Here is a 144,179-nt window from a genome sequence, read left to right as displayed (position 1 = left end):
GGTTATGGGTAGTGTAGTGTGTGTGGGGAGCGGCAGCACAGATAGGGGTAGTGTAGTGTGTGCGGGGCAGTGGGAGCAGGATTAGGGGTAGTGTGTGCTGGGAGTGGGAGCAGGATTAGGGGTAGTGTAGTGTGTGCGGGGAGTGGACGCAGGGTTAGGGGTAGTGTAGTGTGTGCAGGGAGTGGACGCAGGGTTAGGTCATGCTTCGTTTTATTAAAACTTGCAACAAGTATAATAATAATAAATACATAAAATGTAAATAAATAATTACATAAAATCAAAAACTTAATAAAAAAAGGCAAAAAAAATACATAATATTACTTCATATTATACTTTTCCTATACTAATACAAACACTTATCTACCCTACTACCTATATACAATCCACCACCTGCAAGGGAAAACTAAGCAAGGATTTAGAAACCACTTCAAGTAAAAGGAAACTATCTAAATCATACATCAAACCCTAAACTATATTACCCATCACCAACACCTACAGGCAGATGTATGCAAACCTTTCCATAAATAAAACAAAATACTTCAAAAAACCATCTACAAGGGGGTGAAAAAAGAGAAAAGAAAACCCAAAGCTGGAATTCAGAGAGACTGTTTGCCACCCACTCAAGGGGGTTTCAACTGGCCCCACCGACGAGACCAGCCGACAGCATCCAACCCCTCCCTGTCCAGATCCATCATCCTTCTCACCTCTTGAAGAATCAAACCCACCACATTCCTATAGGGGAGGACCTTTTTCCTTATGGACACCTGACACCGTGCGCTCCACGTGTGAAATCTAACTGCTAAACTAACTAAATAAATTGTGACTAAATTAAATCCACCGTATCTTCTGACTACCCCATAAACCCACTCAGGGTAACTAAGCCCCGAAAGGCACGGAATACCAATGGCTTTTGACACCTCCTCATAAACCTTTACATTAAAGGGACACTCAAGCAGAAAGTGGTCCATCGTCTCCACCACCCCTGGACACTCCTCCCGTGGGCAACCACGATCATTGACACTCTTCCACCTGAGATTCTCCCCAACATAAAGTCTTCCGTGAAAAGAGAGCCAAGCAATGTCTCTAAACTTCTGCGGTATCCTCTGTGAATTTAACAGAGCTAACCCGGCCGAAGCGACATCACTCGGACAGTCCCTCAGGGACAGCTGGTCATGGAAGTGAGTCTGCAAAATTCTTCTCTCCAACTCCCTTCTAGAGAAGTTTTTGACTTCACTCACCACCATGCCAAAACGCCTCATCACTTTCAAACTCTGGATGACGTAGATCGGGAGGTAACCACACCGAATCCGAAAGCTTTTCACCTGGCCACCCTCTAGCCACAACCTGAGGAAGGGGAACATCCAGAATCTAAATCCCTCTACCCACCGAGGGGGAGCATCTAAAATCAAACTCCCAAGATTAAATTTTAAAAAGGCTGTTACAAAAAAAACAACGGGGTTTACCATATTTAAACCCCCGTCTTTCCTCGGTCTGTAGGTGATGTTTCTCCTGACAATATTGACCCCGTTTCCGCAGGGTTAGGTGTAGTGTAGTGTGTGCAGGGAGTGGTGGGAGCTGGGTTAGGGGTAGTGTAGTGTGTGCGGGGAGTGGGAGCAGGGTTTCGGGTAGTGTAGTGTGTGTGGGGAGTGGCAGCAGGTTTAGGGGTAGTGTATTGTGTGCGGGGAGTGGCAACACGATTAGGGATAGTGTAGTGTGTGCAGGGAGTGGGAGTAGGGTTAGGGGTAGTGTAGTGTGTGCGGGGAGTGGGAGTAGGGTTAGGGGTAGTGTAATGTGTGCGGGGCAGTGGGAGCAGGATTAGGGGTAGTGTAGTGTGCGCGGGGAGTGGGAGCAGGATTAGGGGTAGTGTAGTGTGTGTGCGGAGAGGCAGCAGGATTAGGGGTAGTGTAGAGTGTGCGGGGAGTGAGAGTAGGATTAGCTGTAGTGTAGTGTGTGCAGGGAGCGGAAGCAGGGTTAGGGGTAGTGCAGCGTGTGCGGGGAGTGGGAGCAGGGTTAGGGGTAGTGTGCGCGGGAGCGGGAGCAGGGTTAGGGTAGTGTGAACAGCAGCAGGATTAGGGGTAGTGTAGTGAGTGTGGGGAGTGGCAGCAGGATTAGGTGTAGTGTAGTGTGTGTGGGGAGTGGCAGCAGGATTAGGGGTAGTGTAGTGTGTGCAGGGAGTGGGAGCAGGGTTAGGGGTAGTGTAGTGTGTGCGGGGAGTGGCTGCAGGGTTAGGGGTAGTGTAGTGTGTGCAGGGAGTGGACACAGGGTTAGGGGTAGTGTAGTGTGTGCGGGGAGTGGGAGCAGGGTTTCGGGTAGTGTAGTGTGTGTGGGGAGTGGCAGCAGGGGTAGTGTATTGTGTGCTGGGAGTGGCAACACGATTAGGGGTAGTGTAGTGTGTGCAGGGAGTGGGAGTAGGGTTAGGGGTATTGTAGTGTGTGCGGGGAGTGGGAGTATGGTTAGGGGTAGTGTGTGTGCGGAGAGGCAGCAGGATTAGGGGTAGAGTAGAGTGTGTGGGGAGTGAGAGTAGGATTAGCTGTAGTGTAGTGTGTGCAGGGAGCGGAAACAGGGTTAGGGGTAGTGTAGCGTGTGCGGGGAGTGGGAGCAGGGTTAGGGGTAGTGTGCGCGGGAGCAGGGTTAGGGTAGTGTGAACAGCAGCAGGATTAGGGGTAGTGTAGTGAGTGCGGGGAGTGGCAGCAGGATTAGGTGTAGTGTAGTGTGTGTGGGGAGTGGCAGCAGGATTAGGGGTAGTGTAGTGTGTGCAGGGAGTGGGAGCAGGGTTAGGGGTAGTGTAGTGTGTGCAGGGAGTGGACGCAGGGTTAGGGGTAGTGTAGTGTGTGCGGGGAGTGGGAGCAGGGTTTCGGGTAGTGTAGTGTGTGTGGGGAGTGGCAGCAGGATTAGGGGTAGTGTAGTGTGTGCGGGAAGTGGACGCAGGGTTAGGGGTAGTGTAGTGTGTGCAGGGAGTGGACGCAGGGTTAGGGGTAGTGTAGTGTGTGCGGGGAGTGGGAGCAGGGTTTCGGGTAGTGTAGTGTGTGCAGGGAGTGGACGCAGGGTTAGGGGTAGTGTAGTGTGTGCGGGGAGTGGGAGCAGGGTTTCGGGTAGTGTAGTGTGTGTGGGGAGTGGCAGCAGGGGTAGTGTATTTTGTGCGGGGAGTGGCAACACGATTAGGGGTAGTGTAGTGTGTGCAGGGAGTGGGAGTAGGGTTAGGGGTATTGTAGTGTGTGCGGGGAGTGGGAGTATGGTTAGGGGTAGTGTAGTGTGTGCAGGGAGTGGGAGTAGGGTTAGGGGTAGTGTAGTAAGTGCGGGGAGCGGCAGCAGGGTTAGGGGTAGTGTAGTGTGTGTGGGGAGCGGCAGCAGGGTTAGGGGTAGTGTAGTGTGTGAGGAGTGGGAGCAGCCTCAGGAGTAGTGTAGTGTGTGTGGGGAGCGGCAGCAGGGTTAGGGGTAGTGTAGTGTGTGCGGGGAGTGGCAGCACGGATAGGGGTAGTGTAGTGTGTACGGGGAGTGGGAGCAGGATTAGGGGTAGTGTAATGTGTGCGGCGAGTGGGAGTAGGATTAGCTGTAGTGTAGTGTGTGCAGGGAGCGGAAGCAGGGTTAGGGTAGTGTGAACAGCAGCAGGATTAGGGGTAGTGTAGTGAGTGCGGGGAGTGGGAGCAGAGTTAGGACTAGTGTAGTGTGTGAGGGGAGTGGCAGCAGGATTATGGGTATTGTAGTGTGTGCAGGGAGTGGACGCAGGGTTAGGTGTAGTGTAGTGTGTGCAGGGAGTGGGAGCTGGGTTAGGGGTAGTGTAGTGTGTGTGGGGAGTGGGAGCTGGGTTAGGGGTAGTGTAGTGTGTGCGGGGAGAGCCAGCAGGGTTAGAGGTAGTGTAGTGTGTCTGGGTAGTGGGAGCATGGTTAGGGGTAGTGTAGTGTATGCGGGAAGTGGGAGCAGGTTTAGGGGTAGTGTATTGTGTGCGGGGAGTGGCAACAAGATTAGGGGTAGTGTAGTGTGTGCAGGGAGTGGGAGTAGGGTTAGGGGTAGTGTAGTGTGTGCGGGGAGTGGGAGTAGGGGTAGTGTAGTGTGTGCGGGGCAGTGGGAGCAGGATTAGGGGTAGTGTAGTGTGTGCGGGGAGTGGGAGCAGGATTAGGGGTAGTGTAGTGTGTGCGGGGAGTGGGAGTAGGATTAGCTGTAGTGTAGTGTGTGCGGGGAGTGGGAGCAGGGTTAGGGGTAGTGTAGTATGTGCGGAGAGGCAGCAGGATTAGGGGTAGTGTAGAGTGTGCGGGGAGTGGGAGTAGGATTAGGGGTAGTGTAGTGTGTGCGGGGAGTGGGAGTAGGATTAGCTGTAGTGTAGTGTGTGCGGGGAGGGGGAGCAGGGTTAGGGGTAGTGTAGTGTGTGCGGAGTGGCAGCAGGATTAGGGGTAGTGTAGTGTGTGCGGGGAGTGGGAGTAGGATTAGCTGTAGTGTAGTGTGTGCGGGGAGGGGGAGCAGGGTTAGGGGTAGTGTAGTGTGTGCGGAGAGGCAGCAGGATTAGGGGTAGTGTAGTGTGTGCGGGGAGTGGGAGTAGGATTAGCTGTAGTGTAGTGTGTGCGGGGAGTGGGAGCAGGGTTAGGGGTAGTGTAGTGTGTGCGGAGAGGCATCAGGATTAGGGGTAGTGCAGCGTGTGCGGGGAGTGGGAGCAGGGTTAGGGGTAGTGTGCGCGGGAGCAGGGTTAGGGTAGTGTGAACAGCAGCAGGATTAGGGGTAGTGTAGTGTGTGCAGGGAGTGGGAGCAGGGTTAGGGGTAGTGTAGTGTGTGCAGGGAGTGGACGCAGGGTTAAGGGTAGTGTAGTGTGTGCGGGGAGTGGGAGCAGAGTTTCGGGTAGTTTAGTGTGTGTGGGGAGTGGCAGCAGGGGTAGTATATTGTGTGCGGGGAGTGGCAACACGATTAGGGGTAGTGTAGTGTGTGCAGGGAGTGGGTGTAGGGTTAGGGGTAGTGTAGTGTGTGCAGGGAGTGGGAGTATGGTTAGGGGTAGTGTAGTGTGTGCAGGGAGTGGGAGTAGGGTTAGGGGTAGTGTAGTAAGTGCGGGGAGCGGCAGCAGGGTTAGGGGTAGTGTAGTGTGTGTGGGGAGCGGCAGCAGGGTTAAGGATAGGGTAGTGTGTGCGGGGAGCAGCAGCAGGGTTAGGGGTAGTGTGTGCAGGGAGTGGGAGCATGGTTATGGGTAGTGTAGTGTGTGTGAGGAGTGGGAGCAGCGTCAGGAGTAGTGTAGTGTGTGTGGGGAGCGGCAGCAGGGTTAGGGGTAGAGTAGTGTGTGCGGGGGAGTGGCAGCACAGATAGGGGTAGTGTAGTGTGTACGGGGAGTGGGAGCAGGATTAGCTGTAGTGTAGTGTGTGCAGGGAGCGGAAGCAGGGTTAGGGTAGTGTGAACAGCAGCAGGATTAGGGGTAGTGTAGTGTGTGAGGGGAGTGGCAGCAGGATTATGGGTAGTGTAGTGTGTGCGAGGAGTGGGAGCAGGGTTAGCGGTACTGCAGTGTGTGTGGGGAGTGGGGGCAGGGTTAGGTGTAGTGTAGTGTGTGCAGGGAGTGGGAGCTGGGTTAGGGGTAGTGTAGTGTGTGCGGGGAGAGCCAGCAGGGTTAGAGGTAGTGTAGTGTGTCTGGGTAGTGGGAGTAGGGTTAGGGGTAGTGTAGTGTATGTGGGAAGTGGGAGCAGGGTTAGGGGTAGTGTAGCATGTGCGGGGAGTGGGAGTAGGGTTAGGGGTAGTGTAGCTTGTGCGGGGAGTGGGAGTAGGGTTAGGGGTAGTGTAGTGTGTGTGGGGAGTGGGAGCTGGGTTAGGGGTAGTGTAGTGTGTGCGGGGAGAGCCAGCAGGGTTAGAGGTAGTGTAGTGTGTCTGGGTAGTGGGAGTAGGGTTAGGGGTAGTGTAGTGTATGTGGGAAGTGGGAGCAGGGTTAGAGGTAGTGTAGTATGTGTGGGGAGCGGCAGCAGGGTTAGGGGCATACTTGCCTACTTTTGAAAACTAGTTTCAGGGAGACTACAACAGGTAGTACATAGCGCTGCCCAGCAAGCCGTTGAGGGGGTGTGTCATGCTCCACCTAAACAGCATGTCTAGATTCACCTATGGGTGTGTCCTGCAGCGGAAGGTGAAAACTAAGGCCCTCATTCAGACCCACTCGCAAGCGGGCGCACGTACGTTAGGCGTACGTACAAAAATATTTAAATTCAATGGCTCGCTCGTATTTTCGTTCGCATCTAAAATTCCTCCCTAAACTCAGGCGACCCCTCCTCTAACTAACGAGCGTGCGAAATAGCGAGCGTACATCCCCGAAATGGCTTGAAGGGAACGCACGTACAAGTGAAACCGGAAGTGGCCTTGTCAGATGTCGATTACCTGCTCCTTTATTCAGCCTACCTCCCTCAATCGTATCATGCCAATCAATGTATCAATTAGCTTAATTGTTTTTTTTTTTTCAACACAATGCAAGAAACTTTACTCTTGTCCGTGTTTGTGTTTACCCGCAGAATACGTACGGATGGAACATTCGCTTTTATTGTTCAAAAAACATGTGAACCACAATTAAACAATTGTTCTATTGCTGTGGATCCCCGCATATTTTCCGGGGTTCATTTCTTTATTTAAATTTGCAAACGCATGTCACTGCATCAAGCCTATCATAACTCTCCAGAGATTTCTGGCCCTGTTGAACACATGACTCATACACTAACCAATAAAATTGCTCCTGTTAATTTCCAAAATACATTAGCCAATCAGAAATTTTGGCCACACTTTATCAAAAATGTTTTGTATGAAAAACTCCATTGCCATCATGAGAGCCTCCGCATTCACCAGGCGCGAGCTGCTGGTGCTTACGGAGGTGATGGATAGGCGGATCACCAGCCAGCCTCCACCCATCACCAACCGGCAGAAGCGCTCCGCGTATGCGGAGGCACGGTCCCGCCTGCGGTCGATGGGTTCACGCCGCAACATCGGGCAGCTTGAGCGCAGGTGGTCAGACCTGCAACGGCGAACGCCCCGCTTGCTGGCTTGCTTTCGCATGCAGATCGTTGAAAGTAAGTGTTATGTATTGTTGTTTACATGTTTGTGTTTGTGGGGCAAACTGCGTGTGCATGTTTTCCTGTCTGTCCTATTAATTATTTGTCCTCATATCTGCGTGTGCATGTTTTCCTGTCTGTCCTATTAATTATTTGTCCTCATATCTGTGTGTGCATGTTTTCCTGTCTGTCCTATTAATTATTTGTCCTCATATCTGCGTGTGCATGTTTTCCTGTCTGTCCTATTAATTATTTGTCCTCATATCTGCGTGTGCATGTTTTCCTGTCTGTCCTATTAATTATTTGTCCTCATATCTGCGTGTGCATGTTTTCCTGTCTGTCCTATTAATTATTTGTCCTCATATCTGCGTGTGCATGTTTTCCTGTCTGTCCTATTAATTATTTGTCCTCATATCTGCGTGTGCATGTTTTCCTGTCTGTCCTATTAATTATTTGTCCTCATATCAGCGTGTGCTTGTTTTCCCTCTATTTCTGTTTTTTTCATTCTACTCCTTTTTGCATGTTTTTTGTTGCTGGTTTTTTTTTTTTTATTTGGGCCCCGGATTTGCCCAGAAACTAACCTCAATTTGTTTGACATATTTTAGGAGGCCAGCCAAGACTACGCCGTCACCGTCCGGCCAGACGGCGTTCCCGGCCACTATCCCCAACCCCCAGCCAACACTCCACCCCAAATATTTCCCCTATACCCCACTCCTCCCCAGCCTTCCCAGACCCTCTCCCGGAACTGTCGGGCCTCCTTCCCCTCCGTCCCACTTCCCCCTCTCCTCCACCCACCCCTCTTCCAATTACCCCCTCCCCGGAGTCCATCATTACCCCTCCCCGTTCTTTGGGGAATGAAGGCTCCTCCGAGGAGGAACATGGAGGGACTTCCGGAGCGCCCGTTTTGGCTCCCGGTATGTTTTTCTTTCTCATTTTTTTTAACCACAAACTGTTTGTATGTAATCATGTGTCGTGCCTTTATTCGTGCTTGTTTGGTTTACTTTTGGTGATTTAGCAGTTTGCCTTTACCTCTTCCTGCTGATTTCAACATACACATATCACACCTGTGTGAATTTGTACATAGGCCTTGTATTTTTGCCAGCACCCCCTTTTTGTTTTTCTTTTGTTTTTTTCGGTTTAGGAGTGATTTCGTTGTGTTTTTGTTTTTTTAATGTGGATTCCCTATTGTTTTATTAATCCACACACTTTTCTCACCCACAGAGGAACAGAGGCGTCGTCAAGAGGTGGAGGATTGTGTTGGCCAGATGCGGCAACATGTAATTGGCCTTCTTGTGGCCCTTGACCGGCTGTCTGGCATCCTTCGCCAGTAGTTTTTTTTTTTTTTATTCGTTTTGTAAATAAATTTTGTAGTTCTAATATACGTTCTGGCTCATTCTTTTTTTCTAAAACACAAATAGTTTTCCCTGACATAAGTAGACTGTTCCTGCACGGATTTCCATTTTTTAAAAGTTAGATTGTATTTTGTATTTGTATGTTAAACAGCCACAAGAAACACATAACAGTAACAATGTCATTTCCCTTTTTGGGTGTAGTGTCAATTAGATATTTCGCCATTTTACAGGTTCCTAGTTGGTGTGCAAGCTGCTTAGGCCAATCTTCAAAATCCAAAGGTTTGGACTGGCTTCCTTTTGGTGTGGGTTGGGAACCTGCAAACATATTTCAGTTTACATCAACTGGTGTCAGTACTGGATTACCCCTTAGTCAATTGTAAGGTGTGTTAACCTGGTTACACTTGCTGTTAACGTCCAAAAAAAGGAAGACCATTTCACTCTCCAAACATTTATTCACAACTTAAATGAGAAATCAAAGTGGTCAGTCCCAAAACCAAAAAACAGTGATAATCTCAAATACAACACATACAAATAAAATATTCAATTTAAAAAAACAATCAAGAACTGGTTGACGAAGGACCATGCCAACATGATTCCACAAACATGGCGTTGCGATATGGGTTCCAGAATATATGGACAAAATCACCAGATCCAGGTTTGGTAAGGGTAGCAGGAAGTAGTGAGCGTTGGAGTGGCAAAGATTATGTGAACAAACAGAAGATGGTGAAAAAATAAAAATAAATTAGATGTTCGCAAACAAACACAAACACATTAGGTATAAACACTGTAGTTTGGGTCAAACTTACCTAAAAAATCTGGCCACCACATCATCGCGTATGGCCCCCCCACATACTGACCTCCGACCAACCTCGGGGGGGCCATCCTCAGGTAAGGCATCCTCTGGCTGCATTGGGACACCACTCCTTATGGCGATGTTGTGAAATATCCCACACAGGACCACAATTTTCGACACCATATCCGGCAAATACATGAGCTCGCCACCAGAGCGGTGGAGGCATCTGAATCGGCCTTTTAAAAGGCCGATACAGCGCTCCACCACTTGCCTGGTGGCTGTAAGTGCGGAATTATACTCACTTTGTGGGCCTGGTGTGGGAGCCAAATAAGGAGTGAGCAGCCAGGACATGCAAGGGTATCCACTGTCTCCTGTGAAAAATAAGAGACAACATCAGGAACACTGTGTATCAAGCTTAACATTGTTATGTACTAAAGGTCTCCACTTACCCAGAAGCCACGCATCACCAGCTTGTAGGTTGGTTAATTTCTGCCATATCCCTGATTGCCGGATGACGAAGGAGTCATGTGCACTTCCTGGTAACTTAGCATTCAGGGACAGGATCTGGAGGGAGGCATCACATACCACCATTACATTCAGGGAGTGATAGTGTTTCCTGCTTCTAAATATTGCCTCCAGCCGTGCTGGAGGCTGAAGTGGTATGTGAGTACCATCCACAACCCCTATGATGTGTGGGAAGCCAGCTATTTGGTAAAAATTGGCCTTGGCCACACTAAGGGCACCCATATCCAAAGGCATTTGAATAAAATGATGGAGGTGCTTGAAAAGTGCCTCCATCACTGCCCTCAGGATCCGGGAAAAGGAGGATTGGGAGATGCCCGCCACTATTCCCACCGTTGTTTGAAACGATCCTGAGGCACAGAAATGTAACACCGCCATAAATTGCGTCAGTGGTGGTATTGTGTTGGACTGTCAATTTGCCGCTCAAGATCACTTTCTATTAATGAGAGAGTGTCTATGATGATTTTGGGAGGTAAACGGTAGCGTCTTAAAACCTCATCATCGGGCATTCCAAAAAGGGTGACACGTGTTCGAAATATCTGGGGCCTTGCATGCCTACGACTGGGATGAGATTGAGGTTGGTCGGCTTCCGGGAGCATGGCCAGAACAATCCTCCCCAGATCAACCTGAAATTCCAAAATTTTAAAGTAAGGCTTTTGACCCACCCCAAAACTATATTAAAACAACTTAGCTTGATGATAGCATCCATTGCTGCTTACATGCCGGGGTATTGTCATGATACGTCCAGACTGAAAATAAACACCAAAATTACTTGACACATTTCACTCTGTGCATTTTTGTGGATACATTTTGTGCTAGACCAAAGTTCAAATATGCCAAACACCCATTTAGCAAAACCGCAAAGCGACATTTAACACAGTACATCAAAACGGGTCGAAATGTTGGCTCAAAAAGCGAAAGCTAAACCATCAAAAAGTTAGAATGATTATTAAGCTGTTTAAAATGTGCTAATTAGTTCGCTAATACAAGTCACAAGAGTAACTACTAAAAATGCGCTAATTAGTTCGCTAATACAAGTCACAAGAGTAACTACTAAAAATGCGCTAATTAGTTCGCTAATACAAGTCACAAGAGTAACTACTAAAAATGCGCTAATTAGTTCGCTAATACAAGTCACAAGAGTAACTACTAAAAATGCGCTAATTAGTTCGCTAATACAAGTCACAAGAGTAACTACTAAAAATGCGCTAATTAGTTCGCTAATACAAGATAAAAAATGGACTTACCAAGAGCAAATATCTAAGATGCAAAATCAAAAGGTCTTTGGGGTCGAAAATAAACAAAATCTAAAATAGAATAAATTAGGTATCCAAAAATTACAAAATATACGAAACACAATGAAACAACAATTGAACAAAAGTTAGACTTCACAAAACTTACCAAATCAACAAACGAGGTCCCAAAAATATAAACCAACAAAGATAACGGAAAAAAAAACGCAAATATAACCAACAAACGATTCTCCAACCTCCAACTCCTTTCTACACAATCAATACACTCCAGCCAAGATAACCTCCAACAATCCAAAAACGCCACCTCGACTTGAGACACACCAAGCCATAAATAGTGTTTCGTTTCCCGCACAAATTAAGGAGGGATCATAGGGCCGCACAATCAATGATGCGGCCGCAAAATAAGGACGCATGTATAAATACGTCACGAAAACACATTCAAATTCTGGTGTATTTCTTGTTTGGACCGCAGACATGGCGACAGACCAGGGAAAAAATGCCCAAGAGTCAGGCGGTAAGTCTATCATGCATTTTCTATCAACGATTAATTTGAACCATAAGATGAGACAAGTTGTGATTTTGTGAATTCTGTAAATTTACACAAATAGGTGAGGAGGATGACATGGAAGAGGCTGCTGGGCCCAGTATTCCGGCCAAAGCGGCCAAAAAAAAAAGGCAGCCACATTTCACAAGAAAGGAGATGGAGGTTTTGCTGGCTCTGCAGGGGAGGAACCAGTACATCCGGCTGAGGACCCTGCAGAAGCCAGTCCAGGGCGTGCCTCCTCGCAGGCAGTGGGCCTCCTCACAGAACTCAATTTCAAATCGTATTTCCATACGGAGATTCTGCAGAGGATGGACGCCAGTCTGCTACGGGTGGCTGAGGCCCTGGAGCAAAATGCTGCGGCCAACGTGACCATTGGTCAGGCCCTGGCGGAAAATACCAGGGCCAACATCCGCATCGCCGATGCCCTGGAGCAGCTCGTTCGCCAGCACATGGTGGAGCCGACCTCCCTTCCTGCCGGAACATCAGGATCCTCCACCTCTGGCACAACATCAGCCAATCCTCCAAATGTGCCTAGCCCTGTGCCTAGTCCAGAGGCCACAACATCTGCCTCTGGACAGGCCAGCCCGATGGCATCCCGGACCCGGTCTGGCGCCCACCCTCCCCCATCCAAACGGGCGAAAAAACGGTGACAGCAATGGCGACTTTTCCCACACTCCTTCTGTGCTTGGCTCATATTCCTTTCTGGTCAAAACTTCCCTCTCCTTTCTTGTGAAATGTTTTTAAGTTATTTTTGTACGTTTATGTTATCAGTTATTGATTTTTTTTTTGGGATAAAAAGTATCTTTGGCAGAAAAACTAAAAAAAAATATTATGCCAATTGGTTTGTGTTTAAACAATAAATTTATGAAAAAAATCTGACATTGTATTGTGACATTATTGGACAAATGGGTTACATTTAATCCTGGCCCTAAAGGCAAAAAAGGACACCAAAAACCATTTCATTTGTCTAAAAAAAAGGCCTCTTGAAGGAACGTTTAAAAAAACACATAACGATGCAAATTGCACATTAAAAAAAAAAAGGGGGAGCTAATTAAAACATGATGACATTATTGTCACAATAGGCCATAAACAACAAATTGAGGCCAAAAAAACCCCCCCAAAATGTACGCCAATTGATTGTGTAATCCTGACATTAGCAGGTATGATTTCCACCTGCGTACGGTTTTGTGCTATCCCAATAAACTGCTTTCCAAACACATACCAAGCCGGTTTTCAATACAACACTAATTGCTTTTGTGACCACCCGCAATTAATCGCTGCAACATCGTGGAGTCCCGGGACGGAGGAGAAGGCCATCGCCAATGTGGTCGAGTAATCCAGACCCTAAACTGTGCGAGCATTTTGAAGGGAAAGATGATGTTCCAGTGACGTATGTGACGGTCGAACACATTTTACGCTCGCATCTGCTAATGTATGTACGCCCCAAAAACGCCTCGCCACGCCTGCGTTTTTCCATCTCCACCCCCGTCAACACCCAAAAACGCCCTGTTCTGTCAATCACATTTGACATGTCACTTCCTGTACGCTATTTTAGGAACGACAGATAAAAAGCTCGCAATCTGCCGTACGCACATGCGCAGTGTAACACCGACGCATGCGTGGTTAGTCAACATCGGAAACGCAACGAGCGTACTGCTGTTTGCGAGTGGCTCTGAATGAGGGCCTAAAGCTGCATACACACACAACGATTTTTTTAATGAACGATTTTAGTAAACGATTTTTTCCCTTGAAAAAATTAACTAAATGTCATGAACGATTTTTATGAACTACAAACGATTTTTGCATATTCCCTTAATGAAAATCGTTGAGTTGACAAGTCTGACTGAACTACAAACTACAAACGACAAACTACAAACGTGAACGCGCATGAACGATAATCGTTCGTCGTTTGACTCAGAAAGGGAACGATTTTTACAAACGATTATCGTTAAACGATATCGTTTAGCGATAATTGATCAAAATATCGTTGTGTGTGTATGCACCTTAAGTATTAAGTAATTTATGTGATCATTTACATTGTGTATGAGTCAGAATCAGCCCCAGGGCAGTGCCAGTGCCAATTCCAGCCTATACACACAAGGGGCATTACCAGTCAATAGAGCTGCTGCAGGTAGCATCGCAGAGACTCACCCTGAGACCAGGCACTCCTTCTACGAGCTCCAAGCCGCCTCCTCGCTATCACTCTCTGTACCAGAGCTGCTCTCTGTAACATCTGAGTGAAAGCTGCCCACAGCCGTGCCCCGGAGCTGCTCGTTAGCAGGTCCAGTTCCATGCGCAGACCACCGGCAACCCATCCTCTCTGCACCAGGCTAGCAGCTCCACCAGTCTGGACAGCTGCTGCCTGACGTGCGGCTCAACCTGCTTGAACACAGACATGTCTGTGTCCCACCCCCCTCTCACACACATTGGACCTTATTCAGAGGCGGCCGTACGGTCTGCGACCGCACGGCCGCCTCGATGTTTTGCCAGTGCACATGCGCACGAGGGAGCCGCCTCCCTCATGCGCATGTGTGAGACCCGCTACGACCGACAGCGCTGGCCGTAGCGGGTCTCTTTCCAAATGGGGCGAGCTGTCGATGTTGATTGACAGCTCGCCCCTTTTGGAAGGCGGGCCGGGGGAGTGGCAGCCCAAACGGAGGCGTTCCCATGGGAACGCCTACCGTTTGGGGGAGGCCCCACTGACATCACTAGTGATGTCAGTGGAGAGCTTCCGGCTCTGACACAGCCAGAAGCTCTCCGGGGCTTACGACAAGTGAGACCCTACCCTAGGGTCTCGTCATAAGCCCCGATGGTCGCGATGGTCTATGACCATCACCCGAGCGGTCGTTAGAGCTGTGGGTGTGGGTGTGGCAAGTGGCCGCCCATTTTCTGAGCGACCGCTTGCACCCTCCGACCGCCTCTGAATGAGACCCATTATCCCCAGCCCTGCCCCATTCACCTACTGTACCTCTCACACATATATGCTTCTCCCTCAACCTCCTCCCTCTTACATCTATACCCCAGCCCTGTCCTCTAACACATATATGCTCCTGACCAAGCCACCTCCCTCTCACACATATACAGCAGCCCTGCCCCAGCCACCTACTACTCACACAAATTCCAGTCCCATTCACCTACCCCTCACACATATACAGTATGCTTCTGCCAGAGTCCTATTCCATTCACCTACCCCTCACACATATACACTTCTGCCACAGTCCTGTACCATTTACTTCTCACACATGTACCCCACCCCAGTGACCTCACTGTCACAAACGTACAACAGCCCTCTCCCTGCCCTGGTAACGCTGCAAGAGGGAATGCACTGTTGTAGCAGCCGGTTCTATGTTGAAGGCGTCGGATGCACATGTGTGCCCGGGGATGGGGACACCGCCCAGTGAGAGAGGCGAGCACCAGCAGCCTCAGCAGGTGCACCCGGATCTAAATTCTGAAACACTACAAGTACATAGTAAGCTGGCCCCGCTTTGGCACCCAAGGGAGGAGCTGTCACTGGCCGGGACACTCCCCCTTCCTATCCTAACTATAACGATGCATACTGGTACACTTCCCCCTTCCTCTCCCTGCTGGCTGTTATTCCACGCCAGCCCCCGCCCCGTCCCATCTGTACTCGCACATGCGCAGTCCAGATTATTGATGGGACAGTGGGAACTGGAGAATCCGGGGGATTTATTTAATTTTGCGGGGCAGCGGGAGACTCCACAGCGAACCGGGAGTCTCCCGCAGAAATCGGGAGGGTAGGCAACTATGGCTAGGGGTAGTGTAGTGTGTGCGGGGAGAGGGAGCAGGGTTAGGGGTAATGTAGTGTGTGTGGGGAGTGGCAGCAGGGTTAGGGGTAGTGTACTTTGTGCAGGGAGAGGGAGCAGGGTTGGGGGTAGTGTAGTGTGTGTGGGGAGCGGCATCAGGGTAAGGGGTAGGGTAGTGTGTGCGGGGAGTTGGAGCAGGGTTAGCGGTACTGTAGTGTTTGTGAGGAGTAGCAGCATGGTTAGGGGTAGTGTACTGTGTGCAGGGAGTGGGAGCAGGGTTAGGGGTAGTGTAGTGTGTGCGGGGAGTGGGAGCAGAGTTAGGGGTAGTGTACTGTGTGCAGGGAGTGGGAGCAGGGTTGGGGGTAGTGTAGTGTGTGAGGGGAGTGGGAGCCGGGTTAGGGCTAGTGTAGTGTGTGCGGGGAGTGGGAGCAGGGTTTGGGGTAGTGTAGTGTGTGTGGGGAGTGGGAGCAGGGTTTGGGGTAGTGTAGTGTGTGTGGGGAGTGGGAGCAGGGTTTGGGGTAGTGTAGTGTGTGCGGGGAGTGGGAGCAGGGTTTGGGGTAGTGTAGTGTGTGTGGGGAGTGGCAGCAGGATTAGGGTAGTGTGGTGTGTGTGGGGAGTGGCAGCAGGATTAGGGGTAGTGTATTGTGTGCGGGGATTGGCAACACGATTAGGGGTAGTGTCGTGTGTGCAGGGAGTGGGAGCAGGGTTAGGGGTAGTGTAGTGTGTGCGGGGAGTGGGAGTAGGGTTAGGGGTAATGTAGTGTGTGTGGGGAGTGGGAGCAGGGTTAGGGGCAGTGTAGTGTGTGTGGGGAGTGGGAGCAAAGTCAGGGGTAGTGAAGTGTGTGCGGGGAGCGGCAGCATGGTTAGGGGTAGTGTAGTGAGTGGGGAACGGCAGCAGGGTTAGGGGTAGTATAGTGTGTGTGGGGAGTGGCAGCAGGATTAGGGGTAGTGTAGTGTGTGCGGGGAGTGGGAGCAGGGTTTGGGGTAGTGTAGTGTGTGTGGGGAGTGGCAGCAGGATTAGGGTAGTGTGGTGTGTGTGGGGAGTGGCAGCAGGATTAGGGGTAGTGTATTGTGTGCGGGGATTGGCAACACGATTAGGGGTAGTGTCGTGTGTGCAGGGAGTGGGAGCAGGGTTAGGGGTAGTGTAGTGTGTGCGGGGAGTGGGAGTAGGGTTAGGGGCAGTGTAGTGTGTGTGGGGAGCGGCAGCAGGGTTAGGGGTAGCGCAGTGTGTTTGCGGAGTGACAGCAGGATTAGGGGTAGTGTAGTGTGTGCGGTGAGCGGAAGCAGGGGTAGGGGTAGTGCAGCATGTGCGGGGAGTGGGAGTAGGATTAGGGGTAGTGAGTGTAGTGTGTGCGGGTAGCGGAAGCAGGGTTAGTGGTAGTGCAGCGTGTGCGGGGAGTGGGAGCAGGGTTAGGGGTAGTGTAGTGTGTGCGGGGAGTGGGAGTAGGGTTAGGGGTAGTGTAGTGTGTGCGGGGAATGGTAGCAGGGTTAGGGGACGTGTATTGTGTGCAGGGAGTGGGAGCAGGGTTAGGGATAGTGTGTGCGGGACATGGGAGCAGGGTTAGGGGTAGTGTAGTGCGTGCCGGGAGTAGGGTTAGGGGTAGTGTAGTATGTGGGGAGCGGCAGCAGGGTTAGGGGTAGTGTAGTGCGTGTGGGGAGCGGTAGCAGGGTTAGGGGTAGTGTAGTGTGTGCGGGGAGCAGGGTTACGGGTAGTGTAGTGTGTGTGGGGAGTGGGAGCAGGGGTAGTGTAGTGTGTGTGGGGAGTGGGAGCAGGGTTAGGGGTAGTGTAGTGTGTGCGGGGAGCGGAAGCAGGGGTAGGGGTAGTGCAGCGTGAGCGGGGAGTGGAAGCAGGGTTAGGGGTAGTGTAGTGTGTGCGGGGAGTGGCAGCAGGATTAGGGGTAGTGTAGTGTGTGCAGGGAGTGGGAGCAGGGTTAGGGGTAGTGTAGTGTGTGCAGGGAGTGGGAGCAGGGTTATTGATAGTGTGTGCGGGACATGGGAGCAGGGTTAGGGGTAGTGTAGTGTGTGCCGGGAGTGGGAGTAGGGTTAGGGGTAGTGTAGTGTGTGTGGGGAGTGAGAGCAGGGTTAGGGGTAGTGTATTGTGTGTAGGGAATCGGAGCAGGGTTAGGGGTAGTGTAGTGTGTGCGGTTAGTGGGAGTAGGGTTAGGGGAAGTGTAGTGTGTACGGGGAGAGGGAGCAGGGTTAGGGGTAGTGTAGTGTGTGTGGGGAGTGAGAGCAGGGTTAGGGGTAGTGTAGTGTGTGCAGGGAATCGGAGCAGGGTTAGGGGTAGTGTAATGTGTGCGGGGAGTGGGAGTAGGGTTAGGGGACGTGTATTGTGTGCAGGGAGTGGGAGCAGGGTTAGGGATAGTGTGTGTGGGACATGGGAGCAGGGTTAGGGGTAGTGTAGTGTGTGCCGGGAGTGGGAGTAGGGTTAGGGGTAGTGTAGTGTGTGGGGAGTGGGAGCAGGATTAGGGGTAGTGTAGTGTGTGCAGGGAGCGGGAGCAGGGTTAGCAGTAGTGTAGTGTGTGCGGGGAGTTGGAGTAGGGTTAGGGGAAGTGTAGTGTGTGCGGGGAGAGGGAGCAGGGTTAGGGGACATGTATTGTGTGCAGGGAGAGGGAGCAGGGTTAGGGATAGCGTGTGCGGGACATGGGAGGAGGGTTAGGGGTAGTGTAGTGAGTGCGGGGAGTGGGAGTAGGGTTAGGGGAAGTGTAGTGTGTGCGGGGAGAGGGAGCAGGGTTAGGGGACATGTATTGTGTGCAGGGAGAGGGAGCAGGGTTAGGGATAGTGTGTGCGGGACATGGGAGCAGGGTTAGGGGTAGTGTAGTGTGTGGGGAGCGGTAGCAGGGTTAGGGGTAGTGTAGTGTGTGTGGGGAGCAGGGTTACGGGTAGTGTAGTGTGCGTGGGGAGTGGGAGCAGGGTTGTGGGGAGTGGGAGCAGGATTAGGGGTAGTGTAGTGTGTGCAGGGAGCGGGAGCAGGGTTAACAGTAGTGTAGTGTTTTCAGGGAGTGGGAGCAGGGTTAGTGGTAGTGTATTGTGTGCGGGGAGTGGCAACATGATTAGGTGTAGTGTATTGTGTGCGGGGAGTGGGAGCAGTGTTAGGGGTAGTGTAGTGTGTGTGGGGAGTGGCAGCAGGATTAGGGGTAGTGTAGTGTGTGCGGGGAGTGGGAGCAGGGTTTGGGGTAGTGTAGTGTGAGGGGCGAGTGGCAGCAGGATTAGGGGTAGTGTATTGTGTGCGGGGAGCGGAAGCAGGGGTAGGGGTAGTGCAGCGTGTGCGGGGAGTGGGAGTAGGGTTAGGGGTAGTGAGTGTAGTGTGTGCGGGTAGCGGGAGCAGGGTTAGGGGTAGTGTAGTGTGTGCGGGGAGTGGGAGTAGGTTTAGGGGTAGTGTAGTGTGTGTGGGGAGTAGGAGCAGGGTTAGGGGTAGTGTAGTGTGTGCGGGGAGTGTGAGTAGGTTTAGGGGTAGTGTAGTGTGTGCGGGGAGTAGGAGCAGGGTTAGGGGCAGTGTAGTGTGTGCGGGGAGTGGGAGTAGGGTTAGGGGTAGTGTAGTGTGTGCGGGGAGTGCGAGTAGGTTTAGGGGTAGTGTAGTGTGTGTGGGGAGTGGGAGTAGGGTTAGGGGTAGTGTAGTGTGTGCGGGGAGTGGGAGTAGGGTTAGGGGTAGTGTAGTGTGTGTGGAGAGTGGGAGCAGGGTTAGGGGTAGTGTAGTGTGTGCGGGGAGTGGGAGTATGGTTAGGGGTAGTGTAGTGTGTGTGGAGAGTGGGAGTAGGGGTAGTGTAGTGTTTGTGGGGAGTGGGAGCAGGGTTAGGGGTAGTGTAGTGTGTGGGGAGTGGGAGCAGGGCTAGGGGTAATGTAGTATGTGTGGGGAGCGGGAGCATAGTTAGGGGTAGTGTAGTGAGTGCGGGAAGTGGCAGCAGGGTTAGGGGTAGTGTAATGTGTGGGGAGTGGGAGTAGGGCTATGGGTAGTGTAGTGTGTGTGGGGAGTAGCAGCAGGGTTAGAGGTAGTGTAGTGTGCAGGGAGAGGCAGCAGGGTTAGGGATAGTGTAGTGTGTGGGGGGAGTGGGAGCAGGGTTAGGGGTAGTGTAGTGTGTGTGGGGAGTGGGAGCAGGGTTAGCGGTAGTGTAGTGGGTGCAGGGAGTGGCAGCAGGGTTAGGGGTAGTGTAGTGTGTTTGGGGAGTAGCAGCAGGGTTAGGGGTAGTGTAGTGTGTGCGGGGAGCGGCAGCAGGGTTAGGGGTAGTGTAGTGTGTGGGGGGAGTGGTAGCATGGTTAGGGGTAGTGTAGTGTGTGGGGGGAGTGGTAGCAGGGTTAGGGGTAGTGTAGTGTGTGCGGGGAGCGGCAGCAGGGTTAGGGGTAGTGTGTGTGGGGGGAGTGGTAGCATGGTTAGGGGTAGTGTAGTGTGTGGGGGGAGTGGTAGCAGGGTTAGGGGTAGTGTAGTGCGTGCGGGGAGCGGCAGCAGGGTTAGCGGTAGTGTAGTGTGTGCGGGGAGCGGCAGCAGGGCTAGGGGTAGTGTAGTGTGTGGGGGGAGTGGTAGCATGGTTAGGGATAGTGTAGTGTATTTGGGGAGTGGGAGCAGGGTTAGGGGTAGTGTAGTGTGTGCGGGGAGTGGCAGCAGGGTTAGGGGTAGTGTAGTGTGTTTGGGGAGTAGCAGCAGGGTTAGGGGTAGTGTAGTGTGTGCGGGGAGCGGCAGCAGGGTTAGGGGTAGTGTGGGGGGAGTGGTAGCATGGTTAGGGGTAGTGTAGTGTGTGGGGGGAGTGGTAGCAGGGTTAGGGGTAGTGTAGTGTGTGCGGGGAGCGGCAGCAGGGCTAGGGGTAGTGTGTGTGGGGGGAGTGGTAGCATGGTTAGGGGTAGTGTAGTGTGTGGGGGGAGTGGTAGCAAGGTTAGGGGTAGTGTAGTGCGTGCGGGGAGCGGCAGCAGGGTTAGCGGTAGTGTAGTGGGTGCGGGGAGTGGCAGCAGGGTTGGGGGTAGTGTAGTGTGTGTGGGGAGTGGCAGCAGGGTTAGGGGTAGTGTAGTGTGTGCGGGGAGCGGCAGCTAGGCTAGGGGTAGTGTAGTGTGTGCGGGTTGTGGGAGCAGGGTTAGGGGTAGTGTGTGGGGGGAGTGGTAGCATGGTTAGGGGTAGTGTAGTGTGTGTGGGGAGTGGGAGCAGGGTTAGTGGTAGTGCAGTGTGTGCGGGGAGCGGCAGCAGGGTTAGGGGTAGTGTAGTATGTGCAGGGAGCAGCAGCAGGGTTAGGGGTAGTGTAGTGTGTGCAGGGAGCAGCAGCATGGTTAGGGGCAGTGTAGTTTGTGCAGGGAGCAGCAGCAGGGTTAGGCACAGTGTAGTGTGTGCAGGGAGTAGCAGCAGGGTTAGGGGCAGTGTAGTCTTTGCGGGGAGCAGCAGCAGGGTTAGGGGTAGTGTAATGTGTGCGGGGAGCAGCAGCAGGATTAGGGGTAGTGCAGCGTGTGCGGGGAGTGGGAGCAGGGTTAGGGGTAGTGTGTGTGGGGAGCGGGAGCAGGGTTAGGGTAGGGTAGTGTGAACGGCAGCAGGGTTAGGGGTAGTGAAGTGTGTGCGGGGAGCAGCAGCAGGGTTAGGGGTAGTGTAGTGTGTGCAGGGAGTGGGAGCAGGGTTAGGGGTAGTGTACTGTGTGCGGGGAGTGGAAGCAGGGTTAGGGGTAGTGTATCAGGGCTTGACAAATTTTTCTAAAACCTAGGAGCCAGGATGAAAGTGTAGGAGCCAGACCCCCCTTCCCCCGGGGCAGCATTACTAAGCACCTATGCCCCAGGCAACCAACCCCCATGGCCACACTACTAATGGGGTATCCCAGGTAATCCACCCTCCCACAGCCCCATTATTGAGCAGCTCGGTATCGCTCAGTGTTGCCTGCCTACTGAAGTGGAATGTAGATGGGATTTGGTACAGGGGACACACTATCTCCATCAATTTTCTAAATCCCACTGCACTAATGGCGGATACCGGACGCAAGTCTAACACCAACATAGCTGTCAAGTAACTTTTTATGAACGCGCTGCAGGTGACGTATAAGAGAGGATGTTCCTAGGTGGTTAAAGTCCTTACCCCTACTTATTACACCTTTACATACGCAACATATAGGAAGACAGTTGTTGTCTGGATTTGGATAGAAATATTGCCAGACCAAAGAGGTGGAATGTTTGGTCTTCTGCCCAGGCATGACCGTGATGGGATTTTTCATCCCACGGACAACAACTCTTTCCCTTGGTACCTGATTTAAACAAACCACATCACCATCAGAATCCTCCTTGTCAACTTCCTCCTCAGCGCCAGCTACACCAGTATCCTCATCCTGTTGTACTTCAACAGTGACATCTTCAATCTGAATATCTGCAAGTGCTGGAAGGAGCACCCACAGTCCAGTTGCTGAGTGTGTGCAAATGGAGCCACCTCTTCCCGTCCAGTGTTGGGAAGGTCAGGCATCGCAACCGCCGCCACACTTGGACTCTCCTTGGGGATTTGTGATATCTTCTTAGAACGCACAGTTCTTCGCTGTGCTTCCATCATCATGTGAATCTGAACCACTAGTCATGAATATAGGGAAGGACCTTAGCTGTTCCTTGCCACTCCGTGTCGTAAATGGCATATCAGCAAGTTTACATTTCTCCTCAGATGATTTCAATTTATATTTTAAGGCCCTTTTACTGAACTTTGGCTTTTTGGATTTTACATGCCCTCTACTATGACATTGGGCATCGGCCTTGGCAGACGACGTTGATGGCATTTTTTCTATGTCATGACTAGTGGCAGCAGCTTCAGCACTAGGAGGGAGCGTTTCTTGATCTTTCCCTATTTTATCCTCCAAATTATTGTCCTCCATTATTTTCATGGCGTTGATCACCCCTGTAAAAATATATTTTTTTCGGGGCAGCAGCCCTCCTTGACAGACAGCAGCACAGGACCCCTGCACAACTACGCCAGTGACAGCAACACTGATGACAGTGACAGTGACAGCTACACCGATGACAGTGACAGCTACACTGATGACAGTGACATCGACAGCTACACCGATGACAGTGACAGCTACACTGATGACAGTGACAGCGACCGCTACACCGATGACAGCGACAGCTACACCGATGACAGTGACAGCTACACCGATGACAGTGACAGCTACACAGATGACAATGACAGCTACACTGATGACAGTGACAGCTACACCGATGACAGTGACAGCGACCGCTACACCGATGACAGCGACAGCTACACCGATGACAGCGACAGCTACACCGATGACAGTGACAGTGACAGCTACACCGATGACAGTGACAGCTACACTGATGACAGTGACATCGACAGCTACACCGATGACAGTGACAGCTACACTGATGACAGTGACAGCGACCGCTACACCGATGACAGCGACAGCTACACCGATGACAGTGACAGCTACACCGATGACAGTGACAGCTACACAGATGACAATGACAGCTACACTGATGACAGTGACAGCTACACCGATGACAGTGACAGCGACCGCTACACCGATGACAGCGACAGCTACACCGATGACAGTGACAGGTGTTTTTTTTTATGCCAGTGACAGCTACACCGATGACAGTGACAGCTACACCGATGACAGTGACAGCTACACTGATGACAGTGACAGCTACACAGATGACAATGACAGCTACACTGATGACAGTGACAGCTACACTGATGACAGTGACAGCTACACCGAGGACAGTGACAGCTACACTGAGGACAGTGACAGCTACACTGACAGTGACAGCTACACCGAGGACAGTGACAGCTACACTGATGACAGTGACAGCGACAGCTACACCAATGACAGCGACAGCTACACTGATGACAGTGACAGCTACAACGATGATAGTGACAGCTACAACGATGATAGTGACAGCTACACCGATGACAGTGACAGCTACACCGATGACAGTGACAGCTACACAGATGACAATGACAGCTACACTGATGACAGTGACAGCTACACCGAGGACAGTGACAGCTACACTGATGACAGTGACAGTGACAGCTACACCAATGACAGCGACAGCTACACTGATGACAGCGACAGCTACACAGATGACAATGACAGCTACACCGGTGACAGTGACAGCGACAGCTACACCGATGACAGTGACAGTGACAGCTACACCGATGACAGTGTCAGCTACACCGAGGACAGTGACAGCTACACCGAGGACAGTGACAGCTACACCGATGACAGTGACAGCTACACCGGTGACAGTGACAGCTACACCGATGACAGTGACAGCTACACCGATGACAGTGACAGTGACAGCTACACCGAGGACAGTGACAGCTACACTGATGACAGTGACAGCGACAGCTACACTGATGACAGTGACAGCTACACCGATGACAGTGACAGCCACAACGATGACAGTGACAGCTACACTGATGACAGTGACAGCTACACCGGTGACAGTGACAGCGACAGCTACACCGATGACAGTGACAGTGACAGCTACACCGATGACAGTGACAGCTACACTGATGACAGTGACAGCTACACCGAGGACAGTGACAGCTACACCGAGGACAGTGACAGCTACACTGATGACAGTGACAGCGACAGCTACACCAATGACAGCGACAGCTACACTGATGACAGTGACAGCTACACCGGTGACAGTGACAGCGACAGCTACACCAGTGACAGTGACAGCGACAGCTACACCGATGACAGTGACAGCTACACCGATGACAGTGACAGCTACACCATTGTCAGTAACAGTGACAGCTACACCGATGACAGTGAAAGCCACAATGATGACAGTGACAGCTACACCGATGACAGTGACAGCTACACTGATGACAGTGACAGTGACAGCTATGCCAATGACAGAGACAGCTACGCCGATGACAGTGACAGAGACAGCTACGCCGACGACAGTGACAGCTATTCCGATGAATGTGACAAATATATATATTTTTTCGGGGCAGCTCTTGACAGACAGGAGCACAGCACTAGACAACAGTAGCCAGCCCCTATGGTCAGCATCAGCAGCATCAAATCCCAGCTCCCTCCCTGTGCACACTCCACAGCAGCCCTTGACAGACAGCAGCACAGCACTGGACAACAGTAGCCAGAGCCGGCCCTAGGCATAGGCATTCTAAGCAAATGCCTAGGGCATCTCCCCCCATGCGCTGCAGCCGCGATCGGAGCTTTGCGGCTCTGCAAAAGTGTTTGTGTTTTGTTTTTAAAAGGGGGCGTCGTGATTTGGCCACGCCCCCTGTCACTTGGGCCCGGCTGTCTGCGGGCCTGCCAGCCCCTATTAGCCAGTACTATGCTTCAGTGGCTGGCTCCTCCCCTGAGACCAGCCACCAACGAGTTCCATTACAGACTGGCACCTCCTCTCCTGCCTGCCTCCCACTCCTCTCCTCCCAGTGGCCGGCATACCCCTTCTTTCTGTGGTCATGACTACCCCCATAATCTCCAGAACCAGGTAAGTTGTGTGTGGGTGTAGGATGTCTGTGTACGGTATGTATGTATAACATGTGCTAGTTTTTTTTTTGTTACAGTAAATATGTGGGTTTTGATTTATAATGTGTGTGATCGCATGTGTGTGTGTGTATGTGTGTATGTGTGTAGAAATCTATGATTGTTACAAGATATATATATATATATATAATATGCACACACACACATACAGTATCACACACACATAAATATATTAGGGATGTGCAGGCTCGGATAGGTTCGAGTTTGCACGTGGAGTTCGGATTTTTCCCTCCAAAAAAACGGAACTCAGAACGAGGCAAAACGTCATCTTGCATGGACGAACATCATCATTCCTGGAATATATATATATGTATATACACACACACACACACACACACACACACACACACACACACACACACACACACACACACACACACACACGTGTGTATATGTGTGTGTATGTGTATATATATATATATATGTGAGTGTGTGTATGTGTATATATATGTATATGTGTGTGTATATATATATATATATACATATATATATATATATATGTGTGTGTGTATATATACTGTATGTAAAATTTCCTTATGGTGTGTCTTAAAAAATATAACATATCCATAGATATATATACAAATGTATGTATGATGTGTATAGCCTCAGTGTGCCCCGGGCCCAATCCCTGCACTGGCTGAAGAAGAAAAATAATATAAATCTATTATTATTACTACATGATATGTAAATAAATATATATATATATATATATATATATATCTCCATACTGGCGGCACTCAGGCATGAAAACAGGCTCACAAGGCGAGTTACCGACGTTTCAATGCTGTATTTGGACGTGCATTTTCGTCAGGGTACAAAACGAAAATTCATGACCAAATACAGCATTGAAACGTTGGTAAGTCACCTTGTGAGCCTGTTTTCATGCCTGAGTGCCGCCATTATGTATATGTTATGAGTCTCTGCGCCTTGTGTACAGTGGATCAGAAGGCACCGGTTTTAGGTAATGCATTATGTGAACATGTTGAGGAATGCCGCTTCCAAGACATACTGTGATATATATATATATATTAGAGATGAGCGGTTCGGATTCTGTGGAATCCGAACCGCTCCGAACATTGGGGATCCGAGTCCACCCGAACCCTGTTCGGGTGTTCACCGCCTGACTCGGATCCCCGTTCGGGGCCGAACGGCGGCCGCCTGATGTCGGATTCTCACTAGAGAATCCGACATCAGGTCTCCTCGCGTGTAGGGCAGAGCGCAGTGATAGCGCTCTGCCCTACACAGACACAGACACACAGCCGCCAGCGGCAGCTGTGTGTTTGTTACAGCAGCCAATGAGAGTCACACAGACTCTCATTGGCTGCTGCACGGAGGGAGCCGGCTGGAGCTCACACATGAGCTCCGTCTTCCGGCTCCCTCCTCAGCGTGTGACAGAGCGGACGGCGCTGGAGCGGGGAATCAGGTAAGTTTTATTTTTTTTATTTTTTTACTTGTCAAAGGTCCGGGGGCGCTACTGGGGGGGGTCTGCACTACTGGGGGGGTCTGCTACTGGGGGGGGGGCTATACTACGGGGGGGCCATACTACAGAGGGGCCTGCTACTGGGGGGGGCTATACTACTGGGGGGGGTCTGCACTACTGGGGGGGGTCTGCTACTGGGGGGGGCAATACTACTGGGGGGGCCATACTACAGAGGGGCCTGCTACTGGGGGGGGGCTATACTACTGGGGGGGGTCTGCTACTGGGGGGGCCATACTACTGGGGGGATCTGCACTATTGGGGGGCCATACTACAGAGGGGCCTGCTACTGGGGGGGGCTATACTACTGGGGGGGTCTGCACTACTGGGGGGGTCTGCTACTGGGCGGGGCTATACTACTGGGGGGGCCATACTACAGAGGGGCCTGCTACTGGGGGGGCTATACTACTGGGGGGGGTCTGCTACTGGGGGGGCCATACTACTGAGGGGCCTGCTACTGGGGGGGGCCATACTACTGGGGGGGCTTACTACTACTGGGGGGGGGCTGCTACTGGGGCAGCCTACTACAGGGGGGGCCATACTACAGGGGGGGCCCATACTACAGGGGGGGCTACTACTGGGGCAGCCTACTACTGGGGGGGCCTGCTACTGGGGCAGCCTACTACTGGGGGAGCCATACTACTGGGGGGGCATACTACTGGGTGGCATGCTAATGGGGGGCAGACTACTGGGGGGGCCTGCTAATGGGGGGCATACTACTGGGGGGGGCCTGCTAATGGGGGGCATACTACTGGGGGGCATTCTACTGGGGGCACTGCATAGTGGACCCTACTACTAAGGGGACTGCATAGGGGGCACCACTGCTGGGGGACATTGTGTAAGGGACACCGCTACTGTGGGCATTGTGTAAGAGGGTCACTACTGTGGGCATTGTGTAAAAGGGGCACTACTGTGTGTCGTAACATAAATAAGAGACACTACTTTATGGTGTAATGTGAATCAGGCCCTATGTGCGGTGTAATGCTAATAAGATTGTGCACTGTGACTCCTAGGGCCGTAGCCCTAGGAGTCACAGTGTCTCAGTACTTGTAAACAAGTACTGTGACTCTGCTGGCCGTACCCCACTGGGTGGGTGCACTACTTTTCATTTCTGCCACTGCTGTGTGGCAATGTGTCATAGATGTGCTTTATACTGTGGTGTCTGTGTCGTTGTGCCGCTGCTTTGTCGCTTAGTAACCAGTCAGCTCACTGCAACCTTTGGCCAATAATGTTGAAAACAATATTATAAGCTGTGATATGGTCTAAATTGACTGGAAATTAATGTTATTGAGGTTAATAATACTCTAGGAAGAAAAAAAAGACCAATTTATGTGATTTTAGCTTTTTTTGTCAATTTTTGTAAAAAAATCCAAATCCAAAGCCAGTCACCGCAGTTTGGCAAATCCAAATCCAAATCCAAAGCCGGACGACGAATTAGAACCAAATCCAAATCCAAATCCGGCAAAAATGGTCCGGCGCACATCCCTAATATATATATATATATATATATAAATATATATATATATATATATATTTCCTTAAGGCCGTTCTTAAAAAATATAATATATCTATACATCTATAGATAGATAAATATATATATATATACAGATGAAAAATATAATATAAGACCAGCCTTAAGGAAAAAATAAAATTTGCATATATATATATATATATATATATATATATATGCGCTAGGGGCACCATCCAAAATATTGCCTAGGGCAACAAATTGGCTAGGGCCGGCTCTGACAGTAGCCAGCCAGCCCCTATGGTCAGTATCAGCAGCAACCAACACACAAATCCCAGCTCCCTTCCTGTGCACACTCCACAGCCGGAATTAAAAATGGACCTTTTATAGAATCCAAAACCCGTGAGAATTCGATAGCGGGATGATGACGTTTTGCCTCGATTTCAGATGCGAGCCAGGTGGGAAAACCCGAGCCTGACTCGGATCCCGGCTCAGATCGGAGGGGCTCGGGGGGGTTCGGAATTCGGAAATACAAACCCACTCATCCCTAATATACAAGTGTTGTATATTATATTAATCAATGCAGCCTCCTTGTGGTGGCTAAGATGCATTTTTGAGGGTGAAAAATATGCTCGCATTAGCAGAGTCAGACGGTACCTGGCGGCTCGCTCGCACCACTAGTAAGGCGAGATATATTAGTACTAATATGAGAAAGCCTGCTGGACAGGGTCTCACCGAGAGTGGGGCCGCTGAGAGAGTTCCTGCTGGGCAACTTCACGCTTCTAGGAAATCGTCTTCTCCTTATAGCAGCCACAGTCTCTTGTGTCCTCAACCAGTGTGGTAGGACGTGCCTGAGAGTGAGTCCACGCCTGTAGGTACACCACGTTAAATTGAAACTGACGGCTCCTGATGGAGTATACACTTAGGCCCTCATTCAGAGCCGTTCGCTATTTGCGTTCGTTCGTTCAAAAACAAGGGGTGGCTATGCAAATGATCCGTTCGCTCATTGCAGTCTGTTCACACCTCTAAGTCTGAACGAGCGAGCAAAACATACGCTCTTTTATTTGTTAAAAACGCCCCCTGGCCGCTCGCACCATACGTCATGTCCGCTATTTATTAGATTAATCGAGTACATCGAACAGGATATGAACTGCTCGCTATTCTTGTGGTTGGTTTTTTCAACCGCTATTTTGCGAGCAGTTCTGAGTTAAAAAAAACCAAGTGACGTGGTCATTGACACTGCTGTATTAATTATGCACACCCATAAAACGCCCGTTTTGACCTTTAAGCACGCCTGCGAATTGATCTCCACTCCCCGTTTTCAAGCACCTTCCCCTGTTACCACCCACATACGCCTCATTCTGTCACTCAAAATAGCAGGCACTCGCTATATTGCGTACAAATGTTTTTCGGCCGCACTGACTGGTTCGCGCATGCGTACTAAAAACCGTACGCATGCGCAGATGTGCGAACATCGCTCGGAACGAGCGTACTGCCGCTAGCGAGTGGCTCTGAATGAGGGCCTTAGTCTGCATATCTTTCGCTGGGCCTTTCACAGTTGTGCAAAGTCTACTGCTAGCAGGCTGGAAGGTAGCACTGCCTACAAGCTTGGCAGAATCCGAGCCAAGGCCAGCTCCAACCTTGTTACTACAAGGACACATAACAGAGAACCCAGAGTTTCATGTGCTTGAAAACGGGGAGTGGAGATCCGAACGCAGGAGTGCCAAAAGGTCAAAACGGGTGTTTTAAGGGTGTGCATAATTAACAAAGCAGCGTCATCGACCACGTCACTTGGTTGTCTCTTAGCCTGAACTGTTCGCATGATTGCGGTAGGAAAATCCAACCACAAGCACTGCGAGCAGTTCAGACGCCTTTCGATGTACTCGATTAATCTAATAAATAGCGGAGATGACGTATGATGCGAACGGCCAGGGGGCGTCTTTACAAAATAGCGAGCGCATGTTTCGTTCGCTCGCTCAGACATAGAGGCGTCAACAGACCGCAAAGAGCGAGCGCTCAATTTAAATAGCTTTTTTTTGGACGACCGTTCGCAAATAGCGTCCGGCTCTGAATCAGGCCCAGTGTCTTCAGCCAGTATTCACTATTCATGTAGGAGCTCACATTGTCTGGAAGATGCATGTTTACGTAAAAATATAACCCATGTCATCATTATAACCAGATAATATATACTGTAGTAACAGAAGTTTTTGTGCAGGAAAAATTTCCCTGATCAAACTTGTGTGTCTCTCCAGGATCCCCTGTGTTACTCCAGACTAGGGATGTTCAAGCTCGGATAAATTCAGATCTTCCCGCCAAGTTCGCATTTTTCCCGCTAAAAATTGGGTCTCAGAAAGAGGCAAAACATCATCTTTCATGGACAAACACAGGGTCAGCTCTAGTTGTGTTCGACCAGTGTGGTCTCACAGATGCACCACCCATAGAGGGCGCACCCCTCCCCAAAATCGCGATTTCAGCGGGACAGTTCTATCCCGCTGTTCCACCTGTGGGCCGAAGTGGCCCACGGGTGGTCAAATCGGGAGGTTGGGGACCCCCAGAGTGTGAATGGATGCAGCGCGCATGCGAGCGACATCCATTCAGTGATGGAAGAGGGCAGGGGTAAGCCCAGCCGGTGACGGAGGGCTGGGCTTTACCCATGCGGGCACGCCGCCAAATAACATCACTTAGTGGGCATGACCTATGGTAATGAGGCCACGCCCCAATTTCAGTTGTGCGCAGCTTCACCACGCGTGATTTCCAGGGCGCTATGTACCGGGCTGGCACAGAGTGCTCAGACCCCTGGAGCCAGCCCTGGACAAATATCATCTTTCATGGACTTTTATCCTCTTTCTAAGACCCGAATTTTGGTGGGAAAAATCCGAATTTGGTGGGAGAATCGGAACTAATCCAAGCCTGCACATCCCTACTCCAGACCCCCTCAATGTCTCCATCCTTAGGCCACCCTGTGGTTCTCCAGGCTCTCTGTGTCTTTATCTCCAGTCCTCCATGTCTCTCCATCTCCAGGCCTCCTTGTCTCTCACCAGGAGCCTGTGCCTTGCCATCCTCAGGACCCCCTGGGCCTCTCCATCCCCTGGACCCCTGAATCTATCCATTCTCAGTCCCACCTGTGGCTCTCAGCCTCATTCCCCCTGCCCGTGTGCGTCTCTCAGACCCATTCCCCTGGCCCCAGTGTGCATCTCTCAGCCCCATTCTCCTGGCCCCAGTGTGCGTATCTCAGCCCCATTCTCCTGGCCCCAGTGTGCATCTCTCAGCCCCATTCTCCTGGCCCTAGTCTGCATCTCTCAGCCCCATTCTCCTGGCCCCAGTGTGCGTCTCTCAGCCCCATTCCCCGGCCCCATTTTGCATTTCTCAGACGCCATTCTCCCGGTTCCAATGTGCATCTCAGCCCCATTCCCCCCGCCCCAGTATGGTCTCTCAGCCCCATTCCCCCGGCCCCACTGTGCATATCTTAGCCCAATTCTCCCAGCCCCAGTGTGTGTCTCTCAGCCCCATTCCCCCGGCCTCAGTGTGCATCTCTCAACTCCATTCCATCGGCCCCAGTGTGCGTCTCTCAGCTCCATTCCCCTGGTCCCAGTGTGCGTTTCTCAGACCCATTCTCCCGGCCCCAGTGTGCGTCATTGTCATTCCCCAGCCCATGTCACCCCAGCCCTGTGCAGTCAGCTCCAACCTTCCCCCCAGCCCCCTGTGCAGTTAGCTCCAACCCCCCCAGCCCCCTGTGCAGTCAGCTCCAATCCCCCAGCCCCCTGTGCAGTCAGATCCAACCCAGCCCCCTGTTCAGTTAGCTCCAACCTCCCCCCCACCCCCTGTGCAGTCAGCTCCAACCTCCCCCAGGCCCCTGTGCAGTCAGCTCCAACCTCCCCCAGCCTCCTGTTTAGTCAGCTCCAACCCAGCCCCCTGTGCAGTCAGCTCCAACCCAGCCCCCTGTGCAGTCAGCTACGACCTTCCCCCTCCCAGCTCCCTGTGCAGTCAGCTCCAATCCCTCCCAGCCTTCTGTGAAGTCAGCTCCAACCGTCCCGTCCCCCCAAACCCCTGTGCAATCAGTTCCAAACCCCTCCGATCCCACCTCCCTGCAGTTGCAGCCGCCTCTAGCACTTACCTGCTCTGTGCTGCTCTGTCATCTGGCTGCGCCGCTGCTTGTGGAAAGAGCTGCTGTTGGGCATGCGCAGCAGCTCCCCCGGTGGCCATTATTTTTTTTTTAGGTAAGCTTCTGTGCATGCGCATGCTCCAACTGTGGCAGCGGGTTGGGAGAGTGCAGGGCGGCTGCCGGCCACTACCCTGGATGGCGGTGGGTGAGCAGCGATGGTTCAGTGAACTGTGCTAATGGGTGGTCCTGTGCACCCCCAGACCACCCCCCAGTTTCACCTATGGTCACAGTTAATTGACAGGACAAGTGACACAGCAGCTGCAGCACCCACTGAAGATCTGCCCCCCTTTATATACTGCAGCCAAAGGCCCTTTATGGACAACACAGCAGCAGCATTCAGCTCAAGACCCCGACTGGACACACACACTGAGTGACTGACAGTGACTACACATCTGCTAGCTTCTCTCTCTACAGCCGGAGTGAAAATGGTGCAGATCGCGGGGACCTTTATATAATCCAAAACCCGCGAGAATCCGACAGCGAGAGGATGATGTTTTGCCTCATTTTGAGATTCGAGTTAGGCAGGAAAACCCGAGCCGGTCTTGGATCCAACTCAGAATTGTAATGTTCGGGTGGGTCTGGTTCTGTGAGAAACGGACCCGTTCATCTCTAGACTTAGGCGGCACTAGGCAAAGGCAGAGGGCATTGTAAGTATAGGCCCATTGGTTAAGTAGACATTAGGCCCCATTAGTGAGAATGTCTGTTGGTATGTAATCTTGTCATTTAGTCATCGTAGCTCCCGCAGCCAGGCCCCCATTAAAGGTAGGCTGTTAGTAAGGTACCTGCTTCTGTATTTGGTTCTGTAACTGTGAATAGGAATAGGTATATGCTAACTCTTTGACATTGCATATATAAATGATATTGTTCTGTTTTATAGGAATTTATATTGTATGTGCATATTGAGATTTGAGATATAATGATTTCCAAATATTTGAATATATATGTTTCTTTTAGGACAATCAGCATTGCAAGAAAGTTTGTCTAAAATGGGGATTAAGCTCTCCACTGTTTTACTTACAATTATTTGTTTTCTAATATTTGTATCTATATAGTTATTAGTATTTTAACTATTCCAATGCATACTTGCCTACTTTTGAAAAAGCATTTCAGGGAGATTGTGAAAGCAGCACCCATGAGCGCGGCGGTAAAGTGGGCGTGTACTATTACATCTGAGAGGCGTGTCATAATATTGACTTACATCGAAATGTAAATGAGCCCCAAAGCAGTCAGTGAGATCTATTTTTTAATGAAAACACACTGATATATTACAGAAAATGCATGTACAGCCATAGGGATCATTGTGCCTTATAATAGACACAGTATAGTGGCTGTTATTGTATATTCTTTATATTAGTGCATTTTGCCCCTATGCTGTGCTCCCTTCTTGTGTGCATTCCACCTCCCCCCTCCCTGGAAGGTATTAATGATTTTCCCCAGCCAGACTGTTAAATGTTAATGGGGCTTGTGGCAGGAACTCTCCCACCAGACTCAAGATGGGGAGCCCTGCCGGCCCGTTAGTGTGGCCAGACAATTAAAGGAGAGGGACAGTGACATGTGGGTCTGGTGGGAATACAGCCGGCATGCGCCGGAGGCACAGACAGTGGACCAGGTCTGGATTTAGAGACTGACCTAGCTGCGCTGCCGTCAGCGCTGTGTTTTTGGAGGCAGGCTCAGGCAGCAGCGCTGCAGCTGTACAGTGTGAGGGTCCTCTGGTGTTTAAATGACAGGCAGCCACCACTGAAGGAGGAGCCGGGACGGACCAGGGGAGACCAGCGCCGCCCATTCCTTCAACACATGCTGGAAGCTGGCAGTCTGGAGGTGTGTGTGGGGGCGGATAAAGGCGGCCCGGGGGAGACAAGCACAAGTCTTCACTGCATACCCCTCGGTGCCAGTGGGAGGTCCAGAGACAGGAGCGGAGGCAGATCTAAGAGGACTTCTCTCAGGAGGTGGGGAAGCTAATATTCAAACCTGATTCCCTACGAGTCAGTGGGGAATCCGGGGTTTTGTTAAACTTTCCGGGGTAGCGGGAGACTCTGCAGTGAGGCGGGAGTCTCCTGCAGGATTCGGGAGGGTAGGCAACTATGTTCCAATGTTATTATGAACACTTATCCAGAACCTTTCCTCTGAATTTAGGAATTGTAGTCTTATCACAGACTGCCTCAGAAGGAGTAATAATTACAGGTGAATTGGATTATCTAATGACCCTTTGGTGAATAAATAGGATCACCCATGAAGCAGTGCTATATCCTCTGATGAAATTACCAGATGGTGATGAAACGCGTTAGCTAGCCTGCCCTAACCTGACAATGATTACTGATTTGAGCAGACATCCAGCAGCTCTCTCTATTCACCACCTTACACAGCACATGAGTACATGCTGACAGCTATTAGAAATGAGGTGGCCTTGCTGGTGACCATAACAGGCTTTTCCACCACCTTCTAGCCACCCCTCCACACACTATAGAAATGTTTTTATTTCAAATTCAATAAACTTAATGTGGGGAGGTCTGAGGCACATTTAAGGAGCCTGTGGAGCGTTCGATTGGCCTGATTCTGAATCGGACACATCGGTGATGTATGTGAATGCATCCCGATTTTGTACGTATAGAGTCGCAGTACAGATGTGACCTCATACATTGTTTCTGCAGTCACACCAAACAGCCCCTCTTGGAGCGCCAGGTCCCGTACGACTCTGCTTGTGCCAAGCGTCTTGTTTGCCTCATTTTTTTGCCTGAATTACGCAAAAATATGCTAATGACTGCAATCACAAAGCTATTATAGAGATGCCCAATGCCAGCTTAGAGATGCCCACTACCGCTTTCGCACATCTGTAATACCTTGCAATCCTGCGTATACATCAGGAACATCGAGTAACATCGCCCCCTCACGCACAATTACAACAGGTCTGACCTTACTCCGACATTGCTAACCTCGTCGCACGCAGTGAGTACACAAGCTGCGTATGCTGTCGCAGTGGCTAATTTATGCACACCCATGCAACTGCGTTCAAACGTAAAGGCTCGCCTGGGTTTCTCCAACCACTCCCCCGTCACTATCCACAAACGCTGACGTCCCCATCCCTCTGTCTGTAATGGTTTTGTATCTGCGGGAGCGATTGCTGCATGATCGCAATGCTAACTCGCGCACGCGCATTGCGGTACATACACATGCGCAGTATTCACCATCGGCCGATCTGCATATGTAGTTGCAATTGTGATCCATGATAAGTCAGGCCCTGTGACAACTAAGTTTAAACAATAAGCTCATGATACAGCACTAGTTCACCTGCAAATTAACTGACTCCATTAATATATACATGTCCTGTATAAAGACATGGAGTTGATATATCAATCAGTAAGAAGAGTGGAGAAGTTGTCCATAGCAACCAAACAGCATCTTATTCTCACCTGCTGAGGGTGTGGAAAGAGTTATTAAGTGCTGTATTTTCATTGTACTATAGTAATTCTGTCTTTCTTCCTTTATTCCCATGAACACCAATGGAGACATTAATGGAGTAGAACTGAATGTATTTGTTTAGTACCACTGTAGTACATACCATTGTTGTTTTATAGTGTTTCATGTGTATTAGTCCATATCCTCTGCAGAACCCCCATCATACAGCCAGTGGATGCTGCCATTTTTGTGGGCATCCCTCTACAGTTTTCAGAGGATTTCCCATAAAATGTGTTTAATAAATAACTATGCCTCTGAGTCTGAATCTTATCTATAGTTATATTGGGACAGCAAAGGATTTGGGGCAAGCGCTGCGTGAACGTTACTATAGATCCCTAATGAGTCATATAACCCAGTAGCGCCACAAGGGGGGTGCGGTGGGTGCGGGCTGCACCCGGGTGTTAACCGCCGAGGAGTGACACCAAGGTGCTGGCTCCCCCTCGGTGACAGGAGCCGGGTGCTGCACTGTAGCATTAAGTGCAGCACTTGGCACCTGTCACAGTGATGGTGCCGGCGCACCGCACCTCCGGCACCCCACACCGCCCCAGTGATGATAACCACAGGCCGGGGACAGGGTTTGGGCCGTGAGGCCACAACCCCTATAAGTGAGGCCATGCCCCCTGCCCGCGAGACCATGCCTCCTTTGCGGTGGCACCGGGAGCATGGCATTCCTCCCCGCACCTGGTGTCACCGCCACCAGGGCTGCCATCAGAAATTGTGGGGCCCGGGACTGGCAATATAGGCAGGGCCCCCCCATGTTTCTGCAACTCCTACCATACAGTGTCTTTCCAGTTTCAGTGAGCCACTCTTCTGTCTCCCCAGCTGCCCCCCCTTCTGTATCTCTCCAGCCAGCCCCCCTTCTCTGTCTCCATCCTGGCCCCCTTTTGCTGTCTCTCCAGCCCCTTGGTCTTGTTGCTCCTAGACCTACTCCTCATGCGACGCGCTCCTCCCTTTCAGAGGCGCGGTGTGATGGGTGGGGATGTGGACAGGTGGCAAAGTGGGCGGGCAGTGGGATTGCAGGGGCAAATGCATGATTTGCAAGAGGGGGTTTCCTATTTATATATATTTATTTTATTTATATATGCGTATATATAAGCAATAACTTGGCTGTATATATATATATATATATATATATATATATGTGTGTGCATATATATAATATATATATAGTATTGGACGGCATCACTCATGGGTACTTTCAGGCAAGACTTCAAACTACAAACAGTGTCTTTGTCCAAAGTTTCATTCTATCTGGACTTTTAGCAACAATGGGCCTGATTCAGAGCCGCTCGTAAGCGGCAGTATGCTCGTTCCGAGTGATGTTGGCACTTCTGCGCATGCGTACGGTTTATAATACGCATGCGCGAACCAGTCAGTGCGGCCGAAAAACGTTTGTACGCTATATAGCGAATGCCTGCCACTTTGAGTGACAGGATGAGGCGTATGTGGGTGGTAACAGGGGAAGGTGCTTGAAAACGGGGAGTGGAGATCAGAACGCAGGCGTGCTTAAAGGTCAAAACGGGCGTTTTATGGGTGTGCATAATTAAAACAGCAGCGTCATTGACCACGTCACCTGGTTGTTTTATAGTCAAAACTGCTCGCAATATAGTGGTAGGAAAAACCAACCACAAGAATAGCGAGCAGTTCATACGCTGATCGATGTACTCGATTAATCTAATAAATAGCGGACATGACGTAGGATGCGAGCGGCCAGGGGGCGTATTTTTCAAATAAACGTCCGCATGTTTTGTTCGCTCGTTCAGACATGGAGGCGTGACCAGACCGCAAAGAGCGAACGGTTCATTTGAATAGCCACCCCCTTTTTCTGAACGAGCGAGCGCTAATTGCGTCCAGCTCTGAATCAGGCCCAATGTTCTTAATGAAAATCTGGATGGACTGAAATGGTGATTGTACCTGTGAACGATGCCGTAGAGATATACTGTATGTATATATAATGTGCATCTACAGTATAGATAAATATATTTATACATACTGCCCAGATATTGTCATATATATATATATATACACACACACACACATACTGCCAAGCTATTGCTTACAGATATACACTGTGTGTATATATATATATATATATATATACATATACACACACACACTATAGTGTCTCACACACTATAATATATATATATACAGTGTGTGTGTAATATATATATATATATATATATAAATATATATATATATATATATATACACACATGCTGCCCAGTTATGGTTTCTGAAGATTTCCCCCAACATGTGACAACACAATCTCCCACTGGAAGGTGTAGCAGGTGCCCTACCTGCAGCTGGAGTACAGTAACCACCGATGAAATGACCGTGCGAGTTGCCTAGGAGGAGGCATCGGCTTCCCGCACTCTTGCAATATCATCTAAGTGCGGCTACGAGGAGCTACCGCGCATGCGTGGTAGCTCCCTTCACTGAGAAGCAGCCTGTTCGGAACGCCAGTGAGACGGAGACAAGGATCTCCGTCTCACAGAAAAAAAACCCCACTCGTTTAGCAGCGCAGCGGCAATGGATTGGCAGGCGGAGGCGGGGGGGGGGGGGGACACTGGCATTGCGGGCGGGCCCCCTCTCTGTCCGGGCCCGGTACTCTAGTCCCGGCAGTCCCCCCTTGATGGCGGCCCTGACCGCCACTGATATAACCGGCATGAGGTAAGTTTCCCTTTACACCTACACATATCAGTGCTGTCTGCCTGAGAAACCTTCAACCATTATATTGTAATCTGGATCTGACGCCCTTACACGTTGCTAGGAGCCAATGACATCACAGAGGCAAGCGCAAACAGTTACATGTTGCATCATGCAGGACAAATAAATAACTTTGTGCCATTTATACAGAGTTGTTGCACGCGCATCTAAATATCTCACAGGTGTCTGTCCAATGCCTGGTCCTTACTGTCACTACTTGTGCACCTGGATCACACATGTTACATTTCTGGTCCCACCGTGCTTCATAAACTCACTAACGTGTATTATTGTGTTACCATGTAACAACCTTATTAAATACAATGTAACTTAACTTCTAAAATAAAGACACAGACAACAGTGTTGGCGTTTAAATATTTTGTCAAATTTATTTTTGACAAGTCATTAAATTTTTAGACTATAAGTTAATAATAATAATGAAACAAAAAGAACGCACAGGACAATAACAACAAAACCATTCAAACAAACACACACACACAATCCAAGCATTGGTGATCATCTCTCCTTTAACTTCAACCACCGGTCCAGGTGGTATAGCCAATTCCCGTCCAGGACAATTGGCTGTCGCCTTACTCCACTTCAATGAGAGCGCACCCACTAAGCCTAAGTATTAACATAAACTAAGTGTCGTTCTTTTCCGCAAACACAACCAACCATCAGACAGTCAACAAATGAAAACAAAAGAGGAAGGGAGGGTGGGAAAAACTGGCACAAAGAGACAGATTTACATACATCACTCCATTAAATACCCCTAGACCACTCCCCATGAAAATTCATTGGCTGCATAAGAACAGCTAAACTTAAAGGGGCAATAGCCAACACGTTATTAAACTGGCAACACTCAAAACACTTGTGGTTTAATGTCCCTCATGCTTAATTGTCAGCCACCGGGTTTACTAAACTCACTAATGTGTATTATCGCGTTACCATATAACAACCTTCTTAAATACAATGTAACTTAACTTCCAAAATAAAGACACAGACAACAGTGTTGGCATTTAAATATTTTGACAAGTCATTCAATTTTTAGACTATAGGTTAATACTAATAATGGTGATGGCACAAAAAGAACGCACAGGACAATAACAACAAAACAGTTCAAACAAGCACACACACAAGCCAAGCATTGGTGATCATCTCTCCGTTAACATCAACCACCGGTCCAGGTGGTATAGCCATTTCCCGACCAGGACAATTGGCTGTCGCCTTACTCTACTTCAATGAGAGCGCACCCGCTAAGCCTAAGTGTCATTCTTTTCCTCCAAGCGAGGCCTAAACCGATGTGCAGACACCATAACTCAACCCTGTCACAATAAACACCTCAACCAGCAGAAAATTAGCCAATCCTGCAGTACTAAAAATGCACGCCATCTCCACGAAACAAATGTGCATCGCGGAATAAATAAACACCTGCTCTACTACACCACCACCATTCTCCACTACACCACCACCATTCTCCTACATGTACCTCACCACTACAGTATTTTACCTCCTCCTAGCCACATCTAACCGGGCACCAGAACCAGCACACCACCAAACACTCCTGTGGACAATGAAAGACCCCAACCACTGCCAGGAAGGCAGAGCTTCTGCTATCAAATGGCTCTAATGACAATAGAGCGCAAATCCAATGCAGTTCGCTGACTTAAATCATTCCCAATGATGGGTAGAGAGGGAAAGAGTTGTCTACACTGGATGCACAAAATTAAAATAGAACTTTTATTAGTCTTTAAAATATGTAAATCAATTACATAGTCCGTGAAATATTCAATGAAAGAAATTAAAGTGTTATATAGGTAAGAAATATGTTAATTAAAATAGATTCTCGGGACCAATACAGGTGTTTATTTAATATTTTTCTGAAATATATGGTAGTATCCTGGATATCTACTGTATATATTACCATTTATTAAATCTATTGCAATAAATAATTATTTAAACCAAATGCCACTCTGTGCGTATTATGTACATATATGTTCACATATCACAACATAAGTAAATACATTCAATCACACACAGATGCAGAACCTTATAATACGGAAAGAAAAAACACAAACCAAGCAGTCGAACCACAGACACACCACACCGACAAGACATGGAAACGTAACAAGAGGGGGGAAGGGGGAGAGGAACAACGTAGCTAACCAGACTTGAGGCAAAAAACATAAAAAACCCCCGGAGTAAACTAACCATCACGCCATATCATATATAATTCAGAAGCCAATCGGGCTCCTGGGGGAAAATAAAAAATTCCTCATAGACTCCCGCAGTGGGTCGGCGAGTGGTTAGGCCTCCGGTGAGCTACGTTGGAGCAAAAATTAGCTAAACCCGGATGACTATAATGTCGGAACGCAGCAGAACGCCACCGACCAAGGGATTGTATATCCCTGTCGGAGAAGCCAGCAGAAGCTGCAGATGAAGCAGCTATTATTCTAAATGAGTGAGTACCGAACTCGCCCGGCTCGAGTTCTGAAAAGCTAAACAACGCAGCAAAATTATGACAAAACTGATATTTCGGAACCGAGTATACATCCTTGTGCATCAACCATGTCCCATCCCATCGCCATGCATCTGCTCAACGACGCGCGCCTGCGCCACCGGACATACTGCAGGAATGGGATATGGTTGAAGTGAAAGCCAGCACCCTCTACCAGTCTGGTCCGTACTGGGGCACTGTATAAGGCCTAGCATCGCTTCCAGGCTTACAATTACATCCACAATAGTGAGTGGTGGGTTGGCCCTCTCAAAGGGGCAACTAATTTGCAGACTCAAAACGCTACATGAAGCGTCATGGCAAAAACCTAATTGTTTTTATTTTCAGCTTAGAATGCCCACTGTTTCAAATGGAAGGGACCGTAGCAACCAAGTAAGCAACATGGACATATCAATGGGACAACTGCAGTCAACCGCTTAGGGGTTTCGACCTGGACCAACCCCTGCAGGCCCCTGAAATTATGAAGGACCTGAAGGGGCCGGGCCTGTTATACAACACAGAGAAAAATAGACACGCCTGCGAAAATATGCCATACCACAGCGAGCGAGCGGCCTTGCGAATACAGATCCCAAATAAAAGTCAGCATGACTCCCTGCAAGCTCGTACATGCCTGAGCCAGGAAAAACGCTCCCATTCCGGCCAACCTACCTGATAACAGTGCAAAATCCTGGGGGACAATGACCCTCAAAGCTAATTCCTAAATGCCGGCCTGATGAACTGCCAAACCTAAGGAGGACACAGGTCACCGGCCAAAACGGCCTGAGGGGCTAATTCCTGAAACGGCAACAGTGTATCCGCAATCCCAATCTGTATACCAGGCACATGACTGGCAACAAAATGGACGTTAAGCAGCAGGCAACACAGAACAATTCATTCAAGCAAACAAACAACTGGAAGAGAGGACGAACTCTGAGATCAAGCGCATGCACAGAGCCCAGGGTGTTGCAACAAAGTCATACTCACGATACCCCAGTGGTCCCCCTAGGGTTCTAAAGCAACCACAATGGGGAACAGCTAAAGCAACAGCATGTTCTTAGTAAACCCCTACGCAACCCACGTGAACGTCCAAGGTGAAGCGCACCATGGACCGTTGAGGTAAGCCAAAAGACCAGTCACGACAGCAGCATCAGTAAAATTGGAGCTGAGTGTTACTGCAGGAGTACTCAGCCACTTCCCTATGGGGATATAGCTGAGGTCGGGTTTCAGGGTAGCACGCCGCAAATATAATGAAAACCCGCCTGCCAATTATGGAGGGAGCAATAGGCCTCCTCATCCGTGCCCCCCCCCCACCCAGCGCAGCAAGCACTGGCCAGCCAACGGGCCCAGCTGTGTCTGAACATGAAGAAGCAATGGGGAAGCAGCAATTGCTGATGACTGATCAATAGATGACCCAGGCGTGGAGACTGGGATGCTAGCAAAGGGGTCAAAAAATGCTGGCCCGAGATGACAGCGTATGGGGGGCAGCAATAGTAGCAGCTGGTCCAGAGGGTGTAGGATGGGGTGTGTCACAGCCACGGGAGACAATGCACCTGGCGTGGATGTAACAAACCAGGGGAGTGGCAAGGGTGGGTACAGAGGAGCATGAAATGGACAGAGGGCACCATCCAGGGTTCCGGAATTCATGGGGCGCTACATAGTATGACGGCCGCCTGTTTTATCTCGGTTAGTTTGCACTATACCCTAAATAAGTTACGGATATTTATTTATTTTTATTTATATGGAGACCTGGAATAATAATAATGGTGGTAGAGAGAACATGATTACTGGTACTAACATTAATATAGGTGCAATGTATATTTGGGAAGTAGGAGCATAGCTGGGAATGGAGCTTCCCATAGGTGTTCCCACTCCAGTGACAGGTGCTTGGGGCAGTAATTACAGTAATAAGCTGTGCACCCTGTGGTATCTCACTCTAGCACATGTATTCTGTCGGTTTAAGTTAAGTGCTCAGAATAATAACACATTCTCCTCTATTGACTGATAATGATTCAAAGGAGATAAAAGTTAGATCCTAGGTGCCATCAGTGGCGGGCTGGGCCGGGGGGCAGGGTGCCATGTGCCCCCCGGGCCGCAGCGTCATGCAGGCCGCGGGCAGTCTGTGTCACTGTGACACAGACTGCACCGCCTGTGTAGCGCTGACCGGACGGAGTTCGGTCAGCGCTACACAAGTGACAAACACACAGCCGCCGGCACCGGCAGCTGTGTGTTTGTTTTGATCAGCAGCCAATGAGAGTCTGTCAGACTCTCATTAGCTGCTGCTGTGCCCACTGCAGGAGCCACTCCATCTTCCGGCTCCCGCAGTGGACAATGGGAGAGGCGTCATGATGTCATATGACGTCTCTCCCATAATGCAGAGCGGCCCGGCCCGGGAAGGACAGACGGAGGAGCGGATGGCGACGGCGGGAGCGGGGATTCAGGTAAGTGTGTTTTTATTTTTTTTACTACGTGTGTCTATTGGGGGGGAGGCTGCCACTACAAGGGGGGAGACCACTACTGGGGGCACCACAAGAGGGGAACCACTACTGGAGGCACTGCAAGGGGGGGACTACTACTAATGGGGGCAATACAAGGGGGGGACTACTACTTCTGGGGGCACTACAAACGGGAAACCACTACTGGGGGCACTTCAAGGGGGGGACTACTACTGGGGGCAATACAAGGGGGGGACTACTACAGGGGCACTACAAGCGGGGGACTAGTGGGACTACTACTACTACGGGCACTACAAGGGGAGGGGACAACTACTAGGGGTAGTGCATAGGGGGGAGACTACAACTGGGGCCACTATTTAAGGGGCACTGCATAAGGGTTACCACTATTGGGGGCACTGCATGGGGTGTGGACTGCTCCTGGGGGCACTATATAAGGAGCACTGCAAAGGGGGTACCACTACTGGGGGCACTATATAAAGGGCTTACTACTGGGGGCACAAGGGGCACTGCACAGGGGGACCACTACTGGGGGCACTGTATAAGGGGCACTGCATAGAGGGGATCAATACTGGGGGCACTACTGGAGGCCTGCATAAGGGGGTTCTCTCCTGGGGCACAGGGGGGCACTGCATATGGGCACCACGACGGGCCTGTCCCTAATCTTTATCTTTACTTTACATTAATCCCATATGGACCCGCCTCCTCCCTGGAACACTTGAGGGGGGGGGGCCGTAGCACGCACGTTCTTCGGGTACCCTGGCTACACGCTACTCCTCTGCCACGGCCGCCTGCATGCATTTTCCCCCCAGGCTAAAAGTTGCCAGCCAGCCCCTGGGTGCCATACATAAATAAAGCAGTGACAAAGCAGCTACACTTTAATGTCAGATAGTGCATCACTAAAGCATGCTATACCCCCAATGGGACCTCAGTGCCCAGCATAAAAACTGCCACTGTTTGCTGGGTATCTCTTCACTCTAGTATTCCCCCGCAGGCTGGCCATACCCCACTAGCACAGTACAGCATAGCACCCTGGATCGGCGGAGCCAGGACTGCCTGGCTCTATACATGGGAGGCTACCATGACTGCTGGCGTAACAGCAGGGGAATTGGCACCCCGGAGCCGAGCACCCACAGCACCTGATGCACTTGCCGCTGCTGCGGTAATGGAGAGCCCACCGCTACCGGACCCATACGCGACCTCTTCACTATAAAGGAGGGGCCTGCCTTCCCCCTTGGACAATCCTAATAATCCTTGTTTGTAAAGGGACAGGGCTCAGTGGCAAATGCAGAATCTCTACAGAGGGGTTTCCAAATGCCTGATTTGTACATTTTACCATTGACAGGGCATAATCAGCACTTACACCAGCTATAACATACATCATACCAATGTACTGAATGAAAGAATTCTAGCAACTACAGGACCAGCAAACACAGTAAGCAATTATATGTAGAAGTAGAGCCATCCTGTCTGAGCTGAATCTTTTTATTTCATATGTGAGCTCCATTACAGATCATTTGAGCAAGTTGGGGAATCTGGGGGAGAGCAGAAAAAGAAACCATGCACTGCCTGGACATAGACGTACAGATTGGTCTCTTTATGTACTGGATAGTGTATTATTCAGTATTAATAACTGATCCTATAGATGGTCTATATCAGTGAACCCCTAACAGTGCATGTTTTCCAGATCTCCTAGTTGTTGCACAACTATATTCATTACTGGCTTTCCAATTTATTTACTACTGGCTGTACAACTATATTCATTACTGGCTTTCCAGATCTCCTAGTGACACATTTTAAAAGATCAACAGGGACTGTAGTTTGCTAGTTAATTAGTGACACTGAGGGGATCCTAATTTTGTATGGCCCCTTATAATCTGGGGCACGAATAGGGCAGTCTGTGGTACCTGGGAGGGCTGCCTGCCGCGCCTAGAGCAGGCAACTGCAGCCCCTCTAGTATAAAGATGGCAGCAGCAACTCGGGACAAAGCCACGCCCCCTTCATGGCCCTAATCGCGGGCGCACAACCGCCCGCAACCAGGCCGCTCATTGATCCAACCAGCGGGACAGCCACCGCTGCCTGCCGCTGGTTAAACAATACAGAGACGGAGCCAGCGGCAACATGCTGAGCAGCGCTCCGTCTCACAGCTTCCGGTCTAGGCTGTGCTAAGGCGCAAGGCCACACCGGGCACCATATGGAGAGGCAGATTTCAGAGGAGCTGGATACTTCCGCCCGTCTCCGTACACCAAAGCTAAAGGGCAGGGGCCGACGGCTGCTGTCATAGCTGCGGCGCAAGCGCTGCCTCAGGCCCAGTCCAGGATAAGCGCGGCGGCCTGCTCGGGGGGGGGGATGGGGCGGCAACATGGGAGCCTGCCATTTTAACCCGGCAGCACACACAGACAGCGGGCAGTGAAACAGAGGAGCGATGGAGGTGGAACATTATGAAGGGCAAGAGGGAGAGACAAGGAAGGAATCGCAGTGGGAAAGAAGACAGAGAAAGTATGAAAGAATAAGTGAAAAGAATGAAAGTATATGGGAAGAGAACAAAAGAATAGCAGGAGGCAAGAGAACAGGAGAAAGAAAAAAGGCGAAAAGGAGATTTATTCATGAGATTCAAATCACAAATTTTGCTTCTTTGTCCTGGAAAAAAACTGTAACAAAGAGTCAGATTTACATACATCACTCCATTAAATACCCCTAGACCACTCCCCATGAACATTCATTGGCTGCATAAGAACAGCTAAACTTAAAGGGGCAATAGCCAACACGTTATTAAACTGGCAATACTCAAAACACTTGTGGTTAATGTCCCTCATGCTTAAATGTCAGCCTTCGGGCTTACTTTTGATCTGTACCCAAATGTTGCTCTTCCACCATCCCAACACTATCACCTGAAGACATGGTGCAGATACACACTCTGGTTCCATCCAAATCTCCTGGCTACCTGCTTCTGGTAAGGTGGGCAATTCTAGGGGAGGGACACTGCTATTTTCTATATTGTGGGGAACAGAACTATATATGGGGGTTATGTGTCCAAAGTGCACAACCCCCTCCTGTTGTATTAAAGGGTCAGACCTAGCTATATGTATAGTGAAGTCATGTAATCAATAGCTACTATTAATACACAGCTATTAGTTGTTGTAAACACCTGTGACTGTGTAAGCCTGCCTATAGGAATCCTTCTATACATTAGGGTCACCTGGTTCTCCTCTATTTAACAGAAGCACAACACCTGCTCAGTGCTTGGGTACAATATCATAGCTATCTATGTGATCAGATTTATGTAAGGAACACAGACATGGGCCACACATGTATGAGCACAGAGGTGACTTTGGCGGCTCTTTACCCCACCAGCAGGTGACCAGATCTTCCAGCCCAGAAGCAGAGGAGCGGGTGAGGGATGGTGTGTATGTGACTGACCAGCTATGAGAGGGTCTTATTGTATAGCCTCAGGCTGCTGACACTTGTTACATTTGTGTTTGTATCTTAGTTCCTGAAGAATCCAACACTTCCTTATCCAAATACCTCAAGCTGCAGGAGGAGACTCTGCAATCTTCAGAACATGTGTCCTATGCCAGAGATAATATGGCATGAAAGCATGTACAGAGTAAGTCATGTAAGTGGTATGGTGAGAAGGTGGCAGGAGTACATACCTGATGTGATGTACTATGTTTAATGATATAGTTGAGGACATACTGTACCCTGGATTTTATCACATCTCCATTTGGTGTGAGGTAATGTTGCTCTGTGCAGATGAACAGCTGAGTTTCCCATATGTATTACATCATTACAGGGCAGACAACTGACACATCAATGTTTTACTGTACTATTGTGCATTTATACAACATAATCAAAACACAATGCATTGGTCTAAGTAAAATTTTGAAATTAATGTCCTGGCCAATCACAACCATGTTATATCACTCATCATATAACTTCCAACATCAACTTTATTATCTAATCAACTATCTGAATGGGATGTAGTTGAAATCCTGGCATGCGGGATGCCGGCGCTCAGAGTGGTAACATCAGAAACCCAACACCAGTCTGAATTCCGGCACCAGCATCCCGACTGCCAGCATCCCGACAGTAAGTAATGGGGTTATGGGGAGGGTTAAGGGTTAGGCACTAGGGGGAGGTTTAGGGTTAGGAACTAGGGGGGAGGGTTAGGTTAGGCTGTGGGGGAGGTTAGGTTTAGGCAATAGGGGTGGACGGTTAGGTTTAGGTTGAAGGGGGAGGTTAGGTGTAGGCAATAAGGAGGAGGGTTAGGTTTAGGCTGTGGGGGAGGTTAGGGTTAGGCAATAGGGGTGGACGGTTAGGTTTAGGTTGAAGGGGGAGTTATGGTGTAGGCAGTAAGGAGGAGGGTTAGGTTTAGGCTGCAGGGCGAGAGGGTTAGGAAACCGACTGACAGTTGTCGGCATCCTAACCCTGTTGGGATGCCGGTGTACCAATTCTGACCACCGGGATCCCGAGCGCCAGCATCCCATACCCAAACCATGTTAATATATGATCTAATTTTAATCGTCTAAATATCATTATTCCTCTCTTCAGCCTCCTCCTGTGCCATGTAGTGAAGTAAATGAAAGAAAAAGGTAATTTTGTGTAAATATTTACAGTCTTATAATTTAGAGAAACATAAAATATAGATAAGAAGATAGCTACATTGTAATAACATCAGTTCATGTTATATTATTATATATACAGTAATTTGTTAGCTGTGAGTAGAGGTAGAGATTTTGAAATGCAGGGGGAGCAATATGTAGCTACATTAATAACGCCAGTAGTCACCCTACAACTGTGCAATTATGAGATATGTCTGGTGTGCTGAGACTTGTAGTTTCACAACTGCTGAAGCATGTGGCTATGCGTAATCAACATAAAAAAATTATCAATTTGTAAAATTAAATAAAATTTTATATGAATGTGTTAATTTATATGTATATTTATAAAATCAATTATCAAAACAAAAGAACTGGTCTAAATATAACATTTTAGTTAAAATTCTGGCCTCCACCTCCCCGTACTAGCCAGCCAATCACTCACCATTGATGTTACTTATTATAAACAATAAATCAATATATAATTATCAACTAAACATTAAATATTAAAATAAATTAGATATTTGTGTCAATTAATTATATATTCATATTTATAATAAATGATAGTGTAAATACTATACATTCTCAATATATAAATTATCAATTTGAGATTAAATATTAAATTAGTTATTAATGTGTCAATTATATGTATATTTATAAAATCAATTATCAAAACATAATTTTTGGTATAAATATAAAATTTTAGTTAAAATTCTGGCCTCCACCACCCCTCACTAGCCAGCCAATCACTCGCCTTTGATGTTATTTATTATTAAAAAAAATTCTATAAATAAATTATTAACTTAATATTGAATATTGAAATAGATTAGATATGCATGTGTCAATGAATTATATGTTCATATTTATAATAAATGATAGTATAAATACTATATGCAATCAATATAAATTATTAGTTTGAGAGTAAATATTAAATTAGATATTAATGTGTCAATTTATATGTTTAATTAGGAAAACCATCAAAACAAAAGTATTGGTTTAAATATAAAATTTTTGTTAAAATTCTGGCCTCCACCACCCCTCACTAGCCAGCCAATCACTCACCTTTGATGTTATTTATTATTTTAAAAAATTCAATAAATAAATTATTAACGTAATATGAAATATTGAAATAGATTAGATATGCATGTGTCAATGAATTATATGTACATATGTATAATAAATCTCTAGTATAAATACTATATGCAATCAATATACATTATCGCTCTAAGAGTAAATATTAAATTAGATATTAATGTGTCAATTTATATGTTTAATTAAAAAAACAATCAAAACAAAAGTATTGGTCTAAATATAAATTTTTAGTTAAAATTCCAGCATCCACCTCCCCACACTAGCTAGCCAATCACTCGCCTTTTATGTTATTTATTATACAAATGTTCAATATATAAATTATCAACTTAACATTAAATATGAAATCAAATTACATATTTATCTGCCAATTAATTATATGTTCATATTTATAATAAATTATAGTATACAAACTATACATAATCAAAATACAAATTATCAATATTAGAATATTAATTTAGATTAGATATTAATGTGTCAATGTATATGTGTATTTTAAAAACAATCAAAACAAAAGTATTAGTCTAAATATAAAATTTTAGTTAAAATTCTGGCCTCCACCACCCCTCACTAGCCAGCCAATCACTCGCCTTTGATGTTATTTATTATAAAAAATTGAAATGTAAAAATTATCAATTTAACATTAAATATTGAAAAAGAATAGATATTTATGTCAATTAATTATGTTCATATTAATAATAAATGAAAGTATAAATACTATATAATCTCAATATATAAATTATCAATTTAAGATTAAATATTAAGTTAAATTAGACTAGATATTAATTTGTCAATTTATATGTATATGTATATTTATAAAAAAAAATAAAACCAAAAGTATTTGTCTAAATATAAAATGTTAATTAAAATTCTGGCCTCCACCACCCCTCATTAACCAGCCAATCACTCGCCTTTGATGTTATTTTTTTTTTTAAATTTCAATATATAATTATTTTAACATTAAGGGCCAGATTCAATTAGGTGCAAATTTGGGGCGATTTTATCATTGGCGATAAAATTGGACGATTTCACCAGCAAAATCGGATGATTTTCGCCAAAAATCAGGCAAAAATGGGTAGGTGCAATTAAATAACCGGTGCATACAGGCAAAAATGTGAGGACATGCAGGACATTGAGTCTGTACCCCAAAAAAAGGCTGATGTACATCAGAAATTAATTTAGAAGTGTATTATTGGCTGTAATAAAAGTATTTAGGGTACTTTGGTTGGCAGTAATATGCATATAGAAAAAAAATTATGCAAAGCAATTTTTTTCCAGGAAATTACTCTTTCATGTAAATTGGGGGTACGTTAAAATGGGTGCAAGTATATTTTCGGGTTGCAAAAGTGTGCTTTTAAAAATGTTAAAAAATGCCTGCTGCAATCACGTGCAATGTTTAAAACATTTGACGCATCCATATAGTCCCCCAAAATACCAAACCCAATATATTAAAACCATTTTAATTGATTTTTTTTTTCACCCAAAATTTGACTGGTAATTTTTTTGCTAAATGACACAAATTGCAAGAAACTTTTGGGGTAATTTTTTTATTGGGGGTGTCCAAATGGTTCTAAAAAAAATCCCCACATTTTTAGGCAAAAATAGGGATTTTGCTAATTTTTTTCACCTGGTTTGAGATGGTGAAAACTTTTCACCTGTTTTAGAATATTCCATTCTCGTGGGTGTGATGATTTGCCACGAAATTGGCTGATTTTGTCAGCGAAATCTGAGGTTTTTCATCCCCAGCGATAAAATTAGCCGATTTTGCACCTAATTGAATCCAGCCATTAATATTAGAATACTGTAGATTAGATGATCAATTTGAGATTAAATAATAAATTAGATTCAATATTAATCTATAATTAAATTTATATTTACAAAACAACAAAAATATTGGTCTAAATATAAAATTTTAGTTAATATTCTGGCCTCCACCACCCCTCACTAGCCAGCCAATCACTTGCCTTTGATGTTTTTTATTATAAAAAAAATTCAATATATAAATTATCAGTTTAACATTAAATATTGAAATAGATTAGATATTTATATCAATTAATTATATATTTATATTAGATATTAATGTGTCGATTTATATGTATATTTCTAAAAACAATTATTAAAACAAAAATATTGGTCTACATATAAAATATTAGTTAATATTCTGGCCTCCACCATCCCTCACTAGCCAGCCAATCACTCATCTTTGATGTTATTTATTATAAACATTTTCAATATATAAATTCTCAGTTTAACATTAAATATTGAAATAGATTAGATATTTATATCAATTAATTATATGTTTAGATTAATAAATTTAAATATAAATACTATATATTCTCAATATATAAGTTATCAATTTAAGATTAAATATTGAGTTAAATTAGATTAGATATTAATGTATCGATTTATATGTATATTTATAAAAACAATTATCAAAACATAGGTATTGGTCTAAATATAATTTTTTGCTAATATTCTGGCCTCCACCACCCCTTACTAGCCAGCCAATCACTCACCTTTGATGTTATTTATTATAAAAATTTCCAATATATAAATTATCAGTTTAACATTAAATATTAACATAGATTAGATATTTAGTGTCAATTCATTATATGTTCATATTTACAATAAATTATAGTATACACTATATGTTCTCAATATATAAATCAATTTAAGATTAAATATAAAATTAGATTAGATATTAATATGTACATTTCTGTATATTAATAAAAATATACAATTTTAGTTAAAATTCTGGCCTCCACCTCCCCTCAATAGCCAGCCATCACGCACCTTTGATGTAATTTATTATAAAAAATTTCAATATATAAATAATCAGTTTAAATATTAACATAGATTAGATATTTAGTGTTAATTATATGTTTATATTTACAATAATTTATAGTATACACTCTATAGGTTCTCAATATATAAATTCATTTAAGATTAAATATAAAATTAGATATTAATATGTAAATTAATATGTATATTAATAAAAAAGTATCAACACAAAAATATTTTTATAAATATTTTTTTATAAATATTACATTTTAGTTAAAAATTCTGGCCTCCACCTCCCCTCACTAGCCAGCCATCACTCACCTTTGATGTTATTTATTATAAAAAAATATATAAATTACCAACTAAATATTCAATATTAAAATAAACTAGATATTTGTGAAATTGATGTTGATTAAATAAAATAATTATGATAAATAGTATATTTTCAAAATATAAATGATGAATTAAAGATTAAAAATTAAAGATTAGAAATGTATGTTTTTATTAAATAATATGTTCCTACTGAATAATAATAAAGATAATAAATGTAAAACTGCAATTCTTAAGAAATACTAATTTATATTAGACTATTTATATTGTAAAAATGCATAAAAAAAATTCTACAGAAAGTATTTACTTACCTTACTTACCTAACTTACCTTATAGGCTTCGTTGAGGATGATTGTCTCTATCTCCAGTACTTGCCGGGCATTGGAGAACATACTCTAGGTGTTTAATTGATGACGGGCGATCTTATGCCTTATATATAACTTGGGCTGACGGAGGGGCCAGGTGTTCTTATGCAGGCTTGATGTTGTTCTGTGGCTACTGATGGAACCAAGGGCTGCCTGCTCCTGTGGAAGATGTTTATTCCTCCAGCATCTGGGGAGATGATGGTACCTTTGCTGGTGGCTGCAGGTAGAAAACAATCACACATTTTTCATATGAAAATGGTCTTTCTGTAAGTATAGATACATAAAAAGACAAATAAATTTCTTCCTGTTTAATAAAGAATTTATATTTTGAGATACATCAGGAAGTAACTGAGACTTCCTAAACTCTTAGCTCTTGAACCAAATTTTAAAGGTGGCAGAAATGGGTATTCAATGGGGAATGTGAAATATAATTATGAGGGACTTTTGTCAATTTTAGTGAGTCCCGGTTTTATATTTTGATTAACCCATTCACAAACATGTCACACATGCTCAGGTTTGTCTTGTTATGACACATGAATAAGAATATTAGGCAATAAAAGCACAGTGTATGGTCACATAGCATAATATTCACTCCTTTACCAATAAAAGGATTTATCCCATCCCTGCCATGGCCCCCATAATATAATGTGGGTTACTGTATGATAAGCAGTGGGGTAAACATGACGAGATTCCTATATGTTACCTTCCAATTCTAAACACTTACTTTGCCGGGTATGAATGGGGGCTGCACTCGAAGATCTTCTAACTCCACCCAATCAATACCCTCAAAGAACGGATGATGACGTATCTCGCCGTTCACACCCAGACGCATCTGAGGGTCATCGCACAGGAGCTGAAAAGAGCAATGTGAGCATAACTATAGTTTCAGTCCAGCCACAGTTCACAAATTTGGGAGCAATTTAATTTAGTCATGAGTTTTTAGCATCACACAGGAAAAGCATTATTCTTTTACTGTAATCAGAAGACATGCATCTAGTTTAGGATAAAACCAGGATAGAAGACACTGCTGGTGATAAGATTAAGAACATCATAATTTTTCCAATTTGTATTTTATTCACGCAGTTTAAAGTCTCAGTGTATGCTCAAAATATAGCATAGAACAAAAACAATTGGGGATAAAAAAAGAAATCATAGAATCATTTTGTTTAACATAACAGAATCTAAAAATTTGACTCCTCAATGTAGCCATCCTTTGCAGATATAACCGATGAACACACTTGTGGTATTCTTTTGTAAATTGGAAATCAATATTGCTTGGATAATTCTTCCCAACACTGTTGCAGAAGTTCCCACAAATGTGTTGCACCTGTAGGTGGTTTTCACTCTTTCTGCCCAGTTCATCCAAAACAAGCTCAATTGTGTAGATGTCTGCAGATGGTGCTGGCCATTCTGTGATTTGAAGCCTACCATCTTGTTCTTTTCTGTGAAAGTAGTTTTGACACTGCCTGGAGGTATTTTAGGTCATTATTTTGCTATAGGATGAACCTGTCACCAGGTAGGTATAGACCAGAGGGTATTGCATTTGGCTGCAAAATGTTGTGGTAGATCTTTTGGTTCAGGGTACCAGTCACTCTGTTCAAGTTGTGAACTTAAGGTTCCAGCAAAATAGCCCCAGACCATAACGCTTCCTTCTTCTTCTTTGAGAGATGATGTCACAGGGGTTTATTTACTAAGATCTGGCTTGTAAAAGCAGCCATTTGAAAATTTGGGTTTAAATATGCTGGTAATATAGTAATTAAACCATTGATTTCTCGACAACATACGAAAACCCTGCCTCATGTAAAAAAGATTTCATATTTTTTATTCCAGTCTTAGGTAGTCCAGTGGTTGTGCTTCATAACCCAGGCAAGCCTTTTTCATTTGCTGCAGAATATCTGTAAGTTCTTAACGCACTTGTTCCCTGAAAGTCACACTAGTTTTTGCTGACTTAACTTTTTCTTAAACCTCTAGCAGCTTCTAGCTTTATATTGTATTATTGCAGGTTATTCACTGGAGTTGATTTACTTAAATATTAAGAGAGTGGAAATATGGGGATGTTCTAAAACGTGTTACTGATGGTGTATGTCAGTGGTAAAGTGACTCCTGCCTGCAGCACTGATTGCTCAGGCTCGGAGTTTTCTTCAGCCACCACTTGTTTATGATGGTCAGAAAGGGGAAAAAGTAATGTGATGTATGTAATACAGATATTTTCCCCATATATATCTACCTGACAATTCATAGCAAGAACACAGACATGACAGATACTAGAGAATGGGAGTTTTATAGAAATAATGGGGGATAACCAATGGGACACACTGTTCATGACATCCTTGTACCTAGTGCTGAATGCTAAGTATCTTCTCACACTCACCTCTTCAATGATGTCTCTCATATTCGGGCTTAGGTCACAGCCCGATAAAGCCGAGATGTTCAAGTCGTGCGGGAATTGTCCAGATGTCATGTTGAACAGTACTACCCCGAAGGAGTACCAGTCAACTCCCGCATCGTACTGTTGGCTTGAGACAATCTGTCAGTAAAAGGTAAGTAATTTGCTACATTATACTGTTTTATAGACTGGAAAACACAACTGGGCACAATTTGCCATCAGATGATAGATAAATTATACCATACATGTGAGATGAATGAAAACTCAGATCATGTATACCACTTATAGGCATGATGGGGGACACATGTACCAGGATGGACACACTGACCACACATTTACCAGGACAGACACACTCACAGTATTTTCATGAGAATAGGGAAGAGGGGAATGAATCCAAATAGAATTAATTGATGTGGGGAAATGATGGGAAAATGGAAGTATATGATTATAATGGTGATAATGATGCTGAAACTGAAGGCGTTAGTGGTTTTGAGGTGGGCTTAATAAATAATTAGGGGGATATAAGTTATCGACCACAATAGTGATCTTGGTATTAAATATCATTTCTCTGCTCTCAGTTTTATGTTGTGGTCAAACTAATTCTCTGTATTTTGTTATGGTCACAGGCAGGGGTGGATTGGGATGGAAAATCAGCCCGTAAAGTTCATGGAAGCAGCCCTAATGGGGGTGGGGTCTGTCAAGAGGGGCGGGATACTCCCTTCTCATAGGGCCTGATTCTGAGTCGGAGGCAGTCGCGGCCTTCCTTGCTCCTTTTGATGAAGTTGCGTCTACGACTTTATGCTAATGCAGCTACAGTGCCCTTCCCTGGTATACAGCCGTGCGTTCATATATGTAAGGACTGAGACGATCACAGTCAGTATCTACAGATGCTGCAGTCATGCTTTGTGTGTCTTTAGAAACTTTCACCAACCCTATGCTAGGTGCAGATCATCCATCTGTGTATGGCCTCCAATGTGCGCAATTCAGTGGGGGGAATTCAGTTGTTTTGCCGGCAGCTTTTGTTATTTTTTTTTACGACACCCGACGTAGTAATTCAATTGTTGCTCCGTCAGGGCGCGATATCTGCCAGTGCCTGCATTTCTGCTTGCACTATCAGGAGGATGCGAGCAGAAATATGTGAGAGACCCCCAGGACTTTACACGGGTTTAGCCGTTTTACACGGCTAAACCCGTGGCAAAGAGGGCGATAATGAATGAGCCTCAGAACAATTGAATTGCAACACTGGGTGCTCATTAATTATCACGTCTTAAAAAACAATCGAATCGCCCCCAGTGTCTTTGTATGCAACCACTTTCAGCAACATGACCGTGTCAGTCCAATAACTCGCCCACACTAAGTTACATCTGTGTCTAATTAGCCAGCCTCCTAAGAATGCTCAGCACATTAAGACTACACTACTTGGTGCGTGCATCTAAATCAGTACAGCAACTCTGTACAAACACCATTGGGGCGCATGCACGTGCAACTCAGTCCCATGCGCATATGAAAAAAAAACTTTGGCCCCCACAAGAAAGACAAATACATTGAGCTCCATTCAATTCTGCTCGATGTTGAATAGCCCCAGTAGGGAGCTCCCGAAGCTATTCAATTCAGCGCACTGTTCGGTCCAACTAAAGGATTTCATGAGGGTGCGAGGAGAAATATGACAAAAGTGACGGCCAAAATGGTGTTTTCTGGCTTAGCGTGGCGCTAACAGCCTTGCGGCCATCACTTTAGTCGGAGAATCCGGTTCTCGCGACTAAACACCCAAATGAAGTCACAGGAGACGACATTCTACGACAACTGGCAACTGTCGGACCAAACATCGCTGTGAGCTCCCTGCCGGCGCTATTCTGCATTGCGCTGAATTGAATCGAGCCCTCTGGCCCCTACAGGAACACAAACACACACAGAAATAGTAAACAAACACAATGGTCCCCACAGGAAAAAATAAAACACATTGGCTCCCGACAGGAAAAAAAGTTGGCCCACATGGGAAAAAAAACACACAACAGCCCCTACAGGGGAAATGCACACACATTGGCCTACACATGAAAAAATAAAACACATTGATTTAATGATTGCTCCCACAGGAAAAAATATATAACACAAACATTGATTCCACCCAGGCCCTCAGCATCTCATCACCGCCCTCAGCCCTTGTCACCTCATCACAATCTTCTACTCCTCAGCCCCTCACCCCCATCCCCTCACCACCTCAGCCTCACCATTCCCCAGCCCCTGTCTCTCAGCCTCACCATTCCCCAGATTCCCTAGCCCTGTGTCTTCAGCACCAAACAGTGGTGTAACTATCATGGGTGCAAGGCGTGCGATTGCTTTATAACATTTTTAAGGGTCTCCACCAGAGTGGTTATGGCTAGTTCCGCATGAGAGGCGTGGTTATCATTTTAATGCATTAACACGCAGGGCCGGATCTAGACCATGTATAGCCCAAGGTGAAAATTTCCTTTAGCGCCCCCCCTCACCCACCTTACCAAATAATACCCCAAAATAGCAGGGCGGCAGAACCCAAGGGAAAGGTGCCATTGTAGGCAGTGGGGAGGTAATGACGGTATAAGTGAGGGAAGGAGAAGCATATAAGGGAAGAGGACCCTGCTCATGAGAGCTTAGTGTACAGGTCAGCCCTCAGGTAGGCCAGGTCAGCCCTCACAATGTACCTCACACATTCAAGGCAACAATCTGTAACTCAGTGGTAATGTAGAAGCAGACCTGGTGAGGATACACTGCACCGCCCCAGTGTACAGAAACAGGGAGCAATACTGTGACAACTCACACAGCAGCCTTATATACATCTCTGTATCATTCATTCATTTTCTATAACAGATTTCTCAGTCCATCATAGAGATGAGAGGAAACAAGACAACACACAATATAACCATACAGACAATTTTATAACAAAGTGTTCTTTATACACAGCTGGTACATCTATTTTGCAGCTGGAATATACATATATATACACAATCATACATACACACATACATACATGTATGTAGGTATATATTATACTGTATGTGTGTACATGTGCAGACACAATGGGACTATATAAAAGGAGTTATATAGTAGTCATATCATAGCACAAGGGCATCAAGTATATGGGCACAGCAGGGGTCCCTGACATTAGGGGCTATGTAGGGGCTGCCAAGGGGTCCATGGTACTGTGCTGCAGGCAGGGACCTAATTAAATCAGATTTACAAGGGTCTGGGGAATGATTACAGGAGGTTCTATGCTAATAGGGTAGAAGAGCAGTAAGAGACCAATAGAATGCATCAGTAACATGGGGACATAGGGCCTGATTCAGAGCCGCTCGTAAGCGGCAGTACGCTCGTTCCGAGCGATGTTCGCACATCTGCGCATGCGTACGGTTTTTAGTACGCATGCGCGAACCAGTCAGTGCGGCCGAAAATCGTTTGTTCGCTATATAGCGAGTGCCTGCTATTTTGAGTGACAGAATGAGGCGTATGTGGGTGGTAACAGGGGAAGGTGCTTGAAAACGGGGAGTGGAGATCCGAACGCAGGCGTGCTTAAAGGTCAAAGCGGGCGTTTTATGGGTGTGCATAATTAAAACAGCAGCGTCATTGACCACGTCACTTGGTTGTTTTATAGTCAGAACTGCTCGCAATATAGTGGTAGGAAAAACCAACCACAAGAATAGCGAGCAGTTCATACACTGTTCGATGTACTCGATTAATATACTAATTAGTGGACATGACGTATGATGCGAGCGGCCAGGGGGCGTTTTTATTAAATAAACGAACGCATGTTTTGATCGCTCGTTCAGACATGGAGGCGGCAACAGACCGCAAGGAGCGAATGGATCATTTGAATAGCCACCCCCTTTTTCTGAACGAGCGAGCGCTAATTGCGTCCGGCTCTGAATCAGGCCCATGGTCCCATGAAGGGCAATAAAGCAGTCTGAAGGCAGCATCCGGGGTAACAATGGGATTCGGCGAGGGGTGGTAAGTGGATACATGATGCAAGGACTGGAGATAAACACACATCAGATTTCACTGATCACACATATCAGCTGCCCCATGTACCCACAGCTATGCCCAGGCACTATACACATCCAACCCCCAGCTATACATAATGTATGTGCCCCTAGCTATACCGGGCAGATGACCTCCCCCCACACCCCATCCATCCTAGAACTACTGTTCTAACTTCTGTCCACTCCCTCTCACACCCCCCCCCCTCTGACATTTACTAACAGAGGACATATTCACCATGCCTGCAGCAGTGGCTGTCTCCAAGGCAGCATCCCAAGGGAGAAGTGGAGGCGGGGAAGGAGTCTCCGGTGGTGGGAGGGGGGCCACAGTTACTTGCAGGGCTCTGGGAAGTTGGAGAACTGGGTTAGGGATATCCCTCATCAGCAATCTCCAGCAGGTCTGAGCTTCTTCTTTTCTAGTCAAGGGTGCAGTTAGCGGCAGCCTTGAGTGCGCCTCTAGTATAAGAAATGGCGCTAGCGTTTCACGGCTGCAGACGTAGAGGGTGATGAAGACGGGCCGCGGACGGGCTGGAGGCGGAGCTGTCAGTGGTGACTGACAGCTCTGCAAAGGTTTATGGGAGGAGCTGCTGCGGTCATTATTTGTATTGCATAAAATACTCTGTCATGTATGGTGGTCACTAGGTTGCTCTCTGCATTGTGTATCAATTAGTAGGATACTCTTTATATTATGTGGCAGTCACAAGTATGCTCTCTGTATTGTATATCAGTCACTAGGATGCTCTCTTTATTAATATAACAAAATATGCTTGCATTGTATGATGGTAACTTGCATGCTTTCAGTGTTATACACAAGGCCTTAGGATATTTTTAGGGGTAAGAACATACCTGTCACTATGGTTGGGTCACCTTAATTTTTTTTGTACATTTAGACAGAGGCAATGATTAATTTTGTTTTATTCTGCGTGTTGCATTGGTCTCATCTATCAGTGTTCTCCCCATGTTACTATATTTCCTTGGCAGTCCTTCTGGCACAATTTGTCCGAAAGTCGCGCTGCACTGATGTTTCCTTTACAAATGTCAGTGCAAAGCGACTGATTGGCCACGTCACAGTGTAGCTGATTGCTCGGAGCCACCTCGCTGGGTGGAAGATGACGGCCACCCCCTCCACTTTGACCTCAAACCACCTTGTTGGAAAGCTGCCCCCGCCGGAAGCTGGCCGTCCCCTCCAACTTCAATCCTTGCCTACCCTGCATGAAGGCAAGCATTGCCCCTCTCCTACCCAGTGCCTGCTAAACAGTAAGTGAGATGCCAGATGGGGGGAGGGTGCACAATAGGCTTCTGCTTACCTGCTGTGATAGGGTTCAGACTGCCCAGCCTTCCCCCACTTTGTCCCCCCACTCCCAAAATGCCTGCACCCCCTCCCTTCCCCCCAGCTACCTCATAATGCTGCCCGGCAACAAAAACTTCTGGGGAGAACACTGTATCAATAAGATGACTAGGGCTAATGGTGTTCTGCTAACCCTATCTATTGCTATATTAGCCACACATACGATTTTTCCCTGTCTGCTTGAGGACACTATTAGATTTTTCCAGGGACACTTTAAGTTCCTGACACATCCAGGTGAAAAGTGGTGGCTCTTCCTGATTAGCCTTGCCTGTGTGGGTTATGGTAATACAATGACTGGTACCCCTAGGTAGAACTGTTGCCAAGCTTGTGATCCTAGCATAATGGACCGCTGTCCCATAGAGTGATGCCCATTATTCAAAAATACATAAACATACACACATTTCATATAAACTGTTATGGACTAAAATACTCCCCCAAACCAAAACCCTTATTCCCCACTTTTTAAAATCTAAAATAATATATTTTCTTCTCTTTCTATGCACTGTAGCCCTCAAAGGAAATAGTTGTCTTTACTTCTTTCTTGTTGGATAATTGATTCATTAAAATTATAGGACGAGACCCAATTATTATTAAATACTAAATCTTCCTCCCTGATCCATCATAGTCTAAATTGAGAAAATAAACAAATTTTGAAATATCCCCATAAAAAGAGCCATCTGCTCGCTAAGAACAACCTCTGCAAAATAACCAAAGAGGGATTACCCTGGCTCCTCTTCACTGCCAAACACATAAGCCGCCAGTGTGGGAAAACACCTGTGATTGGCTGGCAGTGAAGGGAAATCCTGAGTGGACAGGAATTAAGGCCTTATTCAAAGCTGTATGCTGTTAGCATTGGTGCTGCACTTTTGGACACAGCTGCTATGCTAATATATGCGAAAACCGCAGGAGGCATCTAGTGTAAACAGACGTGTCCTGACAGCTTCTGTGATCCGCTACTGCATCCAAGGACGCAGCATCACATCACCATCGGCCATCTCAGTAAGCCCAAGCTTACTCAGAATGGCCGCCAAAACTTCTCTGATGGGGCCAGGAAATTGATCCCGGCCTCTACACTCGCCCCCATTTTCAGGTATGCTGCCTGGTACCACCAACTCCCCATACCCAAATGGCCACAACCTGTCATACAGGCTAGGACTTAAGGTGTTTACACACGTACAATATTATGAACGATAATGATATCGTTATCGTTCATACCGTTCAACATCGTTCCGTGTGTATGCATGACATCGTTTACGATGCGCGCTCCCGTGGAACATTAACGATGTCTGCCATCATACGAACATGCTGGCCAACCTGACTATATTGTCAGGCCCTGAATGTTTGGGGACTGTGGGAGATGACGTCACTGACCGATATCGTTAACGATATCGTTCAGTGTGTAAGCTCAATGTCGGGAATGACATTGAGCCCGTCAGGTGAGGGGACAACAATGAATGATATCGCTTATAGAGCATATCATTCTGCATGTACCCGGCTTTAGGGGGCACTGGGTGCAACAACACAGGACCTGCTCTGCACATTCGCAGAACCGGTAATGAGCATAAGCAATCCCCCCGCCATCTGAGTTGTACACATACCATCGGGTTTGTGTAGAGCTCTGAATCAGGCCCTTAGATCAGTATGCAGTGATTTTTTGTAGTATAGTAAGGGTGGCAACCTGGGCAAAAGGTAAGAGTGGAAATGTCCATTCTTTCCTCCATATTTACCTTACTACATAGATAACATATATAGGAATAGTACTAATACCATATACTGTACACATCACGTCTATGTTATACCTCACCTCTGGGGCAATGTAGCCTCGTGTCCCTGCATAGCCCACGGCTCCCTGGATCTTGTTAACAGCCAGCCCGAAATCGGCGATTTTAATGTGGCCGGAACCATCAATAAGTATGTTCTCTGGTTTTATATCTCTGTAACAGAGACATTTTACACTTAGTATTTCATTAAGTACTTGTTTGCATAGACAGTATATGACACACATCATAAGTACCATAAGTGACTAAGGCTAATTTACCAATGTGGAAAAATGCATCTTCCATGGGACAACTGTCTTTTACACCTGGTGGGTCAGGGCGATCCGCTGTTGTGTGGACAGTTCCAAGGATCATGGAATGCTATAGTGTAGCTACTATAGGTGCAGGGTGTGTTATACACATAGGGCCTGATTCAGAGCCGTTCGCTATTTGTGGTCGTTCGTTCAAAAACAAGGGGTGGCTATTCAAATGATCCGTTCGCAAATTGCAGTCTGTTCCCACCTCTAAGTCTGAACGAGCGAGCAAAACATACGCTCATTTTTTTGATAAAAACGCCCCCTGGCCGCACGCACCATACGTCATGTCCGCTATTTATTAGATTAATCGAGTACATCGTACAGTGTATGAACTGCTCGCTATTCTTGTGGTTGGTGTTTTCAACCGCTATTTTGCGAGCAGTTCTGAGTTAAAAAAAACCAAGTGACGTGGTCAATGACGCTGCTGTATTAATTATGCACTCCCTTAAAACGCCCGTTTTGACCTTTAAGCACGCCTGCGTTCGGATCTCCACTCCCCGTTTTCAAGCACCTTCCCCTGTATATGCCTCATTCTGTCACTCAAAATAGCAGGCCCTCGCTATATTGCGTACCAACGATTTTCGGCCGCACTGACTGGTTCGCGCATGCGTACTAAAAACCGTACGCATGCGCAGATGTGCGAACATCGCTCGGAACGAGCGTACTGCCGCTAGCGAGTGGCTCTGAATCAGGGCCATAATCCCTAACATAAGGGGGTCCTGGACTGCCCATGGAATGCTATAGTGTAGCTACTATAGGTGCAGGGTGTGTTATACACATGATCCCTAACATAAGGGGGTCCTGGACTGTCCATGGAATGCTATAGTGTAGCTACTATAGGTGCAGGGTGTGTTGTGCACATAATCCCTAACATAAGGGGGCACCGGACTGCCCATGGAATGCTATAGTGTAGCTACTATAGGTGCAGGGTGTGTTATACACATAATCCCTAACATAAGGGGGCCCCGGACTGTCCATGGAATGCTATAGTGTAGCTACTATAGGTGCAGGGTGTGTTGTGCACATGATTCCTAACATAAGGGGGCCCCGGACTGTCCATGGAATGCTATAGTGTAGCTACTATAGGTGCAGGGTGTGTTGTGCACATGATTCCTAACATAAGGGGGCCCCGGACTGTCCATGGAATGCTATAGTGTAGCTACTCTAGGTGCAGGGTGTGTTGTGCACATAATCCCTAACATAAGGGGGTCCTGGACTGCCCATGGAATGCTATAGTGTAGCTACTATAGGTGCAGGGTGTGTTGTGCACATGATCCCTAACATAAGGGGGTCCTGGACTGCCCATGGAATGCTATAGTGTAGCTACTATAGGTGCAGGGTGTGTTATACACATGATCCCTAACATAAGGGGGTCCTGGACTGTCCATGGAATGCTATAGTGTAGCTACTATAGGTGCAGGGTGTGTTGTGCACATAATCCCTAACATAAGGGGGTCCTGGACTGTCCATGGAATGCTATAGTGTAGCTACTATAGGTGCAGGGTGTGTTATGCACATGATCCCTAACATAAGGGGGTCCTGGACTGTCCATGGAATGCTATAGTGTAGCTACTATAGGTGCAGGGTGTGTTATGCACATGATCCCTAACATAAGGGGGTCCTGGACTGTCCATGGAATGCTATAGTGTAGCTACTATAGGTGCAGGGTGTGTTGTGCACATGATTCCTAGCATAAGGGGGCCCCGGACTGTCCATGTAATGCTATAGTGTAGCTACTATAGGTGCAGGGTGTGTTGTGCACATGATTCCTAACATAAGGGGGCCCCGGACTGTCCATGGAATGCTATAGTGTAGCTACTCTAGGTGCAGGGTGTGTTGTGCACATGATCCCTAACATAAGGGGGTCCTGCACTGTCCATGGAATGCTATAGTGTAGCTACTATAGGTGCAGGGTGTGTTATACACATGATCCCTAAACTAAGGGGGCCCCAGATTGTCCATGGAATGCTATAGTGTAGCTACTATAGGTGCAGGGTGTGTTTTGCACATGATCCCTAACATAAGGGGGTCCTGGACTGTCCATGGAATGCTATAGTGTAGCTACTCTAGGTGCAGGGTGTGTTGTGCACATAATCCCTAACATAAGGGGGTGCTGGACTGCCCATGGAATGCCATGGTGTAGCTACTCTAGGTACAGGGTGTGTTGTACACATGATTCCTAAGCTAAGGGGGCCCCGGACTGTCCATGGAATGCTATAGTGTAGCTACTATAGGTGCAGGGTGTGTTGTGCACATAATCCCTAACATAAGGGGGCACCGGACTGCCCATGGAATGCTATAGTGTAGCTACTATAGGTGCAGGGTGTGTTGTGCACATAATCCCTAACATAAGGGGGCCCCGGACTGCCCATGGAATGCTATAGTGTAGCTACTATAGGTGCAGGGTGTGTTGTACACATTATCCCTAAGATAAAGGGGTCCCGGACTGTCCATGGAATGCTATAGTGTAGCTACTATAGGTGCAGGGTGTGTTGTACACATTATCCCTAAGATAAAGGGGTCCTGGACTGCCCATGGAATGCTATAGTGTAGCTACTATAGGTGCAGGGTGTGTTGTACACATTATCCCTAAGATAAAGGGGTCCTGGACTGCCCATGGAATGCTATAGTGAAGCTACTATAGGTGCAGGGTGTGTTGTGCACATAATCCCTAACATAAGGGGGCCCCGGACTGCCCATGGAATGCTATAGTGTAGCTACTATAGGTGCAGGGTGTGTTGTACACATTATCCCTAAGCTAAAGGGGTCCTGGACTGCCCATGGAATGCTATAGTGAAGCTACTATAGGTGCAGGGTGTGTTGTGCACATAATCCCTAACATAAGGGGGTCCTGGACTGTCCATGGAATGCTATAGTGTAGCTACTATAGGTGCAGGGTGTGTTGTGCACATAATCCCTAACATAAGGGGGTCCTGGACTGCCCATGGAATGCTATAGTGTAGCTACTATAGGTGCAGGGTGTGCTGTGCACATAATCCCTAACATAAGGGGGTCCTGGACTGTCCATGGAATGATATAGTGTAGCTACCACAGGTGCAGGGTGTGCTGTGCACATAATCCCTAACATAAGGGGGCCTCGATTTGCCCATGGAAATCCAAAGCGTAGCTACTATAGGTGTAGGGTGTGCTGTGTATATGATCCTTAAGCTAAAGGGACCCCGGCTGCCCACTCTGCTCACTGAGCATCGCTCACTGGACAGCCATTGCCACCATATTTTCAGCATTATCCTTGAAAATAAGAGTAGACTATAGTAAATACTATGGCGTCAGTGCCAGAGTCTATGATAACTTCTGCACATCTGTTTTCTGTGCAGGTGCCAGTGATTTATATCTGGGGAGGAGAGGCCCATGTAAATACCTGGCATAGAGGGCAACTCAGTGATTAAAGTGCCCCTGATGAAGTTAATGTGCACCTTGAAGTGTGGTTGCTGAATAAAAGGGGGAATGTGTATCAAGATGTATACAGTGCAGGTCTGCATTATGTCTGGTTAATATCATCCTATTCAATGATTTTGTCTTCAGACATGTAAAACCAGCTCTCACATATATAATAGCAGAGACAGCCACGGACCAAACAAAAAGGACCCACATCACAAATTAGTATAAACAGGAAGTGAGCAGTGTGTCCATGAAACGCGTTACTAGATATTATGCACACCCTATTATGACTAGCCCTATGTGATATGATGACCACCCTTTCTCTGTTACTGTATGGAAATTCATAATAAATTCATGTTAAAGACACAGATAAGACTCTCCAATTGTTAGGACCTGCGCCTTAAAGATCTATTGCCTACAAACTATTTCAGAGAGGTTTTAGGGTAACAAACACTAACGATTGATTGGATGGTTACTTCAGTGGGTTGGCTCAAATCACCCCCTTCCAAACCTCTGTGAGGCGGCTCAGCTGGAACAGACCTCAAATAGGCCCTGGTTATTTATTATATGACACCAGCTTTTTGGAGCCGGGAAAAAGGATATTCAACTATACACACATAGCATACCTCCCACTGTCTGCATTTCAGGAGGACAATATCAATTTGCTGGGTCTGTTATTATATAATGATAGGGACTGTATTCTGCCAATCACAAGGCAATTGGGAAGTATTTCTATGCACTGCAGCGCAGTGTACGGCAGTGATGGGGTAGTAGGAAGACCACTGCAGGGACATAAGGGTCAGCCTAACCCGGCACATTATGGGGGTGTGACCATCCCCTCTAAGATACAGCCACGCCCCTCCATTATATGGCCACACCCCCATTCATATCACACACAACCATTATTAGGTATGCCAATAGCACAGATGCCCCCCTCCTACGTATTTGTACTGACCTGCATATTACATTTAAAGGAACCCGAGTACCAAAACAATCATGATCCTAATAAGTAGCACTGACAGCATTGCTAAGTATTTATTTTATTTTATAAGGGTGTAACTACTTTCATTCATTTCCCATTGTAAATACAGTTACGTCTGGGATGACAATGAATCCCCAAAGTGACATTTCGTCTATGTCTATGTAAATGAGGAAAGAAAGGTAGATACCGATGGATGAAGCCCTTGGCATGCAGGTACTGGAGACCAGAGACAATTTCAGCCGCGTAGAATCTGTTAAAGAAGAAATTTTTAAATATTGTAAAGTCCCAGATCCAGTTCTGTGTGAGGATTCTTTAGATACAGAAAAAGTCATGTACATGGAATATATATATATATGTCATTTACAGGACAATTGGGAAATTATGAACAATGTTGAGGGCTGTTGTACAAATTTGCAATAGAGCAAAATGTGTTCAGTGCAGCACAGATTGTGCCGTATATGTAATACCATAACCCGCAGATGTAAGACCCTTATAATGGAGCTTGTGTGCTATGGTGTGTGTGTACCAGGCAGCCACTGTATACAGATGTGTCCTCATATTCCTAGCTTTTATACGCCATATGGCACGAGACACCATCGCGACTGAGCCACTCCAAGAGGTGTCTTATTTACATCACAGATGCAGCAAAACACCACTCACAGTGTACTAGAGACGCTGGGCTGTGACTTTACCTGCACAGGAATTAGTTTTACACCTGTACAAAGTCACAGATTCAGACTCGCACACAGATATACAAATGTCGCACATCGAATTGATCAGTATAAGCTAGCAATGTCGTTTTGTCGCTCCCAGGCCAATTTGCCCAGTACCTGGTGCATCGAGAGGGGCTATTTTCCCCAATTAGAGCCACAGTGTATAAGGACGGGATGTAGTTATATTGCTGGTGGACGGAATGCCGGCTGTCAATATACCGATGCCGGAATCCCGTCGCCCGGCACAATGCCAATGCTGCAACCCCCTTAGGGATCGTAAGACAGCGAGGCCTGGTAAGTCTTAGCTGCGGGGGAGGGTTAGGTTTAGCCATCCGTGGAGGACTTAGGGCTAGGTACCCCCCCGAGAGGGTTAGGGTCAGGCTGCAGAAAGGGCCAGTTAGGGTTAGGCACCATCGGGGGAAAGTTAGGATGAGGCACCCCCCCCGGGGAGGGTTAGGCTTGGGGTGTGGGAAGGGCGGTTAGGGTTAGGCAACACTAGGGCGGTTAGGGTTAGGCAACACTAGGGCGGTTAGGGTTAGGCACCCCCGCAGGGAAGTTAGGGTTAGACACCACTAAGGGAGGATTAGGGTTAGGGGGGAAAGGTGTAGGGATAGTATACTTACAGCCGACATCAGGATTCTGCATGTTCGGGCTGCCACTGTCGGGATTTGAACTGGTAGCTACTGAGCCTCCGGTATATCATACCCAACCCATAAGGACACATCTGTATTTCCTATAGCACCCAGCTGCTTACTTCCTCCCCCCATAGCCAGGCTCTCCTCCTCTCTGTTGGTTTCTCTGCCACAGACAGGTCTTCTGAGCATCTGGTCCGGAGGAAGAGTAAAGGTGCGAGCAGCCGCTGTATAATACACTATGCCTCAGCTGCTTGTACTCTCCATCTGCTGCTAGGCCTGGCTGTTCAGGTGATGTCACTTCCCAGTAACCCATGGGCATCCAATCACAGCTGCTGCATGGTATTATAATAATAACTATATAGCTCTGCCTCCATGGGGGAGGGAGGAGAGAGCCATAGTGTTTATATGGGGGGTAGAGAGATGCAATGTGGGATAGGGAATGAGTAAGAGAGCTATAGATAAGGGATAAGCTGGGTACACACTATACGATGGTGCAACCTCAGCAATGGCGCGGTGTAATCATACATTGCACGCGCCGTACACACTGCACAAGCCGGTATACAATGGCACGATGTGTCATTGCATGCTGCATGTCACCGCACCACGTCATTCATTGCATTGTCCCATCTACCATGCAGAACAGCAGAAAGGATGATGCAATGAATAACAGCCGTGAATGACGGAATGACCGTACACACTATACAATGTGCATAGACGCGGATTCCTGCATTTCCCATGAGCAGGAACACGCTTTACCTGTCCCCCTGTGTCCCGGCTGCAGTCTGGGGTCCTCCCATGGAGCCAGGCTAGCCAGCCCCCCAGTGACCCGCCATAAGTAACAAGCCTGGGGCTGGAGTTGCGGTGCCATGGAGGGGTGATGGAGCAGCGACGCTGGCGTCCAGAGCACTGCCTAGCGCTGCCTGCTCTTCGGGAAAACCAAATAAAAGAAAACATAAAATAAAGCTCGGGCTGCTTAAAAGCCGCCCAACTGTGCAAACGGTGATCCAGATCCTGCCGGACACCAACGACAAACTGAATTGCCTCAGGCTGTGGGCGGGGTATACGGGGGAAGGACCGGAGCATCCTGGGAGAGAAAAGCTTTAACTGTTGGTGTCCAGTCCTCCTAACCACCACCTATATCCCATTATCTCCCCTGTAGAGCCCTATGGACCCTGAAGAAGAAATATTGCTCTGATTCGTGTCAGAATGATATATCATACGATACATTGTATATTGTGTACCCAACTTAAGACAGACAAATACAGGTTGGAAATAGTCATAGGTGGAAGAGACAAAGTGATGGGTGACCAATAACTGAGGAGGAGATAAAGCATATTGTCTAAGGGTGTGTGTATATATATGTGTGTAAGTGTCTGGCTGTGTCTTCTGGCCTGAAATTATTTATTCTTTTTATCCACCCAAAATTTGGGTGTGTACATTTAATGTGGTAATCATTGGCGGCCAGTGCTGGTATAATCAGGACAAGTGTAATGAGGGCAGTGGTCTGACAGCTGTTCTGCCACTGATTATAATGTATCTCATTCCCCACACTGTAAGCTCCTATGGGGCCCATTTATTAAGGATCGCATTTTGCAATGCGATCAGGGCATGCAGTACCGCCCATGATCGCATTGCAAAATGCGATCATACCGGCCGAATGTATGACCCGGCACATGCAGGGAGACGGGCTCCGAAAATAGCCCGTCCCTGCGATGTGGCCGGAGCGCATTCTGGGCTGCTGCGCATGCACAGTCCCGAGGACTGCACATGAGCGGCGCCCATTGCCGACGGAGGGATCTGGAAGATCCCTCCGCTGGCTGAAATGTGGGTAAGTGCCCATAGGACACATCGGCTAACGTTATCTTCAGATGGCGTTAGCTGCTGGGGTCAATATCGGGAATGCGAAGCAGCATCGCATCCCCCATAGAAACCTATGGGGGAGGCGGCTGCCGGCGGCAATGGAGGGATCGCAGCAGGTATCGGAGATACCTGCTGCGGTCCCTCCTTCATACATTCGGGGGATACTTAGTATTTGAGGTAAACCCCCGAAAACAGGTGTTTTCGGGGAATTTACCTCAAATGCACTTTGATAAATGGGCCCCCAAGTCTCATATCTTCTCTCACACACAATTAGAGTTTTACATCAGCTCAGTGATAGAACTTACGTTACAGCCTGGACCTCAAGACGGCCTCTTCTCACCAGAAGATCGAACAGGTCTCCACCGCTGGCGTACTCCATGACGAAGGCCAGGTTGTTCTATTACAGGGCACAGACAGAGCAGAGTCACATATTTGCCAGTTACTCTAGTACAGTCATTACTCTTACAGTGACCTGGTCCTGGTGCTCAGAATGTACAGCAGGTGCCGCGCTCTCCACCATCTATTACACAGTGACTATTACTGTATCTGACAGGTCCTACACTATAACACTATGGGTACAGGCACAATAGGGGTGATTTATAATGAATAAAATGTGTCTCCTCTGACCTCTCCTGCCTGCGTGTGCACTGTGCACATACGTGTGGACAAGCCCGTATGATGCATACATTTCCCAGGAAATTATAGTGATATGAGGAAGTGATTACTGTGTGGATCCGGCCTGGAATGTGTTTAGGTATAAAACAAGCCTGGAGTGACTAAGCACAGCCGCTAAGGTCTCACACTCCTCATTACATCACTGTTCCCCAATGGCTGCTCCCTAACTGCTTGTTACCTCCTTGTGTGATTACACCATGCACCATACACTGGGCCTGATCCTGAGTCACACACAATAGCACAGACAGCAGGGTCTATTGGTGGTCACCTGCCTGCGGGTTTATGCAAATGGCATACAGACTCCTCCCCTGGTGTACATCCATGTGGCCAATTGTACAAGGACTGAGACGCCCACTCACAGCGACCAGGGACACAGTAATAATGATTGGTGCATCCTTATACGTCACCATCGCTCGCACCATCAGCCTTATGGTAGCTGCAGCTTCTCTATCTGCCTATGGCCTCATATGCCTGCAGCTGTGTACGCACCCAGAACGGACTATTTATCTAGTCCTCCCCCCCAATGCCCATCACTTACCACAATGTGTGTAATACCGGGCATCCCAATCTCAGCAGCGCCTCTGTACATACACGCTGTATTACGCAGGCGCTGTAATGGTTCTTAGGAAATTTTGCACATGCGCAGTTGCAAATAATTGTGATATGACATATCCTCCACACTTACTCTGCTCTGTGCTCTCTCTGCTCATCATACATTACCCCATTTATATATATATTATATATATAAGGGTAAAGACCGGCACTCCAAATATATCCAGTAATTGCCTGGGTGCCCTCCAAGGGGAACCTGTAGCTAAGCTACAAGCAGAAGCACTCACAGGACTTGTACATAGAAAGAAAAACACTGCAGCCCAAGCAGGCTTAGTCCATATACTGTATATATATTGTATACACTGATTGTACTAATTCCTGAGGATGTCCTCCTTGGACACAGAGAACAGAAGCGGCTCCAACCCTCTTAGACGAGGGGGCTGCCGCTGCCAAAAGAGAGGGGGAGACACTGAAGTCCTGGCCAGCCGAGTCCCGGTGCCTGCACAATGGATCTGACAGGCACCCAGGACCGACACATGTGCACGAGTGGCGGTGGTGCCACACACACACATAACACCAGCTTCTAGGGACTGCATCAGCATCAGCAGCCCCTAGAAGCCAGGTAGGGCTGCCTGGAAGGCAGAGGAGCGTCTTCCCACTGGAACAGAAGCTCTCTGCTAATCACAGCCCAGATTAGCAGCCCCAGGAGAGAAGACACCTCCCCTTGGGACTGCCTGTCCTGTGCATCACTGGCAGGTAATGCTTCCAATGGGAAGTCACTGCCAGTCAGTGTAGTCATGGACTGCCACTGGCTCACTGTGTTGGCAGATTTTACTGGGGGAGCTGCAACCCCTAGGTAAAATCCACCACTGGATAGGAGTATTACATACTTTATAATACAGCAGTATAAGAATAGTACAGAGCATTCACTGGACCACAAGGATGATTGTAACATGCAGGGTAATACCTCGGTCCGGAATGTCAGGATGCTATGAACTAAGAAGGGGCTCCCAGATGTTGCTTGTAACACTGTCATCTCCTCCATGGCTTCCGCCTCCTCTCTCTCTGACATTCCTCTGATGTTCTGGACCTTTATGGCGACTTCCTTCATGGTGATAGTATCGTACGCCAGCAGGACCTGTAAGTGTCAGTGATACTGAGATGTTACAGGGTCAGGAGCACAAATGGCTGTCACTATGTATGTAGAACCGGGCTGGTTTTGCCTTTTTAAATTATTGTTGCTTTAATAAAAGAGGGCTGACTTGCTGGAATCTTGTGGATGCCGGCATCTCATAGGCTATTACATATTTCCTCATAGAGCTGTTATTGGGTCAGGAAATCTATCCTGAAAAGCCATAAAGTATAATCTGAAATCTGATTGGCTAATATTCTGCTTTGTAAATGTTAATCTACAAATTCCTAGTTATCCCTCCCACTGATTTCTGACGTCAGAGGCGCTCATACGTGGTGTCTTCCGTGTGCGTACCCCATCAGGAGACCAATTGCCCAGTAACTCCATATCGCCCTCTGGGCCTGATTCAGAGCCGGACGCTCTGACCAGAGCGCTCGCTCTGAATCAGGGCCGGGCTACCTAAAATTGGAGCGGCCTCTTGGACGCTCGAATAGCTGTGGGTTACCACCCACAGCTTATGCGAGCGTCCATGATTATGGTCGCGATGGTCAAGACCATCGCGACCATCGGGCTTGCGACGAGACCCTGTGGTAGGGTCTCGTTGCAGCAAGCCCTGGAGTGATTTTGGCTCTATCAGAGCCAAAATCACTCCCACTGACATCACTAGTGTCTGATCTGCTTATCTAGACTAGTTATTTTATAATGCACATTAGTACTCAGTTGTGTAAATGATATGTAATTAAAGGTTAAATAACAGTAGCTATGAATGATATTTCTTAGTTTATTATCACTTCTCTCTTTTTCTTCCTGTTTGTTGTAGACAGGGGACAGAGTCATGTGACCGGCGGCCGCAAAGTCGCCGGTCACAATCTCGACAGCGGAATGCAGGCTAGGGATCTGTGATAGGCGTCGAAATACCGATGCCTATCATAATCCCGGCGCCGTAACGCCGAGGACGCCATCCCATACTAAGGTAAGTCCAGGGCGCTCTTGGCGTTAGTTGCAGTAGGAGGACGGTTAGTATTAGGGAGTCTAGTGGGGTTAGTGTTTGGTTTTGGGGGGAAGATTAGGGATAGGCATCCCTAGAGAGGAGTGTTAGGGTTAGACACCCCCAGGGAAAGGTTAGGGTTAGGCACCCCTAGAGAGGAGTGTTAGGGTTAGGCACCCCCAGGGAAAGGTTAGGGTTAGGCACCCCTAGAGAGGAGTGTTAGGGTTAGGCACCCCCAGGGAAAGGTTAGGGTTAGGCACCCCTAGAGAGGAGTGTTAGGGTTAGGCACCCCCAGGGAAAGGTTAGGGTTAGGCACCCCTAGAGAGGAGTGTTAGGGTTAGGCTCCCCCAGGGAAAGGTTAGGGTTAGGCACCCCTAGAGAGGAGTGTTAGGGTTAGGCACCCCCAGGGAAAGGTTAGGGTTAGGCACCCCTAGAGAGGAGTGTTAGGGTTAGGCACCCCCAGGGAAAGGTTAGGGTTAGGCAACCCCCTGGAAGGGTTAGGTTTAGGGAGCGGTAAAGGGGGTTAGGCACCCCCGGGGGTAGGTTAGGGTTAGGCACTAAGGGGGAGGTTAGGGTTAGGCACCAGGGTGGGAGGCTTAGTGCCAGGGGGCGGGGCTTAGCACCGGTGGGGGGGCAGCAGCGACGGTGGGTCGGCGCATGCGCAGGCTCTTAGTCGCTGTATTTTTTCCGAAAATACCGCGACTAGAGTGCGGATGGGATCCGCAGGGACAGAGCTTTATCGCAAGCTCTGTCCCTGCAAGGGATTTATAGTAAATCCCTGTGATATTGCCTGAATTCGCAATGCGAATTCACTCGGTAATATCACACTACAATCCGCATTCAATATGCGGATTGTAGTAAATAGAGCCCTAAATAACACATCTCTCTTCATATACAATTTGTATTACTCAATCCCATTTACATTCACCTATAGACCGCTATCATTTATGGTACAGATAAACCATAACTGCTCAATAATCACATATTTGAATAAGGATCAGGTGGTTCCTGATTGGGAGAAAATTACCGATGTTGTGGCATGTTATGATATACAGTATAATTTACCTACAGTATGTGTATCTGCAATAAGATAGAATAGATACACATAATAAAGTCAGGAAACTTACTACTCCAAAGCCGCCCCGGCCAATCTGATGTTTGAAGTTGAATCTCTTGATGGTATTAGAGGTGTCCTCGGGGCAGGCTGGTGAGGTGCTGCTTGGTCCTTGTGTAGTAATATAAGGCACAGGTTATTCATGCATTGATTAGCAGGATGTAAGGAGGACACAGTAAGATGATGATAATTACTGACCTGGTATAATTGGGACCACATAATAAAATGCATTGTAGGGGCCCCTTTATAGCTGAATACAATGATAGCTAATTGGAAACACCAGGCCTCATTCTACAGTGACCTTCAGCTCATAAATGTACCTTTAATGTACACAATGCTCCCAGTTATCTCTTTATACTTTGTTCTTTTTTCTTTGTTGTATATTTATTTTATTCTTAATATCAAAATAAAATAAACTAGGGCCCGGCACATCTTTGCTGAGTTCCACATCGGTGACCTATTTCTGGCATTCCTCTTATGGAGAGGGTCAGAGAACAGCCTGTGCCAACCTTTTTTCCCATTCCCAGCTATGCCAGCCTCTCTGCCCTTTCCCTGACTGTGACAGCACCATTCTATGCCTGCGCTAGCTTTTTAGTTGAATCTATGGACCTCATTCAGAGCCGCTCGCAACATGCGAGCGCTCGCTCTGAATGAGGGCGGCCGCTTCCTCTTTAAAATCCAGCCTCCTGGTTGCTCGCAAAGCTGTGGGTGACCACCCACAGCTTTAGCGAGTGGCCAGGTGATGGTCACAATGGTCTCGTCTCCTGCAAGCCCCAGGTAGCTTCCTGCTCTAACAGAGCAGGAGCTACCTACTGACATCACTGCTGATGTCAGTAGGGCCGCCTACAAACGGCAGGTGTTCCTTGAGGAACGCCTCCATTTGTCCGGCCACCCCCCCTCCCCACCTACAAAATGGGTTGAGCTGTCGATCAACATCGAGAGCCGCCCCTTTTGTAGTGAGCCCCGGAGCGAGTGAATTTGTCACTTGCTCCAGAGCTAGCGCTTGCGAGCGGGTCTGAATGAGGTCCAATGTCTGCACTATCTTTTCTGCTCTCTATCTTTTCCAGACTCTTTGTCCTTCCCCTGTCTCCTTCAGGCTCTGTGCTAGGGATGGGAATCATTTGATGTTTCATCTGAAACATCAGTCAGATAGTTCCGATGTTCAACCATGCAATGTTTAGAATTCAATCACCATCACTCGATTTCTCCCCCAATGTGTTTCCCTGCTTTTCCAATGGTTTTTTTTTTTGTGACAGTGGGCCTGATACAGATCCGCTCGCAAGCGCATTGCACTTGCAAGCCGGCCAATTGTGGGCCAGTGCGCACATGCAGAGTGCGCACTGCGCTTGCGCGAGCGCAAAAAGCACTCGCTCTGGTGCTCACATCCAAAAGGGGCGGTTGTCGATGTTGATTGACAGCTGCCCTGTTTGGAGGCAGGTAGGGGGGGTGGCTGGCCAAACAGAGGCGTTCCTGAAGGAACGCCTCCTGTTGGGGGGTGGCCCCACTGACATCACAAGTGATGTCAGTGCGTGAGCTTCCGGCTCTATTAGAGCCGAAAAGCTCACTGGGGCTTGTGGGAACGAGACCCTACCACAAGGGTCTCGTCGCAAGCCCGATGGTCGCGACCATCACCTGGCTGCTCACAAAAGCTATGGGTTGTCACCCACAGCTATGCAAGCGGCCAGGAGGCTGGATTTTAAAAAAAAAATGTCCGCCCTGTTTCAGAGCAAGCGCACACTTTTTGCGTGTGGCTCTGAATCAGGCCCACTGCGTGGTGCTCTCACTGCTTTGGGTTGCCAGCTGGCTCTCTCCTTGTTTTACAGTCAATAACAGCTTAGGGTCGGATTCAAGTAGAGGTGAAAAGTGCTGTTTGGAGAAAAGTTTATGTGGATTCGGACTTTCGGCCTGTTTCCAAAGTATCTCCATATTCAATTCCAGGACGATTTCGCCTAAGTGGAAACTCATTGCAATGTAATAGGCGGAAAAGTATCTCCTATGAATAGCAGGCGAAGCATAAAAACTAGCAAAATAGACTTCTTGGGGGTCTGCAAGGATGGGTCTGGCGTTTTTAGGATTGCAGGTGCGTTTTTGATGTTTTTTAAAAGTTCACTTTACAGACATAAATATATGCTAGCACCCATTTTCAAGTACCCCAAACTTGACTGGACTACTGTACTTATTTTCAAGAAAGACGCTAATAAGAAGAAATTTAAACTACTTATGTACCTCAAACTTTTATTAGGACTATTAGTACCCATCTGCATTGATTCCTTATGTAAGTACATCTTTTTGGGGGGTACAGACTGATATACCAACTTCTGACAGTACTTTCTGCCTGTTCCGCAATCACCGCTTTCCATTTTCGCCTGTTTAGGAATTGAATAGGGTGAAAAGCTGGGACGCGCACGGAAAGTTTTTGCCTCTGAAACAGGTGAAGGAGGCGGAAAGTCGGACGGGCGACACTTTTCCGACTTTTCGCCTCTAATTGAATGCGGGCCTTAAGATGAGAGTATAAAACAAAGTGACTGGGCTGATACTGCTGTGTGCATGCTGCTGCTGGGGGTGGTGGCTGACAGACACTCTGGACCTGATTCAGACCCACTCGCTAGGATGCGTTCACTCGTAGCTGGCCGATTTTCGCATTCTGCCCATGCATACGCATCGCAGTGTGCGCGCACAAACCAGTGCAGGAGATGGGAAGCGTTTGCTCGCTGCGCATAGACTGCCCAGCAGAGTGAGTGACAGGAGAAGCCATTTGTGGGTGGTGACAGGGGCTGGCTGCTAGAGACGGGGGAGTGGAGATGCGAACGCAGGCGTGCCTGAGCGTCTCAACGCCGTTTCAGAGGCGTGCATCATTTAGAGGCAGCGTCATAGTACACGTCACCTGGCTGGAATCTTACACTGAAGTGCTCGCAGTGTTTGCGGTAGGGTATGGTAGCCTCAAGCGCTGCAATCGCATCCGATGGTACCCAATGTACTGATGGTTGCATACACTTCCTGGAGATGACGTGCGCAAGTGGGCATCTTAAGACAGGCTGGTGGGTGTCTGCATACACAAAGCGATTGCACGCCAAGACAAAGTGGGCATGCTAATGCCTTGCCGTGCGATCGCCTGCCTTCCTGAATTTGCATACGCATCGAGCGAGCGAATGCATCTAGCGAGCGGGTCTGAATCAGGTCCTCTGTTTAGCCAATTAGCAGAAGCACATAGGACAGTCCCACCCCTGGCTCACTGCCTCTGGTGATGCTCTAGGTGAACACTGGTTAGATGCTGGGGGCTGGGGTGTCTGACTGCTGCAGCTATTGGTAACTGAGCTGTCAGTCTCACAGTGTCACTGTCAGGCACTCACTGCATTTGCACTGTATGACAGACCCAGCGGTGCCTCAGTGTCTTCTGGAGTGACAGCATTGGAGTAGAGAGAAAAATATAGAGTGTGTGTGATGATATAAGGCGGGATGTACTAACCTTGCGGAGTACATCCCGCCATGCCTCGCATTCCTACTGATCGCATATGCACTAACATATGCGATCAGTAGCGCAAAGGACAGCTCTTTCGATAAAAGCTGTCCTTTACGATGTGCGCTGTGCCGTGGACTTCTGGGTTTATAACCTGGGAGTCCATCTGCACATGCGCAGAGTGACGCGGCGGCAGCAGGGCATGCTGGTAGGGATTCGTCCAGACTCTCTGCTCCTCCCCTGTCTGCACCAGACTCTCTGCTCCTCCCCTGTCTGCACCAGACTCTCTGCTCCTCTCCTGTCTGCACCAGACTCTCTGCTCCTCCCCTGTCTGCACCAGACTCTCTGCTCCTCCCCTGTCTGCACCAGACTCTCTGCTACTCCCCTGTCTGTGCCATACTCTCTGCTCCTCCCCTGTCTGCACCAGACTCTCTGCTCCTCCTCTGCCTGCACCAGACTCTCTGCTCCTCCCCTGTCTGCACCAGACTCTCTGCTCCTCCCGTCTGTGCCATACTCTCTGCTCCTCCCCTGTCTGCACCAGACTCTTTGCTACTCCCCTGTCTGCGCCAGACTCTCTGCTCCTCCCCTGTCTGCACCAGACTCTCTGCTCCTCCCCTGTCTGCGCCAGACTCTCTGCTCCTCCCCTGTCTGCATCAGACTCTCTGCTCCTCCCCTGTCTGCACCAGACTCTCTGCTACTCCCCTGTCTGTGCCATACTCTCTGCTCCTCCCCTGTCTGCACCAGACTCTCTGCTCCTCCTCTGCCTGCACCAGACTCTCTGCTCCTCCCCTGTCTGCACCAGACTCTCTGCTACTCCCCTGTCTGCGCCATACTCTCTGCTCCTCCCCTGTCTGCACCAGACTCTCTGCTCCTCCCCTGTCTGCGTCAGACTCTCTGCTCCTCCTCTGCCTGCACTAGACTCTCTGCTCCTCCCCTGTCTGCACCAGACTCTCTGCTCCTCCTCTGCCTGCACCAGACTCTCTGCTCCTCCCCTGTCTGCACCAGACTCTCTGCTACTCCCCTGTCTGTGCCAGACTCTCTGCTCCTCCCCTGTCTGCATCAGACTCTCTGCTCCTCCCCTGTCTGCACCAGACTCTCTGCTCCTCCCCTGTCTGCACCACACTCTATGCCCTTCCCCTGTCTGCACCAGACTCGACTCTGTGCCCTTTCCCTGTCAGCAGCAGCCCCTCTGCCCTTCCCTGTTGGCAGCAGCCCCTCTGCCCTTCCCTGTCGGCAGCAGCTCCACTACCCCTACCTTTCATTAGCAGCCTCTCTGCCCTTTTCCTGTCAGCAGCAATAATTGCCCCCCACCACCAGCATTTCCTCTGGGCCCCTCAAACTTTAGATACTGCCCTGTACTTTGTCCTGCCTCCTCCTTTTTCTTCCAGTTCTCACCTCTTCACCCCTTACATTTCTTATACTTTTACTGGAGTCCAAGAAGTTCTGGGACTGCTGACCTGAAGCGATGTGGACCACCGGAGGCACAACCGTGTCCAGGACCATGTAAATGAATGTGAGGATGGCTGGTGAGCACAATCTTCTGATTTTAGTACTTTTGTTGAGCAACTGTATAGATGATTGTTCATATAGTATGGATCCTAAATATCAAGCTTTTACTCCATAATCACATGCATTAATGGGTTTTAAGGAACTAGCGGTCAGGGATCCTCATGCAAATTATCAAAGCACCAAAAGCCGTATTTTTACTGGTGAACAAGGAGATGTTTTTGTTTTGTATACTGCATTAGCCAAGTCCAGGCTTGCCTACCCTCCCGATTTGGCCGGTAGCCTTCCGATTTTCGGGTGCCGCTCCCGGCCCCCCGGAAAGGTAGGCAGGCCTCCCGGAAGCTTGCGACCCTCCCGACCTCCCCCCTGAAAAAAATCGGAAACCCCCGCAGCGGGGGGCCCGGTGACATGATTCGTGCAGAATCGCGTCATCGTGGCCCCGCCCCCTGCTTCACAATGCTGAAAATAACGGCATTGTGAAGAGGGGGCGGAGTCACGATGACGCGATCGTGCGTCCCCGCCCCCGGCCCCGCCCCCAGTGTGCCACCAAATGGCCGATTCGCCCCCAATGGCCAGCCCCGCCCCCTGCTATTAGCCGACAATCAGCTCCCTCCCGGAAGGCTGGAGCTGATTGTCGGCAAGTATGGCCAAGTCCTCTGTGGGCTGATCCTGTAGTTGCAGGCCAAATCATATCACCGCAAGGGTCTGCCCGCACCCCTAAAGTGGCACGGAGCTGAAATGGGCACCAACCATTACATTCTGCTAATGGACCCTTCATGTCTCAGTTCAGCTCTTGATATAAAACACAACTTTCTTTTTATTACTTATTAATACAGTATGTAGAGTTTTTATAACATATCAAAAAGAGTTTTAAAGTGTTTACGTCTATATCCACATTTGAGAAAAATATGTTGACATCAATTCCTTTAGTTTAAATATAGTAAAATATTTAAAGTTGTACCAAGTAAAGTACAGTATGTACTATAGATCCAGAAAAATATAAACAAAAACCATAAGCACATTAAGGGGAAAATTTACTACAGGGTTGAACAGCCTTTGGTTTTGCTGCGGTTTCCCATTGGGATTGCATCCTGCTGATTTACTAAGTGCAAAAACACTGAGAAGCCACACTTTAGAGTAGAACTTTGAACGAACATCAATATTTTTCCCAGTAGAAGAATATAAACCCCAGATTTACTAAGTGGCGGATTTAGAACCCATTGCAGTGGGATTTTTCAAAACCACTGTACAGTACATATCCCTGTCTCCATAAATGACAATTGTACTAATCCTTTTTTATTTTTTATTTTAAACATCTTCATCTGAATAACTGTACTAAGCACATACAGATACATGGAACATCGGGAAATCCCTCAGTATTGTTTATATAGTAATATTTTCATTATAAGGGCGGGATGCAGCAAGGTGAGAAACGCGGACAAACCCTGAAAATGGAGGTTTGACCACATTTCTCATATACACCAAACCCCATGTATGTGATGCACTCCGGGGCTTGGTTGTGGTGGGTAATGCCATCTTCCTGATGGTGTTACCCATAAAAGCCTTTGGGCTTCTTTCCACAGAGTGCTATAAGATCCGATTGGATCCCTCCCAGCACCCCCTGCGGCATGCACAGAGGGACACCAGAGGGGCTTCTGGGTCATAGACCCGGAAGTCCCTCCATCGCAAAAGGCCATTCTTACCGAGAGAGCAGCCCTTTGCGGTGCTGGTCATGCATCCCGCCCTAAGTCTTTGTCAATGTAAAAAATAAAAAGAACCTTTCCTGATGTAAACCGCCTTCCCCTCCCTACCTGGCATTGGCTGATCATCCGCCAACGTTTCAGCCTCGTCCGCCGCTCTCTTCCTCTTAGGGAATATAATAGATCCCTCATGTCTCCATCTTCTCTTCTTGTCTTCCTTTCTTCTCTTTCCATCGTCACCTTTTAATACATTAAAAAAGATCAGAAACCTGAATAATAATAATAATAATACTAATAAACCTTAATGATATATACTGTAACTGCTGCCTTATTATTAGGGACAGATAACCCACAGAGAGACACTAACAGAGACCAGATATAAGAAGGACTAGCTATTTGTATATAATACATCTATACACATTTTATTACCAAGTTCTAATTATCCAACACATATCTTATAAGATAACCTAATATTACTGTTACTGTTACTCATAGAATATATCATATTGTACCCAAAGGATAATGCAGGAGAAATTGTTACTCAGATACAATGTTATATATAATGGCGGCACCAGTCTTATAACATGACTAATATTATCCTCAGTAATATAGGGCATGAGTCAGAGATGGGCGCTAATACCGTCACCGCCGCTGCCATTTTGTACGGAGCGGGTGTGCGGAAATATGCAGATGTGTAGGCACCGGGATTTGTATTGAGATGATCACTGGCGGTTTCACAAATCCAAGCAGCTGCGTACAGAGACGCAGCATCGGCCTCCTGAGTAACCCTAAGGTCATGTAAAATGGCCGCTGGAACTGAGACGTCTGAACCACTGTTTCTGCGTATGGGATCGCAGCCGCAGGCAGAGACTCACCCAGAATACGGTCATAAGCAGCGGCGGCTCTTACCCTCTTAGATGAGGGGGGCTGTCACTGCTGAAAACAAGCGTCACTCACCTCTACATGCGGGTCCCAGCGTCAATCTGTCAGGTGCCGGGATCGGCGTATGCGCACTAGCGGCTGGGAGCTGTGCGTGCGCATGTGCATGTCACCGGCTTCCAAAGGGCTCCATTGTCTGCAGCCACTAGGAGCCGGTTAGGGCTGGTGTAAAGGCAGAGTAGCGGCTTCTTACTGGAAGACGCTCTCTGCTAATAGCAGCCTGGACTGGCAGTCCCAGGGGGAGGAGACACCTGTTGTATATCTGACTGGCAGGTGGCTCCTCCAATAGGAAGCTACTGCCAATCACAGTAGTGTAGAGAATGCAGCCACGGACTGCACTGATTTTATACTGTAGTGGCGGATATTACTGAGGGGGGGGGGCTGCAGCCTCACAGCCCCTAGGCAAATCCACCCCTGGTCATGAGACATCTGCATTTGAGTCATCACCTCCCTGTTACCACCCACAAATGGCCCCTGCCTGTCACTCACTTCACAGATAAATCCTCACTGCGAGCGACATCAGTAAATAAACTTGACACATGCGCAGGGCGACATATACACATGTACAGGCTACCGATAATCTATAACTCTGTACACATCCGCAATGTGTCCATCTCTGAGTCAGGCCCGTAGTCCATATACTGTATATATAATATATATATATATATGTACATCTCCAAAGGCCGGCACTCACTTGTATATCACATATAATGTGTACTTGCCTTGGTGCCCTCCCCGGGTACTGGCAGCTCCCTGATAGTATAGACCAAAGGTAGAACAGGCGGCACTCACAGGACTCCAAAAAGACGTTTTAATACTGTCTTTATTCCAACATTTCAATCTCCTGTATTGGAGATTTTCCTCAGGGAAATGTTTCAGCTCTTTAATGCACTTTTGTCAAGCAATACAATCGTATTGCTTGACAAAATCGCATTAAAGCGCTGAAACGTTGCAAACTCTAATTACTTGAATCTTTACTCCATAAGACCAGAGTCCCGCCGTCTCCTATCACTATTTGTCTATACACACACACATATATATATATATATATATATATATATATATATATTAGGAGTGTGCACCGGCCACTTTTCGTGTTTTGTGTTTTGGTTTTGGATCTGGATCTTTTTTCGTGTTTTGGATCTGGATTGGTTTTGCCAAAACCACCCTTCCGTGTTTTGGGTTCTGGGTTTTGTGTTTTGGATCTGTATTTTTTTGAAAAAAAGCATAAAAACAGCTAAAATCACAGAATTTGTGCTCCTATGCTATTATTAACCTCAATAACCTTAATTTCCACTCATTTCCAGTCTATTCTGAACACCTCAGAATAGTGTTTTTATGTCCAAAAGGTTGCACCAAGGTAGCTGGATGACTATGCCCAGCGATACGAGTGGGCGGCACAAACACGTGGCCCATCTAGGAGTGACACTGCAGTGGCAGACAGGATGGCAGTTTGAAAAACTAGGCCCCAAACTGTACATAATGCAAAGAAAAAAAAGATCTGCAAGATGGAATTGTCCTTTGGCCCTCCCACCCACCCTTATGTTGTATAAACAGGACATGCACACTTTAACAAACCAATCATTTCAGCGCCAGGGTCTGCCACACAACTGTGGCTGAAATGATTGGTTCGTTTGGGCCCCCACAAAACAAGCTGGCAATTAATCTGTCCCTGCACAAACTGGCTCTACGGAGGCAAGATCCTGACTAAGGAGGAAGTTGACGAGGAGGGAGTTGACGGTGTGGTTTGCAGGCGCTTGGATACAACAGGACAACGGGATTTAGGTGTCCCTGGACTGCTTATGGTCTTAGCCAAAGTTTCTGAACTTGACAGTAACTTTTTATGAACGCGCTGCAGGTGCCGTATAAGGGAGGATGTTCCTAGGTGGTTAACGTCCCTACCCCTACTTATTTCAACTTTACATATGGTACATATGGCAAGACAGTTGTTGTCCGGATTTGGATAGAAATATTGCCAGACCAAAGAGGTGGAATGTTTGGTCTTCTGCCCAGGCATGACCGTGATGGGCTTTTTCATCCCACGGACAACTGTCTCCCCCGGAGCCTGATTTAAACAAACCACATCACCATCAGAATCCTCCTCGCCAACTTCCTCCTCAGCGCCAGCTACACCAGTATCCTCATCCTGTTGTACTTCAACAGTGACATCTTCAATTTGCATATCAGCAAGTGGACTGTGGGTGCTCCTTTCAGCACTTGCAGGGGGCGTGCAAATGGTGGAAAGAGCCACCTCTTCCCGTCCAGTGCTGGGAAGGTCAGGTATCACAACCGCCACCACACTTGGACTCTCCTTGGGGATTTGTGATATCTTCTTAGAACGCACAGTTCTTCGCTGTGCTTTTGCCAGCTTAACTCCCTTGATTTTTTTAGCGGGAGGAGGGCTTCCATCGTCATGTGAAGCTGAACCTTTAGTCATGAACATAGGGATAGACCTTAGCCGTTCCTTGCCACTCCGTGTCGTAAATGGCATATTGGCAAGTTTACGTTTCTCTTCAGATGATTTAAATGTTTTTTTTAAGGTAATTTTCCTGAACTTTGTCATTTGGGGTTGTATGTGCCCTCTACTATGACATTGGGCATCGGCCTTGGCAGATGACGTTGATGGCATGTTATCGTCTATGTCATGACTAGTGGCAGCAGCTTCAGCACTAGGAGGAAGTGGTTCTTGATCTTTCCCTATTTTATTTTTATCGGAGAAAGTTTGGTCCTCCATTTATTTTATATTGATACATACGTGCGGCTAAGGAGCACACAAACACAGAAAATAATTTTTTATTTTTGTTGGAGACTAGTGCACTTTGTGGGTTACACCACCCTTTAAGAAATGAGCCAGCCGGCTCTTTACTTATGGGACACAGGCGCACGCTTGGCGCTGCTCCTTTGTTGATGCATGTGCAGCCACAGTGCACACAAATCACAAATACAGAAAATATTTTTTTATTTGGTTTGGAGTGCACTTTGGGGGTTACAGTACCCTTTAACGGTCAAGCCAGCCGGCCCTTTACTTATGACACAGGGGCACGCTTGGCGCTACTTTGTTAATGCACGTGCGGCTACTGCGCACACAATGCACAAACACAAAAAAATATATATTTTTATTTTTTTTGGAGTGCACTTTGGGGGTTACAGCACCCTTTAATGGTCAAGCCAGCTGGCCCTTTACCTATGACACAGGCGCACGCTTGGCGCTACTTTGTTGATGCACGTGCGGCTACTGCGCACACAATCACAAACACAAAAAAAAAATATATATTTTTTTTTGGAGTGCACTTTGGGGGTTACAGCACCCTTTAACGGTCAAGCCAGCCGGCCCTTTAACTATGATACAGGCGCACGCTTGGCGCTACTTTGTTAATGCACGTGCGGCTACTGCGCACACAATTCACAAACACAAAAAAATATATATTTTTATTTTTTTTGAAGTGCACTTTGGGGGTTACAGGACCCTTTAACGGACAAGCCAGCCGGCCCTTTACTTATGGGACACAGGCACACGCTTGGCGCTGCTCCTTTGTTGATGCACGTGCAGCCACAGTGCACACAATTCTCAAACACAGAAAATTATTTTTTGTTTTGTTTGGAGTGCACTTTGGGGGTTACAGCACCCTTTAACGGTCAAGCCAGCCGGCCCTTTACTTATGACACAGGGGCACGCTTGGCGCTACTTTGTTGATGCACGTGCGGCTACTGCGCACACAATTCACAAACACAGAAAAAATATATATTTTTTGCACTTGGGGGAGCACCCGTGATGGACAGAGCACCCCCTGGACAACACTACAGCACCCCTTTAGGACTGGGACACTGCACAGGACTTTGGAGTGGACACAGCCCCTATGGACAACTGACTGCTCAACACAGTCCAGCCAGCCCCTATGGACTTTGGAGTGGACACAGCCCCTATGGACAACAGCAGCACAGCACAACACAGCCAGCCCCTATGGACTTTGGAGGAGTGGACACAGCCCCTATGGACAACAGCAGCACAGCACAGCACAGCACAACACTACACTGCACTACACTACACTACACAGCCCAGCCAGCCCTAACTCCCACCCTCCCTCTTCACTGTCCACAGCTTAGTGATAAAATTGCACAGACCCGGGTACCTTATATAGCATCCAAAACCCACGAGACCCGGAAGGCGTGATGATGACGTTTTGCCTCGATTTCAGATCCGAGTCAGGCGGGAAAAGTCGAGCCTGACTCGGATCGGCCTCGGATCGGGGGGGCTCGGGGAGGTTCGGATTTCAGAAATCCGAACCCGCTCACCCCTAATATATATATATATAATACATGCACTGCGCTCACCTTAGTAAGAGACAGCTGTCGACTGCCCCATATATAGACAAATAGTGGTAGGAGACGGCGGCACTCTGGGCTTATGGAATAAAGATTCAATAAATAAGAGTTTGCAATGTTTCAGCGCTTTAATGGACTTTTGTCAAGCAATACAGTCGTATTGCTTTTCAAAAGTGATTAAAGCACTGAAACGTTGCAAAATTTAGTTACTTGAATCTTTATTCCATAAGACCAGAGTGCCGCCGTCTCCTACCACTATTTGTCTATACAAATATATATATATATATCTCATACATGCACTGCGCTCACCTAATTACACTCCAACCTATATTTCATTGTAAGTCAGGGAATGTATCTGGCCAGTCCCTACATGGAGTCACAGTAACATGGGAATTGCTCTGTATCCTTTCCCACCAGGTATCACACACCTCAGGCACCGCAGATAGATGGGGGACGTGCAGTAACGCCTATTGTGTATTATGTAATGTTGGGGTCACATTTTCCCTTGTGCCCCATTTTCCCATATATAAGCCAAACCTTGCCAGCTAATTCCCCCGGTGCCCATTAATGTGAATGCTTGGGGGAGGTTCTGTCTCTATAAGCCTATGTGCCAGCAGCCCTGAGCCCATGGATAAAGCATAGTGTGTGTATAACATCTGTGTGACAGCTGGTGGCAGAGGATACAGAGTAATGCCCATGTTACTGTGCCCCCGTGTAGGCACCGGCCAGAAGGGGAGAGATTTTCCTTTTATTAATATCTTTATCTGAATAACTGTAATAAGCAGCTCGTCACATGAAGCATCATGAAACCCCTTATTATTGTTTATATAGTAACATTTCCAATTAAACACTTTGCCAATGTAACATTATAAAGTAAATAGGATGAATATCCAACTATATTTAGTGTCTGTGATACTGCTGGGGCCCTACATCTGCCCCATACTAATGGGTGTTTTCCCTGATGTACCCTCCTTCCCCCCTCTACCTGGTCTCTGCTGGTCTCCATGTAATGCTCTCTCCTTGCTGCCCGATGTCTTCCTCTTCTCTACCAGGGATTCCTGTTGTCGCCATTTTCTCTTCCGGCTCCTCTTCCCGCTCCTCTTCCCTGGATGGTCTTCAGGGCCTGGTATCTTCCTTTCCAGCTCAGATGTCCTCCTCTTGGCTGGCTCTGGTGCTGTCTCCCTGTTATTCACCTTCCTGCTCCTCTTCCTTCCGGCCATTGTCACTGACTCCTGTGCTGGCTGCTGCTTCTGCTCACTGGGCTCCGTCTTCTCCAGAAACGTCAGTTGGAAGATGTAACTGCCGCTCACAACTTTAAAAGTAAACAACTCTGTTGCCATGACTACAGGTGCATGAGGATAGGATGGGAATCCTGTCATGTGACCAGCTTGCTGCTCTCTCATATACACTATAACACATATATAGGGGTATTCAATATGGGAGCGAAAACATAGTTTTTGCGAAGTTTTCGCACCTATGACGTCATTATCGCAGGTTTTGCTTTTACACTGTATTCAATTTCAAAGACTTTTCGCAGGTTCGAAAAGTCTTTGAAAAAAGACGGGGATAACTTTTCACCACTGAATAGGTGGCGAAAAAAAGTGCAGAATTGGGGTTTAGGGGTGCAGGCATAAAAAAAATAGCCTGCACCCCTGGGAATGACATTTAAAAGATAACTGTGTCAAAAAAAGTTTTAAAAAAAGATAGGGACACCCCAAAAAATTATTTTAAAAATTGGGGTAAAAAAAAAAAATGGGAAAAAATAGTTTAACAATAGGGAAATAGGTTCAGGGCTATTCTGCAAATATGCGGCAGATGTTTCCTAGAATAGAATTATAGCGGCAGGTGCACAAATGCAGAATTTTTAAAAACCTACTTTAGGGACATAAAAATATGCTAGTAGCCATTTTCATGTACCCCAAATTTGATGGGACCACTTAAAAAAACTAAAAAAATAACCTAAGTGCTCTTCTGCAACACTTCTACAATGTCGGGAAAAAAACACCTGCTGCGGCTATTTAAATCCCCGACTTTCATTTACAGGCTAAAACGGGGGTACCCATAGTGATCCCCCATGTTTTTGCAACTTTAGGGGGGTCCTACAATTTTTTTAAGGAAAATTTCGTAACTTTACGCAAATCCCACTTCGCCAGGTCCCGTTTTCGTTAATTTCATATTGAATACGGGGATAAGCGGGAGCGCACCCGATACTTTATCCCAGGTAAAAGCTCCGATATGAAACGTAAACTTCGACAGCGAAGTTTACGTTTCATATTGAATTCCCCTCATATACTATTAGTGAGGATCTGTGTTTCATGGAGGGGTAGAGAAATTTGTGGAATAGACTTTTATTTAATGTATTTTGAAGATTAAGTCAATTACACATTATTTTTGCATTATTTCAAGTTTTTTTGTAAATCTATTTATAACTACAAAAATGGAACATAGGTCAAAATGTACATGAGGTTATAAGTTACCTGCATGGTAACTAACTCACCATGATAATACACCAGAAGACAGGTCCCCTGGACCAGTCTGCTGGGTAGAAGAAGGCAATACGGTAATTGAGGTCAGGGTGGCTTTTGTGTTTTCAACATTTAAGTAACAACATAGGTGAAGGGGAATTAGGGAGGTGAGAGGGCTGGATATGATTGTACAGAGACCCACCAATTATAAAGTGTAGTAGGAGATTAAAGCTTAGAAGAAACTGCAAATTAATTATACAGTGAAAGCAGCAGGGGGGGGGCTATTATAGAGGCACCAAGAATACTAACGTTTTAAGAATTCAGATTGTCCTAATATAAGAGACTAGGCACATCTAATATGCTGAGAGGGGGTTTCTGACAAGAGTGCAAGAAAAACGATGAGGATAAATCGATCAGTTAAAAATGTACATTTATTAGGTATTTAATTAATAAGCTGCATTAGGTCAAAAAATTGTTCTAGGAGCGATAGGAAAAGATGGGTTTGTCCTATTCTCTCTCTTTTTATTCTTCAAATGCAGAGCGCTGTGTTGGGGGAATTCATATATGGTGATCTATATGATATAATACATAGATAATGGCACAGACATATATGGTGTAATGGTTAGCATTACTGCCTCACAGCACTGAGGTCGTGGATTCGATTCCCATCACGGCCCTAACTGTGTGGAGTTTGCATATTCTCCCTGTGCTTGCGTGGGTTTCCTCCGGTTTCCTCCCACACTCCAAAAATATACTGGTAGGTTAATTGGCTCCACACATAAAAATTAACCTTAGTGTGCATGTGATAGGGAATATAGATTATAAGCTCCACTGGGGCAGGGACTGATGTGGATCGCCAACTATTCTCTGTAAAGCGCTGCGAAATATATGTGCGCTATATAAATAACTGGTAATAAATAAAATAAATAAGTAATGGGAAAATCAGAAGATACTGATCCAATTATTCATAGATGATGCATATCAATCCCCTATTACCGTGGACAGAAGTGCAATATCTGTATAAGTCTTTCAGGGATTTAGAAAATAGAAATGTATGAAATATCATACGGTCAGTGTACATGAATAATTCCTGATATATGGTCACATAAAACGTATCTTCTACAGGAATGACCAACAATCTGTATCACTCTTACACTGTTATTGTGTAATCTCAGGGGTTTGTACATCACAGCACGGGGAGCAATATATCACAGTGGTTTCCTTGCAGGATGGAGTGTGAGAAGCCTGTGCATGAGTGTAATATATCAGAGTGATTATCAGCATGTGTTATAGCATGGGAGATCAAGGAGCCAATATATGAATAAACTTATATGCACCAGGTGACCGGTCTATGCGGAGATTGCGGCCCAAATAACCACATAATGTCTATGCAATCTGCTACTGCGCCTCCGTATATAGGGCCTATATATATGTATTAATATGCTATTGGCACCGCAGCTGCAATCCCGTATACAGCTGCTGTATGAAAATATGCATACGATAATCGTTCTGCTGTGTAAACATCGGCATAGCATACACCTTTGAATCTGTCCCATAGCTGTTATACCGTAGAAATCGGTGTCTGGTGACGGCTATGCTCCTTTGTGGTCTCTGGTGATGTAACGAGCATGAGTGATAAATAATTGGGACACCGAGCACTGGCCACGTGGTGCTAAGCTGCAGGTGTATGAATCCGTGCCCTGGAGTCACTAGGCTGCAGGGGGAGCGGGAATCTCTGTCAGCGGATGTAGTTTGTCAGCTGTAGATTGTGGTCTTTACAACAAAGGAGAGCAGAAATGGAGCACAGGGGTCACCAGATATCGCTGGAAAAGACAAAATATCTTCCGCACCTGGATTTCTAAGGTACATATAACAGCTACATAAGGGGGAGCACTGACAGTTTGCAAATACATTAATTGCTTATTTGGTCCCCAATCTCCGTATAGACTGATCACCAGCTGCATAGAAGTACTTTCCTAATGTGGCCCCTGATATCAGTGGTACCATTCAGTGTAATTACTGTTTTTTATGTACTTGACTCCCCTGAATGTATGCTGCCTATCACTAATGGATACACTTTGTTTTTAGAGCTCTAATATTGATGATTATGAGTGTATACAGTCAGTGCTCTGAAAGGCTGCAACATACAGATTTATATGTTTACTGTTTAATTGCAACAAAGTGCTATATAGTTTATTATATTCTAGTGGTTCACACCCTCATTGACAAAATAATATTTTACTTGTATTAATTTATTGGTTTATCCAACTCAGGCCCTGATTCAGAGCCGGACGCTCTGACAGAGCGCTCGTTCTGAATCAGGGCCGGGCTATTTTTTTTTAGAGCGGCCTCCTGGCCGCTCGCATAGCTGTATGTGACCACCCACAGCTATAGCGAGCGGCCAGGAAGATGGTCGCAATGGTCAAGACCATTGCGACCAACGGGCTTGCGACGAGACTCTTGTGGTAGGGTCTCGTTGCCGCAAGCCCTAGAGATATTTCGGCTCAAACAGAGCCAAAATCTCTCCCACTGACATCACTCGTGATGTCAGTGGGGCCTGCCCCAAATGGAGGCGTTCACATGGGAACGCCTCTGTTTGGGCAGCCACTCCCCCGGCCCGCCCACCAAAGGGGGCGTGCTGTCACTCAACATCGACAGCACGTCCCCTTTGGTACGAGACCCGGAGCGACGGCTTGTCCTTCGCTATCCAGGTCTCGCGCATGCGCACTGGCCCACCATCGACCCGGTTGCGAGCCCACAGCGCTTGCGACCGGGTCTGAATCAGGCCCTCAGTACCCAGCTCTTTTCTTTTTTTATGTATTTTCCATTATGGAGACTCATGTGAATTCCTGCACCTTATGCCGCATACACACTAGACGATAAGTTGGACGATATGAACGATAACGATATCGTTAATCGCTTTCAATATCGTCCAGTCTGTATGCAAGACATCGTTAACGATGTGCGCTCCCGCGGATTGTTAATGATGTCTTTCAACGCTCGTACTCGCAGGGCAACCTGACAATATTATTATTATTAACAGTTTCTTATATAGTGTAGCTTATTCCGTTGCGCTTTACAAAAGGAAATAACATTAATAGAACCCAACTGGGTAGTAACAGACAGACATAAAGATAAAAGGATGATATCAGGTTGCAGAACCTGATATCATCGGGTTCTGCAAGTACGGGGATGAGGGAGGGTGCCGTCACTGAACGATATCGTTCAGTGTATATGCTTAATGATGATAATGAGGTGAGTCTGGCAATGCAGGGGAAACACTTAACGCTATTGATCAGGGAGCATATCGTTAAGTGTGTATGAGCCCTTAGCCAAAGAGTCCAGCTGCCAATCAGCAGACATTGTCATAGTAACGTTGAAGAGCCTAATTATTTAGTGCTGAGTGGTTTGGAAGCTGTTGATATAATTGATTGTGGGCTGTATATTGTCAGAATAGGTCTATTTATTAAATCTGAATACTACTTATTTATGTCGGGCTGTTTGGAGGGGGAAGGAGTGTATTATTGTGAATACTATTATTTTAATGTCAGGGCATTTTGGGGGTAAACAGGTCTATTTATGAAATGTGACTACTAATTTAAAGTTGTGGCTGATTTAGGAAAATAGGAGGGAGGCCTAATTGTTACATGTGGGTGCTATAGATATAACAAGTCATAATTGGAAAGCTGGAGGCTTAGGGGTCTATTCATGATGTTAATTATGGGGGTCTGATAATTTCCCCAGGGATTTCCCCTGTACCCCTGTTGGCCAGTCCAACCCTGACTGAGCTTAAACCACCAGAAGCAGCAGAGGGAAGTGGAAGCCGCAATAACAGGTAGGAAAGAAGGACAGTGTGTCAACTGTCCTGATTCTGGTGGGGCAGTCCTGATTTTGGGTGACTGTCACGCTCAGTAAAAACATTGTAGGGACAGTTGATAGATATGTCCTACGTCACATTACTCTGCACATGAAGTCAGGGCTGCATGCAGTGCACTCAGCATTGGATTTTATGTGGATGGGAAAATGTTTGGAGCAGCTTAGTTTTCATTTGTTTTTATTTCTTGGACTCTTTATTTGACTTGTTGTAGCCATTAACTGTTTTATGTGGCAGCTATTACATTGTTTTCTACAAGTTCAAAGCACTGCAAACATCAAACAAAGGAACAAAACAATGTACACTGGTCCTGATTCATTACGGATCGCAACTGCGATTACACATGCAGTTCAACTGCGATAGTATGCTAATCCATTGCAATCGATATCCCGTCGCAGCACTACACAGGGACACCCACTCACTAGCGCACGGAGGGGGGTTTCTAAGTACCCAGAACCCCCCCCCCCCTGACCAACCAATATTTTTTTTTATTCAGAGATGGAGATAGCCTTGTCTCCAACTCTGCACCATCCCCGGGCCACCCATGATCGCCTGCGCGGCGCTGTCCGGCCAGGCCCCTGCCAGTTCTAATGTCAGCGCTTCTGCGTCAGGTGGCTTTCATACCACCTGACGCGGAAGTGCTGGCAGCTGAATCGGCAGTGGACGGGCTGTGCGCCATGCACACAACCCGCCCAGAGGGAGCTAGACAGAGGGGAGCATTGCCGGAGCCGGGCTGCACCTTCCGGCTCACGGACTGAGGCGGGCACAGGAGCGGGGATACAGGTAAGTGTTTTTTGTTTTGTTTGTGTATTTTGCATTGTATATGTATGGGGCACTGCTGGGAGAGGCACTACTGGAGGGCACTATATTGGGGACACTTCAAGGGGGGACCACTAGTGGAGGCACTGTCACTGCTGGGGGTCACTGCTGGGGGGAGGCACTTCTGGGGGCACTGGCACTGCTGGGGGGAGGCACTACTGAGGGCACTGGCACTGCTGGGGGGAGGCACTACTGGGGGCACTGGCACTGCTGGGGATTACTGTCTAATGGGCACTACTGGGGGCACTAAATAGGGGGGACTACTACTGGGGGCTCTGGCACTGCTGGGGGGGCATTACTGGGGCACTATATAAGGGGCACTACTGGGGGCACTGCATAGGGGGGACCACCACATAAGGCACTGCATAGGTGGGTCTACTACTCGGGGCATTATATAAGTGGCACTACATAGGGAGGACTACTACTGGGGGCAATACATAAGGTGCACTGCATAGGGGGAGGACTACTGGTGGCAGTATATAAGGGGCACTGCATAGGGACAGGACTACTACCGGGGGCACTATATAAGGGGCACTACATAGGGAGAACTACTACTGGGGGCCTCTGTCGCTCGCAACTACTTATATATATATATATATATATATATATGTGTGTGTGTGTGTGTGTAGACATATATATTGGAAACCCCTCCCTGAGAATCCTGCGTTTGCCCCTGCGCCCACTTTACTTTACACACATCTGTAATATTAGCAAGACTGCAAAACCATCGGTACAATCGAGTATCATCGCAGCCTCACACACTTGCACAAGCTCTGACCTTACTAAGAAATTGCTAACTTACACGCACGCTATGAGACCTCAGACTGCGTAGGCCATCGCAGTGGCTAATTTATGCACGACCCTGCAACGGCGTGCGAACGCACTAGGATGCCTGCGTTTCGCAGACCACCCCCCACAAACAGCACTTCCTGTCAATCACTCTGCGATGGATCTGTGTAGTCACTGCAATCGCAGTCCTGATCGCAGCGGGCGGTTTGCGCACTTTGATGCATATGCATGCGCAGTGCGAAATAATCAGCCGATTGAGTGCATAATCACAGTTCCGTACGGTAGTGAATCAGCCCCACTGTATATTCCGAACTGTCCCTATATGTTAGTTTAAAATATCACCTGAAGAGCCAACATTGTCCATTTTTTTAAGTTTCTTGGCCTCAAGGATGACAACAATGAGTTTAGGAGTCACAGGAGTGTAATACAGTGAGAAGCACCTGCCTCTGAGTCCTTCATACTGTAATAAGGTATAAGCAATAAATAGAAGTCAGTACGGTAAATCTGGTTACGTGTATTTGTTGGAAGGTGATGACATTATTCCCAGGATGTGGCCCTGCCCCAGTGTCACTGTGCCCTCACCTCTGATTTGGTTGCAGCTCCCAGCTCTTTCCACTCCTCAGTGACATGCAGCAGATCCATGTCCCCGGGCTGCAGCCGCTCCTCCCCGATCACATCATACTGCCAGAGACGTCTAAAGTCATACACCTGCATCACAGCCTCTGATACCTGTATCTCTGACTGTAGCACCTGAAGTATATTAAAGAGAGTTACTATAATCTACACCAGTAACAGTATACATTATAAATCTGCTGCTAATGTGTATTACATGATAGCCTTCTGCTGGCACCGGCGTACTATGGACAACTGGGAAAAACGCTGCTGCATGTTGCTGGACAGGAGAGTATTCATTAATACCGGTGATATTATACTAAGGGGCCTATTAAGTAATTTTTGCAGGATATCCCCCGTAAACAGATTTTTTGGGGTCCCTGAAAATATTAAGGATCCTCCCAATGTACCATGGAGGGACCACAACAGATATCTCCAATAACTGCCATAGTCACTCCATTTCCTACAGGAGGAGCAGCCCCCATAGGATTCTACAGGCTAGGCTGCATTTAGAACAAAAAGACAACGTATTCCTTCAATGGGGCACTCACGGATTAAATATAATCTGAATCATATTGTACAGTGACCCAAAGAAAACAAAAAACATAACCTTTATTCATTAATAATAATAAAAAGCAGCAAAATATTTATGTATTTTTATTAGAGATGTGCGCCGACCCTCCTTTTTTTATTTTTGGTTTTGGATCTGGACCTCCCCTGGTTTTGGTTTTGAATCCGGTTTTGGATTTTTTTCCTTGGTGTTTTTGTTTTTCGGTTTTGGTTTTGGATCTGTATTTTTTCTTAAAATATCATAAAAACAGCTAAAAATCATATAAAACGGGCCTGATATTGTTCCTACAGTATTATTAACCTCAATAACATTTATTTCCAGTAATTTCCAATCAATTTTGACCACCTCACAATATTATTTTTTTCATCTAGTTAAGGCCAAAAGGTTGCATCCTGCTAGCTGGCTGACTAAGCTAAGTGACACAATGGGCGGCACTAACATGTGACAGTTCAGCTTCCAAGTTCCAACATGGATACAGTGTGCTTTACAGTGTGGGTTGGATACACCAATAGTGCACTTACTGTGACAGCAGTGTCGGCAGTGCGGGGTGCTGGCGGTGTCCTCAATGCGGAAGTGCCGTGTCGAAGCCGGATGATTGACAGACCAGATCTCAAGTTAATATCGGGCAACGCCATTTATGTAGGCTCATTATCAGCTATAGCTGTGTGTGGTCACCCACAGCTATGCGAGCGGCCAGGAGGCTGTTCTAAAAAAAAGGTAGCCCGGCCCTGATTCAGAGCGAGCGCTCTGTCAGAGCATCCGGCTCTGAATCAGGGGCTCTGTGCATGGACTGGGAGCAGGGTTAGGGGCAGTGTAGTGTGTGTAGGGAGTGGCAGCAGGAATATTGGTAGTGTAGTGTGTGCGGTGAATGACAACAGGGTTAGGGGTAGTGTAGTGTGTGGGGAATGGGAGCAGGGTTAGGGGTAGTGTAGTGTGTGTGGTGAATGACAACAGGGTTAGGGGTAGTGTAGTGTGTGTGGGGAGAGGCAGCAGGGTTAGGAGTAGTGTATTGTGTGGGGAGCGGCAGCAGGGTTAGGGGTAGTGCAGTGTGTACGGGGAGTGGGAGCAGGATTAGGGGTAGTGTGTGTGGGGAGTGGGAGTAGGGTTAGGGGTAGTGAGTGTAGTGTGTGCGGGTAGCGGAAGCAGGGTTAGTGGTAGTGCAGCGTGTGCGGGGAGTGGGAGTATGGTTAGGGGTAGTGTATTGTGTGCAGGGAGAGGGAGCAGGGGTAGTGTAGTATGTGCGGGGAGCGGCAGCAGAGTTAGGGGTAGTGTAGTGCATGTGGGGAGTGGCATCAGGGTTAGGGTAGTGTGTGCGGGACGTGGGAGCAGGGTTAGGGGTAGTGTAGTGTGTGTGGGGAGCGGCAGCAGGGTTAGGGTAGTGTGTGCGGGGAGCAGCAGCAGGGTTAGGGGTAGTGTAGTGTGTGCGGGGAGTGGGAGCAGGGTTTCGGGTAGTGTAGTGTGTGTGGGGAGTGGCAGCAGGTTTAGGGGTAGTGTATTGTGTGCGGGGAGTGGCAACACAATTAGGGGTAGTGTAGTGTGTGCAGGGAGTGGGAGTAGGGGTAGTGTAGTGTGTGCGGGGAGTGGGAGCAGGGTTTCGGGTAGTGTAGTGTGTGTGGGGAGTGGCAGCAGGTTTAGGGGTAGTGTATTGTGTGCGGGGAGTGGCAACACGATTAGGGGTAGTGTAGTGTGTGCAGGGAGTGGGAGTAGGGTTAGGGGTAGTGTAGTGTGTGCAGGGAGTGGGAGTAGGGTTAGGGGTAGTGTAGTAAGTGCGGGGAGCGGCAGCAGGGTTAGGGGTAGTGTAGTGTGTGTGGGGAGCGGCAGCAGGGTTAGGGATAGGGTAGTGTGTGCGGGGAGCAGCAGCAGGGTTAGGGGTAGTGTGTGCGGGGAGTGGAAGCATGGTTATGGGTAGTGTAGTGTGTGTGGGGAGCGGCAGCACAGATAGGGGTAGTGTAGTGTGTGCGGGGCAGTGGGAGCAGGATTAGGGGTAGTGTGTGCTGGGAGTGGGAGCAGGATTAGGGGTAGTGTAGTGTGTGCGGGGAGTGGACGCAGGGTTAGGGGTAGTGTAGTGTGTGCAGGGAGTGGACGCAGGGTTAGGTCATGCTTCGTTTTATTAAAACTTGCAACAAGTATAATAATAATAAATACATAAAATGTAAATAAATAATTACATAAAATCAAAAACTTAATAAAAAAAGGCAAAAAAAATACATAATATTACTTCATATTATACTTTTCCTATACTAATACAAACACTTATCTACCCTACTACCTATATACAATCCACCACCTGCAAGGGAAAACTAAGCAAGGATTTAGAAACCACTTCAAGTAAAAGGAAACTATCTAAATCATACATCAAACCCTAAACTATATTACCCATCACCAACACCTACAGGCAGATGTATGCAAACCTTTCCATAAATAAAACAAAATACTTCAAAAAACCATCTACAAGGGGGTGAAAAAAGAGAAAAGAAAACCCAAAGCTGGAATTCAGAGAGACTGTTTGCCACCCACTCAAGGGGGTTTCAACTGGCCCCACCGACGAGACCAGCCGACAGCATCCAACCCCTCCCTGTCCAGATCCATCATCCTTCTCACCTCTTGAAGAATCAAACCCACCACATTCCTATAGGGGAGGACCTTTTTCCTTATGGACACCTGACACCGTGCGCTCCACGTGTGAAATCTAACTGCTAAACTAACTAAATAAATTGTGACTAAATTAAATCCACCGTATCTTCTGACTACCCCATAAACCCACTCAGGGTAACTAAGCCCCGAAAGGCACGGAATACCAATGGCTTTTGACACCTCCTCATAAACCTTTACATTAAAGGGACACTCAAGCAGAAAGTGGTCCATCGTCTCCACCACCCCTGGACACTCCTCCCGTGGGCAACCACGATCATTGACACTCTTCCACCTGAGATTCTCCCCAACATAAAGTCTTCCGTGAAAAGAGAGCCAAGCAATGTCTCTAAACTTCTGCGGTATCCTCTGTGAATTTAACAGAGCTAACCCGGCCGAAGCGACATCACTCGGACAGTCCCTCAGGGACAGCTGGTCATGGAAGTGAGTCTGCAAAATTCTTCTCTCCAACTCCCTTCTAGAGAAGTTTTTGACTTCACTCACCACCATGCCAAAACGCCTCATCACTTTCAAACTCTGGATGACGTAGATCGGGAGGTAACCACACCGAATCCGAAAGCTTTTCACCTGGCCACCCTCTAGCCACAACCTGAGGAAGGGGAACATCCAGAATCTAAATCCCTCTACCCACCGAGGGGGAGCATCTAAAATCAAACTCCCAAGATTAAATTTTAAAAAGGCTGTTACAAAAAAAACAACGGGGTTTACCATATTTAAACCCCCGTCTTTCCTCGGTCTGTAGGTGATGTTTCTCCTGACAATATTGACCCCGTTTCCGCAGGGTTAGGTGTAGTGTAGTGTGTGCAGGGAGTGGTGGGAGCTGGGTTAGGGGTAGTGTAGTGTGTGCGGGGAGTGGGAGCAGGGTTTCGGGTAGTGTAGTGTGTGTGGGGAGTGGCAGCAGGTTTAGGGGTAGTGTATTGTGTGCGGGGAGTGGCAACACGATTAGGGATAGTGTAGTGTGTGCAGGGAGTGGGAGTAGGGTTAGGGGTAGTGTAGTGTGTGCGGGGAGTGGGAGTAGGGTTAGGGGTAGTGTAATGTGTGCGGGGCAGTGGGAGCAGGATTAGGGGTAGTGTAGTGTGCGCGGGGAGTGGGAGCAGGATTAGGGGTAGTGTAGTGTGTGTGCGGAGAGGCAGCAGGATTAGGGGTAGTGTAGAGTGTGCGGGGAGTGAGAGTAGGATTAGCTGTAGTGTAGTGTGTGCAGGGAGCGGAAGCAGGGTTAGGGGTAGTGCAGCGTGTGCGGGGAGTGGGAGCAGGGTTAGGGGTAGTGTGCGCGGGAGCGGGAGCAGGGTTAGGGTAGTGTGAACAGCAGCAGGATTAGGGGTAGTGTAGTGAGTGCGGGGAGTGGCAGCAGGATTAGGTGTAGTGTAGTGTGTGTGGGGAGTGGCAGCAGGATTAGGGGTAGTGTAGTGTGTGCAGGGAGTGGGAGCAGGGTTAGGGGTAGTGTAGTGTGTGCGGGGAGTGGCTGCAGGGTTAGGGGTAGTGTAGTGTGTGCAGGGAGTGGACACAGGGTTAGGGGTAGTGTAGTGTGTGCGGGGAGTGGGAGCAGGGTTTCGGGTAGTGTAGTGTGTGTGGGGAGTGGCAGCAGGGGTAGTGTATTGTGTGCTGGGAGTGGCAACACGATTAGGGGTAGTGTAGTGTGTGCAGGGAGTGGGAGTAGGGTTAGGGGTATTGTAGTGTGTGCGGGGAGTGGGAGTATGGTTAGGGGTAGTGTGTGTGCGGAGAGGCAGCAGGATTAGGGGTAGAGTAGAGTGTGTGGGGAGTGAGAGTAGGATTAGCTGTAGTGTAGTGTGTGCAGGGAGCGGAAACAGGGTTAGGGGTAGTGTAGCGTGTGCGGGGAGTGGGAGCAGGGTTAGGGGTAGTGTGCGCGGGAGCAGGGTTAGGGTAGTGTGAACAGCAGCAGGATTAGGGGTAGTGTAGTGAGTGCGGGGAGTGGCAGCAGGATTAGGTGTAGTGTAGTGTGTGTGGGGAGTGGCAGCAGGATTAGGGGTAGTGTAGTGTGTGCAGGGAGTGGGAGCAGGGTTAGGGGTAGTGTAGTGTGTGCAGGGAGTGGACGCAGGGTTAGGGGTAGTGTAGTGTGTGCGGGGAGTGGGAGCAGGGTTTCGGGTAGTGTAGTGTGTGTGGGGAGTGGCAGCAGGATTAGGGGTAGTGTAGTGTGTGCGGGAAGTGGACGCAGGGTTAGGGGTAGTGTAGTGTGTGCAGGGAGTGGACGCAGGGTTAGGGGTAGTGTAGTGTGTGCGGGGAGTGGGAGCAGGGTTTCGGGTAGTGTAGTGTGTGCAGGGAGTGGACGCAGGGTTAGGGGTAGTGTAGTGTGTGCGGGGAGTGGGAGCAGGGTTTCGGGTAGTGTAGTGTGTGTGGGGAGTGGCAGCAGGGGTAGTGTATTTTGTGCGGGGAGTGGCAACACGATTAGGGGTAGTGTAGTGTGTGCAGGGAGTGGGAGTAGGGTTAGGGGTATTGTAGTGTGTGCGGGGAGTGGGAGTATGGTTAGGGGTAGTGTAGTGTGTGCAGGGAGTGGGAGTAGGGTTAGGGGTAGTGTAGTAAGTGCGGGGAGCGGCAGCAGGGTTAGGGGTAGTGTAGTGTGTGTGGGGAGCGGCAGCAGGGTTAGGGGTAGTGTAGTGTGTGAGGAGTGGGAGCAGCCTCAGGAGTAGTGTAGTGTGTGTGGGGAGCGGCAGCAGGGTTAGGGGTAGTGTAGTGTGTGCGGGGAGTGGCAGCACGGATAGGGGTAGTGTAGTGTGTACGGGGAGTGGGAGCAGGATTAGGGGTAGTGTAATGTGTGCGGCGAGTGGGAGTAGGATTAGCTGTAGTGTAGTGTGTGCAGGGAGCGGAAGCAGGGTTAGGGTAGTGTGAACAGCAGCAGGATTAGGGGTAGTGTAGTGAGTGCGGGGAGTGGGAGCAGAGTTAGGACTAGTGTAGTGTTTGAGGGGAGTGGCAGCAGGATTATGGGTATTGTAGTGTGTGCAGGGAGTGGACGCAGGGTTAGGTGTAGTGTAGTGTGTGCAGGGAGTGGGAGCTGGGTTAGGGGTAGTGTAGTGTGTGTGGGGAGTGGGAGCTGGGTTAGGGGTAGTGTAGTGTGTGCGGGGAGAGCCAGCAGGGTTAGAGGTAGTGTAGTGTGTCTGGGTAGTGGGAGCATGGTTAGGGGTAGTGTAGTGTATGCGGGAAGTGGGAGCAGGTTTAGGGGTAGTGTATTGTGTGCGGGGAGTGGCAACAAGATTAGGGGTAGTGTAGTGTGTGCAGGGAGTGGGAGTAGGGTTAGGGGTAGTGTAGTGTGTGCGGGGAGTGGGAGTAGGGGTAGTGTAGTGTGTGCGGGGCAGTGGGAGCAGGATTAGGGGTAGTGTAGTGTGTGCGGGGAGTGGGAGCAGGATTAGGGGTAGTGTAGTGTGTGCGGGGAGTGGGAGTAGGATTAGCTGTAGTGTAGTGTGTGCGGGGAGTGGGAGCAGGGTTAGGGGTAGTGTAGTATGTGCGGAGAGGCAGCAGGATTAGGGGTAGTGTAGAGTGTGCGGGGAGTGGGAGTAGGATTAGGGGTAGTGTAGTGTGTGCGGGGAGTGGGAGTAGGATTAGCTGTAGTGTAGTGTGTGCGGGGAGGGGGAGCAGGGTTAGGGGTAGTGTAGTGTGTGCGGAGTGGCAGCAGGATTAGGGGTAGTGTAGTGTGTGCGGGGAGTGGGAGTAGGATTAGCTGTAGTGTAGTGTGTGCGGGGAGGGGGAGCAGGGTTAGGGGTAGTGTAGTGTGTGCGGAGAGGCAGCAGGATTAGGGGTAGTGTAGTGTGTGCGGGGAGTGGGAGTAGGATTAGCTGTAGTGTAGTGTGTGCGGGGAGTGGGAGCAGGGTTAGGGGTAGTGTAGTGTGTGCGGAGAGGCATCAGGATTAGGGGTAGTGCAGCGTGTGCGGGGAGTGGGAGCAGGGTTAGGGGTAGTGTGCGCGGGAGCAGGGTTAGGGTAGTGTGAACAGCAGCAGGATTAGGGGTAGTGTAGTGTGTGCAGGGAGTGGGAGCAGGGTTAGGGGTAGTGTAGTGTGTGCAGGGAGTGGACGCAGGGTTAAGGGTAGTGTAGTGTGTGCGGGGAGTGGGAGCAGAGTTTCGGGTAGTTTAGTGTGTGTGGGGAGTGGCAGCAGGGGTAGTATATTGTGTGCGGGGAGTGGCAACACGATTAGGGGTAGTGTAGTGTGTGCAGGGAGTGGGTGTAGGGTTAGGGGTAGTGTAGTGTGTGCAGGGAGTGGGAGTATGGTTAGGGGTAGTGTAGTGTGTGCAGGGAGTGGGAGTAGGGTTAGGGGTAGTGTAGTAAGTGCGGGGAGCGGCAGCAGGGTTAGGGGTAGTGTAGTGTGTGTGGGGAGCGGCAGCAGGGTTAAGGATAGGGTAGTGTGTGCGGGGAGCAGCAGCAGGGTTAGGGGTAGTGTGTGCAGGGAGTGGGAGCATGGTTATGGGTAGTGTAGTGTGTGTGAGGAGTGGGAGCAGCGTCAGGAGTAGTGTAGTGTGTGTGGGGAGCGGCAGCAGGGTTAGGGGTAGAGTAGTGTGTGCGGGGGAGTGGCAGCACAGATAGGGGTAGTGTAGTGTGTACGGGGAGTGGGAGCAGGATTAGCTGTAGTGTAGTGTGTGCAGGGAGCGGAAGCAGGGTTAGGGTAGTGTGAACAGCAGCAGGATTAGGGGTAGTGTAGTGTGTGAGGGGAGTGGCAGCAGGATTATGGGTAGTGTAGTGTGTGCGAGGAGTGGGAGCAGGGTTAGCGGTACTGCAGTGTGTGTGGGGAGTGGGGGCAGGGTTAGGTGTAGTGTAGTGTGTGCAGGGAGTGGGAGCTGGGTTAGGGGTAGTGTAGTGTGTGCGGGGAGAGCCAGCAGGGTTAGAGGTAGTGTAGTGTGTCTGGGTAGTGGGAGTAGGGTTAGGGGTAGTGTAGTGTATGTGGGAAGTGGGAGCAGGGTTAGGGGTAGTGTAGCATGTGCGGGGAGTGGGAGTAGGGTTAGGGGTAGTGTAGCTTGTGCGGGGAGTGGGAGTAGGGTTAGGGGTAGTGTAGTGTGTGTGGGGAGTGGGAGCTGGGTTAGGGGTAGTGTAGTGTGTGCGGGGAGAGCCAGCAGGGTTAGAGGTAGTGTAGTGTGTCTGGGTAGTGGGAGTAGGGTTAGGGGTAGTGTAGTGTATGTGGGAAGTGGGAGCAGGGTTAGAGGTAGTGTAGTATGTGTGGGGAGCGGCAGCAGGGTTAGGGGCATACTTGCCTACTTTTGAAAACTAGTTTCAGGGAGACTACAACAGGTAGTACATAGCGCTGCCCAGCAAGCCGTTGAGGGGGTGTGTCATGCTCCACCTAAACAGCATGTCTAGATTCACCTATGGGTGTGTCCTGCAGCGGAAGGTGAAAACTAAGGCCCTCATTCAGACCCACTCGCAAGCGGGCGCACGTACGTTAGGCGTACGTACAAAAATATTTAAATTCAATGGCTCGCTCGTATTTTCGTTCGCATCTAAAATTCCTCCCTAAACTCAGGCGACCCCTCCTCTAACTAACGAGCGTGCGAAATAGCGAGCGTACATCCCCGAAATGGCTTGAAGGGAACGCACGTACAAGTGAAACCGGAAGTGGCCTTGTCAGATGTCGATTACCTGCTCCTTTATTCAGCCTACCTCCCTCAATCGTATCATGCCAATCAATGTATCAATTAGCTTAATTGTTTTTTTTTTTTCAACACAATGCAAGAAACTTTACTCTTGTCCGTGTTTGTGTTTACCCGCAGAATACGTACGGATGGAACATTCGCTTTTATTGTTCAAAAAACATGTGAACCACAATTAAACAATTGTTCTATTGCTGTGGATCCCCGCATATTTTCCGGGGTTCATTTCTTTATTTAAATTTGCAAACGCATGTCACTGCATCAAGCCTATCATAACTCTCCAGAGATTTCTGGCCCTGTTGAACACATGACTCATACACTAACCAATAAAATTGCTCCTGTTAATTTCCAAAATACATTAGCCAATCAGAAATTTTGGCCACACTTTATCAAAAATGTTTTGTATGAAAAACTCCATTGCCATCATGAGAGCCTCCGCATTCACCAGGCGCGAGCTGCTGGTGCTTACGGAGGTGATGGATAGGCGGATCACCAGCCAGCCTCCACCCATCACCAACCGGCAGAAGCGCTCCGCGTATGCGGAGGCACGGTCCCGCCTGCGGTCGATGGGTTCACGCCGCAACATCGGGCAGCTTGAGCGCAGGTGGTCAGACCTGCAACGGCGAACGCCCCGCTTGCTGGCTTGCTTTCGCATGCAGATCGTTGAAAGTAAGTGTTATGTATTGTTGTTTACATGTTTGTGTTTGTGGGGCAAACTGCGTGTGCATGTTTTCCTGTCTGTCCTATTAATTATTTGTCCTCATATCTGCGTGTGCATGTTTTCCTGTCTGTCCTATTAATTATTTGTCCTCATATCTGTGTGTGCATGTTTTCCTGTCTGTCCTATTAATTATTTGTCCTCATATCTGCGTGTGCATGTTTTCCTGTCTGTCCTATTAATTATTTGTCCTCATATCTGCGTGTGCATGTTTTCCTGTCTGTCCTATTAATTATTTGTCCTCATATCTGCGTGTGCATGTTTTCCTGTCTGTCCTATTAATTATTTGTCCTCATATCTGCGTGTGCATGTTTTCCTGTCTGTCCTATTAATTATTTGTCCTCATATCTGCGTGTGCATGTTTTCCTGTCTGTCCTATTAATTATTTGTCCTCATATCAGCGTGTGCTTGTTTTCCCTCTATTTCTGTTTTTTTCATTCTACTCCTTTTTGCATGTTTTTTGTTGCTGGTTTTTTTTTTTTTATTTGGGCCCCGGATTTGCCCAGAAACTAACCTCAATTTGTTTGACATATTTTAGGAGGCCAGCCAAGACTACGCCGTCACCGTCCGGCCAGACGGCGTTCCCGGCCACTATCCCCAACCCCCAGCCAACACTCCACCCCAAATATTTCCCCTATACCCCACTCCTCCCCAGCCTTCCCAGACCCTCTCCCGGAACTGTCGGGCCTCCTTCCCCTCCGTCCCACTTCCCCCTCTCCTCCACCCACCCCTCTTCCAATTACCCCCTCCCCGGAGTCCATCATTACCCCTCCCCGTTCTTTGGGGAATGAAGGCTCCTCCGAGGAGGAACATGGAGGGACTTCCGGAGCGCCCGTTTTGGCTCCCGGTATGTTTTTCTTTCTCATTTTTTTTAACCACAAACTGTTTGTATGTAATCATGTGTCGTGCCTTTATTCGTGCTTGTTTGGTTTACTTTTGGTGATTTAGCAGTTTGCCTTTACCTCTTCCTGCTGATTTCAACATACACATATCACACCTGTGTGAATTTGTACATAGGCCTTGTATTTTTGCCAGCACCCCCTTTTTGTTTTTTTTTTGTTTTTTTCGGTTTAGGAGTGATTTCGTTGTGTTTTTGTTTTTTTAATGTGGATTCCCTATTGTTTTATTAATCCACACACTTTTCTCACCCACAGAGGAACAGAGGCGTCGTCAAGAGGTGGAGGATTGTGTTGGCCAGATGCGGCAACATGTAATTGGCCTTCTTGTGGCCCTTGACCGGCTGTCTGGCATCCTTCGCCAGTAGTTTTTTTTTTTTTTATTCGTTTTGTAAATAAATTTTGTAGTTCTAATATACGTTCTGGCTCATTCTTTTTTTCTAAAACACAAATAGTTTTCCCTGACATAAGTAGACTGTTCCTGCACGGATTTCCATTTTTTAAAAGTTAGATTGTATTTTGTATTTGTATGTTAAACAGCCACAAGAAACACATAACAGTAACAATGTCATTTCCCTTTTTGGGTGTAGTGTCAATTAGATATTTCGCCATTTTACAGGTTCCTAGTTGGTGTGCAAGCTGCTTAGGCCAATCTTCAAAATCCAAAGGTTTGGACTGGCTTCCTTTTGGTGTGGGTTGGGAACCTGCAAACATATTTCAGTTTACATCAACTGGTGTCAGTACTGGATTACCCCTTAGTCAATTGTAAGGTGTGTTAACCTGGTTACACTTGCTGTTAACGTCCAAAAAAAGGAAGACCATTTCACTCTCCAAACATTTATTCACAACTTAAATGAGAAATCAAAGTGGTCAGTCCCAAAACCAAAAAACAGTGATAATCTCAAATACAACACATACAAATAAAATATTCAATTTAAAAAAACAATCAAGAACTGGTTGACGAAGGACCATGCCAACATGATTCCACAAACATGGCGTTGCGATATGGGTTCCAGAATATATGGACAAAATCACCAGATCCAGGTTTGGTAAGGGTAGCAGGAAGTAGTGAGCGTTGGAGTGGCAAAGATTATGTGAACAAACAGAAGATGGTGAAAAAATAAAAATAAATTAGATGTTCGCAAACAAACACAAACACATTAGGTATAAACACTGTAGTTTGGGTCAAACTTACCTAAAAAATCTGGCCACCACATCATCGCGTATGGCCCCCCCACATACTGACCTCCGACCAACCTCGGGGGGGCCATCCTCAGGTAAGGCATCCTCTGGCTGCATTGGGACACCACTCCTTATGGCGATGTTGTGAAATATCCCACACAGGACCACAATTTTCGACACCATATCCGGCAAATACATGAGCTCGCCACCAGAGCGGTGGAGGCATCTGAATCGGCCTTTTAAAAGGCCGATACAGCGCTCCACCACTTGCCTGGTGGCTGTAAGTGCGGAATTATACTCACTTTGTGGGCCTGGTGTGGGAGCCAAATAAGGAGTGAGCAGCCAGGACATGCAAGGGTATCCACTGTCTCCTGTGAAAAATAAGAGACAACATCAGGAACACTGTGTATCAAGCTTAACATTGTTATGTACTAAAGGTCTCCACTTACCCAGAAGCCACGCATCACCAGCTTGTAGGTTGGTTAATTTCTGCCATATCCCTGATTGCCGGATGACGAAGGAGTCATGTGCACTTCCTGGTAACTTAGCATTCAGGGACAGGATCTGGAGGGAGGCATCACATACCACCATTACATTCAGGGAGTGATAGTGTTTCCTGCTTCTAAATATTGCCTCCAGCCGTGCTGGAGGCTGAAGTGGTATGTGAGTACCATCCACAACCCCTATGATGTGTGGGAAGCCAGCTATTTGGTAAAAATTGGCCTTGGCCACACTAAGGGCACCCATATCCAAAGGCATTTGAATAAAATGATGGAGGTGCTTGAAAAGTGCCTCCATCACTGCCCTCAGGATCCGGGAAAAGGAGGATTGGGAGATGCCCGCCACTATTCCCACCGTTGTTTGAAACGATCCTGAGGCACAGAAATGTAACACCGCCATAAATTGCGTCAGTGGTGGTATTGTGTTGGACTGTCAATTTGCCGCTCAAGATCACTTTCTATTAATGAGAGAGTGTCTATGATGATTTTGGGAGGTAAATGGTAGCGTCTTAAAACCTCATCATCGGGCATTCCAAAAAGGGTGACACGTGTTCGAAATATCTGGGGCCTTGCATGCCTACGACTGGGATGAGATTGAGGTTGGTCGGCTTCCGGGAGCATGGCCAGAACAATCCTCCCCAGATCAACCTGAAATTCCAAAATTTTAAAGTAAGGCTTTTGACCCACCCCAAAACTATATTAAAACAACTTAGCTTGATGATAGCATCCATTGCTGCTTACATGCCGGGGTATTGTCATGATACGTCCAGACTGAAAATAAACACCAAAATTACTTGACACATTTCACTCTGTGCATTTTTGTGGATACATTTTGTGCTAGACCAAAGTTCAAATATGCCAAACACCCATTTAGCAAAACCGCAAAGCGACATTTAACACAGTACATCAAAACGGGTCGAAATGTTGGCTCAAAAAGCGAAAGCTAAACCATCAAAAAGTTAGAATGATTATTAAGCTGTTTAAAATGTGCTAATTAGTTCGCTAATACAAGTCACAAGAGTAACTACTAAAAATGCGCTAATTAGTTCGCTAATACAAGTCACAAGAGTAACTACTAAAAATGCGCTAATTAGTTCGCTAATACAAGTCACAAGAGTAACTACTAAAAATGCGCTAATTAGTTCGCTAATACAAGTCACAAGAGTAACTACTAAAAATGCGCTAATTAGTTCGCTAATACAAGTCACAAGAGTAACTACTAAAAATGCGCTAATTAGTTCGCTAATACAAGATAAAAAATGGACTTACCAAGAGCAAATATCTAAGATGCAAAATCAAAAGGTCTTTGGGGTCGAAAATAAACAAAATCTAAAATAGAATAAATTAGGTATCCAAAAATTACAAAATATACGAAACACAATGAAACAACAATTGAACAAAAGTTAGACTTCACAAAACTTACCAAATCAACAAACGAGGTCCCAAAAATATAAACCAACAAAGATAACGGAAAAAAAAACGCAAATATAACCAACAAACGATTCTCCAACCTCCAACTCCTTTCTACACAATCAATACACTCCAGCCAAGATAACCTCCAACAATCCAAAAACGCCACCTCGACTTGAGACACACCAAGCCATAAATAGTGTTTCGTTTCCCGCACAAATTAAGGAGGGATCATAGGGCCGCACAATCAATGATGCGGCCGCAAAATAAGGACGCATGTATAAATACGTCACGAAAACACATTCAAATTCTGGTGTATTTCTTGTTTGGACCGCAGACATGGCGACAGACCAGGGAAAAAATGCCCAAGAGTCAGGCGGTAAGTCTATCATGCATTTTCTATCAACGATTAATTTGAACCATAAGATGAGACAAGTTGTGATTTTGTGAATTCTGTAAATTTACACAAATAGGTGAGGAGGATGACATGGAAGAGGCTGCTGGGCCCAGTATTCTGGCCAAAGCGGCCAAAAAAAAAAGGCAGCCACATTTCACAAGAAAGGAGATGGAGGTTTTGCTGGCTCTGCAGGGGAGGAACCAGTACATCCGGCTGAGGACCCTGCAGAAGCCAGTCCAGGGCGTGCCCCCTCGCAGGCAGTGGGCCTCCTCACAGAACTCAATTTCAAATCGGATTTCCATACGGAGATTCTGCAGAGGATGGACGCCAGTCTGCTACGGGTGGCTGAGGCCCTGGAGCAAAATGCTGCGGCCAACGTGACCATTGGTCAGGCCCTGGCGGAAAATACCAGGGCCAACATCCGCATCGCCGATGCCCTGGAGCAGCTCGTTCGCCAGCACATGGTGGAGCCGACCTCCCTTCCTGCCGGAACATCAGGATCCTCCACCTCTGGCACAACATCAGCCAATCCTCCAAATGTGCCTAGCCCTGTGCCTAGTCCAGAGGCCACAACATCTGCCTCTGGACAGGCCAGCCCGATGGCATCCCGGACCCGGTCTGGCGCCCACCCTCCCCCATCCAAACGGGCGAAAAAACGGTGACAGCAATGGCGACTTTTCCCACACTCCTTCTGTGCTTGGCTCATATTCCTTTCTGGTCAAAACTTCCCTCTCCTTTCTTGTGAAATGTTTTTAAGTTATTTTTGTACGTTTATGTTATCAGTTATTGATTTTTTTTTTGGGATAAAAAGTATCTTTGGCAGAAAAACTAAAAAAAAATATTATGCCAATTGGTTTGTGTTTAAACAATAAATTTATGAAAAAAATCTGACATTGTATTGTGACATTATTGGACAAATGGGTTACATTTAATCCTGGCCCTAAAGGCAAAAAAGGACACCAAAAACCATTTCATTTGTCTAAAAAAAAGGCCTCTTGAAGGAACGTTTAAAAAAACACATAACGATGCAAATTGCACATTAAAAAAAAAAAGGGGGAGCTAATTAAAACATGATGACATTATTGTCACAATAGGCCATAAACAACAAATTGAGGCCAAAAAAACCCCCCCAAAATGTACGCCAATTGATTGTGTAATCCTGACATTAGCAGGTATGATTTCCACCTGCGTACGGTTTTGTGCTATCCCAATAAACTGCTTTCCAAACACATACCAAGCCGGTTTTCAATACAACACTAATTGCTTTTGTGACCACCCGCAATTAATCGCTGCAACATCGTGGAGTCCCGGGACGGAGGAGAAGGCCATCGCCAATGTGGTCGAGTAATCCAGACCCTAAACTGTGCGAGCATTTTGAAGGGAAAGATGATGTTCCAGTGACGTATGTGACGGTCGAACACATTTTACGCTCGCATCTGCTAATGTATGTACGCCCCAAAAACGCCTCGCCACGCCTGCGTTTTTCCATCTCCACCCCCGTCAACACCCAAAAACGCCCTGTTCTGTCAATCACATTTGACATGTCACTTCCTGTACGCTATTTTAGGAACGACAGATAAAAAGCTCGCAATCTGCCGTACGCACATGCGCAGTGTAACACCGACGCATGCGTGGTTAGTCAACATCGGAACGCAACGAGCGTACTGCTGTTTGCGAGTGGCTCTGAATGAGGGCCTAAAGCTGCATACACACACAACGATTTTTTTAATGAACGATTTTAGTAAACGATTTTTTCCCTTGAAAAAATTAACTAAATGTCATGAACGATTTTTATGAACTACAAACGATTTTTGCATATTCCCTTAATGAAAATCGTTGAGTTGACAAGTCTGACTGAACTACAAACTACAAACGACAAACTACAAACGTGAACGCGCATGAACGATAATCGTTCATCGTTTGACTCAGAAAGGGAACGATTTTTACAAACGATTATCGTTAAACGATATCGTTTAGCGATAATTGATCAAAATATCGTTGTGTGTGTATGCACCTTAAGTATTAAGTAATTTATGTGATCATTTACATTGTGTATGAGTCAGAATCAGCCCCAGGGCAGTGCCAGTGCCAATTCCAGCCTATACACACAAGGGGCATTGCCAGTCAATAGAGCTGCTGCAGGTAGCATCGCAGAGACTCACCCTGAGACCAGGCACTCCTTCTACGAGCTCCAAGCCGCCTCCTCGCTATCACTCTCTGTACCAGAGCTGCTCTCTGTAACATCTGAGTGAAAGCTGCCCACAGCCGTGCCCCGGAGCTGCTCGTTAGCAGGTCCAGTTCCATGCGCAGACCACCGGCAACCCATCCTCTCTGCACCAGGCTAGCAGCTCCACCAGTCTGGACAGCTGCTGCCTGACGTGCGGCTCAACCTGCTTGAACACAGACATGTCTGTGTCCCACCCCCCTCTCACACACATTGGACCTTATTCAGAGGCGGCCGTACGGTCTGCGACCGCACGGCCGCCTCGATGTTTTGCCAGTGCACATGCGCACGAGGGAGCCGCCTCCCTCATGCGCATGTGTGAGACCCGCTACGACCGACAGCGCTGGCCGTAGCGGGTCTCTTTCCAAATGGGGCGAGCTGTCGATGTTGATTGACAGCTCGCCCCTTTTGGAAGGCGGGCCGGGGGAGTGGCAGCCCAAACGGAGGCGTTCCCATGGGAACGCCTACCGTTTGGGGGAGGCCCCACTGACATCACTAGTGATGTCAGTGGAGAGCTTCCGGCTCTGACACAGCCAGAAGCTCTCCGGGGCTTACGACAAGTGAGACCCTACCCTAGGGTCTCGTCATAAGCCCCGATGGTCGCGATGGTCTATGACCATCACCCGAGCGGTCGTTAGAGCTGTGGGTGTGGGTGTGGCAAGTGGCCGCCCATTTTCTGAGCGACCGCTTGCACCCTCCGACCGCCTCTGAATGAGACCCATTATCCCCAGCCCTGCCCCATTCACCTACTGTACCTCTCACACATATATGCTTCTCCCTCAACCTCCTCCCTCTTACATCTATACCCCAGCCCTGTCCTCTAACACATATATGCTCCTGACCAAGCCACCTCCCTCTCACACATATACAGCAGCCCTGCCCCAGCCACCTACTACTCACACAAATTCCAGTCCCATTCACCTACCCCTCACACATATACAGTATGCTTCTGCCAGAGTCCTATTCCATTCACCTACCCCTCACACATATACACTTCTGCCACAGTCCTGTACCATTTACTTCTCACACATGTACCCCACCCCAGTGACCTCACTGTCACAAACGTACAACAGCCCTCTCCCTGCCCTGGTAACGCTGCAAGAGGGAATGCACTGTTGTAGCAGCCGGTTCTATGTTGAAGGCGTCGGATGCACATGTGTGCCCGGGGATGGGGACACCGCCCAGTGAGAGAGGCGAGCACCAGCAGCCTCAGCAGGTGCACCCGGATCTAAATTCTGAAACACTACAAGTACATAGTAAGCTGGCCCCGCTTTGGCACCCAAGGGAGGAGCTGTCACTGGCCGGGACACTCCCCCTTCCTATCCTAACTATAACGATGCATACTGGTACACTTCCCCCTTCCTCTCCCTGCTGGCTGTTATTCCACGCCAGCCCCCGCCCCGTCCCATCTGTACTCGCACATGCGCAGTCCAGATTATTGATGGGACAGTGGGAACTGGAGAATCCGGGGGATTTATTTAATTTTGCGGGGCAGCGGGAGACTCCACAGCGAACCGGGAGTCTCCCGCAGAAATCGGGAGGGTAGGCAACTATGGCTAGGGGTAGTGTAGTGTGTGCGGGGAGAGGGAGCAGGGTTAGGGGTAATGTAGTGTGTGTGGGGAGTGGCAGCAGGGTTAGGGGTAGTGTACTTTGTGCAGGGAGAGGGAGCAGGGTTGGGGGTAGTGTAGTGTGTGTGGGGAGCGGCATCAGGGTAAGGGGTAGGGTAGTGTGTGCGGGGAGTTGGAGCAGGGTTAGCGGTACTGTAGTGTTTGTGAGGAGTAGCAGCATGGTTAGGGGTAGTGTACTGTGTGCAGGGAGTGGGAGCAGGGTTAGGGGTAGTGTAGTGTGTGCGGGGAGTGGGAGCAGAGTTAGGGGTAGTGTACTGTGTGCAGGGAGTGGGAGCAGGGTTGGGGGTAGTGTAGTGTGTGAGGGGAGTGGGAGCCGGGTTAGGGCTAGTGTAGTGTGTGCGGGGAGTGGGAGCAGGGTTTGGGGTAGTGTAGTGTGTGTGGGGAGTGGGAGCAGGGTTTGGGGTAGTGTAGTGTGTGTGGGGAGTGGGAGCAGGGTTTGGGGTAGTGTAGTGTGTGCGGGGAGTGGGAGCAGGGTTTGGGGTAGTGTAGTGTGTGTGGGGAGTGGCAGCAGGATTAGGGTAGTGTGGTGTGTGTGGGGAGTGGCAGCAGGATTAGGGGTAGTGTATTGTGTGCGGGGATTGGCAACACGATTAGGGGTAGTGTCGTGTGTGCAGGGAGTGGGAGCAGGGTTAGGGGTAGTGTAGTGTGTGCGGGGAGTGGGAGTAGGGTTAGGGGTAATGTAGTGTGTGTGGGGAGTGGGAGCAGGGTTAGGGGCAGTGTAGTGTGTGTGGGGAGTGGGAGCAAAGTCAGGGGTAGTGAAGTGTGTGCGGGGAGCGGCAGCATGGTTAGGGGTAGTGTAGTGAGTGGGGAACGGCAGCAGGGTTAGGGGTAGTATAGTGTGTGTGGGGAGTGGCAGCAGGATTAGGGGTAGTGTAGTGTGTGCGGGGAGTGGGAGCAGGGTTTGGGGTAGTGTAGTGTGTGTGGGGAGTGGCAGCAGGATTAGGGTAGTGTGGTGTGTGTGGGGAGTGGCAGCAGGATTAGGGGTAGTGTATTGTGTGCGGGGATTGGCAACACGATTAGGGGTAGTGTCGTGTGTGCAGGGAGTGGGAGCAGGGTTAGGGGTAGTGTAGTGTGTGCGGGGAGTGGGAGTAGGGTTAGGGGCAGTGTAGTGTGTGTGGGGAGCGGCAGCAGGGTTAGGGGTAGCGCAGTGTGTTTGCGGAGTGACAGCAGGATTAGGGGTAGTGTAGTGTGTGCGGTGAGCGGAAGCAGGGGTAGGGGTAGTGCAGCATGTGCGGGGAGTGGGAGTAGGATTAGGGGTAGTGAGTGTAGTGTGTGCGGGTAGCGGAAGCAGGGTTAGTGGTAGTGCAGCGTGTGCGGGGAGTGGGAGCAGGGTTAGGGGTAGTGTAGTGTGTGCGGGGAGTGGGAGTAGGGTTAGGGGTAGTGTAGTGTGTGCGGGGAATGGTAGCAGGGTTAGGGGACGTGTATTGTGTGCAGGGAGTGGGAGCAGGGTTAGGGATAGTGTGTGCGGGACATGGGAGCAGGGTTAGGGGTAGTGTAGTGCGTGCCGGGAGTAGGGTTAGGGGTAGTGTAGTATGTGGGGAGCGGCAGCAGGGTTAGGGGTAGTGTAGTGCGTGTGGGGAGCGGTAGCAGGGTTAGGGGTAGTGTAGTGTGTGCGGGGAGCAGGGTTACGGGTAGTGTAGTGTGTGTGGGGAGTGGGAGCAGGGGTAGTGTAGTGTGTGTGGGGAGTGGGAGCAGGGTTAGGGGTAGTGTAGTGTGTGCGGGGAGCGGAAGCAGGGGTAGGGGTAGTGCAGCGTGAGCGGGGAGTGGAAGCAGGGTTAGGGGTAGTGTAGTGTGTGCGGGGAGTGGCAGCAGGATTAGGGGTAGTGTAGTGTGTGCAGGGAGTGGGAGCAGGGTTAGGGGTAGTGTAGTGTGTGCAGGGAGTGGGAGCAGGGTTATTGATAGTGTGTGCGGGACATGGGAGCAGGGTTAGGGGTAGTGTAGTGTGTGCCGGGAGTGGGAGTAGGGTTAGGGGTAGTGTAGTGTGTGTGGGGAGTGAGAGCAGGGTTAGGGGTAGTGTATTGTGTGTAGGGAATCGGAGCAGGGTTAGGGGTAGTGTAGTGTGTGCGGTTAGTGGGAGTAGGGTTAGGGGAAGTGTAGTGTGTACGGGGAGAGGGAGCAGGGTTAGGGGTAGTGTAGTGTGTGTGGGGAGTGAGAGCAGGGTTAGGGGTAGTGTAGTGTGTGCAGGGAATCGGAGCAGGGTTAGGGGTAGTGTAATGTGTGCGGGGAGTGGGAGTAGGGTTAGGGGACGTGTATTGTGTGCAGGGAGTGGGAGCAGGGTTAGGGATAGTGTGTGTGGGACATGGGAGCAGGGTTAGGGGTAGTGTAGTGTGTGCCGGGAGTGGGAGTAGGGTTAGGGGTAGTGTAGTGTGTGGGGAGTGGGAGCAGGATTAGGGGTAGTGTAGTGTGTGCAGGGAGCGGGAGCAGGGTTAGCAGTAGTGTAGTGTGTGCGGGGAGTTGGAGTAGGGTTAGGGGAAGTGTAGTGTGTGCGGGGAGAGGGAGCAGGGTTAGGGGACATGTATTGTGTGCAGGGAGAGGGAGCAGGGTTAGGGATAGCGTGTGCGGGACATGGGAGGAGGGTTAGGGGTAGTGTAGTGAGTGCGGGGAGTGGGAGTAGGGTTAGGGGAAGTGTAGTGTGTGCGGGGAGAGGGAGCAGGGTTAGGGGACATGTATTGTGTGCAGGGAGAGGGAGCAGGGTTAGGGATAGTGTGTGCGGGACATGGGAGCAGGGTTAGGGGTAGTGTAGTGTGTGGGGAGCGGTAGCAGGGTTAGGGGTAGTGTAGTGTGTGTGGGGAGCAGGGTTACGGGTAGTGTAGTGTGCGTGGGGAGTGGGAGCAGGGTTGTGGGGAGTGGGAGCAGGATTAGGGGTAGTGTAGTGTGTGCAGGGAGCGGGAGCAGGGTTAACAGTAGTGTAGTGTTTTCAGGGAGTGGGAGCAGGGTTAGTGGTAGTGTATTGTGTGCGGGGAGTGGCAACATGATTAGGTGTAGTGTATTGTGTGCGGGGAGTGGGAGCAGTGTTAGGGGTAGTGTAGTGTGTGTGGGGAGTGGCAGCAGGATTAGGGGTAGTGTAGTGTGTGCGGGGAGTGGGAGCAGGGTTTGGGGTAGTGTAGTGTGAGGGGCGAGTGGCAGCAGGATTAGGGGTAGTGTATTGTGTGCGGGGAGCGGAAGCAGGGGTAGGGGTAGTGCAGCGTGTGCGGGGAGTGGGAGTAGGGTTAGGGGTAGTGAGTGTAGTGTGTGCGGGTAGCGGGAGCAGGGTTAGGGGTAGTGTAGTGTGTGCGGGGAGTGGGAGTAGGTTTAGGGGTAGTGTAGTGTGTGTGGGGAGTAGGAGCAGGGTTAGGGGTAGTGTAGTGTGTGCGGGGAGTGTGAGTAGGTTTAGGGGTAGTGTAGTGTGTGCGGGGAGTAGGAGCAGGGTTAGGGGCAGTGTAGTGTGTGCGGGGAGTGGGAGTAGGGTTAGGGGTAGTGTAGTGTGTGCGGGGAGTGCGAGTAGGTTTAGGGGTAGTGTAGTGTGTGTGGGGAGTGGGAGTAGGGTTAGGGGTAGTGTAGTGTGTGCGGGGAGTGGGAGTAGGGTTAGGGGTAGTGTAGTGTGTGTGGAGAGTGGGAGCAGGGTTAGGGGTAGTGTAGTGTGTGCGGGGAGTGGGAGTATGGTTAGGGGTAGTGTAGTGTGTGTGGAGAGTGGGAGTAGGGGTAGTGTAGTGTTTGTGGGGAGTGGGAGCAGGGTTAGGGGTAGTGTAGTGTGTGGGGAGTGGGAGCAGGGCTAGGGGTAATGTAGTATGTGTGGGGAGCGGGAGCATAGTTAGGGGTAGTGTAGTGAGTGCGGGAAGTGGCAGCAGGGTTAGGGGTAGTGTAATGTGTGGGGAGTGGGAGTAGGGCTATGGGTAGTGTAGTGTGTGTGGGGAGTAGCAGCAGGGTTAGAGGTAGTGTAGTGTGCAGGGAGAGGCAGCAGGGTTAGGGATAGTGTAGTGTGTGGGGGGAGTGGGAGCAGGGTTAGGGGTAGTGTAGTGTGTGTGGGGAGTGGGAGCAGGGTTAGCGGTAGTGTAGTGGGTGCAGGGAGTGGCAGCAGGGTTAGGGGTAGTGTAGTGTGTTTGGGGAGTAGCAGCAGGGTTAGGGGTAGTGTAGTGTGTGCGGGGAGCGGCAGCAGGGTTAGGGGTAGTGTAGTGTGTGGGGGGAGTGGTAGCATGGTTAGGGGTAGTGTAGTGTGTGGGGGGAGTGGTAGCAGGGTTAGGGGTAGTGTAGTGTGTGCGGGGAGCGGCAGCAGGGTTAGGGGTAGTGTGTGTGGGGGGAGTGGTAGCATGGTTAGGGGTAGTGTAGTGTGTGGGGGGAGTGGTAGCAGGGTTAGGGGTAGTGTAGTGCGTGCGGGGAGCGGCAGCAGGGTTAGCGGTAGTGTAGTGTGTGCGGGGAGCGGCAGCAGGGCTAGGGGTAGTGTAGTGTGTGGGGGGAGTGGTAGCATGGTTAGGGATAGTGTAGTGTATTTGGGGAGTGGGAGCAGGGTTAGGGGTAGTGTAGTGTGTGCGGGGAGTGGCAGCAGGGTTAGGGGTAGTGTAGTGTGTTTGGGGAGTAGCAGCAGGGTTAGGGGTAGTGTAGTGTGTGCGGGGAGCGGCAGCAGGGTTAGGGGTAGTGTGGGGGGAGTGGTAGCATGGTTAGGGGTAGTGTAGTGTGTGGGGGGAGTGGTAGCAGGGTTAGGGGTAGTGTAGTGTGTGCGGGGAGCGGCAGCAGGGCTAGGGGTAGTGTGTGTGGGGGGAGTGGTAGCATGGTTAGGGGTAGTGTAGTGTGTGGGGGGAGTGGTAGCAAGGTTAGGGGTAGTGTAGTGCGTGCGGGGAGCGGCAGCAGGGTTAGCGGTAGTGTAGTGGGTGCGGGGAGTGGCAGCAGGGTTGGGGGTAGTGTAGTGTGTGTGGGGAGTGGCAGCAGGGTTAGGGGTAGTGTAGTGTGTGCGGGGAGCGGCAGCTAGGCTAGGGGTAGTGTAGTGTGTGCGGGTTGTGGGAGCAGGGTTAGGGGTAGTGTGTGGGGGGAGTGGTAGCATGGTTAGGGGTAGTGTAGTGTGTGTGGGGAGTGGGAGCAGGGTTAGTGGTAGTGCAGTGTGTGCGGGGAGCGGCAGCAGGGTTAGGGGTAGTGTAGTATGTGCAGGGAGCAGCAGCAGGGTTAGGGGTAGTGTAGTGTGTGCAGGGAGCAGCAGCATGGTTAGGGGCAGTGTAGTTTGTGCAGGGAGCAGCAGCAGGGTTAGGCACAGTGTAGTGTGTGCAGGGAGTAGCAGCAGGGTTAGGGGCAGTGTAGTCTTTGCGGGGAGCAGCAGCAGGGTTAGGGGTAGTGTAATGTGTGCGGGGAGCAGCAGCAGGATTAGGGGTAGTGCAGCGTGTGCGGGGAGTGGGAGCAGGGTTAGGGGTAGTGTGTGTGGGGAGCGGGAGCAGGGTTAGGGTAGGGTAGTGTGAACGGCAGCAGGGTTAGGGGTAGTGAAGTGTGTGCGGGGAGCAGCAGCAGGGTTAGGGGTAGTGTAGTGTGTGCAGGGAGTGGGAGCAGGGTTAGGGGTAGTGTACTGTGTGCGGGGAGTGGAAGCAGGGTTAGGGGTAGTGTATCAGGGCTTGACAAATTTTTCTAAAACCTAGGAGCCAGGATGAAAGTGTAGGAGCCAGACCCCCCTTCCCCCGGGGCAGCATTACTAAGCACCTATGCCCCAGGCAACCAACCCCCATGGCCACACTACTAATGGGGTATCCCAGGTAATCCACCCTCCCACAGCCCCATTATTGAGCAGCTCGGTATCGCTCAGTGTTGCCTGCCTACTGAAGTGGAATGTAGATGGGATTTGGTACAGGGGACACACTATCTCCATCAATTTTCTAAATCCCACTGCACTAATGGCGGATACCGGACGCAAGTCTAACACCAACATAGCTGTCAAGTAACTTTTTATGAACGCGCTGCAGGTGACGTATAAGAGAGGATGTTCCTAGGTGGTTAAAGTCCTTACCCCTACTTATTACACCTTTACATACGCAACATATAGGAAGACAGTTGTTGTCTGGATTTGGATAGAAATATTGCCAGACCAAAGAGGTGGAATGTTTGGTCTTCTGCCCAGGCATGACCGTGATGGGATTTTTCATCCCACGGACAACAACTCTTTCCCTTGGTACCTGATTTAAACAAACCACATCACCATCAGAATCCTCCTTGTCAACTTCCTCCTCAGCGCCAGCTACACCAGTATCCTCATCCTGTTGTACTTCAACAGTGACATCTTCAATCTGAATATCTGCAAGTGCTGGAAGGAGCACCCACAGTCCAGTTGCTGAGTGTGTGCAAATGGAGCCACCTCTTCCCGTCCAGTGTTGGGAAGGTCAGGCATCGCAACCGCCGCCACACTTGGACTCTCCTTGGGGATTTGTGATATCTTCTTAGAACGCACAGTTCTTCGCTGTGCTTCCATCATCATGTGAATCTGAACCACTAGTCATGAATATAGGGAAGGACCTTAGCTGTTCCTTGCCACTCCGTGTCGTAAATGGCATATCAGCAAGTTTACATTTCTCCTCAGATGATTTCAATTTATATTTTAAGGCCCTTTTACTGAACTTTGGCTTTTTGGATTTTACATGCCCTCTACTATGACATTGGGCATCGGCCTTGGCAGACGACGTTGATGGCATTTTTTCTATGTCATGACTAGTGGCAGCAGCTTCAGCACTAGGAGGGAGCGTTTCTTGATCTTTCCCTATTTTATCCTCCAAATTATTGTCCTCCATTATTTTCATGGCGTTGATCACCCCTGTAAAAATATATTTTTTTCGGGGCAGCAGCCCTCCTTGACAGACAGCAGCACAGGACCCCTGCACAACTACGCCAGTGACAGCAACACTGATGACAGTGACAGTGACAGCTACACCGATGACAGTGACAGCTACACTGATGACAGTGACATCGACAGCTACACCGATGACAGTGACAGCTACACTGATGACAGTGACAGCGACCGCTACACCGATGACAGCGACAGCTACACCGATGACAGTGACAGCTACACCGATGACAGTGACAGCTACACAGATGACAATGACAGCTACACTGATGACAGTGACAGCTACACCGATGACAGTGACAGCGACCGCTACACCGATGACAGCGACAGCTACACCGATGACAGCGACAGCTACACCGATGACAGTGACAGTGACAGCTACACCGATGACAGTGACAGCTACACTGATGACAGTGACATCGACAGCTACACCGATGACAGTGACAGCTACACTGATGACAGTGACAGCGACCGCTACACCGATGACAGCGACAGCTACACCGATGACAGTGACAGCTACACCGATGACAGTGACAGCTACACAGATGACAATGACAGCTACACTGATGACAGTGACAGCTACACCGATGACAGTGACAGCGACCGCTACACCGATGACAGCGACAGCTACACCGATGACAGTGACAGGTGTTTTTTTTTATGCCAGTGACAGCTACACCGATGACAGTGACAGCTACACCGATGACAGTGACAGCTACACTGATGACAGTGACAGCTACACAGATGACAATGACAGCTACACTGATGACAGTGACAGCTACACTGATGACAGTGACAGCTACACCGAGGACAGTGACAGCTACACTGAGGATAGTGACAGCTACACTGACAGTGACAGCTACACCGAGGACAGTGACAGCTACACTGATGACAGTGACAGCGACAGCTACACCAATGACAGCGACAGCTACACTGATGACAGTGACAGCTACAACGATGATAGTGACAGCTACACCGATGACAGTGACAGCTACACCGATGACAGTGACAGCTACACTGATGACAGTGACAGCTACACAGATGACAATGACAGCTACACTGATGACAGTGACAGCTACACCGAGGACAGTGACAGCTACACTGATGACAGTGACAGTGACAGCTACACCAATGACAGCGACAGCTACACTGATGACAGCGACAGCTACACAGATGACAATGACAGCTACACCGGTGACAGTGACAGCGACAGCTACACCGATGACAGTGACAGTGACAGCTACACCGATGACAGTGTCAGCTACACCGAGGACAGTGACAGCTACACCGAGGACAGTGACAGCTACACCGATGACAGTGACAGCTACACCGGTGACAGTGACAGCTACACCGATGACAGTGACAGCTACACCGATGACAGTGACAGTGACAGCTACACCGAGGACAGTGACAGCTACACTGATGACAGTGACAGCGACAGCTACACTGATGACAGTGACAGCTACACCGATGACAGTGACAGCCACAACGATGACAGTGACAGCTACACTGATGACAGTGACAGCTACACCGGTGACAGTGACAGCGACAGCTACACCGATGACAGTGACAGTGACAGCTACACCGATGACAGTGACAGCTACACTGATGACAGTGACAGCTACACCGAGGACAGTGACAGCTACACCGAGGACAGTGACAGCTACACTGATGACAGTGACAGCGACAGCTACACCAATGACAGCGACAGCTACACTGATGACAGTGACAGCTACACCGGTGACAGTGACAGCGACAGCTACACCAGTGACAGTGACAGCGACAGCTACACCGATGACAGTGACAGCTACACCGATGACAGTGACAGCTACACCATTGTCAGTAACAGTGACAGCTACACCGATGACAGTGAAAGCCACAATGATGACAGTGACAGCTACACCGATGACAGTGACAGCTACACTGATGACAGTGACAGTGACAGCTATGCCAATGACAGAGACAGCTACGCCGATGACAGTGACAGAGACAGCTACGCCGACGACAGTGACAGCTATTCCGATGAATGTGACAAATATATATATTTTTTCGGGGCAGCTCTTGACAGACAGGAGCACAGCACTAGACAACAGTAGCCAGCCCCTATGGTCAGCATCAGCAGCATCAAATCCCAGCTCCCTCCCTGTGCACACTCCACAGCAGCCCTTGACAGACAGCAGCACAGCACTGGACAACAGTAGCCAGAGCCGGCCCTAGGCATAGGCATTCTAAGCAAATGCCTAGGGCATCTCCCCCCATGCGCTGCAGCCGCGATCGGAGCTTTGCGGCTCTGCAAAAGTGTTTGTGTTTTGTTTTTAAAAGGGGGCGTCGTGATTTGGCCACGCCCCCTGTCACTTGGGCCCGGCTGTCTGCGGGCCTGCCAGCCCCTATTAGCCAGTACTATGCTTCAGTGGCTGGCTCCTCCCCTGAGACCAGCCACCAACGAGTTCCATTACAGACTGGCACCTCCTCTCCTGCCTGCCTCCCACTCCTCTCCTCCCAGTGGCCGGCATACCCCTTCTTTCTGTGGTCATGACTACCCCCATAATCTCCAGAACCAGGTAAGTTGTGTGTGGGTGTAGGATGTCTGTGTACGGTATGTATGTATAACATGTGCTAGTTTTTTTTTTGTTACAGTAAATATGTGGGTTTTGATTTATAATGTGTGTGATCGCATGTGTGTGTGTGTATGTGTGTATGTGTGTATGTGTGTGTGTGTGTGTATGTGTGTAGAAATCTATGATTGTTACAAGATATATATATATATATATAATATGCACACACACACATACAGTATCACACACACATAAATATATTAGGGATGTGCAGGCTCGGATAGGTTCGAGTTTGCACGTGGAGTTCGGATTTTTCCCTCCAAAAAAACGGAACTCAGAACGAGGCAAAACGTCATCTTGCATGGACGAACATCATCATTCCTGGAATATATATATATGTATATACACACACACACACACACACACACACACACACACACACACACACACACACACACACACACACACACATATGTGTGTATATGTGTGTGTATGTGTATATATATATATGTGAGTGTGTGTATGTGTATATATATGTATATGTGTGTGTATATATATATATATATACATATATATATATATATATGTGTGTGTGTATATATACTGTATGTAAAATTTCCTTATGGTGTGTCTTAAAAAATATAACATATCCATAGATATATATACAAATGTATGTATGATGTGTATAGCCTCAGTGTGCCCCGGGCCCAATCCCTGCACTGGCTGAAGAAGAAAAATAATATAAATCTATTATTATTACTACATGATATGTAAATAAATATATATATATATATATATATATATATCTCCATACTGGCGGCACTCAGGCATGAAAACAGGCTCACAAGGCGAGTTACCGACGTTTCAATGCTGTATTTGGACGTGCATTTTCGTCAGGGTACAAAACGAAAATTCATGACCAAATACAGCATTGAAACGTTGGTAAGTCACCTTGTGAGCCTGTTTTCATGCCTGAGTGCCGCCATTATGTATATGTTATGAGTCTCTGCGCCTTGTGTACAGTGGATCAGAAGGCACCGGTTTTAGGTAATGCATTATGTGAACATGTTGAGGAATGCCGCTTCCAAGACATACTGTGATATATATATATATATTAGAGATGAGCGGTTCGGATTCTGTGGAATCCGAACCGCTCCGAACATTGGGGATCCGAGTCCACCCGAACCCTGTTCGGGTGTTCACCGCCTGACTCGGATCCCCGTTCGGGGCCGAACGGCGGCCGCCTGATGTCGGATTCTCACTAGAGAATCCGACATCAGGTCTCCTCGCGTGTAGGGCAGAGCGCAGTGATAGCGCTCTGCCCTACACAGACACAGACACACAGCCGCCAGCGGCAGCTGTGTGTTTGTTACAGCAGCCAATGAGAGTCACACAGACTCTCATTGGCTGCTGCACGGAGGGAGCCGGCTGGAGCTCACACATGAGCTCCGTCTTCCGGCTCCCTCCTCAGCGTGTGACAGAGCGGACGGCGCTGGAGCGGGGAATCAGGTAAGTTTTATTTTTTTTATTTTTTTACTTGTCAAAGGTCCGGGGGCGCTACTGGGGGGGGTCTGCACTACTGGGGGGGTCTGCTACTGGGGGGGGGGCTATACTACGGGGGGGCCATACTACAGAGGGGCCTGCTACTGGGGGGGGCTATACTACTGGGGGGGGTCTGCACTACTGGGGGGGGTCTGCTACTGGGGGGGGCAATACTACTGGGGGGGCCATACTACAGAGGGGCCTGCTACTGGGGGGGGGCTATACTACTGGGGGGGGTCTGCTACTGGGGGGGCCATACTACTGGGGGGATCTGCACTATTGGGGGGCCATACTACAGAGGGGCCTGCTACTGGGGGGGGCTATACTACTGGGGGGGTCTGCACTACTGGGGGGGTCTGCTACTGGGCGGGGCTATACTACTGGGGGGGCCATACTACAGAGGGGCCTGCTACTGGGGGGGCTATACTACTGGGGGGGGTCTGCTACTGGGGGGGCCATACTACTGAGGGGCCTGCTACTGGGGGGGGCCATACTACTGGGGGGGCTTACTACTACTGGGGGGGGGCTGCTACTGGGGCAGCCTACTACAGGGGGGGCCATACTACAGGGGGGGCCCATACTACAGGGGGGGCTACTACTGGGGCAGCCTACTACTGGGGGGGCCTGCTACTGGGGCAGCCTACTACTGGGGGAGCCATACTACTGGGGGGGCATACTACTGGGTGGCATGCTAATGGGGGGCAGACTACTGGGGGGGCCTGCTAATGGGGGGCATACTACTGGGGGGGGCCTGCTAATGGGGGGCATACTACTGGGGGGCATTCTACTGGGGGCACTGCATAGTGGACCCTACTACTAAGGGGACTGCATAGGGGGCACCACTGCTGGGGGACATTGTGTAAGGGACACCGCTACTGTGGGCATTGTGTAAGAGGGTCACTACTGTGGGCATTGTGTAAAAGGGGCACTACTGTGTGTCGTAACATAAATAAGAGACACTACTTTATGGTGTAATGTGAATCAGGCCCTATGTGCGGTGTAATGCTAATAAGATTGTGCACTGTGACTCCTAGGGCCGTAGCCCTAGGAGTCACAGTGTCTCAGTACTTGTAAACAAGTACTGTGACTCTGCTGGCCGTACCCCACTGGGTGGGTGCACTACTTTTCATTTCTGCCACTGCTGTGTGGCAATGTGTCATAGATGTGCTTTATACTGTGGTGTCTGTGTCGTTGTGCCGCTGCTTTGTCGCTTAGTAACCAGTCAGCTCACTGCAACCTTTGGCCAATAATGTTGAAAACAATATTATAAGCTGTGATATGGTCTAAATTGACTGGAAATTAATGTTATTGAGGTTAATAATACTCTAGGAAGAAAAAAAAGACCAATTTATGTGATTTTAGCTTTTTTTGTCAATTTTTGTAAAAAAATCCAAATCCAAAGCCAGTCACCGCAGTTTGGCAAATCCAAATCCAAATCCAAAGCCGGACGACGAATTAGAACCAAATCCAAATCCAAATCCGGCAAAAATGGTCCGGCGCACATCCCTAATATATATATATATATAAATATATATATATATATATATATTTCCTTAAGGCCGTTCTTAAAAAATATAATATATCTATACATCTATAGATAGATAAATATATATATATATACAGATGAAAAATATAATATAAGACCAGCCTTAAGGAAAAAATAAAATTTGCATATATATATATATATATATATATATATATGCGCTAGGGGCACCATCCAAAATATTGCCTAGGGCAACAAATTGGCTAGGGCCGGCTCTGACAGTAGCCAGCCAGCCCCTATGGTCAGTATCAGCAGCAACCAACACACAAATCCCAGCTCCCTTCCTGTGCACACTCCACAGCCGGAATTAAAAATGGACCTTTTATAGAATCCAAAACCCGTGAGAATTCGATAGCGGGATGATGACGTTTTGCCTCGATTTCAGATGCGAGCCAGGTGGGAAAACCCGAGCCTGACTCGGATCCCGGCTCAGATCGGAGGGGCTCGGGGGGGTTCGGAATTCGGAAATACAAACCCACTCATCCCTAATATACAAGTGTTGTATATTATATTAATCAATGCAGCCTCCTTGTGGTGGCTAAGATGCATTTTTGAGGGTGAAAAATATGCTCGCATTAGCAGAGTCAGACGGTACCTGGCGGCTCGCTCGCACCACTAGTAAGGCGAGATATATTAGTACTAATATGAGAAAGCCTGCTGGACAGGGTCTCACCGAGAGTGGGGCCGCTGAGAGAGTTCCTGCTGGGCAACTTCACGCTTCTAGGAAATCGTCTTCTCCTTATAGCAGCCACAGTCTCTTGTGTCCTCAACCAGTGTGGTAGGACGTGCCTGAGAGTGAGTCCACGCCTGTAGGTACACCACGTTAAATTGAAACTGACGGCTCCTGATGGAGTATACACTTAGGCCCTCATTCAGAGCCGTTCGCTATTTGCGTTCGTTCGTTCAAAAACAAGGGGTGGCTATGCAAATGATCCGTTCGCTCATTGCAGTCTGTTCACACCTCTAAGTCTGAACGAGCGAGCAAAACATACGCTCTTTTATTTGTTAAAAACGCCCCCTGGCCGCTCGCACCATACGTCATGTCCGCTATTTATTAGATTAATCGAGTACATCGAACAGGATATGAACTGCTCGCTATTCTTGTGGTTGGTTTTTTCAACCGCTATTTTGCGAGCAGTTCTGAGTTAAAAAAAACCAAGTGACGTGGTCATTGACACTGCTGTATTAATTATGCACACCCATAAAACGCCCGTTTTGACCTTTAAGCACGCCTGCGAATTGATCTCCACTCCCCGTTTTCAAGCACCTTCCCCTGTTACCACCCACATACGCCTCATTCTGTCACTCAAAATAGCAGGCACTCGCTATATTGCGTACAAATGTTTTTCGGCCGCACTGACTGGTTCGCGCATGCGTACTAAAAACCGTACGCATGCGCAGATGTGCGAACATCGCTCGGAACGAGCGTACTGCCGCTAGCGAGTGGCTCTGAATGAGGGCCTTAGTCTGCATATCTTTCGCTGGGCCTTTCACAGTTGTGCAAAGTCTACTGCTAGCAGGCTGGAAGGTAGCACTGCCTACAAGCTTGGCAGAATCCGAGCCAAGGCCAGCTCCAACCTTGTTACTACAAGGACACATAACAGAGAACCCAGAGTTTCATGTGCTTGAAAACGGGGAGTGGAGATCCGAACGCAGGAGTGCCAAAAGGTCAAAACGGGTGTTTTAAGGGTGTGCATAATTAACAAAGCAGCGTCATCGACCACGTCACTTGGTTGTCTCTTAGCCTGAACTGTTCGCATGATTGCGGTAGGAAAATCCAACCACAAGCACTGCGAGCAGTTCAGACGCCTTTCGATGTACTCGATTAATCTAATAAATAGCGGAGATGACGTATGATGCGAACGGCCAGGGGGCGTCTTTACAAAATAGCGAGCGCATGTTTCGTTCGCTCGCTCAGACATAGAGGCGTCAACAGACCGCAAAGAGCGAGCGCTCAATTTAAATAGCTTTTTTTTGGACGACCGTTCGCAAATAGCGTCCGGCTCTGAATCAGGCCCAGTGTCTTCAGCCAGTATTCACTATTCATGTAGGAGCTCACATTGTCTGGAAGATGCATGTTTACGTAAAAATATAACCCATGTCATCATTATAACCAGATAATATATACTGTAGTAACAGAAGTTTTTGTGCAGGAAAAATTTCCCTGATCAAACTTGTGTGTCTCTCCAGGATCCCCTGTGTTACTCCAGACTAGGGATGTTCAAGCTCGGATAAATTCAGATCTTCCCGCCAAGTTCGCATTTTTCCCGCTAAAAATTGGGTCTCAGAAAGAGGCAAAACATCATCTTTCATGGACAAACACAGGGTCAGCTCTAGTTGTGTTCGACCAGTGTGGTCTCACAGATGCACCACCCATAGAGGGCGCACCCCTCCCCAAAATCGCGATTTCAGCGGGACAGTTCTATCCCGCTGTTCCACCTGTGGGCCGAAGTGGCCCACGGGTGGTCAAATCGGGAGGTTGGGGACCCCCAGAGTGTGAATGGATGCAGCGCGCATGCGAGCGACATCCATTCAGTGATGGAAGAGGGCAGGGGTAAGCCCAGCCGGTGACGGAGGGCTGGGCTTTACCCATGCGGGCACGCCGCCAAATAACATCACTTAGTGGGCATGACCTATGGTAATGAGGCCACGCCCCAATTTCAGTTGTGCGCAGCTTCACCACGCGTGATTTCCAGGGCGCTATGTACCGGGCTGGCACAGAGTGCTCAGACCCCTGGAGCCAGCCCTGGACAAATATCATCTTTCATGGACTTTTATCCTCTTTCTAAGACCCGAATTTTGGTGGGAAAAATCCGAATTTGGTGGGAGAATCGGAACTAATCCAAGCCTGCACATCCCTACTCCAGACCCCCTCAATGTCTCCATCCTTAGGCCACCCTGTGGTTCTCCAGGCTCTCTGTGTCTTTATCTCCAGTCCTCCATGTCTCTCCATCTCCAGGCCTCCTTGTCTCTCACCAGGAGCCTGTGCCTTGCCATCCTCAGGACCCCCTGGGCCTCTCCATCCCCTGGACCCCTGAATCTATCCATTCTCAGTCCCACCTGTGGCTCTCAGCCTCATTCCCCCTGCCCGTGTGCGTCTCTCAGACCCATTCCCCTGGCCCCAGTGTGCATCTCTCAGCCCCATTCTCCTGGCCCCAGTGTGCGTATCTCAGCCCCATTCTCCTGGCCCCAGTGTGCATCTCTCAGCCCCATTCTCCTGGCCCTAGTCTGCATCTCTCAGCCCCATTCTCCTGGCCCCAGTGTGCGTCTCTCAGCCCCATTCCCCGGCCCCATTTTGCATTTCTCAGACGCCATTCTCCCGGTCCCAATGTGCATCTCAGCCCCATTCCCCCCGCCCCAGTATGGTCTCTCAGCCCCATTCCCCCGGCCCCACTGTGCATATCTTAGCCCAATTCTCCCAGCCCCAGTGTGTGTCTCTCAGCCCCATTCCCCCGGCCTCAGTGTGCATCTCTCAACTCCATTCCATCGGCCCCAGTGTGCGTCTCTCAGCTCCATTCCCCTGGTCCCAGTGTGCGTTTCTCAGACCCATTCTCCCGGCCCCAGTGTGCGTCATTGTCATTCCCCAGCCCATGTCACCCCAGCCCTGTGCAGTCAGCTCCAACCTTCCCCCCAGCCCCCTGTGCAGTTAGCTCCAACCCCCCCAGCCCCCTGTGCAGTCAGCTCCAATCCCCCAGCCCCCTGTGCAGTCAGATCCAACCCAGCCCCCTGTTCAGTTAGCTCCAACCTCCCCCCCACCCCCTGTGCAGTCAGCTCCAACCTCCCCCAGGCCCCTGTGCAGTCAGCTCCAACCTCCCCCAGCCTCCTGTTTAGTCAGCTCCAACCCAGCCCCCTGTGCAGTCAGCTCCAACCCAGCCCCCTGTGCAGTCAGCTACGACCTTCCCCCTCCCAGCTCCCTGTGCAGTCAGCTCCAATCCCTCCCAGCCTTCTGTGAAGTCAGCTCCAACCGTCCCGTCCCCCCAAACCCCTGTGCAATCAGTTCCAAACCCCTCCGATCCCACCTCCCTGCAGTTGCAGCCGCCTCTAGCACTTACCTGCTCTGTGCTGCTCTGTCATCTGGCTGCGCCGCTGCTTGTGGAAAGAGCTGCTGTTGGGCATGCGCAGCAGCTCCCCCGGTGGCCTTTTTCTGAACGAGCGAGCGCTAATTGCGTCCAGCTCTGAATCAGGCCCAATGTTCTTAATGAAAATCTGGATGGACTGAAATGGTGATTGTACCTGTGAACGATGCCGTAGAGATATACTGTATGTATATATAATGTGCATCTACAGTATAGATAAATATATTTATACATACTGCCCAGATATTGTCATATATATATATATATACACACACACACACATACTGCCAAGCTATTGCTTACAGATATACACTGTGTGTATATATATATATATATATATATACATATACACACACACACTATAGTGTCTCACACACTATAATATATATATATACAGTGTGTGTGTAATATATATATATATATATAAATATATATATATATATATATATATATATATATATACACACATGCTGCCCAGTTATGGTTTCTGAAGATTTCCCCCAACATGTGACAACACAATCTCCCACTGGAAGGTGTAGCAGGTGCCCTACCTGCAGCTGGAGTACAGTAACCACCGATGAAATGACCGTGCGAGTTGCCTAGGAGGAGGCATCGGCTTCCCGCACTCTTGCAATATCATCTAAGTGCGGCTACGAGGAGCTACCGCGCATGCGTGGTAGCTCCCTTCACTGAGAAGCAGCCTGTTCGGAACGCCAGTGAGACGGAGACAAGGATCTCCGTCTCACAGAAAAAAAACCCCTCTCGTTTAGCAGCGCAGCGGCAATGGATTGGCAGGCGGAGGCGGGGGGGGGGGGGGACACTGGCATTGCGGGCGGGCCCCCTCTCTGTCCGGGCCCGGTACTCTAGTCCCGGCAGTCCCCCCTTGATGGCGGCCCTGACCGCCACTGATATAACCGGCATGAGGTAAGTTTCCCTTTACACCTACACATATCAGTGCTGTCTGCCTGAGAAACCTTCAACCATTATATTGTAATCTGGATCTGACGCCCTTACACGTTGCTAGGAGCCAATGACATCACAGAGGCAAGCGCAAACAGTTACATGTTGCATCATGCAGGACAAATAAATAACTTTGTGCCATTTATACAGAGTTGTTGCACGCGCATCTAAATATCTCACAGGTGTCTGTCCAATGCCTGGTCCTTACTGTCACTACTTGTGCACCTGGATCACACATGTTACATTTCTGGTCCCACCGTGCTTCATAAACTCACTAACGTGTATTATTGTGTTACCATGTAACAACCTTATTAAATACAATGTAACTTAACTTCTAAAATAAAGACACAGACAACAGTGTTGGCGTTTAAATATTTTGTCAAATTTATTTTTGACAAGTCATTAAATTTTTAGACTATAAGTTAATAATAATAATGAAACAAAAAGAACGCACAGGACAATAACAACAAAACCATTCAAACAAACACACACACACAATCCAAGCATTGGTGATCATCTCTCCTTTAACTTCAACCACCGGTCCAGGTGGTATAGCCAATTCCCGTCCAGGACAATTGGCTGTCGCCTTACTCCACTTCAATGAGAGCGCACCCACTAAGCCTAAGTATTAACATAAACTAAGTGTCGTTCTTTTCCGCAAACACAACCAACCATCAGACAGTCAACAAATGAAAACAAAAGAGGAAGGGAGGGTGGGAAAAACTGGCACAAAGAGACAGATTTACATACATCACTCCATTAAATACCCCTAGACCACTCCCCATGAAAATTCATTGGCTGCATAAGAACAGCTAAACTTAAAGGGGCAATAGCCAACACGTTATTAAACTGGCAACACTCAAAACACTTGTGGTTTAATGTCCCTCATGCTTAATTGTCAGCCACCGGGTTTACTAAACTCACTAATGTGTATTATCGCGTTACCATATAACAACCTTCTTAAATACAATGTAACTTAACTTCCAAAATAAAGACACAGACAACAGTGTTGGCATTTAAATATTTTGACAAGTCATTCAATTTTTAGACTATAGGTTAATACTAATAATGGTGATGGCACAAAAAGAACGCACAGGACAATAACAACAAAACAGTTCAAACAAGCACACACACAAGCCAAGCATTGGTGATCATCTCTCCGTTAACATCAACCACCGGTCCAGGTGGTATAGCCATTTCCCGACCAGGACAATTGGCTGTCGCCTTACTCTACTTCAATGAGAGCGCACCCGCTAAGCCTAAGTGTCATTCTTTTCCTCCAAGCGAGGCCTAAACCGATGTGCAGACACCATAACTCAACCCTGTCACAATAAACACCTCAACCAGCAGAAAATTAGCCAATCCTGCAGTACTAAAAATGCACGCCATCTCCACGAAACAAATGTGCATCGCGGAATAAATAAACACCTGCTCTACTACACCACCACCATTCTCCACTACACCACCACCATTCTCCTACATGTACCTCACCACTACAGTATTTTACCTCCTCCTAGCCACATCTAACCGGGCACCAGAACCAGCACACCACCAAACACTCCTGTGGACAATGAAAGACCCCAACCACTGCCAGGAAGGCAGAGCTTCTGCTATCAAATGGCTCTAATGACAATAGAGCGCAAATCCAATGCAGTTCGCTGACTTAAATCATTCCCAATGATGGGTAGAGAGGGAAAGAGTTGTCTACACTGGATGCACAAAATTAAAATAGAACTTTTATTAGTCTTTAAAATATGTAAATCAATTACATAGTCCGTGAAATATTCAATGAAAGAAATTAAAGTGTTATATAGGTAAGAAATATGTTAATTAAAATAGATTCTCGGGACCAATACAGGTGTTTATTTAATATTTTTCTGAAATATATGGTAGTATCCTGGATATCTACTGTATATATTACCATTTATTAAATCTATTGCAATAAATAATTATTTAAACCAAATGCCACTCTGTGCGTATTATGTACATATATGTTCACATATCACAACATAAGTAAATACGTTCAATCACACACAGATGCAGAACCTTATAATACGGAAAGAAAAAACACAAACCAAGCAGTCGAACCACAGACACACCACACCGACAAGACATGGAAACGTAACAAGAGGGGGGAAGGGGGAGAGGAACAACGTAGCTAACCAGACTTGAGGCAAAAAACATAAAAAACCCCCGGAGTAAACTAACCATCACGCCATATCATATATAATTCAGAAGCCAATCGGGCTCCTGGGGGAAAATAAAAAATTCCTCATAGACTCCCGCAGTGGGTCGGCGAGTGGTTAGGCCTCCGGTGAGCTACGTTGGAGCAAAAATTAGCTAAACCCGGATGACTATAATGTCGGAACGCAGCAGAACGCCACCGACCAAGGGATTGTATATCCCTGTCGGAGAAGCCAGCAGAAGCTGCAGATGAAGCAGCTATTATTCTAAATGAGTGAGTACCGAACTCGCCCGGCTCGAGTTCTGAAAAGCTAAACAACGCAGCAAAATTATGACAAAACTGATATTTCGGAACCGAGTATACATCCTTGTGCATCAACCATGTCCCATCCCATCGCCATGCATCTGCTCAACGACGCGCGCCTGCGCCACCGGACATACTGCAGGAATGGGATATGGTTGAAGTGAAAGCCAGCACCCTCTACCAGTCTGGTCCGTACTGGGGCACTGTATAAGGCCTAGCATCGCTTCCAGGCTTACAATTACATCCACAATAGTGAGTGGTGGGTTGGCCCTCTCAAAGGGGCAACTAATTTGCAGACTCAAAACGCTACATGAAGCGTCATGGCAAAAACCTAATTGTTTTTATTTTCAGCTTAGAATGCCCACTGTTTCAAATGGAAGGGACCGTAGCAACCAAGTAAGCAACATGGACATATCAATGGGACAACTGCAGTCAACCGCTTAGGGGTTTCGACCTGGACCAACCCCTGCAGGCCCCTGAAATTATGAAGGACCTGAAGGGGCCGGGCCTGTTATACAACACAGAGAAAAATAGACACGCCTGCGAAAATATGCCATACCACAGCGAGCGAGCGGCCTTGCGAATACAGATCCCAAATAAAAGTCAGCATGACTCCCTGCAAGCTCGTACATGCCTGAGCCAGGAAAAACGCTCCCATTCCGGCCAACCTACCTGATAACAGTGCAAAATCCTGGGGGACAATGACCCTCAAAGCTAATTCCTAAATGCCGGCCTGATGAACTGCCAAACCTAAGGAGGACACAGGTCACCGGCCAAAACGGCCTGAGGGGCTAATTCCTGAAACGGCAACAGTGTATCCGCAATCCCAATCTGTATACCAGGCACATGACTGGCAACAAAATGGACGTTAAGCAGCAGGCAACACAGAACAATTCATTCAAGCAAACAAACAACTGGAAGAGAGGACGAACTCTGAGATCAAGCGCATGCACAGAGCCCAGGGTGTTGCAACAAAGTCATACTCACGATACCCCAGTGGTCCCCCTAGGGTTCTAAAGCAACCACAATGGGGAACAGCTAAAGCAACAGCATGTTCTTAGTAAACCCCTACGCAACCCACGTGAACGTCCAAGGTGAAGCGCACCATGGACCGTTGAGGTAAGCCAAAAGACCAGTCACGACAGCAGCATCAGTAAAATTGGAGCTGAGTGTTACTGCAGGAGTACTCAGCCACTTCCCTATGGGGATATAGCTGAGGTCGGGTTTCAGGGTAGCACGCCGCAAATATAATGAAAACCCGCCTGCCAATTATGGAGGGAGCAATAGGCCTCCTCATCCGTGCCCCCCCCCCACCCAGCGCAGCAAGCACTGGCCAGCCAACGGGCCCAGCTGTGTCTGAACATGAAGAAGCAATGGGGAAGCAGCAATTGCTGATGACTGATCAATAGATGACCCAGGCGTGGAGACTGGGATGCTAGCAAAGGGGTCAAAAAATGCTGGCCCGAGATGACAGCGTATGGGGGGCAGCAATAGTAGCAGCTGGTCCAGAGGGTGTAGGATGGGGTGTGTCACAGCCACGGGAGACAATGCACCTGGCGTGGATGTAACAAACCAGGGGAGTGGCAAGGGTGGGTACAGAGGAGCATGAAATGGACAGAGGGCACCATCCAGGGTTCCGGAATTCATGGGGCGCTACATAGTATGACGGCCGCCTGTTTTATCTCGGTTAGTTTGCACTATACCCTAAATAAGTTACGGATATTTATTTATTTTTATTTATATGGAGACCTGGAATAATAATAATGGTGGTAGAGAGAACATGATTACTGGTACTAACATTAATATAGGTGCAATGTATATTTGGGAAGTAGGAGCATAGCTGGGAATGGAGCTTCCCATAGGTGTTCCCACTCCAGTGACAGGTGCTTGGGGCAGTAATTACAGTAATAAGCTGTGCACCCTGTGGTATCTCACTCTAGCACATGTATTCTGTCGGTTTAAGTTAAGTGCTCAGAATAATAACACATTCTCCTCTATTGACTGATAATGATTCAAAGGAGATAAAAGTTAGATCCTAGGTGCCATCAGTGGCGGGCTGGGCCGGGGGGCAGGGTGCCATGTGCCCCCCGGGCCGCAGCGTCATGCAGGCCGCGGGCAGTCTGTGTCACTGTGACACAGACTGCACCGCCTGTGTAGCGCTGACCGGACGGAGTTCGGTCAGCGCTACACAAGTGACAAACACACAGCCGCCGGCACCGGCAGCTGTGTGTTTGTTTTGATCAGCAGCCAATGAGAGTCTGTCAGACTCTCATTAGCTGCTGCTGTGCCCACTGCAGGAGCCACTCCATCTTCCGGCTCCCGCAGTGGACAATGGGAGAGGCGTCATGATGTCATATGACGTCTCTCCCATAATGCAGAGCGGCCCGGCCCGGGAAGGACAGACGGAGGAGCGGATGGCGACGGCGGGAGCGGGGATTCAGGTAAGTGTGTTTTTATTTTTTTTACTACGTGTGTCTATTGGGGGGGAGGCTGCCACTACAAGGGGGGAGACCACTACTGGGGGCACCACAAGAGGGGAACCACTACTGGAGGCACTGCAAGGGGGGGACTACTACTAATGGGGGCAATACAAGGGGGGGACTACTACTTCTGGGGGCACTACAAACGGGAAACCACTACTGGGGGCACTTCAAGGGGGGGACTACTACTGGGGGCAATACAAGGGGGGGACTACTACAGGGGCACTACAAGCGGGGGACTAGTGGGACTACTACTACTACGGGCACTACAAGGGGAGGGGACAACTACTAGGGGTAGTGCATAGGGGGGAGACTACAACTGGGGCCACTATTTAAGGGGCACTGCATAAGGGTTACCACTATTGGGGGCACTGCATGGGGTGTGGACTGCTCCTGGGGGCACTATATAAGGAGCACTGCAAAGGGGGTACCACTACTGGGGGCACTATATAAAGGGCTTACTACTGGGGGCACAAGGGGCACTGCACAGGGGGACCACTACTGGGGGCACTGTATAAGGGGCACTGCATAGAGGGGATCAATACTGGGGGCACTACTGGAGGCCTGCATAAGGGGGTTCTCTCCTGGGGCACAGGGGGGCACTGCATATGGGCACCACGACGGGCCTGTCCCTAATCTTTATTTTTACTTTACATTAATCCCATATGGACCCGCCTCCTCCCTGGAACACTTGAGGGGGGGGGGCCGTAGCACGCACGTTCTTCGGGTACCCTGGCTACACGCTACTCCTCTGCCACGGCCGCCTGCATGCATTTTCCCCCCAGGCTAAAAGTTGCCAGCCAGCCCCTGGGTGCCATACATAAATAAAGCAGTGACAAAGCAGCTACACTTTAATGTCAGATAGTGCATCACTAAAGCATGCTATACCCCCAATGGGACCTCAGTGCCCAGCATAAAAACTGCCACTGTTTGCTGGGTATCTCTTCACTCTAGTATTCCCCCGCAGGCTGGCCATACCCCACTAGCACAGTACAGCATAGCACCCTGGATCGGCGGAGCCAGGACTGCCTGGCTCTATACATGGGAGGCTACCATGACTGCTGGCGTAACAGCAGGGGAATTGGCACCCCGGAGCCGAGCACCCACAGCACCTGATGCACTTGCCGCTGCTGCGGTAATGGAGAGCCCACCGCTACCGGACCCATACGCGACCTCTTCACTATAAAGGAGGGGCCTGCCTTCCCCCTTGGACAATCCTAATAATCCTTGTTTGTAAAGGGACAGGGCTCAGTGGCAAATGCAGAATCTCTACAGAGGGGTTTCCAAATGCCTGATTTGTACATTTTACCATTGACAGGGCATAATCAGCACTTACACCAGCTATAACATACATCATACCAATGTACTGAATGAAAGAATTCTAGCAACTACAGGACCAGCAAACACAGTAAGCAATTATATGTAGAAGTAGAGCCATCCTGTCTGAGCTGAATCTTTTTATTTCATATGTGAGCTCCATTACAGATCATTTGAGCAAGTTGGGGAATCTGGGGGAGAGCAGAAAAAGAAACCATGCACTGCCTGGACATAGACGTACAGATTGGTCTCTTTATGTACTGGATAGTGTATTATTCAGTATTAATAACTGATCCTATAGATGGTCTATATCAGTGAACCCCTAACAGTGCATGTTTTCCAGATCTCCTAGTTGTTGCACAACTATATTCATTACTGGCTTTCCAATTTATTTACTACTGGCTGTACAACTATATTCATTACTGGCTTTCCAGATCTCCTAGTGACACATTTTAAAAGATCAACAGGGACTGTAGTTTGCTAGTTAATTAGTGACACTGAGGGGATCCTAATTTTGTATGGCCCCTTATAATCTGGGGCACGAATAGGGCAGTCTGTGGTACCTGGGAGGGCTGCCTGCCGCGCCTAGAGCAGGCAACTGCAGCCCCTCTAGTATAAAGATGGCAGCAGCAACTCGGGACAAAGCCACGCCCCCTTCATGGCCCTAATCGCGGGCGCACAACCGCCCGCAACCAGGCCGCTCATTGATCCAACCAGCGGGACAGCCACCGCTGCCTGCCGCTGGTTAAACAATACAGAGACGGAGCCAGCGGCAACATGCTGAGCAGCGCTCCGTCTCACAGCTTCCGGTCTAGGCTGTGCTAAGGCGCAAGGCCACACCGGGCACCATATGGAGAGGCAGATTTCAGAGGAGCTGGATACTTCCGCCCGTCTCCGTACACCAAAGCTAAAGGGCAGGGGCCGACGGCTGCTGTCATAGCTGCGGCGCAAGCGCTGCCTCAGGCCCAGTCCAGGATAAGCGCGGCGGCCTGCTCGGGGGGGGGGATGGGGCGGCAACATGGGAGCCTGCCATTTTAACCCGGCAGCACACACAGACAGCGGGCAGTGAAACAGAGGAGCGATGGAGGTGGAACATTATGAAGGGCAAGAGGGAGAGACAAGGAAGGAATCGCAGTGGGAAAGAAGACAGAGAAAGTATGAAAGAATAAGTGAAAAGAATGAAAGTATATGGGAAGAGAACAAAAGAATAGCAGGAGGCAAGAGAACAGGAGAAAGAAAAAAGGCGAAAAGGAGATTTATTCATGAGATTCAAATCACAAATTTTGCTTCTTTGTCCTGGAAAAAAACTGTAACAAAGAGTCAGATTTACATACATCACTCCATTAAATACCCCTAGACCACTCCCCATGAACATTCATTGGCTGCATAAGAACAGCTAAACTTAAAGGGGCAATAGCCAACACGTTATTAAACTGGCAATACTCAAAACACTTGTGGTTAATGTCCCTCATGCTTAAATGTCAGCCTTCGGGCTTACTTTTGATCTGTACCCAAATGTTGCTCTTCCACCATCCCAACACTATCACCTGAAGACATGGTGCAGATACACACTCTGGTTCCATCCAAATCTCCTGGCTACCTGCTTCTGGTAAGGTGGGCAATTCTAGGGGAGGGACACTGCTATTTTCTATATTGTGGGGAACAGAACTATATATGGGGGTTATGTGTCCAAAGTGCACAACCCCCTCCTGTTGTATTAAAGGGTCAGACCTAGCTATATGTATAGTGAAGTCATGTAATCAATAGCTACTATTAATACACAGCTATTAGTTGTTGTAAACACCTGTGACTGTGTAAGCCTGCCTATAGGAATCCTTCTATACATTAGGGTCACCTGGTTCTCCTCTATTTAACAGAAGCACAACACCTGCTCAGTGCTTGGGTACAATATCATAGCTATCTATGTGATCAGATTTATGTAAGGAACACAGACATGGGCCACACATGTATGAGCACAGAGGTGACTTTGGCGGCTCTTTACCCCACCAGCAGGTGACCAGATCTTCCAGCCCAGAAGCAGAGGAGCGGGTGAGGGATGGTGTGTATGTGACTGACCAGCTATGAGAGGGTCTTATTGTATAGCCTCAGGCTGCTGACACTTGTTACATTTGTGTTTGTATCTTAGTTCCTGAAGAATCCAACACTTCCTTATCCAAATACCTCAAGCTGCAGGAGGAGACTCTGCAATCTTCAGAACATGTGTCCTATGCCAGAGATAATATGGCATGAAAGCATGTACAGAGTAAGTCATGTAAGTGGTATGGTGAGAAGGTGGCAGGAGTACATACCTGATGTGATGTACTATGTTTAATGATATAGTTGAGGACATACTGTACCCTGGATTTTATCACATCTCCATTTGGTGTGAGGTAATGTTGCTCTGTGCAGATGAACAGCTGAGTTTCCCATATGTATTACATCATTACAGGGCAGACAACTGACACATCAATGTTTTACTGTACTATTGTGCATTTATACAACATAATCAAAACACAATGCATTGGTCTAAGTAAAATTTTGAAATTAATGTCCTGGCCAATCACAACCATGTTATATCACTCATCATATAACTTCCAACATCAACTTTATTATCTAATCAACTATCTGAATGGGATGTAGTTGAAATCCTGGCATGCGGGATGCCGGCGCTCAGAGTGGTAACATCAGAAACCCAACACCAGTCTGAATTCCGGCACCAGCATCCCGACTGCCAGCATCCCGACAGTAAGTAATGGGGTTATGGGGAGGGTTAAGGGTTAGGCACTAGGGGGAGGTTTAGGGTTAGGAACTAGGGGGGAGGGTTAGGTTAGGCTGTGGGGGAGGTTAGGTTTAGGCAATAGGGGTGGACGGTTAGGTTTAGGTTGAAGGGGGAGGTTAGGTGTAGGCAATAAGGAGGAGGGTTAGGTTTAGGCTGTGGGGGAGGTTAGGGTTAGGCAATAGGGGTGGACGGTTAGGTTTAGGTTGAAGGGGGAGTTATGGTGTAGGCAGTAAGGAGGAGGGTTAGGTTTAGGCTGCAGGGCGAGAGGGTTAGGAAACCGACTGACAGTTGTCGGCATCCTAACCCTGTTGGGATGCCGGTGTACCAATTCTGACCACCGGGATCCCGAGCGCCAGCATCCCATACCCAAACCATGTTAATATATGATCTAATTTTAATCGTCTAAATATCATTATTCCTCTCTTCAGCCTCCTCCTGTGCCATGTAGTGAAGTAAATGAAAGAAAAAGGTAATTTTGTGTAAATATTTACAGTCTTATAATTTAGAGAAACATAAAATATAGATAAGAAGATAGCTACATTGTAATAACATCAGTTCATGTTATATTATTATATATACAGTAATTTGTTAGCTGTGAGTAGAGGTAGAGATTTTGAAATGCAGGGGGAGCAATATGTAGCTACATTAATAACGCCAGTAGTCACCCTACAACTGTGCAATTATGAGATATGTCTGGTGTGCTGAGACTTGTAGTTTCACAACTGCTGAAGCATGTGGCTATGCGTAATCAACATAAAAAAATTATCAATTTGTAAAATTAAATAAAATTTTATATGAATGTGTTAATTTATATGTATATTTATAAAATCAATTATCAAAACAAAAGAACTGGTCTAAATATAACATTTTAGTTAAAATTCTGGCCTCCACCTCCCCGTACTAGCCAGCCAATCACTCACCATTGATGTTACTTATTATAAACAATAAATCAATATATAATTATCAACTAAACATTAAATATTAAAATAAATTAGATATTTGTGTCAATTAATTATATATTCATATTTATAATAAATGATAGTGTAAATACTATACATTCTCAATATATAAATTATCAATTTGAGATTAAATATTAAATTAGTTATTAATGTGTCAATTATATGTATATTTATAAAATCAATTATCAAAACATAATTTTTGGTATAAATATAAAATTTTAGTTAAAATTCTGGCCTCCACCACCCCTCACTAGCCAGCCAATCACTCGCCTTTGATGTTATTTATTATTAAAAAAAATTCTATAAATAAATTATTAACTTAATATTGAATATTGAAATAGATTAGATATGCATGTGTCAATGAATTATATGTTCATATTTATAATAAATGATAGTATAAATACTATATGCAATCAATATAAATTATTAGTTTGAGAGTAAATATTAAATTAGATATTAATGTGTCAATTTATATGTTTAATTAGGAAAACCATCAAAACAAAAGTATTGGTTTAAATATAAAATTTTTGTTAAAATTCTGGCCTCCACCACCCCTCACTAGCCAGCCAATCACTCACCTTTGATGTTATTTATTATTTTAAAAAATTCAATAAATAAATTATTAACGTAATATGAAATATTGAAATAGATTAGATATGCATGTGTCAATGAATTATATGTACATATGTATAATAAATCTCTAGTATAAATACTATATGCAATCAATATACATTATCGCTCTAAGAGTAAATATTAAATTAGATATTAATGTGTCAATTTATATGTTTAATTAAAAAAACAATCAAAACAAAAGTATTGGTCTAAATATAAATTTTTAGTTAAAATTCCAGCATCCACCTCCCCACACTAGCTAGCCAATCACTCGCCTTTTATGTTATTTATTATACAAATGTTCAATATATAAATTATCAACTTAACATTAAATATGAAATCAAATTACATATTTATCTGCCAATTAATTATATGTTCATATTTATAATAAATTATAGTATACAAACTATACATAATCAAAATACAAATTATCAATATTAGAATATTAATTTAGATTAGATATTAATGTGTCAATGTATATGTGTATTTTAAAAACAATCAAAACAAAAGTATTAGTCTAAATATAAAATTTTAGTTAAAATTCTGGCCTCCACCACCCCTCACTAGCCAGCCAATCACTCGCCTTTGATGTTATTTATTATAAAAAATTGAAATGTAAAAATTATCAATTTAACATTAAATATTGAAAAAGAATAGATATTTATGTCAATTAATTATGTTCATATTAATAATAAATGAAAGTATAAATACTATATAATCTCAATATATAAATTATCAATTTAAGATTAAATATTAAGTTAAATTAGACTAGATATTAATTTGTCAATTTATATGTATATGTATATTTATAAAAAAAAATAAAACCAAAAGTATTTGTCTAAATATAAAATGTTAATTAAAATTCTGGCCTCCACCACCCCTCATTAACCAGCCAATCACTCGCCTTTGATGTTATTTTTTTTTTTAAATTTCAATATATAATTATTTTAACATTAAGGGCCAGATTCAATTAGGTGCAAATTTGGGGCGATTTTATCATTGGCGATAAAATTGGACGATTTCACCAGCAAAATCGGATGATTTTCGCCAAAAATCAGGCAAAAATGGGTAGGTGCAATTAAATAACCGGTGCATACAGGCAAAAATGTGAGGACATGCAGGACATTGAGTCTGTACCCCAAAAAAAGGCTGATGTACATCAGAAATTAATTTAGAAGTGTATTATTGGCTGTAATAAAAGTATTTAGGGTACTTTGGTTGGCAGTAATATGCATATAGAAAAAAAATTATGCAAAGCAATTTTTTTCCAGGAAATTACTCTTTCATGTAAATTGGGGGTACGTTAAAATGGGTGCAAGTATATTTTCGGGTTGCAAAAGTGTGCTTTTAAAAATGTTAAAAAATGCCTGCTGCAATCACGTGCAATGTTTAAAACATTTGACGCATCCATATAGTCCCCCAAAATACCAAACCCAATATATTAAAACCATTTTAATTGATTTTTTTTTTCACCCAAAATTTGACTGGTAATTTTTTTGCTAAATGACACAAATTGCAAGAAACTTTTGGGGTAATTTTTTTATTGGGGGTGTCCAAATGGTTCTAAAAAAAATCCCCACATTTTTAGGCAAAAATAGGGATTTTGCTAATTTTTTTCACCTGGTTTGAGATGGTGAAAACTTTTCACCTGTTTTAGAATATTCCATTCTCGTGGGTGTGATGATTTGCCACGAAATTGGCTGATTTTGTCAGCGAAATCTGAGGTTTTTCATCCCCAGCGATAAAATTAGCCGATTTTGCACCTAATTGAATCCAGCCATTAATATTAGAATACTGTAGATTAGATGATCAATTTGAGATTAAATAATAAATTAGATTCAATATTAATCTATAATTAAATTTATATTTACAAAACAACAAAAATATTGGTCTAAATATAAAATTTTAGTTAATATTCTGGCCTCCACCACCCCTCACTAGCCAGCCAATCACTTGCCTTTGATGTTTTTTATTATAAAAAAAATTCAATATATAAATTATCAGTTTAACATTAAATATTGAAATAGATTAGATATTTATATCAATTAATTATATATTTATATTAGATATTAATGTGTCGATTTATATGTATATTTCTAAAAACAATTATTAAAACAAAAATATTGGTCTACATATAAAATATTAGTTAATATTCTGGCCTCCACCATCCCTCACTAGCCAGCCAATCACTCATCTTTGATGTTATTTATTATAAACATTTTCAATATATAAATTCTCAGTTTAACATTAAATATTGAAATAGATTAGATATTTATATCAATTAATTATATGTTTAGATTAATAAATTTAAGTATAAATACTATATATTCTCAATATATAAGTTATCAATTTAAGATTAAATATTGAGTTAAATTAGATTAGATATTAATGTATCGATTTATATGTATATTTATAAAAACAATTATCAAAACATAGGTATTGGTCTAAATATAATTTTTTGCTAATATTCTGGCCTCCACCACCCCTTACTAGCCAGCCAATCACTCACCTTTGATGTTATTTATTATAAAAATTTCCAATATATAAATTATCAGTTTAACATTAAATATTAACATAGATTAGATATTTAGTGTCAATTCATTATATGTTCATATTTACAATAAATTATAGTATACACTATATGTTCTCAATATATAAATCAATTTAAGATTAAATATAAAATTAGATTAGATATTAATATGTACATTTCTGTATATTAATAAAAATATACAATTTTAGTTAAAATTCTGGCCTCCACCTCCCCTCAATAGCCAGCCATCACGCACCTTTGATGTAATTTATTATAAAAAATTTCAATATATAAATAATCAGTTTAAATATTAACATAGATTAGATATTTAGTGTTAATTATATGTTTATATTTACAATAATTTATAGTATACACTCTATAGGTTCTCAATATATAAATTCATTTAAGATTAAATATAAAATTAGATATTAATATGTAAATTAATATGTATATTAATAAAAAAGTATCAACACAAAAATATTTTTATAAATATTTTTTTATAAATATTACATTTTAGTTAAAAATTCTGGCCTCCACCTCCCCTCACTAGCCAGCCATCACTCACCTTTGATGTTATTTATTATAAAAAAATATATAAATTACCAACTAAATATTCAATATTAAAATAAACTAGATATTTGTGAAATTGATGTTGATTAAATAAAATAATTATGATAAATAGTATATTTTCAAAATATAAATGATGAATTAAAGATTAAAAATTAAAGATTAGAAATGTATGTTTTTATTAAATAATATGTTCCTACTGAATAATAATAAAGATAATAAATGTAAAACTGCAATTCTTAAGAAATACTAATTTATATTAGACTATTTATATTGTAAAAATGCATAAAAAAAATTCTACAGAAAGTATTTACTTACCTTACTTACCTAACTTACCTTATAGGCTTCGTTGAGGATGATTGTCTCTATCTCCAGTACTTGCCGGGCATTGGAGAACATACTCTAGGTGTTTAATTGATGACGGGCGATCTTATGCCTTATATATAACTTGGGCTGACGGAGGGGCCAGGTGTTCTTATGCAGGCTTGATGTTGTTCTGTGGCTACTGATGGAACCAAGGGCTGCCTGCTCCTGTGGAAGATGTTTATTCCTCCAGCATCTGGGGAGATGATGGTACCTTTGCTGGTGGCTGCAGGTAGAAAACAATCACACATTTTTCATATGAAAATGGTCTTTCTGTAAGTATAGATACATAAAAAGACAAATAAATTTCTTCCTGTTTAATAAAGAATTTATATTTTGAGATACATCAGGAAGTAACTGAGACTTCCTAAACTCTTAGCTCTTGAACCAAATTTTAAAGGTGGCAGAAATGGGTATTCAATGGGGAATGTGAA

The sequence above is a fragment of the Taudactylus pleione genome, unplaced genomic scaffold, assembly GCF_031769625.1.
Source record: "Taudactylus pleione unplaced genomic scaffold, aTauple2 ptg000091l, whole genome shotgun sequence".
In the NCBI taxonomy this organism is placed as follows: domain Eukaryota; kingdom Metazoa; phylum Chordata; class Amphibia; order Anura; family Myobatrachidae; genus Taudactylus; species Taudactylus pleione.
Note: the sequence above shows the minus strand (reverse complement) of the source record.